This window comes from Mercenaria mercenaria, chromosome 4 (assembly GCF_021730395.1).
Source record: "Mercenaria mercenaria strain notata chromosome 4, MADL_Memer_1, whole genome shotgun sequence".
Taxonomy (NCBI): domain Eukaryota; kingdom Metazoa; phylum Mollusca; class Bivalvia; order Venerida; family Veneridae; genus Mercenaria; species Mercenaria mercenaria.
The window spans coordinates 2,548,622-2,692,800 of record NC_069364.1 but is presented as its reverse complement, the minus strand read 5'-3'; the positions used below and the strand labels follow the sequence as shown (position 1 = coordinate 2,692,800).

The 144,179-nt window shown below is 35.1% G+C and overlaps 3 protein-coding genes across 3 annotated transcripts in view; 1 reads left to right on the top strand and 2 right to left on the bottom strand.

Annotated features, from left to right (window-relative positions):
• Nucleotides 1–49,087, bottom strand: part of LOC123550819 (3-[(3aS,4S,7aS)-7a-methyl-1,5-dioxo-octahydro-1H-inden-4-yl]propanoyl:CoA ligase-like) — a 52,670-nt gene extending 3,583 nt beyond the window's left edge. The window contains exons 1-5 of the mRNA XM_045339211.2: nucleotides 48,931–49,087; nucleotides 2,853–3,707; nucleotides 2,535–2,673; nucleotides 1,094–1,242; nucleotides 1–237 (exon numbers count right to left, since the gene is read on the bottom strand). The exon at nucleotides 1–237 is cut by the window's left edge and continues 3,583 nt beyond it. Of these exons, the coding sequence (XP_045195146.2) occupies nucleotides 1–237; nucleotides 1,094–1,242; nucleotides 2,535–2,673; nucleotides 2,853–3,684 (1,357 nt within the window). The 5' untranslated portion in view covers nucleotides 3,685–3,707; nucleotides 48,931–49,087. The remainder of the gene's footprint in view (nucleotides 238–1,093; nucleotides 1,243–2,534; nucleotides 2,674–2,852; nucleotides 3,708–48,930) is intronic.
• A 26,697-nt stretch (nucleotides 49,088–75,784) lies between these two features.
• LOC123550818 (glutamate receptor ionotropic, kainate 2-like) lies at nucleotides 75,785–101,200 on the bottom strand. The gene is made up of 17 exons (XM_053540155.1): nucleotides 100,899–101,200; nucleotides 99,697–99,852; nucleotides 98,338–98,595; nucleotides 97,579–97,772; nucleotides 97,101–97,154; nucleotides 92,116–92,283; nucleotides 91,426–91,578; nucleotides 90,004–90,105; nucleotides 89,380–89,496; nucleotides 88,136–88,345; nucleotides 86,894–87,117; nucleotides 83,759–83,877; nucleotides 83,183–83,400; nucleotides 80,474–80,702; nucleotides 79,904–79,985; nucleotides 79,110–79,293; nucleotides 75,785–78,577 (listed from the first exon to the last, which is right to left on the bottom strand). The coding sequence occupies exons 1-17, from the start codon at nucleotides 100,999–101,001 to the stop codon at nucleotides 78,401–78,403; spliced, it is 2,748 nt and encodes a 915-aa protein (XP_053396130.1). The 5' UTR covers nucleotides 101,002–101,200; the 3' UTR covers nucleotides 75,785–78,400.
• A 34,721-nt stretch (nucleotides 101,201–135,921) lies between these two features.
• LOC123550817 (C-type lectin lectoxin-Thr1-like) lies at nucleotides 135,922–137,686 on the top strand. Its single transcript, XM_053542371.1, has one exon. The coding sequence runs from the start codon at nucleotides 136,194–136,196 to the stop codon at nucleotides 136,920–136,922; it is 729 nt and encodes a 242-aa protein (XP_053398346.1). The 5' UTR covers nucleotides 135,922–136,193; the 3' UTR covers nucleotides 136,923–137,686.
• Nucleotides 137,687–144,179: the final 6,493 nt, after the last annotated feature.

The following is a 144,179-nucleotide window of genomic DNA, read 5'->3' as shown; positions in this document are numbered from 1 at the left end:
TCACAGTACCAACAGACATTCGTTCGCTTGTCCGTCCATGTAAAATAAAGTTGCCATCTGCTCGTATATGCGCCATATCCCCAGTGTGAAGCCAATTTCCTTTGTCAACTGTATCTAAAAACTTTTCCCGCATATCTTTGTACTCTATGAATCTATAAACGCTCCTGACATGCAACTCTCCTACCTGTCCCCGCGGCACAACATTTCCATGTTCGTCAACAACTTTCATCTCCATTCCTGAAACAAGGTTATATAATTAAAGCATTACAAAACTCTGTGCCACTGAGTTTTTTGTATCTGTTCGTTTCATCGTTATTGCGTACTTGTTTTACTTTTGTGCATATGTAAATCATGTATTCATCCACACATGCAGTTGCAGTTTGAGTGTGGCTGCGTTCTTTAAACATCTCCAGCTTGATATTTTCCGTTGCCTCCAATGCAAGTCAATTGTGTACAAAACGTCAATAGGAGGAAACGTTTAACAGAAGTACGGAATGTTGATATACTGAAAAGGGGCAAATGAACAAGGATATGAACAGTTACTACAAACTTTCAGAATGATCTTATGAATTCTAAACTGCTGAAAGAAATGATAGAAACTACTTTGATGAGTGAGAATTAACAGACTTTCAAATTAATAAATGATCTCCAAAACTTAGAGTGTTCAATTTATTTTTCGTTTTCTGTTTAACGCCGTTTTTTAACATTATTTCAGTTATGTAACCGAGCAGTTAACCTGACCAGTGTTCCTGGATTCTGTTCTCCGCAAGCAACTGCCAACATCCCTACATGAATTATCAGAGGTGGAGGAAGAATGATTTCAGACACAATGTCTTTTACGTAGAACATACGCCCCGCCCGGGATTCGACCTCGCTACTCCGCGATCCGCAGACCAACTGTCTCTCTACTGAGCTAAGCGGGCAAGCTTCAAATATTTATTGCAAAATAATTATGATTTCAATGTAAACACAACAGAATAAATTGCAAATTGAAAATGCATCTCAACATTTACAAAACAATAAATTGAATATATAAGTTTCAGTAGGAACAAACTATAACAAATTAAAATGCTATTTCTTTGTAAACTCCTACCAGGTAAAGGTTTCCCAATAATGCCATCCTCATACTCTACATGATTATGGGAGGAAAAAGTTGATATATCGGCTGACTCTGCTAACCCATAATAAATGACCAATTTCTTACAAAAGCGACCCAGCAATTCTGTAAATCGCTTTGAGCATCTAAAATAAAAATATAACATGTTATTGACACTTTGATACAATGGTAAATAGAATTATCTCAAAAGCAAATCATTTATTAATAATGAAACAAAAAGCAAAAGAAATGTAATCAAATATGTGAGAAAATCCTTCGGAAGTATAGAACATAACCAAGAAAAACAATAGCAGACTCAGTTTGAACGAGTTCCTAACAGATAATTGAATGTGAAAAAAAAAACATCACACCCTCTAGCACCAGCTAAAGCTGAACTCTATTTTAACAGTTAAATTGAATGTTCACCATGATTCTAAAAGACAAGAAACTAGAACAACCTTGAGTCCAAGTTTTGTTTAAAAAAAACAACAAAGTTTGTGATAATTACCTTTGATTTCACAGTTTATAAATGTTAGGGTGAAATATAACTTCTTTAAAGCAACAATTGTCATGTCCAATGTCCTTTTTAAAAAAATTTTCACTCTTCATGAAGGGATTAAGAGATGTTTGGTCGGACAACGACATTCCATATTTCAGAGAACAATCGAGGGGTTTGGTAAAACAAATAAGGCAGAGCAATGGAGTATATATGGTGTCAGTTTATGTGTCTTAATGTCTTGTCAATATCGCGGAATACTGTTGTAGAAGATTACTATAAAAGACCGAAGGTAACATTTGGGATTTTATGCCTTTTATTAACTGGTCGTCTTGAAGGGTGTTCATGAAACTTTGGTCAATGTGTATGCTCATTGACACAATATAATGAGCCTACATGTCAGTCCCGCTGGCTGTTTCCAGGTTATTGTCACATCTCAAGGCCAAACGTTTGAACCTGAGAGTTGATACCAATCTTATCAGTTCTTATGTGATATTTGCACAACTTGGGTCAAATTTTCATGTCGCCTAGTAAAAACAATGTCTCGATGTTAATTTTTTTTTTAGCTATCATGAGTACTGGAATGCTCTTTAACAAACATTAAACAATGTTCAAATCATTAACCTATAACGCAATTATAATATATTACCCCAAGGTCAATATTACAACTCAAATACAATCATCAACAATCACAATCCGTATTTCTAAACTATCCGATATTTCTTTAGCCATGCGAAGAGATTTTTCAAACATACATACCACAATCGACTTAAACACAATTCTCAAACACTTTAACTGAATAAAAATATAAACATTTTAACCTAACAGCGCTGCACTGAAAAGGCATATTAGTTGACGGACTCAATTCTATCGAATAACATTCTATATAACACTTTAGTCAATTTCCTTTGTGTTAAACTCAAGAAAAGGCGTCAGATATACCTTTCTGAGCCAAAATTAATAACTTTGACAGTAGAAAATTTGGTCTCATTTCCACAACTTCTTAGAAGGTCCGAGACGAGATAACCAGGTAGATACACGTGTGTGCACTTCTCTTGATATATGATGTCAGACAGAAAATCTGAAGAAAATCAACGTCTTATGAAATGACCTGTTGATATAAACCAGTGTTAATGCAAAAATGATTTACTGTCGTTAATTTTGACTATTGAAATTCACCTTTAATAAATTTCCACAAAAATAAGTTACGTGAGAACTGTCTATAATAAGCCTCTCGAGTGTACTGAAATAATTTGTTACCTATGTTGTTTTTCTGATTTGACAATGAACTGTCAACGATTACTCGAGTTGCTCCAAAAGCGATGAAAATATTTGGAGCCCCTCCACTCCATCCAAGCGGCCTGTCGCAGAAATATCTGGACTGGCTGTCTATTTCAAAACAGTCTTTGAGCAGAAACGTACTTCCAGGAAAACCCATATGAGTATGCCCTACCAGTTTGGGTTCACCGGTGCTGCCGGATGTTTTGTAGTATACAACTAAATCTTCAGGATAGATATCCGGAAGAGTTACTTCCGGTGTATTTGTTAAACTGACAACACGGCTCTCTTTTTCTTTAAAATTGAAATGGATAAAGTCAAGGGAATTGTTATTGTAAATGACGTCAAGAAGGCAAGCGACATTTTGAGATGACTGAATTTTCTCTAAGAGATGCCAGCTTTGTTCTCCTTCTTTAGCGTCCATTATAAGCAGTTTGGAATTTTGGTGGCGAATTGTATCTATAACGTCAGTTCCGTCCGCTCTACTTTGCAAAGTTGAAAAAGGTATTCCTCCAGCAAACTGTACACCAAACATTGCAATAAGCATGTTCAAAGAGTTTTCCATACAGAACGCAACCACGTCACCTTTCTGGATTCCAATACTTGCCACATACCACCCAAAAGATTTACTCTTCTCTAACAACTCTTTGCAGGTTATAGAATGTCTCTCTGCATTTGCGTCATATTCTACAAACGCATCTCTGTTTGGATACAACTGCGCCCAATGAGCGATCATTTGCATGTAAGTTTTATACTTGTACCCTTTCGAACTCGGAGCATTCTCGTAACTAAGGGGGTTGTCCATTTTGAACATATTATCAGGCGTAATTTTCTAGCCTGCAAATAAAACAGGAAAATCATGTGACCGGTTATAAGTGTTATATCTGCCGAAATTTGACTGTGTAGTGTTCTTGTATGAAACCTTTCTTTGGTATTTGGAATTATTGCTAAAATTATCTGAGTAATACATAAAACTGAATTTTAGTCAAACTGAAGTTTGAACAGACCTTTGTTAGTAGGGAGCTTAAGAATCGATCTTTACGGTAACGCACTACTTTACTAGTGGATTTTGAAACTTCCGCCCCATGTGGTTTTGGGACGGTCTGTGTATGAAAAGAATTGGAACCACTGCCTTACCCTTGCATGATCGTAAAAGGCGACTAATAGGGTCTTAACACTTGGTTTTTCTGTAACTCTGTGATTCCAGCAGGTATGCAAATTTTGATTCCATACCTCATGTTTTTATTTCGATGTAAATAAGATGTGAAACCAAACTTTGTAGTCCTGTTTGGCGCCATATAACCTATATATATATATGTTGGTGCGCCGTAAAACCCAAATAAATAAATAAATTTGAAACTTCCGCCGAAAGCTAGCAAGACGCACCTTGCGGCGAGGAAGTAGTTTTCTCTGTAGCAAATAAAGAGTGTCATTCAGTTGCTTAAACGAATTTGTCACCAAATATCATGCAAGGGAGGATCCAATTTAGTTGGAAAAAAATATAATCTTCTCTTAAAAGAATTTAGAAAATATGGTGATCAATATTCCTAGGCAAATAGAAAATGACGTCAACGTGACACCGACCTTTATTTTGCAAAGTTTGATATTCGTTGTAATAGGTATGATGACACTTTTTAGTGAATACATGTAGTTTTTTTTTTTCGAATTGTTACTTTCTTTTGAGTAGTGAATAGTTTTTCTGTAATTTTCTTTTTAAAAGTTAAACCTGGTTGCTTTGAGCTCGTTTTGCAGATATTGTCTTATTTCTTATTAATGTATTGATGAATATTAAATAATCTTGACAACTTAGGCTAAAAAATAATGTTTGGTTTCTCAGGCCCCGCCGCATACGGTGTTTACCCATCATATCTACATTCTTTATCAAAGAAAAATTGACGAAATTCGCGAAAAAGAGAAAATTCAACAAAAAATGAGGTCGAAATAATGAAATAAGTGAGTACGAATAAATCGACAAAAGGCATTTGGTGTTCTGTTTATTCTATAAGCTTACATTATACATTGAAGAATCGTACCAAATTCAAGTTGATATCTTTTAACTGCATTGAGAACAATTATAAAAAAGAAGTGCTTGTTTTATATTGGCCAGTGTCAGTGTTCGGTTTTACACCCGTTTTCAACATCATTTCAGTTATATCAGGCAGTCAGTTCACCTAACCATCGCTCATGGGAAAGACCAGTACTAGATCCTAAAGTCCGTAAGCAACTACCTACTTGCTCACATAATGAATCCTAGTCGGTAGCAGTGCTGGAACCCACGACCATGTTTCAGTCAGAGGTTTCAAAGATTACAAGTCCAGGACTGTATCTCCTACACTAGCACACTTAAGGAAATTAAAAACGCAACATCCATGTTTTGCTTCTTCCATGCAAATATCTTGATTTTCATATATCATCATTCATAGAATTTGATGTTATATGGTGGTTTCTTTCATGATACTTTAAGCGTGACATGTGAACGTTGTCACATGTGCAGGGTGAGCTCGTGTTGTAATTTCTGTCATACATAATCCACAGCGTGAATTTACAGAACTCAAATTTTATGACATTTTAAAACAAACTCACAAGTCACCATCTCTTCAAACTCACGAATTTTGTTCTTATGAAATGTATGCATATGTTAGAAATCTTTTGTTGAGCATCAAGTGTGACATTGTCACGTCAACGTTTAAAATACGTTACCTTCACACCTTCCCTTACAAAATCATTTCAAGACGTAAACATTAACTTTTTCTTTTTTTAGTTAGAACTCATAGTCATTTTTTTTATCTTTTAGTGGTGTCAGAACTTTAACGGACATTCGATATTTCTTACCGACTTTTATGGAAATCCGATATCCCTTACTGTCTGTTATGGATATCCGATATCCCTTACAGACTGTTATGGATATCCGATATTCCTTACTGACTGTTATGGATATCCGATATTCCTTACAGACTTTTATCGATATCCGATATCCCTTACTGACTTTTATGGACATCCGATATCCCTTACAGACTTTTATGGATATCCGATATCCCTTACAGACTTTTATGGATATCCGATATTCCTTACTGACTTTTATGGATATCCGATATCCCTTACAGACTTTTATGGATATCCGATATCCGTTACAGACTTTTATGGATATCCGATATCCCTTACAGACCTTTATGGATATGCGATATCCCTTACAGACTTTTATGGATATCCGATATCCCTTACAGACTTTTATGGATATCCGATATCCCTTACTGACTTTTATGGACATCCGATATCCCTTACAGACTTTTATGGATATCCGATATTCCTTACCAGCGATCGAATCTTGGTACATATTATTATACGTATACATGTTTCACTATATGCTATTTCCTTCATGTTCTATATAACCTTGGCACTGTTCAAAGAGCCAAACATTTCAGGGTACCAGACTTTAATTCGAACTGAAACAAAAAGACAAACAACCGAGAGATCTTTTTTTCTAACACAGATTTTTCCTGTCACAATTGGTCACTACAGGATTACATATACATATTTTTCAAGTCAAGTCAAAGTTTATTCGGCTAAAAACATACATGTTCATCGCCAATTACACTAATATGAGATAATATAGTACTACTACTCGGACTGAAACTGTGTTTTACTTTTACAAATACAACATTGTCTTTCAGTTGTTCTACAAACATGTCATTGATACACTCACAATACTGGCTCTAACGTGTATACAACTGCGCCCATAGTGTTCTGTAACCTGTCCACCATTACGCAAAAAGACCAGCTGATGGTCCCCTTTCTTGTTCCTTTACTGTCCTTAGGCCTAATCATGCTTCAAGCCGCTTAATTAAAATGTTTCATCGATTCTCTTACTTGTCGCGCATGTATGTTAAATTTACAAATTAGAAAAATATTTCTGTCATTAGATGAGTCGTTTTTAAATTTCTTAAGTGTATATCTGCGTTATTTGAAATAATGAGATAATTTTATATTTCTTGATTTACGCACATTTATTGTGCGAGGAAAATGATAAACACATGACTGGCTAATCAGGTCTGTAAGTTATTTGGCATTTAAGTTACTTCAATTTACGTATTTACAATGGGCTCGGTTTTCTTATGATTACATGAGAATACACTGATAATAATTGAGCCGTGCCATGAGAAAACCAACATAGTGCGTTTGCGACCAGCATGGATCCAGACCAGCCTGTCATCCGCGCAGTCTGGTTAGGATCCATGCTGTTCGCTTTCAAAGTCTATTGCAATTAGAGAAACTGTTAGCGAACAGCATGGATACTGACCAGACTGCGCGGATGCGCAGGCTGGTCTGGATCCATGCTGGTCGCAAACCCACTATGTTGGTTTTCTCATGGCACGGCTCATATGTTTACGCATTATCTTCAACGATATTTTGCATTACGTCTAAAAATTATGATAAAAATTATGTGCAACAGTGCAGTGTGGATTAAATTTTAAGATGTAACAAAGATGTGACTTCAACATGTGCAAATAGTATGCTAATAAAAACACGAAATAGCAGAAGCAGACAAAACGAGCCGCGTATGACCTGCTCGTCCCAGTGTTGTTCTAAAACTGTAGTGCTTAAACTTCCATGATATTTTACTGGAAATCTGAAAATTCATGATCTAACTTTATCATAAGTTAGCTAATCTTTCTAGCTATAACTATTAATCGATTTATTTCCCTTTAAACGGAAACTGATCATTTCAAATATTGGGATATCGTTCCTTTAGATTTCTGAAAATTAATCACATAATAAAAATATTGTAAGCAATAACACATTTTATGAGTGCGAATTACTATGGATTTCATTTTTTTATGATATTGTTGCCTAATAGTAATATTGTATAATTTTTTTGTGGGCCATATAAGTCTTGTTGCTTGTGGAAAACACTTAATTACTAGTACAAAGCAGAGAAGGAATGAGTATGGTCAGGACTTGTTCACGTGTTTTCGAAATAGAAGCCGTTTCAATTATCGTTAGCATTTTTCTTGTCAAAGTCCTTTTTTGCTATAAATGTTGTGGATATGCGAAACCATGTGAAGTATCCCTTTAAAAAAACAACAACAAAAAACCAAAAAAAAAACAAAAAAAAAACAACAATGTTTTGAAAGAGAAAGACTGCCAAATTATATTGATAAAGAATGATTTTTATCTCATATTTAATGGAATATGCAAGTCTGGCAATGCATATTTAAATCTTTTGAAAGCACAGATGTTATATTTAACTGACATTTACCGAATTCTCACACTATATTTTTTATCATTTTATGGTGTTGCACAATATCAGTTTCATAAAATGTGTATGCCATGCCGTTACTACACTGTTTTGATAGGCATATTGCCTTTGTATTACAAGTTTGTCTGTCTGTTTGTCTGTCTGTCTGCCTGTCTGTCTGTGTCACATAATATTTAAGATTTTGTAAATTGACTAGCTGTTTATTATGGTGTTCTGTTTGGGCCATCTTCGCCTTGTAGATTGGTAAGCGACAAAGCGACAATAAGATGCGAACTTGCAAAGATACAATGCGATGGCGCGATAATATCGCTTTATCACATCGTGTTTTCTCGTTTTCGAATAGTATTATAGCAATATCGCCCATCACATTTCCTAAATTCGCCCTTAACTTGCAAGATGATGCTTCACATCATGTGGTCTCTGCAATGTTTTATTTGTTTATGCATTTGTTTGTTTTTTTTACTTTCATATACCCGTATACTAATAAGCAATCATAGATAGTTCAGATGAAAACACGTTATTGTTTCGGACGCATTAGCACCTTGTACATTTTCAGACATAATCCCGTCACCCCTACAAATCAAGCGTTCAAGTCTAAATCACATCATGGATTTAATGTAGAAAAGCTATAGTATGTAGTTAATGTAAGGTCTATGGTTCTACTCAGGGCCATTATTTGAGTGTAAATAACACTGATGCCAACGATCCATATAATCTTTCTCTAACATGCATTTCAGCTACGTAAAATATAATAGGGTTATTATAATAGTGGCTTGATCTGTGATGCTGTATTCGGCTCGATTGAATTTGCCAGGTCGAATCACACGAGGCGCGCAAGCAAGTTCTATCACTTTTATTAACCGCTCTCGACGCCCCATTCCTGTTTGAATCCATTGCCACCTGCATATGATTTTGATATCATATTAAAATAGAAGTTATCCCTGGCATGAATGTGTAACTGTTTTCTTGGTTACTAATGAAACTTTTTAGCTATGACGTCGCAAACATTACCATGCACGTCTGTTTTGGCGCCACGTTAAAAAGCGATAAAAAAATCGGTTTATTTTCTCTCATTTATTCATTTTTCTATTTACAGCAATGAAACCTACATCTTCATGTGTGTTATACAAAGGTCTACGGCGCTAGACAGTATTTGTCACTTTTATTTTCAAAATTATGAAAACAATGAAGAAAAACGACATTCTCAATTTTTTTTAGATTGTTAGAAAAAATGGCACATTTGCCTATTTAACGGAAAAACGGCTCGAAATATTTTTGCCATGTTTTTTATATTTTCAAGATAATCTTATGTTTGATAGAATATTAAAAATTAAGTACTTTTACTACCCAGTTATTTTTTAATTAATGGTTTATTAAACATATTCGTCAGTAAAATGTGACGTCAAAATATAACACATAAACTCTGTCTATATAATCTTGCGTCAATAGAATAATATGGATGAACAGATACAATACGTTTTCACTCACGCTTTGTTTATATGTGCATATGACAGAAATAGCAAAGGATCAAGCTTTAAGGTTTCGATGGAGGCCTTGAGAAACAAAAATCAAACAACACCAAATCATAGAAAGAAAGAGTTGTTTGACATGAAAATTGAACAGCATGTAAAACATGTAAATTACTTTAAGAAACAAGTGTCAGTATACTGATATAAACATTGGATTCCGGAAAAGGGCTGCCTAAAGGGGCTCCACTTCCGGACAGTTAAACGCCTTTAAAAACACCATTTTCAAAGAACAGTTACACATGTTTGTTTTGATGCATTTACAATAGCGTGCGAGTGGTGAAATTTCACGTAACAAGGTGGAACATAGTTTTCAGCAATTGTTTATCTTTTTTTCTTTACAAATGGCATTCATTTTCAAAGGGAGACAACTTTTTCTCAAAGATTACTTAAAATAATCGGAAAAAGTTGTTTCCCTTTGAAAATAAATATCATTTGTACTTAAAATAATCGGGAACAGTTGTCTCCCTTTGAAAATGAATGCCATTTGTAAAGAAATAAAGATAAACACTTGCTGAAAACTGTGTTCCACCTTGTTATGCGAAATTTCACCACTCGCACGCTATTGCAAATGCATCAAAACGAACATGTGTAACTGTTCTTTGAAAATGGTGAGTTTTTAAAGGCGTTTAACTGTCCGGAAGTGGAGCCCCTTTAGGCAGCCCTTTTCCGGAATTCAATGTTTATATCAGTATACTGACAATTGTTTCGTAAAGTAATATACATGTTTTACATGCTGTTCAATTTTCATGTCAAACAACTCTTTCTTTCTATGATTTGGTGTTGTTTGATTTTTGTTTCTCAAGGCCTCCATCGAAACCTTAAGTATTTTTGCATTATGTATTTTTTTTTTCTTTAAAAAAGTACTTTATGTTAAAAATGTTTATCTGCATGTATAACATATTACGTACTCTTCCAGTGTGGAGGTAATAAAAGTATTCTATTCTATTTTCTATTCAGAACATTTTTTACTAAAAAAAATCTAATAAGAGGAATAAACCACTGAACATAAGTGAAAAATGTCTTGCACATCACAACAATTTCTTTTAGAATAATTAAATGAAAAGAACACAAGCAGTATCTGCATTAACTCATTTTCATAACAGTTGGGAAAATGTATTATTGCATTTAGTTTACACATATTTTATTCCCAGTAATACATATACAAATTAAATACATACATCATAGTCTGTACAAGATAAGTAGGAAAGGATACAATCTGACTTAAGTACTTGATCTTCTAAACGAAGATCTGAGAACGACCCATTCACATACGTCTTCTGTATATTTTGGATTTCCAGTATTGCTATTTTTGTTTTCACAAATGTATTTTTATTTGAACCAATCAGACAACTGTCAAAGAGTAAGAAAAAGTATGCAGTCAATCCAGGGCTCGAACCCGGGATCTCTCGCTTACAAAGCAAGTGCCCTATCGACTGAGCTAACAGGCTATCTAACATCTTCCGACACAAAAATTGTAGATATCAAAAAAAAAAAAACCAAGGCTTTTTAAAGCATGCAGAATGTTGTAAGTTAGCTCTTGATTGGCTAACGGAAGGGTCGTCAAAACGAGGCTATCAATAGCTCGTTGTCAGATCCTATGCGTAGCGTAATAGGAGATGTACTTTAGTCAGATTGGAAAGGATAAGAATCACGGTGGGGAAACCACGTGACTAAATCGGATAACGTGCACGCAAAAGTGCTAAAAATAGGCCCGCTTCAGGTATGTTTTTTAACTATAACTTTTTTGATCCGCAATTGTTTTAAACGAGATAACGTGCATAAACCCCGCAATAAAAAGCTCTTTCAGCGGATATATGTAACTTGATGAAATCCCCGCCCGCATAATCCTTGCCCAACCGATTCGAAAGATGCAAAATATTTTTGTAACGAACACGTCTGTTCACAAGTTACGCACCTAGCACATATTCTGCAGAGAATTTTCGCTGGAATGTAGGTTTAAAATAAAGCTTGTCATTATCCAAAGTCCTGTACCAAATATTTAACCTGACTATTCAGGAATATTAAAGATATCGTAAGACAAAGGGTGCGGTAACGTACACGTTGCGGTTTTTCAGGAGGTGACGTACACGTCATTTTTCCCCAGAGGGTAACGTATACGTCAAAGACTATTTACCATGCATGTAGAACATCTTTGTCTTTAAATGACTGAACTGTAAACATTTTGATATTGTTAAAAAAGATGCAGATGCTGGGAATAGGCTGTTTTTCTTTCGGTAGGTTAGTATATACAGAAATGCTACAGTGAAAATGAATAGCAGTTGGAATTTTATGGTCTAAACGTGTATGTTATTTTGACAAGTAGACATTGTTAGCAGTTGCCATTTTAAATGTCAACTTTTTCCTCCAAATATCAAAAGTTAATTAGGTTTCTGGGAATAAACCATGTAGTTCTGTCTCTCAGCAGGGTTTAATCAAATCCATATGTTCAAATCTTCTTGATGACCCGTTGAACTGTAAACATTTTTATATTGTTAAAAAGATGCTGGAATTAGTATAAATTCTAAACGATCACTCGAACGATAGCATGTTTGATAACCATGATTTTTCTTCATTAAAACGTTACAATACAGAAAATCTTTTTGTTTAATAGTTTCAGTTTATTGGCAAATCGGCAAATACATTTGCCTTTGGCCATCTAACAAATATCAAAGTGAATATGGCCAAGACATATATAAAATATATAACACAATCATAAATCATAAATGCGACAACTCAAAATATATACAAATGCATATTAAGAAACAGTCAAATCTCTTAGGGTATCAGAACGCTTAACAAAAGCTTCTTTCAGATATTTAGAAACTCTCAACAAAAGACCTTTCTTATGTGTAGACATTAAATTAACAAACTTTTGCATATTTGGCCAGGGCACTGGCCCAAGATACATACGACGCAAGTCGGAATACAATATACAGCACATGAGAAAATGATACTCTGATTCGATATTATTTTGATTGCAACATTTACATAATCGATTTTCTCTACTGATATTATTATATCTACCAGATTCAATTTCAAGTGTATGAGAACTTAACCTAAAGCATGTAAATTGTTTACGTAATGTATCATTTTTTAAAACATCTAGATAAGTTTCATAACAAAATTCAGTTTTGTATTTCACATAATAGTCAAGTTTTGGCTTACTACTTACAGATACATGCCAGTTTTGTATGTACTGATCTCGTAGACGTCTTTTTAGACTATTAAAGTAATCAATATTTTCATCAAAATCAGTTAAAAGGTATGAATATCCTAAATTTTCTAACAAAGAGTTCATACAATATCCCCAACTTTTTCTATCCGTGTTGTTACATTGTTCAGTGTACATAGTGTTAATAGCTGTACCAGCATTCTTTTTTACTTTTAACCAGAATTTAATTGCTCTTTCCTTAGCTAAAACCGACAGTGGAAATCTACCAAGTTCACCGTAAACTGCTTCGTTTGGTGTTTGTTTTCGTACTCCTAATATTTGCTTACAGAATCTAATATGTAATTTATCTACTTCCTTATAATTGTATGCCCCCAAACTTCTGCTCCGTATAATATAATTGGTACAACCATACAGTCAAATAGGTACAATTTTGTTTTAATATCTAAAGGAACTCTATCGAACAACGCCAAAAGATTATGATACGCTTTTAAAGCTTGGTCTGACAATGCTGTTACGGTACTAGCCATGTTACCAGTATATGTAAATTTTACTCCCAAATATGTAAAGCTATCAACTTGTTCAATTTTTTCACCGTTTATACATATATCAATATTGTTTACCTGCTTTCGTTTCTCGAATACACAAAGTTTAGTCTTACTGATATTTATTTTAAGTCCCCATTTAACAGAATATTGATACAAATTATCTAACTGTTCTTGTAAACTAGAAGGATCAGTAGTAAATAGAACAATATCGTCAGCATAAAGGATTACATACATAGAAAGTAGCCGGAGGTCATTCTCATTTAATGTGTCAAAATTAATGTGTTTTACAATATCATTGATGAAAAGGATAAATAACAAGGGAGATAACGGTTCTCCCTGTTTTACACCAAGAGTTACGTCAAAAAATTGTGACATAGACATATCTGCACCTATTTTTACACAAGATTTAACATTACTATAAACCGCTTTAATCATAGTTATCATTTTACAGCTAATTCCCGATCTTACTAATTTCACCCATAATGCGTCTCTAATCACAGTATCAAAAGCTTTTTCGTAGTCAATAAATATACACCATAATTTAGACTTATTAGCTAATACTTTTTGAATAGTAGAATGTAGTAAGAAGATGGCATCAGATGTAGAACAACCATCCCGGAAACCAAACTGAGCGTCGCTAAATACATTTTCTGATTCACACCATTTGTTTACCCTATTTCTTAACAGTAATGAAAATATTTTCGACATAACATTAACTAGAGTAATTCCTCTATAATTAGCAGGATTATGCGTATCTCCTTTTTTGTAAATGGGAACAATGGCACCTTTAGTCCATGCCTCCGGATATATACCTGTATCGTATATTTTATTAAAAATTGTACATAAGTAAGGACTTATAAATTGCTTTGCATCAATAAAAAAATCTGCCACATTGTTATCTAAATCACAGCTTTTGTGTTTCTTTAAAGAAGAAATAGTTTAATATGACAGCATGCACTTTATTTGTATCATTGACAAACTTTTTGAGTTCTATCATGCATGGAACCGTAACAATCAACCAATAATATAACACGTTGTCGTTTAAATTATCGTGCGGGAGTAATATGTTATTCTTTCTGTAGGTTAGTGACAGTTTGTTGGTCAGCTTGTTATTCATTTAGACCTCCTTACTGAAACAACATATCAGTATTGACCTACATTTTGCATATCTGAGGACTATAGCCATTCCATGGTTGATTAAATTATAAATGCTGACATATTCTGATAATATAGATCTATATAAATGCGTCAATTACATCCAAAGCTTTAAAATAACAGCCTCGGTTAAGTTTAGGTTGTTCATTCACAAAATGAAATACCTTATATATTTTGATACTTATTTCATATTATATAATTTAGTGTACAGGTATAAGCATTGACGAGATTATAATTAACTATTAAACTAAACTAAGCTATATTGGATTGCGATTTACATTTGCCATTTTAAAATTAGAAAATGTTCCAATAAATGTCAGTTTTTTTTTTAAACAAGTACAGTTGATTTAGACAGTTTTTGTGTCGCCTACTACAAATTAGCTGCGACATATAAGGATCTCTTTTCCGTCGTCTGTCTGTCTGTCCGTCTGGCGGCCGGCTGGCGTTCGTCACGCTTCTTGTCCGGAGCATAACTCAAGAAGTAATAAAGGTGCTAATTTGTTACTTCCCACAATGATCGAACTCAGTGAGAGGATGTGCAGTATCAAAGAACCATAACTCTAGGTGGTCCCATTTTTCAATTATCTCCCCTTATCTTTATAAAAAAAGTCTTGTCCAGAGCCTAAGTCAAAAACTATTTGAAGAATTGACTTGATACTTTACACATTGACAGAAGAAATGCAGTGCAGTGTGATGGTCATATTTTTAAATAATCTCCCCTTATCGTTATATAGAAAGCTTGTCTGAAGCCCAAGCCAAAGTTATATAAAGGACTGACTTGACACTTCGCACATAAACAGAGGTCCAATGAAAGGAAGTATATTGTCAAAGAACCATAACTCTAACTGAACTTATTTTTGAATAACCTCCCTTTATGTATGAAAAAAACTTGTCTGGAGCCAATGTCAAAACCAAATAAAGGAGTGTCTTGATACTTGATACATTGATAGAGGTCAGTGAAGCAAAGTGCAGTGTCAAAGAACCATTACTTCAGCTGACCCCATTTTTGAATCACCTTCCTTTATGCATGGAAAGGAAAAGCAAGAAGCTTGACTGAAGCCCAAGCCAAAAACTATATGAAGGATTGATTTGATACTTTGCACATTAATACAGGTCAAAGAAAGGAAGTGCAGTGATAAGGAATCATAACTCTTACTGACTCCATTTTAATTACCTCCCTTTATTTATAAGAAACTTGTCTGGAATCCAAGTAAAAATAATGTAAGGATTGACTGGATACTTTGCACATTAATAGAGGTCATTCTTCTTCTCTTATGTGTACTACTCTAACATTCGTCCACAGCAGGCGACATGTGCCATCTTGTTATTCATATTGAAGCGCAATAATTTTTGGACAATACATTTACACTGCTACTATAAGATCTATTATAATGACTTTTATTTGACTTGATATACAAAATATAAACAATTCAAAAAGAAAAGTAACAAGTTTTTTTTCTGTTGTTATTTTTAGACAATGGATTGTCCAAAAAAGTTTTTCCCACAACAGTGGTAGGTTCACGCTCCACTATCTCTTCTCGTGCGCCTTTAAATTACTTTTTCTCCGAAAAGACATTCCACACTCCTGGCACATATATTCATTCTCCGTGCTATAAATAGATAATAGCTTTACTGCTGTTACTCTCGGTGCAACAATGATACCTATGTGCCTATTTAATACTTCTTTTTGTTTGTCTTTGATTTACGTCCTCTTTCAAAAGTCAGAATCATATGGTGCGGACAACTAAACTAACTTCCGTTACTGGAAAGAACAAGTACTAGGCTTCCATCCCCCGTAAGCAACTGTCAACTTTTTCACTCAAAGATACATGGTCGGTTGCGCATATGATGGATTTAGAGCAAAATAATTTCAAAATTTTATCATTTTACCTATTTATGTACAGATATACAAGAGCAGTAAACGTGTAATTATTTCCAAGCTAGGATGAGGACCGAGTCGACGCTATTCATTTTCACTGTAGCATTTCTGTATATACTAACCTACCGAAAGAAAAACAGCCTATTCCCAGCATCTGCATCTTTTTTAACAATATCAAAATGTTTACAGTTCAGTCATTTAAAGACAAAGATGTTCTACATGCATGACAAATAGTCTTTGACGTGTACGTTACCCTCTGGGGAAAGTTGACGTGTACGTCACCTCCTGAAAAACTGCACCGTGTACGTTACCGCACCCTTTGTCTTACGATATCTTTAATATTCCTGAATAGTCATGTTAAATATTTGGTACAGGACTTTGGACAATGACAAGCTTTATTTTAAACCTATTCCAGCGAAAATTCTCTGCAGAATCTGTGCTAGGTGCGTAACTTGTGAACAGACGTGTTCGTTACCAAAATATTTTGCATCTTTCGAATCGGTTGGGCAAGGATTACGTAAACACGGGATGGAGTTTCATCAAGTTACATATATCCGCTGAAAGAGCTTTTTATTGTGGGGTTTATGCACGTCATCTCGTTTAAAACAATTGCGGATCAAAAAAGTTATAGTGAAAAAACATACCTGAAGCGGGCCTATTTTTATCACTTTTGCGTGCACGTTATCCGAGTTAGTCACGTGGTTTCCCCACCGTGAGAATGAAAGACACATAGTCTTATAGAATTATTGCATTTGATTAAACATTCGATATAGGTTGTTCCGCGCAATATCGATGCGCTCCCAAACTGTTACACGTACGTGCAGTAAACTTCTATGGATGTTAAAAAACTTGCATAATTTTTACAAATAAATTCCATCTTTTTGCCTGCTAAACATACAGATTTGTGTTTTACAAGTGCATTTTAAGCGTGTACAATGAAATTGCACAAGCTGTCCTATTCTGAATTGCAACAACTCGGGAGTTTAAAAAAATACGAAATTTGGAAATGAAATGCTACTCGTATATGCGCACTTACAACAGCGCTGAAACGTATACTAAAATTGCATTTGCTACAGTACATTTTCATTTCCTATCAAAATATGATGACAATGAGTTCATTATTTTTGACCTGTTAGTTACACTAGCACTTTTTCCGACTTTCTCAATTGATATTGCGCGTATGCCCTGCTCACGGTCATGACAATGTGCAAATTTAAGCATTTCATCCTGTTGGAAAAAAAGTTGCAAATATTGTTGCAAATAATTTGAATGTTGACATACTTTTAATGTCTTTATTTTTTATAGGAAAATCCCTACAAACAAGATCGAACTTTACAGTGTTAACATTTTTAGGATACCAGCACTGTATTATGCGATGTTATGTTTAGAATAAAAGACATTTATTTTAGATTAAATCATCTTATCTCAAGCCCACGACATCCTATATCGAGCGCATGGCATCTTGTCTTGTGTGTTCGGCATTTTATCTCGTGCGCGCATAACAATTTATCTCTTCCCTTGAATACTGCACAAACGGGAACATAGGGTCTCCGCCATCATCAAAAGCTGGAAAGACTAAAATTGTGTCAGTGTGACGTCATTCTCAACATCCGTCTGTTAAATTTTTGTTGCTTTACATTGGGAAAATGCTACATGCAGTGTGATGATTTTTGTGAGCACAGCCTTTGTCTGACCCCCTCAGTCAAGTGTGACATTTACCTTACAGATAGAGGTCCTATGTTTGCTGGCGAGAATCGATCTCACTGAGTAAAGCATAAAGTATTTTCAAAATATACGACGAAGTTAATATCTGGACAAAAAGTAGCCGGACAGATAGATGGACGGACGGACGGACGGACGCTTGCATGCACTCACGCATGAATGTTTCTCTGTATCTATATGACATGAAAAATATTGTGATTTAAAAGTCACATCGTGTCACTGTTGGACTCACCGATGGACTGTTCAGGATGTGGGGTGGATGGGGGTCGGGTAAGTGGGGATAGCCGTGCCATGAGAAAACCAACATAGTGGGTTTGCGACCAGCATGGATCCAGACCAGCCTGTGCATCCGCGCAGTCTGGTCAGGATCCATGCTGTTCGCTAACAGTTTCTCCAATTCCAATAGGCTTTAAAAGCGAACAGCATGGAGCCTGACCAGACTGCGCGGATGCGCAGGCTGGTCTGGATCCATGCTGGTCGCACACCCACTATGTTGGTTTTTTCATGGCACGGCTCAATTATCATTATAATAACTCTTCATTACTTTCAACAATTTTTATCGCAATGATCAATACAGTCGTATTTCGTTATTCCGGAAGGCCAAACTTGTTACGACGTTTCTTTTTATTTTATTATCTTTTTTTTTTGTTGGGTCGAAGGGGGGATTGGGGGTCGAAGGGGGCGGGGTTAGGAGTGGTGGTGATGTTCAGATAGGCGGGATAACTGAATGACACAGCGGCTAATTTTTTTATATATATTATAATTTATTATTTAGTAATTCCATTTTTATCATTTTGGAAGTGGGTTTCGTTTATAGTAGTATAGTAATGAGACTGCGGAAGGCCGGTGCGCCATGCTAATTTTAAAATGCCAAAATGTCGTGCGCTCCAGATAATATTTCTTGCACACGAGGTAAGGTGTGGAGAGCACAAGATAAGATGTCGTGCGCGCGAAATAATTTAATCTTTTAAAAAAAATTAGATGCATGTTCTAAACATACCACCATAGTATTAACTTTCGCTTGTAAAAGTTTTTAATCACAAATGTACGCATAGGCCTGAATTTTATTTTTCAATGTAATAATAAGCGACATAAAGTACGAACTCTTACTTCTAACAACTATCACTGCAAAGTATTATAATTTTATAGGAAAACAAGGTACTGTCAAACACTACTACATTTTAGAAAAAAAAAGATATGTTACCTGCGGAAAAGTCATCCTGTGAGACATTGTCTTTATCACCACACTTGATTGAATCTTTCATGTCACATGTTCGTGTGTGTGACCTCACTGTAGTCATGAGATTCTTCTTTTCAGTATTTCAGTTATGTAACGGCGGGCAGTTGACCAAACCAGTCTTACTGGATTCTGTACCAGTACAAACATGTTCTCTGTTAAGTAACTGCCAACTTCCCCACATGAACCAGAGGAGGAGGACGAATGATTTCAGACACTGTCTTTTGTCATATCGTTACGGAGAACGTACGCCTCGCTCAGGGCTCAAACTCGCGAACCTGCGATCCGCAGATCTGCGCTCTCACTACTGAGCGAAGCGGGCGGGCTCGAGATCCTTCTTTAGCGTTCTTCAGCTTTTACATTCTTCAGCTATTAAAATTTTCAAACAATTTTCTTTTCGTAAAAACTGAAAAATTGGTATATTTTCAAATGACTTTGGTTGCCTACATGATGGCACATATTTGCCAGATTAAACAAGATCTTGAAACAAAATTGTTACAAAATTCATTCATGAGATATTTTAATTATAAAACAATTAAGAATTGAGAAAAATGAAGTACATTTATAGGGGAATATTCAGTGCATACATGTCTTTTTAAGTACATGTATATAGAATATTCTTACGAAACAATACCCGCGTTGTACATGTATGTAAGAACGCACTTTGACGTCACTATTTTTTGTCGGATAGGGGACAAAATCAGTGATTAAAAAGAATACTAGATGGTAAAAGTTCTCAATTTTTTGAAATTTTATTAAGCATAATTTTATCTTGAATATAAAAAATTTTGGCAAAAAAATTTCGAGCCGTTTTCCCGTTAATTAAATGAGTGTGCGATGTTTTCAATAAAACTAAAATTTTGAGAATGTTGTTTTTCTTCGTTTTTTCCATCTTTTTGAAAACAAAGTGACAAATACCATCCAGCGCCGTAGACCTTTGTATAACACAAATAAAGATGTAAATTTCATTGCCGTAAATTGAAAAATAAACAAATGAAAGAAAATAAACCGATTTTTTTATCGCTTTTTAAAGTGGCGCCAAAACAGACGTGCATGGTAATGTTTGCGACGTCATAGCCAAAACGTTTCACTAATAACCAAGAAAACAGTTACACATTCATGCCGGGGATAACTTCTATTTTAATATGATATCATGATGACACACAAGTCACGTGGTTGTGTATAGACGCACATGGTATGTGCTCCGGTGGTATTTTGTGAATATTATGGAATTAAGGCATTGTTTTGACAGAATTTTGACTGGAATATGTGATATGTGGAATAATGAGTACATTAAAAAAGAAAAATAAAAAGAAACGCAAAAAGGGAAGTAGCAGTGGCGAGGAATATGCTACATTGAGCAAAGTGTATAAAACTGGAGGCCCGTTAGAGGCGTCGGACTCGGACATTGAATACGGTGTTAGTTTATCAGTAAGTCAAATTATTGGTGAATCTAATTCTGTTTTGTATGATGAATCAGTCTTTAACGATTTAGAAAACAACAAAACTACTGAAACAAATATGTCGAGTGACAGTGGAAGTGGTGACACGGTGTCACCCCCATCAAATAGTGATATTATGAATTTCCTGAAAAACCTTGAAACGAAAATAGTGAATGTTGAAAAACGTTTAAACAAACTTGATGCAGTAGATGCAAAAGTTTCTATGTTTGAAAAGGATATTAAAACTTTATATGTTCAAGTTCACGATCACAAGAAGGCAACGTCTGAGAGTATACGTGTTCTGGATGAGCGTGTGGACAGAATAGAGTTTATATCGGCTGAATATCAATCTAGAATCGATGAGCTCGAGAAAGCAAACGAACTGCTTAAAAACGAAGTTACCTACCTCAAATCTCAGTCCATGAGAAATAACATTGTATTTGGAGGCATAAAAGAAGACAAGGACGAAGATCTCGTCGAAAAGGTACAGACTTTTTTAATAAACAAACTGAAAATTGCCAAAAACCTGGTTAAATCGATGAAGTTTGAACACATCCACAGAATTGGCCAGATCAGTAATGCCTCTGCTGAAAATCGGAAAATCGTCTGCAGATTCGCATTTTTCACGGACAGAGAATTAGTCCGTCGTCAAAAGAAACACTTGAAAGGTACTGACTTTTTCCTCCATGAGCAGTTCCCTCCAGAAATTGTCGCCAAACGCAAGAAAATGATGCCAAAACTAAAATCCGCAATTGATGCCAAGAAAAAAGCTTGGTTCGTCTACGACACTTTATACATTGACGGCGTGCCACAGAAACCCGAGTAGGATTGGCAGGAGGATGGGCTAAGTGTACTTGTTTGGAATGTCAATGGTTTAACTGAAACTAAAATTTCCGACTCTGAATTTCTTTCTTTTGTGTTAAATAACGATATAGTTGTGCTAAGTGAATCCTGGACGGATGAACATTCAAACATTTCTGTATATGGTTTTACCTGCCATAACTTTTTTCGTAAATTTAAACATAAAAATGCTAGGAGGAATAGCGGAGGTTTGACAATTTTTATACGTGAATGTTTCAGTCAAGGAATTTCTGTTGTTAGAAATAGTTTTGACACTATTGTATGGCTTAAACTGGACTGTAATTTTTTCAACTTTGATAAAGATGTGTATTTAGGTTGTATATATTTGTGGTCCGACGAATCTCACGCTGCAAGATTAATTGATGCAAATCTTTTTGAAGTCCTTGCACAAGATATTTTTGATTTTGAACAAACAGGTCGTGTCTATGTTGCAGGTGATTGGAATTGTAGAATAGGACAGAGGCCTGATTTTGTTACATGTGACAATTATGTCCAAAATTATGACTTCGATTTTTATTTGCCAGATCAAACCCTTGCCAGGGCCTCATGTGACGATGTTTGCAATGCTCGCGGGCAAAAAATGCTCGACTAATTTTAGGGTGGCCAATGGGAGATTAGGACATACAAATAATTCCTCTGGTTTCACTTATTTTTGTCGCGGGACACAAACTGTTATTGATTATTTGGTTTTAAAGGAACATGATTTTGATAGCATTTCTGATTTCGAGATTTGTCCATTTAACATCTATAGCGACCACGCTGCATTAAAGTTTACTATACGCGGATTAAAACACTTGACTAATGAATTTGACGGTACGGACGGATTGGCGCGTTCAAGGGTATATTATAAATGGAACACGGATCACAAACAATTGTCGTGGCCTTATTGCAAAACTACCCGACCTTAACAATCTCATTGTACAGGATAATAATAGCAATCCAGTTAGTGTTGACAGTATTGTGACTGAATTCTCAAATATAATCGTGAATGTTGCATCGCCGTTATGTAAACGTGTATTTAAAAGTAACCAAACCGGCATAGCGCAACATAATGCGAACGAATGGTTTGACAGTGAATGCTCTGCTATGAAAAATTTATATAAATTGGCTTTGCGAAATTACAACAATACGAGAACCGATTATAATAGGGAACAAGTATGTAATGCACGTAAATCATATAAATATAAAGTACGTAAGAAAAAACGCGCTTTCAAATTAAAACAAAGTCGTAATCTTGCCGAACTTCGAAAGAGGAAACCTCGAGATTTCTGGAAGCATTTTAAACGTAAAACACAATCTTCTGGATGCGATATAAGCGTTGAAGATTTCAAAACGTATTTTTCCGATCTATTCGGCAATATTACTTCGACGATTATCGACGAAGTAGAAAGTTTTAATGAGAATAGTGATCTAAATATCGATAACCCGACGTTTGAGGAATTGAACCGATCAATAACTGTAGGGGAAGTAACTGCAGCGATAAAGAAACTCAATCGTAATAAATCTCCATGTCCGAGTGACAATTTGTTGAATGAATACTTCATTGAATCTTCAGATATACTTGGCGGGCATATTACTGACATATTTAATAAGGTATTAGATACAGGACATTTCCCTGAGGTTTGGGCCCATGGCGTTATTGTACCCATTCACAAGAAGGGTAACAAAAATGATCCCAACCAGTACAGAGGTATCACACTTTTGAGTAATTTTGGGAAACTGTTTACTGGGGTACTGACTGCACGTGTTGAATCATGGTTTGAAAGAAATAATATCATGTCCGACGCCCAATTTGGATTTAGGAAAAACTGCAGTACCGTTGACGCCATATTTGCATTACACAATCTGATAGAACATGTCGTGTCTCAGGGGGGTCGTCTACCTTGCGCCTTCATAGATCTACAAAAGGCATTCGACTCTGTGTACCGTAACGCCCTCTGGTTTAAGTTGCACCACTTAAGAATGGACGGAAAAATTCTTAGGATGTTTAAATCCATGTACGCAACTGTGAAATCATGTGTCAAACACCTGGATTCATACTCCGATTTTTTCTATATATCAATAGGTTTGAGACAGGGACTAAATAATTCACCTGTTTTATTTGCATTATTTCTCGAAGATCTCGAGTTATTCTTACAAGGGACAAATACATCCGGGTTATCGCTGTACGATATGTGCGTTATTATCCTCTTATTTGCAGACGATATGGTTATCGTCGGAAACTCGGTTACCGACTTACAAGAAAGTCTTAACAAGTTGTATGAATATTGTAATTTATGGGGGCTGCAAGTCAACACAAGCAAAACCAAAGTTGTGGTCTTTCGTTGAAATGGTGGGGTTAAGCGCACCGAGAAATGGACCTTTAATAATGAGCCCCTAGAAATAGTTAACGACTTTACCTGGGGGTTGTATTCAATTACACTGGGTCGTTCGTACTTAATAACCAGTATATTGTGGGAAAGGCATTAAAAGCCTTAAATGTACTGACGTGTAATATAAATAAGTATGACATTAAACCTTCTGTATCGCTACAGTTATTCGATGCATTCGTGGGCTCAGTATTAAATTATGCATGCCCGATATGGGGTTTCACAAAGTCGAAACAAATAGAGAGTATACAGCTTAAATTCTGCAAGTCCATTTTAGGGGTCAAACTTAACACTAGTAACGTAGCAGTTTACGGGGAATTAGGTCGTTATCCGCTTTACATAACGAGGTATCTACATATAATTAAGTATTGGTTTAAGTTAATCAATACAGAAAACATTATTTTGAAAAATATTTACCTTAATGCTTGTGAAAAATGCGAAAATGGCATAAATAATTGGGCAGGTAAAGTTAAAAACTTGCTTACTGTATTGGGTTTTGCTGAAATATGGCACTTTCCAGATAGCTTAAGTCTGAAGCAATTCTTGCCAGTTTTTAAGCAAAGACTTATTGACTGCTATTTACAAGACTGGCACATGCATTTGCGAAATTCAAGTGTTTTGTCACAACTGTATATTCATGTAAAAGATAAGTTTGAATATGAGACCTATTTGGACAAACTACCGTGTAAATCTCTTAGAAGCGCATTGTCACGGCTTCGTATGTCCGCGCACAGGCTTCGCATCGAGTCCGGAAGGTACGGGAGAGATCGCTTAGAGCGCCACGAAAGAGTCTGTTTGCTCTGTGATTCAAACGAGATAGAAGACGAGTATCACTTTGTGATTGTGTGCAAAGCGTTAGAATATTTGCGAGTACAATTCATCAAGCGTTACTATTATATCCGCCCGAGTATGTTTAAATTTACGCAACTACTTCAATCCAAGAATAAAAAAACTTTAAAGAATCTTTGTCAATTCTTAGTTAAGGCAGATATTGCAAGAAACGAACTTACTTATTTAATGCGGTAATCAGTTTCTCGTATTGATCAACCAACTATTCATATGACGTGCGTTGCGTTTACAGGACGCTTTAAAAGTTTAAAGGTCTTCCCTTTGAAACCATGTTGAAAAGGTTAAATACTTTTTCATTACTTTAATAAAGGAAATAGTATAAGATTCATGCATGGGTTGCCTCCCCTAGTAACGACTACCTTAATGTAGTAATCCATACTTTTATTATTAATGATTTAAATGTTTCATTCCTTACTTAAAGTTAATATTTAATCCATAGTATTTATGTATTTTCAATTAAAAACTGGTTCATTCTCCACTTAAAGTTAATAATGTTTTCTATCGAGTGGATAAAATTCATAGAAATGTATACACACACATTTCATTCAATTTATCTGTCTTAACTTGGCGATTCCATAATATTTACAAAATAATAATACCATATCTGTATATATTTTCTTATGTGTTTAGTTCACTGACTTATACGAATTTTATTTACAATTTTGTTTGTATATAACGATGTACCAATATGTGTACAAGTTATCATAATAAAATTTTGTCTTGTCTTGTCTTGATATCAAAATCATATGCAGGTTGTAAAAAAATTACAAAGTGCTATTCCACCTTAAACGCTGAGCGACAAGCAAGGTAGTTACTGGTACTATTTCTACCGTCTTTGGTATGACGCGGCCGGGGATCGAACCCGCGTCCTCATGCAATTATGCATAATTATAAATCACTTTGTTTCATAATCTTGTATGTTTCCTCTATAAAAATTTAGAACAGTAGTAGTTTTGCATTATTACTTGTTATTTTAAAATTAAAGGCCTGATTGGTTTCACACCTTATTTCATTTGCAATTACTAGGGGAGTTCAAAACAAATAGTTTCTCATTTATTCGTTTTATATAAAACACGTGCATATGCGATCAACTGTATAGAATTTCGGTTGGGTTGGTTAATCGGATAATCAATGGAATTTTCACGCATACCGTGTATTCGATTATGCCAATCGCTCATTTGTTAGTTTGTAACAATAAAATACTGTCGTGAGATAAATATTGGAATTTGATTTGATATTTTATCAATTTGATGTTTTTATGTCAGTAAATGTAATAGTTCGATTAACGCTTCGGTATCGTTTCTTTTTATTTAAACGGCAGACAAGTTAAATTTTATATCGCAAAATGACTCGCTTCTACAAAATTGGAAAATAAATAGTTGTGCTTCAATATAAGTTTTAATGTAAGAAAAAAGTGATACGCATAAAAATGATGAAAAGAAGGAATTTTTCATCATCGGTTTATTTTTTCATAATCATCGCAGTATGGAATAATTATATATCATATGCAGATACGGAGCATGTACGCGTTGGTAAATATTTACGCTATTTGTTTAGACATATTTTATTGCTAATATATACATATATAAACAGATAGCTACAACGTTTGTACATATATTAGGCACAAATGTTAACCAACATGTTCTCACAACATTAGCAACGTACGGGCCTTCCCTATGAAAATGAACGCTATTTATGATTTTGATGGGAGTGGTTGGATAAAAAGTCTCAGTAACCATGGTGACGCGGGCTCGATTCCTGGATCCATATTCATCAATATTTGAAGTCTGAAACTTTCACTAAAAAGGCTAAAATTTTACCATATATCTGTAAATCTTGCACGGATTTTAATAAAACCTGCTGTGACTTTTTATAAGACCGTCGATGAATACAAATCCTGACTGTTGTTAAACTAAACCCAAGGCTAGGATATGTCTAAACAGGCTTTGGCTTGTTTACTTGTTTTCTTGTTTGATTTAATGAATATTTTTGTCAATTTCTGCCTTGAAATGAAACCAAAGCATTCCTAGAAAATCGTCATTTCTTTCAATAGTATATTTGTTTGCGTTATAAAACTTTGGCAATTCTGCGTAACTTCTACCTAGTCGTACGTTAATCGTTTACGAAAACATGTGCAATTATATTCAAGTAACATCTTCAATAATGGATAAAGGGAATATAAAATCAGCTTTTAATTTCTCTATGGCACAACTCTTGGAATTTATATTAAGCCGCGGTACCGCTTCATGCTTTTACAAAACTTTTACTCAACGGTGAAAATTTAATAAGTTTCTGCGTCTGGTATTTTTGGTAAAAAAAATATCAAAAGTAGCAAATAAACACGAGATACTTGTATCTCAATGCAAAACCTTTAATTAAGATCTTTAATTTAGATCTTTAATTAAGTAAACGCTAGAGGTAATATTTTCACAAACGGCGTAAAAATGTAATTCATTGTGTTCAGGAGTGATAGATATTTGATTTTTATAACAAACAAATTGTTCCTTTTTCATGTTTTAGTGGCTTTGGTATGATTTATTATAGCGAAAGGTACATATTTTATGCTTTTCAGTGAAATACTAAAATATATCGGTAGAAAAAATTTGAAATAGTTCAGAAAGTTTTCAGATTTCTTTTACTCTTTATTCATGTATGACGGCGGAGCCTATATCTTTATGTTCATGTAAGTACTTATATATAGCAGTCCTTTATACTTCGTAGGAAGCACGAGAGTTATCTTACACCCCGGTGAAATCACCAGAAAACCCAGTCTGGTATGCAAGAAATCTATATCTTCATTTAAGTACATTTTGCAAAGTATTTCCTATTATTTTTAATTCATATTCTTTCGCATTCAAATGTTGCCCCGTACCAGTGAAAAATAAAAATGATATTTTCACAGTGAAAATATCGATTTTATTTTACTGATACAATTTAGTATTTCACTAAATAACATAAAATAAAACAAAGTTATGACATTAATTCGTATTTAGTGTCGTTTATCAAGAAATTGTTTTTGAAAAAATAACTTTTCCATGTTACTGTTACCAATAATTAATTAAATGTTTAGGTGCTTTATTCGAGCCGCAGTACGAAGGAATGAGTCTCGCGTTCCAGAACGCCGTTACCAAGGTGAACTTGCACTCGGGATCTAGGAGCGGTCTTACCATAAACTATGACATAAAGACGCTTGCACCCGACAGAAGCTTCGAGGCTCAGACAGAATGTAAGTTGATGTTTAACTTCTAAACTCACATACTTTAGAGTATACTATAATGCGAATAATGTGTCAAACATTCTCATGTTAAGACTGATCTTGCTGAACTGTTCTCTTAGTTTTCCACTGGATTAAACCCTGTATCAAACATTTATTTATAAGCTGGTAATGACATTCACATTGTTTATAATGTGGTTGCCACACGTTAAGTTACGAATATATTAAAATACATTATTGTTTTGGTAAATCTTACTTTTATTTGTTTTCTCATAAATTTGTGAAAGGTTTGGATTTTTTGTTCAATAAAAGGGATTTATTATTGAATCTGTTGTTAGATTACCTCCCTTTATGGCACTGATAATGTGCAGCTTTTACAAGTATGCTATTATGCACATTCTATACATGGACAGCTGCTTTATCCATTTGTTGTGGTTAAAATAAAATGAAAATGAAAGGGACTTAAATTAATTTGATTGGATATTTATTAGTTTGTAAACACTACCATCAACAAAAGATTAAGTAAAAAGTGACTGGGATATAAAAGATAACACATTGGAAGTATAATTCTTTGCGTGAAAAAGTAGGCAGTTGCTTACAGACTTTGGGGTGCCAAGGAAGGATGGTTAGGTGAAGTGCTCGATATAACTATAACTATATAACTGAACTCTTGTTGAAAATGGGTGTTAAACCAAACAAATACCTCCTTGTATGCCCTGTTGTTTTTTTTTACTTCTGCTTTCCTCTGCTTGTTTTTAAATTTCATCTTCTTTTACAGGATAACTGTAAATGTGTTCACAGAAATTAAAACTAATGTTTGGAAAATATCATTAATAAAACGTTTTGATATGATGTCTCAATCTTAAATCTTAACAGTAGCTAATTCATACATGATTGGACCTTTGATCCTCAAAAGTGACTTTGACCTTCAATGTAGATGTCCAAGCCATTCAATCTGCTCTAAACAGGGTTAAAACTTTTGGTAAAATTGGCTCTGACAATGGTCAGTCAGATGCATAAAATATAGATTTCATGTCATGCTGTTAAGTGCTGTGTGGCGGCAGTAAAAAGTCGCCCCGACTTCATCTCAGTGGTGTTATATTTTCTGGTCCTTCGGGATCATTGATTTCAACTCATTTAGATTCGAAGATTGAATACTGCTTAAGCCGGTGCTAGTGGGCATGGGCAGTGTTGCTTTTTCCATTACTGCCCATGAACAGACTCAATCAAACCGTGTCTGCAATTTTCACTATTTGCCTTGTTCTCGGTGCTTCCGAGGGATCTACTTTCCAGATTTTATTAACTCACCGTCCAATTAACATATTACAAATACATAATCATACATTGTATTTATATAATTACCACAGGTCTACTTGTTTCCTTTTCCAACATCTTTCTTAGTATAGGATCCAGTTTGTCTATAATGTTTCTGTGTTGTCTTCGATGCTGTTTTGGCAGTTGCGTAAGCCATATAATGTCCTCTTTTGTTCTCATTAGCGTCACTGTATTCAATTTCTCCAAAAAGGCTTTCCACCAAAGATGATTTTTTCTGCTTTGAAACATGTAATTGATTGCACTGATTTGTTTTTTAATTGCCTCAATATTTTCTACGATGTTTTTATAGTTTGGTTTTAACTGTTTTACTTTTGAAGTTGGTAGATTTCTTAGAAAAGTACCTCTGATATCTAACACGGTCCATAGCTTATGCTGTTGTCCTTTATACACAACCTTTTTTTTCATGATGTTTTCATAATTTTATATTGTAATGGTTCACTGATCAATGCCTTTTACTTTTGTTAGTGAAGATTCCAGCCATGATTTAACGTCCCATAGTTTCAGAGTACTTAAATCTTCAATGTTTTTGACTAGATTCAGTAACTGTGGAATTGTTTCTGCATCTGTCGTTCTAAGTTTCTCTGAGATGTTACTGAATGAGGCATCAATATCTTTGTGTTTATGTCCTACACATAGAAACAACATGTGGACCTCATTTTATGGATCAAAGCTGCTGGATTAATACTCTGAAATAGAAGCAAAAGTTATGAACTAAATAAATATACAGTACCTTTAGTTACTCAATTTAATTTTATATATACACATTTCACTTTTTAGAAATTTACAAAAGAAGCATAATTCTGAATCCTAGTTTCATATTTTGAACACTGCGATAGCGCAGTGAAACTCCTGTATTAAGGACAGCTATTTTTCTGAATCAAATTGGCCTAACACAGAGATCACAGTCCTTAACTGTGGATAAGGCTTACAATGTAGATTGTGTTCTTTTAAAAAGTGTCCTTAATTATGGAGTTTCCTTAGTATTGGAGTGCCCATAAGGCGGAGTTTCAATGTAGCACTATTTCATACTGAAAATAGAACTTTGATAAGTAAAACTGATTCATACACACCCTTCCCCCACCCCCAACACACACAAATACAAAGGCCTAAATAAGGGGCAATAACTCTCCAATGACAAAGTGACCAAAAGAATAGTCAAGGGCAATAACTTTAAATCAATCCCCTTAGAAATGTAGACGTAGTTTGCTTCACAATTTTTGTCATCAAACGGATCTAACTGATCATGCTGATACTATTAATTCCATTCCAAACAGCCAGTGATGGCTTATTAATAATGATTTCATTTTAGACAGGAGTCAGATAACCAATTATCATATTGCATCAGTTTTAAAAGGACTACAGTCCCATTTGGCCAGCAACTGATCCATATATTTCGAGAACAAGAAATGTCACAGTAGATGACAAATGCCGCCGAGTAAGTTATTAAGCGGAAAAGGCGTTTTTGTCCCTAAAAGGGGCCATAAGTCCGTCAAACATTATTGGACCAAAGCCAAAATTGAACTTGACCTGCACTTTATTACAACATACCTTTGTACCAAAACTGAATTCAATCCATGAATCCTTTTAAGTTATTGAGGGAACAATGTATTTTTGTCAAATTTTCAGTCAAAAAGGCGCAATAACTGTCAATTTTGTTTGGACCAAAGCAGAATTTGAACTTGACCTGCACTTTATGGATATAAACGTGTGTAAAAAAAATATCAAAACTAATTCAGTAAATAAGAGTTTGTAAATGTACATTATCTACATCACCGCAAACTAACTGATTGGTTTATGCATGTAACAATGGTTGTTATTTAAAATAAATTATGTCCCAACAAGAGCTGTCACTAATGGTGACAAATGCCCCCGAAGCGTGTCAAAGAATGCGATTTTAATATGCTGAAGATAAAAACAAACAGAAAACATCATCATTTTGTGACATTGACCTGAGAGACAAAAAAGAAAAAGAAAAAAAAATGTTTTCTTTACACAACAAAATACTTTTTATGTGAAAGTTGAGTAAAAAACACCTATCAACATTTCTATTTAGATCTCACTAGGTCACAATTAGATTTTGCTTAACATATATGATAGTCTACCAGTCTAGGCATTCTGTAACTGAACACAAGTTTTGCAGCTTTTTTTTCGATCCCAAGTCTGTTTCTGTATATCAGATATACAGATATACAGATACAGGTGAGCTGAAAAATGGCCATATTCTATTGCACATATATATTTGTTTATTATGACATTGACCATATTTTTCGTCACACAATTTGATGACATTAAAATGACCTTTTTGTCACCAAAAGATACGAAAAAAAGTCGTTAAAAATACCGTATTGTTTCGTTGGTATCGGTATCGGACCACTTTATCCTTAACGATATCCAACCCTAATAATATGTTTAATATTTATACTCAAATGTCAGAATAAACATAAGGAATTTTGAAAATGAAATAGGTGCTTAAACTTTTGCAGAGCTGAATCGGATTATCTAAAAGGAAATATAAAAATGACAATTTTATCTTCATAAACTTTGATAATTATGATATAATAGGAAAACTATTACAGATTTGTAATCATATACAACTTATACCTATATAACTTATTAAACCCGACAGTATTGATTATTGATAAGCAATACACTCTATAGCATTATCTGTACACTGTTACAAATGGACAATTTTATTGATCGAAGGTAAAGAAAGACTAGAAAGGATTATATTAAGGGATTTTCAAAATAAACAAACCCATCTAATCAGTCATTAAAATCTACACTTGAACCAAACTTACAGATCTTCGTAGATCATAAAATTAATTAATTACATAATGTTTTGATAAGAAGCATTGATCAAAGACACTTTCTTTAAAACTTTGTAGGTCCACATCATCAAAAATGATGCAAACAACACCCTAAATTGGCCTAATTGCTTTGTTTTGACAGCTGTGCCAATGAACACTTCCTAGGGGTCCAGGTCAATTAGCACAAATTCCATAATGTTGACAAGTGATCTATAGATTTCAAAGGTTGTTATGGTAACCACACCTTTCACTAAACTCCAATCTATAAGTAACGCACAGTATTATGACGTTTTTATTTTTAGCAACATGTAAATAAACAACCAGTACTTAGCATTCTGTTTTAAAATAAAATATTGTGGATTTAAGTTTAATCGTTGGCTTGATGGCGCAGTAGGTAGAGTGGCCAGACAAGTAATCATTTTGTAACGATAGTTTCGATGGTTTGAACCTTTCATCTGTCAACGCAGGTTGGCACGAAATACTCTTTCAGTGTTTGAGCAAATGACTTAGAAATGTATATATAAACTTATCAAACGGCAGGTTTCTTAATAATCGGATTTTAAGGTGTTTCTGAAGCATTTTGATGGCATAGAACGATGAAAGTTTCTGCCTTTTTTAACAAAACCTATAGTTTACGAATGTACGGTACGGGATACGGTACGGGATTAGAAACAGCTGTGACTCAATGCAGAGTTGGAGCGTTGGTATATAAATAACAGACTCCAGTATATATCGGACTGAAGCAATTTGAACTAAAAGTACTTTAAATGTATATATTTTGTAACCATAGTGATACTTACCCTAACCTTTAGTCAGTATATTGTACATTTTGTACATTAAATGCATGCGAACATACAATAATTTGCGAATTTTTGCCGTATGCGACATTAGATAATCACATTTCACATTGAGTGTAAAGAATAATCATAAATGTGTTTTATGGCAGCAATAAAAGTTATATTTTACCTTATTTGTTATCAATTATCCGATTAGTTAATCCAGTATCCAGTCCGTTGAAAATTTTGAATAGTGGCACGGTAATAACCGAGGGCGTTCCGGATGTAAACATGATTTGCATATTAGAATCATTTCTTGAACGAAAGTTACATTTTCTCTATCCCATACAGAGAAATTATAAATGTCAATAATCTTTCTATTTTCAGAAGAGACATTTAAAATTTATAAGGATAAAAATAGAAAATATACATTTATGATGAAAATAAATAAAAATTACAATGAAAATATTTGGCGGGAAATACTTTTTCGTCTACCGCCGATCAAATTTAATTGGTACTTTCAATTTCGAAACAAGATGGTGTCACGTCAAATATAAACATTCGAAGTTAAAAAGATGAAGCGTCATTTCGTGGATAATAATGGATTGTAAATCATTTTAACCTTGCAGAATTGAAGCAAAGCTATTTTTGTTCCATCTAGGTACAAAGTTTACCGACTTTATGTTTTAGAAATTGAATTTTTGCTACACGTCTTTCATACTTAGCGTTTAGACGTCGAAAAAGGCTTTGATAGTAAAAATGAAAAATGTCAAAATATTGAATGTTGAACGTTTGAACGTCAAATGACAACTTTTTCACGTCTAATTATTTGGACTATATAATGTTGTAAGTGAGAGCACAGTAAAATGTATACATTTTATGTACTAGCGCAGTAATTTAGATTATCATAAAGCCATTGAACACTTTTTTTTGTTTTAAACTTAGCATTAGAACACTTTTTTAAATGGACCAAGTTCGAAGGAAATATCTTCATTATTTTTCAAGAAATATTAGTTTCTATGTCGAAAGCCTGATCGGGCAATGTTACCGGCCTGTTAACTATTTTATCCCTGACTAGCACCTCCCAGTCATAAACTTCGTTGACTGTTGGGGAGTAACCCGTAGAAGTAGAAATAAACATTGGAATATCTTACATGATGTTTAATTGTTGTTGTTTTTGTTTGTTTGTTTTTTTGTTTGTTTTTGTTTGGTTGTTTTTTTTTTTTTGTATGTGTGTGTGTGTTTTTACTTTGAGCGGCCAAATTGGACAAGTCCAAACAAAACAAGCGGCTACCGTTGTAGTTATTATACAGTGTGTCTAGCTTTTTTATAGTTTTTTTGTCCGACATAAAAGCTTTCCATCCGTGGGGGTAAATGGTATATATGGCCCGAATGGCACTGCTCAAATGTTGTTCTTAAAATTGCAAATTGTTTGCGTAGATACAATAGATACAATAGAAATAATAAGTATTTTCCAATAATTTGATCAGTTAATTAAATATGGACAGCAGTTCTAATGTAAAAATATATATATCACATGTACTAAAAGCTGAACATTCGTGGTTTTATCACGCATCTGAACTCTTGTCGATGCTTGATTATGTGATAAAATATTGGAATACATTTATCATTTCATTAATTAAAAAATAAGTTGACGTTTACTGTATTAAATAATTCTTTCTGGTAACCACAAGTGTACAGCAAGTGAAGTCATAAATTGCACACAAAGCCGTTCGGCTTTAGGTAAAATTGAGGGGTCGGAGCGAAACTAGTCTAAGGGTATATAGAAATAGAAGCAGATAGACTAGTTTTCTGAGGCCTCGAAATGTGCGCATTAAATTGGAGCAACATTTTATAACAATTCTCAGTTCTATTATATTTTGTCACAGAATTTTTTAAAGAGGAAAACGACTGCATACTTAGAGTACGATCGCTGTTTAATATGTTTACTGCCAGAACATCAAACTGACATGCTTCATTCCAGCACGCATACCAACAATAAACTAATACAGGCATCAGTGATTAAGGCTAGCGGAGTTTCATGACAACGACTGTAAATTCTGTAATAGACTAAACTGTAAAGATCACGCATGAGGTTACGTTTTAAGTGTTCTCCTGACACTTCAAACAATAGGAGAGCGGTTTTAACCCGAATCATTGTCAATATTTTGGTGATTTCAGCTCCAGTCATCATAGATTAAATTGTTGATGACATTACTTATATTCTGTTTATAAACACTTGGAGTCAGATTGAATAATAAGTCTAAAGTAAACAGTTCACTGCAGTGATCCGGGTTTCCGTCCGGTAACTGAAAAAAAGCCACGGCGTACATTTGTAAACCTTCACAGGATGATTGGCTTGGATCTGTAGATTTGCCTTATTCCTCTGGGGAACGACAAGCCGAAAGGAAAGAACACATTGACCTTTAGACTTAAAACTGTTTCGGAAACCGCTAAATAACTAAATAACGCCTTGTTCTGCAGTCGTCAAACTTCATACATTTATTGCCTGTGGTCAGTAACTGAATCCAAATGCTTTGGTGTTAGGAGGTCAATATTCAAGGCTAAATGACTTTTAGACTAAAAACGGTTTCAGCTCAATTAGTAAGGAACTCATTAACCTATTGTCATCAAACTTCACAACTTATTTGCCTAAGGTTAGCAAATGACCACTATTATTTGGGGGTCAGCAGGTTAAAGAACAGACCACAGCAACACTTCATAGCTGCATTATCTATTTAGTTTTTACTAATTTCTCTTAACTGGATTTTGATGAAAGCTTATTGGAACTACTCTCGAGCCGACTTCCTGATAAAACCAGTAATGATGTCATATGAGACGTCATGTTCTTGACCACATTGGGGCTCAAACCTACGATCACTGGATTGAGTGGCCGACACCTTATCCACTAAACCACGCTAGACCATTACCTGTGCTCAGTATATAATCTTTTAATTGACCTTCTTCTTCTTCTCGTTCGCGACTACACTGTCAGACCAGTAGCCTCGATGAACCTTGTGGTTTGCCGCAGATCCTGAATGCCTCCATACAGTTTCTGGTGGATTGAGATATCTATCGGCCAACTCGCAGCTCGCTCCTGGGCATGCCTTTTACATCTATGAAGAATTTGCTCCGCAGTCTGATCTTCTTTACCACATGGACAAGTAGGCGATGATGCCAGTCTGTATTTCTTGTACATGTGAGCATTGAGCTTGTTGTGCCATGAGCGGAGCCTGACTATCATCACTTGTTCAGACCAATCAAGGAGATGAAAAGCATCTTTCTCCATCCTTGGTCTCGTTAGTGCCTTGATGATGGTGACTTTCTCCTTGTAACGCACATGTTCTGTTCCCAGCTTAGCCAGTTTGTCTGCCTTTTCATTGCCTGCAAGTCCACGATGGGATGGAATCCACTGAAGTGCTACTTTGCAGGTTATACTCAGACTCGGCATTCTTCTGACTAGCTGCGGAGCTTTATTGTTGATCAGAGCTTCTATGACAGACAGTGCATCTGTGGTGAGAAAGACGACTGAGGAGCTTTCTTCTGTCGAGTCTTCAACCATTGAGAAGGCCTTCATGAGTGCTTCAGTCTCTGCCATGTAATTGCTGCAAGTAGTGTTTCTCTCTTGCCAGATGGGTATTGAATGAAAAATCCTGCTCCTCCATCTTTGACGGCGGATGTGGTCGATCCGTTTGCATAGACATGAGTCTATGATTCCGGAGGATAGTTTTCATTGATTATAGCAGGTGTGAGGCTATTCCGAATGCCTTCATCCTCTTTCTTCCGCGGTCAAGACGAGGAACAGCAATTCTCACAGTCACTGAGGACAGATCATTCGCTAGTGGGTTTATAATGTCTTCACTACCTAGGGGAGTCGTTGGTATGCTCAGCTCAGTTTTGAACTCTCGGTTGAGTTTCTTTGCCTTATTAACGGAGCTGCTACGTTTGAGCCGATTTTTGGTGTAGCCATCTAGCTTGGCTTTCATGGGATGGTCTTGAAAAAGACCTGAACTTCTCTGCTTGAAGCCAGGACCTTTGCTGTCTCCGTCTTGTACGACTGTGTGTCTGTTAGCTTCTGTTGGGAGATTGTGTAGACTTTGTAGCACCTGTATGACAACTGCTTGGTACTGAACCTTGTCAAAGCCTGTTGGTTATTTGGCAGTAGGGGAATGAGCATTGAGCTATACCTAAAATGGGGTCCACTGTTCCTGATAATGTCTTGAGTATTTGCTCATTTGCTCCCCACGTTGTTCCGCAAGTTTGCGCATCATGGCAAGCTTTCTACGGCCTTTCCCTTCTGCTTCACTAATGTGGGCTTCCGGGTTGCCTTTGTCAAGGTCACTCCAAGGTATTAATGCCTCGTCTGCTTCAATCACGAATATTTCCATTTGATTTTACCAGCCCTGCTTTGACGACGGGAAATGTGTGGTGGACGTTTCGCTGTATTGACGATACACACCAATTTCAGCCCAGCGGGAAAGCCTTTTTTGATGGCTTCTTGCACCCTGATGTGGTGTAGGGGTAAGTTCTTTCCCTGACACCAAAACCCAATCGTCAGCGTGAGAGCAGCTTAACCCCTTTTCAGTAGTTCAGACCAGATCATTGATGAAAGAAGAGAGTGTAGGGGATAAGACCCGCCTTGTGGGACCATCATGACGCAACAGGAATTTCCTACGGGCTGATGTTTCTAAACTGACTCTTGCTCTCCTGTTCTGGAGGTACGACTTAAAACCCAGCCTGTGACCTCCTACTCCGATCCTCATCGGGTTTTGACAGAGTCCATCAGTCGAGATTTTGCCCAAACGCTCTCGGCAGATAAATTTTCCTTGCTGTAGCACGCCCTTCTGCTCTTGGAAGCGTTCCTCTATCTCTGCAAAGGTTAAGTGTCTGGGCCTCAGTAAGCGAATTGTCTGAAGCATTTGTTCGTTGCGAATAGGTTTGTTAATCTCCATTCCACTTCAGGCGTGATTCACAATCCTCTCCATGTATTTCCAACACAGCGGGGAAGGCTATTTGGTGTAGCTTGCACCCTTCTTTGGATCCTTCCTTTCTTGTGGATGGGATATGATTTGGCCTCTTTCCATATATCTGTGGAAAAGCAACCCTTTGTGTCCAGCTGTAGTTGTAAATTCCCAGGAGTTTGCAAATTGCTGCAGTCCCTTTGTGGTTAGCAATTTCACTTTATCAGGTCCAGAGTATTCTTTGGCTTTCAATGCTAAGACATGTCTGTAGCTGATGCAGTTTAAGACCTGCTTCAATGCATTCCTGGGGTAAACTTTGCTGCTGTGCCTTCCCTTTTTTCACTTCGGGCTTCCTTTGCCGTTCCCTTGATGGGATGTTGAAATATTTTTGGTAGTTAGAGGAAAAAGGGTTTTGCGCTTGTTTACCCTCAACGTTAAACATTCTCTTTCAAAGTTACTGGGCCTCTTCTGTTTCTTCAATCGTTCCTGTCTGGGTCAATCTCCCAGGTTTTTGGCAATTTGCTCTAGGTTGAGCGAGGCTGTTTTTTTTCTCCAGTCTTCCTGAAATTCCCGTTTGTCTGAAATTTGCTTGCTGTTTGTAAGAGAGGAACGGTCTTGTGGGGGAGTTTTCTGCCCTCCCTGGTTTGAAAACGTGCTGAGATTTCCACTAACCCGCCTTAGGCTGATATCCTTTCTTGCTCCCTGGAAGGCGCTGTAAGCAGCCTTAAGTTAAAACTGACTTTAAGTCTTTGACAACCCGGTGAGGTCTCTACCTTCCACTCTGATGTTTTTACAGAGCTAAACTCCGCTTTGGTAAAAGTCCACCTGGCCTTGCATCCATCTGGGATGTTATTTGAATGAGGCTATACGGTCCCATAGATTAGACGACGAAAGTCGGCAACCTCTAGTTGTTTATCGACTTACTGCTTACAGCCATGTTTTTCATCAGAAATAAAAAGATCAGGGGCGATGTGTTTCGCCCTTCTGGATAAAAAATTGGGTCATCTGCTTGTTGATGATTTTTCTGTTATCATCGCTAGGCTTCCCGTCCTCTCACGTTTAACCAGGTGGTCATATCCCCAGCTTTGTGATGACTGTTAAAGTCTCCTTACAATGAGAACCGGTTTCATCATTGTAACTTTGCAAGGGACAGACTTTGTTACTTGGAGATTTAAAAATTTCACAAGTTTCAAGTGAACCTTTTTTAGACTCAAAAACTTGGAACTCGGGATAATCCGTATGTGTGTTGATCTAAAACAGCGCTATGTTGTCCTGACCTATGTCATGATGCTCTTTTCGTGGGCCAGCCATGCACAACGAAAACAACTGGATCCTCTGACTTGAAGATTTCCGGTTGTAGGTGAGTTTCCTGAAATGCAACAGACATTGATGTCTTTCCATGGATATGCCAATTCGACTTTCTTTTTGAAGAACACCCTGAAGGTTGATGCGGATTGGTTCTTCCCCTTTGGGTATGTTCCTCCTTCTCTTTCATTTTTGTGAGTTTAAGGAGGACCCCAATAGTTTGTGGTTGGACTTTTTCCGGGGTCAGAGCCCGGAAAACCGAAACCCCCTGGAGGGACCGTTGAATACCGGATGGTGTGTAGTCAAGTAAAGAGCCTCGTCTTCAACTAGGTTTCCTTCGGGGTTACTCACCCGTTTCTGAGTAAAACCATCTGGGAAACAGGAGCTATTGTCCCATTTAGGTCTGTCTAGGCATCAGGCGTGTCGACACATCGTGGCTTGGCTGCAAATTCTTGGGCAGACCCTCCTCGAGCCCTGCATTTGGCCTGTTCCGTGTCCAAAGTTGATAAATGTGCTAAGAATTGCAGCGGTTAATATAAAAATTGTATACAATACAATGGGTATGCACGACAAATGTCAAAACGCAACTTGAATATTGAAATAAACGTTGTTACATTTCTCATGGAAGCGCATTTTCCTGCTGAAAATATGCGCACATTTATTAGTTTAAACCTAACTTTCTAGGGATCGGGGAAATTTTAAAAGGACGAGTGATTCACACTTAAAGTTACAAGAATCCTAAGTTTGAGGGGGACAAACGTGATTTTAGGGGTGTCTCTCTTTACTAGTTAATGTAAAAATTTCAGCTAGGGACATCGCAATATTCGATGCTCGAAGCGCCAAAATACGCTACTATGATTTTAAAAATTGAACAACGAAGTTAGATTTGAAATGTTTGAAACTACGATATCGAAGTGTCAAAACAACGAAACTGCGATGGTGCAAAGTCGAAATTATTTTGTACTGCCATCGTCTTAGTGTCGAATTTTCACTATCATCGTTTCGATTTTTCGTAGTATCGACTTTTATTCACCGTATTTCCGATTTCTTATTATCGTAATCTTCCTGTCGTGCATGCGCAGCTATGAACCGTTTGTCTTATTACATGCGTATGGTTATTTGAAATTTGCTCTCGTATTGAAAGCTGTATACCAAAATAAAAATGTCTATTATTTTTATGAGTTAAAAATATAAAATAAAACATTACTTCTGGTCGTTGACATAAATGTAGGATATTTCTATGAGCCCTTGATTTAATTGTATTTGTGTTGTAGAATTTTTTGAAAAAAAGGCAAACGTTAAACTTTCTTGAAGTGATCTACTTTTTTGACTGTACCATTCGAATAGCGTTTTTGGGGATAAGGATGATCATCGGGATAACGAACTCTCCCTTAAAGTAAATGGCATGAAGAACTATCCTTTGCTATACCTAGTTATTGGCGGGAATTGGACACGATTTCTCTGTGCAATATTCAATTTACAGCAACTAAAAATGTAGTCGGTCATGTAAACCCAAGTGACGATAAAAACAAATCGTTTGAACATTCTAAAGTATATTTTAACGCGTAATTGTCACCCTTTTTTAAAAACCGATGGGGCGGGGGTGGGGCGGGGGGGGGTAAAGGGTTTGACAGGAACTAGAAACATATATTTTCTCTACTTTAAAACCAATTGTATGTGGACTCCGCATACATTTTGAAGCAGCCCTTGATTTTGAAAAGAAACAAAACCCATTTTGTCAGTAAGAGCTATTTCGAAATATCTAATGCGCCCTAATATTCTTTCTATTGACAATTTTTAAACGTTAGGAAAGACGCCTTAGTTACGAAAAACGCATGGAAGGGAAACAAATGGAAATGTGCGAAAACTTCTTTTTTCTGGGATTCATGCGAAACAAACGACTGAATAGGATCGGCATATTAACTGGGTTTTGTCAATCCTTCCTGTATTCATTTCACAGAACTCCGTAAACAATAGTTCATTTCTTGGTTCTATAGTTGTTCGAGTTACAAAGTGTAAGTGGATAATGTCCGAAAGAATTGGAAGAAGTCATGCTTTATTTCCTTTCCAAGCTAATGTAAATTTTGCGCAGAGATTTACGAACTGAAAAGGGAAAAACCCATCCATTTTCTTCAGAAATTTTGAATGGAAAACTAGTAGAAAAGTCAAACCATGACTGTATTCAAGTTTTCTAGAGAGTCATTTTCATGTTTGGCACAGTTTCCAATAACATCGAGGCTACACTTGAGAAGTGGTCTAAGATACAACATGTATTGTTGGGGTTGATCGGTTCACTTTATAACACTGTCAAAAGCCGGACCTTTGTAAATGTTGTGTATTTTTATTTTGAGTTTTCAGCGGGTCACAGTTTTCTTATATAAAATTAACACCCGTTTTTCCCTTTTGATTTTATTGTTGCACTAACATTCAGCTTTTGAAAGACTGTAGAAAATAGATTTGCAGTGCTGGGTTTAAAGTGTGGTTTATATAGAAATTATATAGGGCTGCATTAGTGGTGGTCAGCCATAACAAATGGTACATGTACAATTTCAATATAACATTTATTAACACATCAGCTTTTAGTAATAACTAAAATAGGTAGGTGAAATTAGCCCAACTACAAATACAGGTTTAAAACAGGTAAGTTACCTTTTAGATGTAAAGAGAGATAAAGCGATCCGAAATACTAGACTATTAAATATTTATTCCCTTTTCTTTTCACACACACATCACACCAACGGCATCACACACCACCACACACAACACACACACACACCACCACACACAAGAAACATCCACATTTTAGACCTATTTGAATATTTGTGCAACATTGACTCTTGAGATATGGGCGCATTAACGCGGTTGTCACGAAATTAAGTCAGATATTTTATTGTCCCTTTTTTAAATGCAAGTATATGACACTAAATAGATTATATATTTTACCAGATAAATGGTTAACAATCACAAAATCGGTAGTTTGTCGTCCTTCCTCTCGTCTTATCCCGAGAAAACAAGTAATCTAGACACAAAAACTTGAAATTTTTACGTCTGTTTTTGTGTTATCGGTCACAAATGCTATCCTTTCGATAAAATGGAACCGTTCGCAAGGTTTGTTTTCTTAGCATTACTTACAACCTAATTGATTTAATAACATTTCGCTAAGTTTGAAGTTATGGGCTGTTAATTTTTTTTATAAAAAGTGACATAAACAATAATAATTCTCAAGCCGACATCGACGCCGATAACGACGATCAATTAACGGCAGTACGTCGAAGGCTTTCTCCAAACCTCTAACGAACTAAAACATCCTTAAATATGTCGAAAACTACATCATTTTTCCTCAAAATTAAAATATTTCATTTATGTCTGCTAGCCCATTTTACATAAAGAGCTTACCATGTAAGGTGTAATTTCCCTACCTATATGTATCGGAAGAAGAAGACATGAAAGGACGCCAGACTGACAAGAATGATAGTTATCTGCAGGTGATCTGATAATCTGGTAAGTATGTTCTTGTTGTGCATTTTCAACAAAATTTTAGTTGCGATGCAGCTATCATTGCAATTGTTTTTCCTGTCAATTTTAAACCATTTGCATTTCCCGGAAATTCCTCAAACGCAATATAGTACTTCGGCTTGATATAAGCGAAGTCAGCCCATAGAGGGTCAAAATATGTGTGCATATCCTTTACGACAACACGCTTTATCTTCGATAGCACGATGAAAAGCACATATGGCATGGTGTAATCTTTCATCAGGAACCGGTACGACAACGACGGCCTCTACCTCCGAGCAATTGATTAAGATTTTCTCGACTTCTTGGGGAAAGATCTTCACAGTACCAACAGACATTCGTTCGCTTGTCCGTCCATGTAAAATAAAGTTCCATCTGCTCGTATACGCGCCATATCCCCAGTGTGAAGCCAATTTTTCCTTTGTCAACTGTATCTAAAAACTTTTCCCGCATATCTTGTACTCTATGAATCTATAAACGCCCCTGACTGCAACTCTCCAAACCTGTCCCCGCGGCAAAACATTTCCATGTTCGTCAACAACTTCATCTCCTTTCCTGAAAAAGGTTATATAATTAAGCATTACAAAATCTGTGCCACTGGTTTTTTTTATCTGTTCGTTTCATCGTTATTGCGTACTTGTTTTACTTTTGTGCATATGTAAATCATGTATTCACCCACACTTTGCAGTTGCGTTTGAGTGTGGGGTGCGTTTTTTAAACATCTCCAGCTTGATATTTTCCGTTGCCTCCTTTATGCAAGTCAATTGGTACAAAACGTCAATAGGAGAAACGGGTTTTAAAAGAAGTACGAATGTTATAAAATAAAAGGGCAAATGAACAAGGATAAAGAACAGTTTCTACAAACTTTCAGAATGTCTTATGAATTCTAAACTGCTGAAAGAAAAGATGAAACTACTTTGATGAGTGAGAATTAACAGACTTTCAAATTAAAAAATGATCTCCAAAACTTAGAGTGTTCAATTATTTTTCGTTTTTTGTTTAACGCCGTTTTTTAACATTATTTCATTATGTAACCGAGCATTAACCTGACCAGTGTTCCTGATTCTGTTCTCCGCAAACAACTGCCAACATCCCTACATAATTATCAGAGGTGGAGGAAGAAGATTTCAGACACAATGTCTTTTACGTAGAACATACCCCCGCCCGGATTCGACCTCGCTACTCCGCGATCCGCAGACCCAAATGTCTCTCACTGAGCTAAGCGGGCAAGCTTCAAATATTTATTGCAAAATAATTATGATTTCAATGTAAACACAACAGAATAAATTGCAATTGAAATGCATCTCAACATTTACAAAACAATAAATTGAATATATTTGTTTCAGTAGAACCCAAAATATAACAAATTAAAATGCTATTTTCTTTGTAACTCCTACCAGGTAAAGGTTTCCCAATAATGCCATCCTCATACTCTACATGATTATGGGGGGAAAAAGTTGATATATCGGCTGACTTTTGCTACCCATAATAAATGACCAATTTCTACAAAACGACCCAGCAATTCGTAAATCGTTGAGCATCTAAAATAAAAATATAACATGTTATTGACACTTTGATACAATGGTAATGAATTATCTCAAAAGCAAATCATTTATTATAATGAAACAAAAAGCAAAAGAAATGTAATCAAATATGTGAGAAATCCTTCGGGAAATATAGAACATAACCAAGAAAAACAATACAACTCAGTTTTTAACGAGTTCCTAACAGATAATTGAATGTGAAAAAAAAAACATCACACCCTCTAGCACCACTAAAGCTGAATCTAATTTTTAAAAGTTAAATTGAATGTTCACCATGATTCTAAAAGACAAGAAACTAGAACAACCTTGAGTCCAAGTTTTGTTTAAAAAAAACAACAAGTTTGTGATAATTACCTTTGATTTCACAGTTTTTAAATGTTAGGGTAAATATAATTCTTTAAAGCAACAATTGTCATGTCCAATGTCCTTTTTAAAAAATTTCACTCTTCATGAAGGGATTAAGAGATGTTTGGGCGGACAACACATTCCATATTCAGAGAACAATCGAGGGGGTTTGGTAAAACAAATAAGGCAGAGCAATGGAGTATATATGGTGTCAGTTTATGTGTCCTTAATGTCTTGTCAATATCGCGGAATACTGTTTGTAGAAGATTACCATAAAGACCGAAAGGGAAAATTTGGGATTTTATGCCTTTTTTAAACTGGTCGTCTTTAAGGGTTTCATGAACTTTGGTCAATGTGTATCCATTGACACAATATAAGAGCCTACATGTCAGTCCCGCTGGCTGTTTCCAGGTTATTGTCACATCTCAAGGCCAAACGTTTTTAACCTGAGAGTTTTATACCAATTTTTATCAGTTCTATTTTGGGTATTTGCACAACTTGGGTCAAATTTTCATGTCGCCTAGTAAAAACAATGTCTCGATGTTTAATTTTTTTTTTTGCTATCATGAGTACTGAATGCTCTTTAACAAACATTAAACAATGTTCAAATCATTAACCTATAACGCAATTATAATATATTTCCCCAAGGTCAATATTACAACTCAAATACATCTCAACAATCACAATCCGTATTTCTAAACTATCCGATATTTCTTTAGCCATGCGAAGAGATTTTCAAACCTACATACCACAATCGACTTAAACACAATTCTCAAACACTTTAACTGAATAAAAATATAAACATTTAACTAACAGCGCTGCACTGAAAGGCATATTAGTGACGGACTCAAATTTTACGAATAACATTCTATATAACACTTTAGTCAATTTCCTTTTTTGTTAAACTCAAGAAAAGGCGTCAGATATACCTTTCTGAGCCAAAATTAATAACTTGACAGTGAAAATTGGTCTCATTTCCCCAACTCTAGAAGTCCGAGACGAGATAACCAGGAGATACACGTGTGTGCACTTCTCTTTATATATGATGTCAGACAGAAAATCTGAAGAAAATCAACGTCTTATGAAATGACCTGTTGATATAAACCAGTGTTAATGCAAAAATGATTTACTGTCTTATTTTGACTATTGAAATTTCACCTTTAATAAATTTCCACAAAAAATAAGTTACGTGAGAACTGGGCTATAATAACCTTCGAGGTACTGAAATAATTTTTACCTATGTTGTTTTTTCTGATTTGACAATGACTCAACGATTACTCGAGTTGCTCCAAAAGCGATGAAAATATTTGGAGCCCCTCCACTCCATCCAAGCGGCCTGTCGCAAAATTCTGGACTGGCTGCTATTTCAAAACAGTCCCTTTTAGCAAGAAAGTACTTCCAGGAAAACCCATACGAGTAAACCCTACCAGTTTGGGTTCAAAAGTGCTGCCGGATGGTTTTGTAGTAACAACTAAATCTTTAGGATAGATTCCGGAAAGTTACTTCCGGTATTTTTTAAACTGACAACACGGCTCTCTTTTTTCTTTAAATTGAAATGGATAAAGTCAAGGGAATTGTTATTGTTAATGACGTCAAGAAGCAAGCGACATTTTGAGATGACTGAATTTTCTCTAAGAGATGCCAGCTTTGTTCTCCTTCTTTAGCGTCCATTATAAGCAGTTTTGGAATTTGGTGGCGAATTGTATCTATAACTCAGTTCCGTCCGCTCTAAATTTGCAAAGTTGAAAAAGGTATTCCCCCAGCAAACTGTACACCAAACATGCAATAAGCATGTCAAAGAGTTTCCATACAGGACGCAACCAAAGTCACCTTCTGGTTCCAATACTTGCCACACCCCCCAAAGATTTACTCTTCTCTAACAACTCTTTGCAGGTTATAGAATGTCTCTCTGCATTGCGTCATATTTTAAAAAACCATCTCTGTTTGGATACAACTGCGCCCAATGAGCGATCATTTGCATGTAAGTTTTTACTTGTCCCTTTCGAACTCGGAGCATTCTCGTAACTAAGGGTTGTCCATTTGAACATATTATCAGGCGAATTTTCTAAACCTGCAAATAAACAGGAAAATCATGTGACCGTTTTTAAGTGTTATATCTGCCGAATTTGACTGTGTAGTGTTCTTGTATGAAACCTTTCTTTGGTATTTGGAATTATTGCTAAAATTAAACTGAGTAATACATAAAACTGAATTTTAGTCAAACGAAGTTTGAACAGACCTTTGTTAGTAGGAGCTTAAGAATCGATCTTTACGGTAACGCACTACTTTACTAGTGGATTTTGAAACTCCGCCCCATGTGGTTTGGGACGGTCTGTGTATGAAAAATTGGAACCACTGCCTTACCCTTGCATGATCGTAAAAGGCGACTATAGGGTCTTAACACTTGGTTTTCTGTAACTCTGTGTTCCCGCAGGTATGCAAATTTTATTCCAACCTCATGTTTTTATTTCGATGTAAATAAGATGTGAAAACCCAAACTTGTAGTCCTGTTTGGCGCCATAAAACCTAAATATATATGTTGGTGCGCCGTAAAACCCAAAAAATAAATAAATTTGAAACTTCCGCCGAAAGCTAGCAAGACCACCTTGCGGCGAGGAATAGTTTTCTCTGTAGCAAAAAAAGAGTGTCATTCATTGCTTAAACGAATTTGTCACCAAATATCATGCAAGGGAGGATCCAATTTAGTTGGAAAAAAATATAATCTTCTCTTAAAGAATTTTGAAAATATGGTGAACAATATTCCTAGGCAAATAGAAAATGACGTCCAACGTGACACCGACCTTTATTTGGCAAAGTTTGATATTCGTTGTAATAGGTATGATGACACTTTTTTAGTGAATACATGTAGTTTTTTTTTTTCGAATTGTTACTTTCTTTTTGAGTAGTGAATTTGTTTTTCTGTAAATTTTCTTTTTTAAAAATTAAACCTGGTTGCTTTGAGCCGTTTTGCAGATATTGTCTTATTTCTTATTAATGTATTGATGAATATTAAATAATCTTGACAACTTAGGCTAAAAAAAATATGTTTGGTTTCTCAGGGCCCCCCCGCATACGGTGTTTACCCATCATATCTACATTCTTTATCAAAAAAAAATTGACGAAATTCGCGAAAAGAGAAAATTCAACAAAAAATGAGGTCGAAATAATGAAATAAGTGAGTACGAATAAATCGACAAAGGCATTTGGTGTTCTGTTTATTCTAAAGCTTTCATATACCCTTGAAGAAAACGTACCAAATTCAAGTTGATATCTTTTAACTGCATTGAGAACAATTATAAAAAAGAAGTGCTTGTTTTATATTGGGCCCGTTCAGTGTTCGGTTTTTACACCCGTTTTCAAAATCATTTTTAGTTATATCAGGCAGTCAGTTCACCTAACCACGCTCATGGGAAAGACCCGTAAATAGTTTCCTAAAGTCCGTAAGCAACTACCTACTTGCTCACATAATGAATCCTAGTCGTAGCCCGTGCTGGAACCACGACCATGGGTTTCAGTCAGAGGTTTCAAAGATTACAAGTCCAGGACTGTATCTCCTACACCAAAACCGCGAGCCTCAGTCGGGGCGTTGAATTCTTCATGTTAGGAAGCCATCTAGCTAGCTTACGGAAGGTCGGTAATTCTTCCGAGGTGCCTGCTCGTGATGAAATAATGCACGGAGGGACACCTGGGGTCTTCCTTCGCCATCAAAGCTGGAAAGTCGCAATATGACCCATAATTGTGTCGGTGCGACGTTAAACCCAACAAAATATATAAAATAAATAAACGATATGGGCTGCCGGACATGGATTGAATCAGTCAACATTCTACTCAGTTGTCACGTAGTGACAATGTGACCTTTTGTGATCATGTTTTGTCTGTCGTCAATTTCGTCTGGTGTCCATGCTTCAACAATTTCTTTTTTGATATATATAGCAATTTTCTCAGAATATATTGAGTGCCAAGTGCATCCTTCAGAACAAGAAGTGTCCTTATAAATTATTATCAGCATAAGGTGCAATGTCTTTAAGTGTGTTTAAAATGGATGTAGATCACTGGATTCCAAATAAAACGGGCAATGTCGTTAATAAAATTAAAAATAAAAGAAAATCCGCACTGCGTCATTAAAGTTTGCAAAATGTGGCCTGAGAAACTAACCATTATCTGTTTTTTGGGCCTTAAAATAAAGGTTATTAATTGACATATTACATACCAAAATAGTTTTGACTGAATAAATAGGACTTACCTCAGAAAAGTAAAACACCGAAAACCATGGAAATATATCCCTTGTGATGTGTGTTTCTCATTTAAACAGACGACAAACGATCTTTCAATTTGAATACGAAATGCATGACATTTCATAAAATTATACGGATATTGATTTTGTTACTATACAATTAGATCTACGTTAGTTTATTTTAGATTGAAAATGAATACAAAATGAGCAAAAATCTTGTAAATATACTTGTTAACGGCTCATTTGCATCTGTTTCATACTTTGCTTGATATACGATGTGATTATAGATGTTAGATAAAGTAATGAAATCCTCAGTTTATACGTTTTCGTTTACAATAAAACTTGAATGGATTTCTAGCTTTAGTTTGATTATCCTTTCTCGTAACACAGTTACCAACATCTTACTTACGCCATTCTGAAGAATTCCAGGCTAAATAGAAAGCACAATTTAAGTATTTCAAGAACTTATCAAAACACTAATCTAAAAATGTTATTTCATATTTCACATTTCAGCCTGCAAATAAGACAGAAAACTTTCGAGAAAATGCTTCTTTTTTGTTTTGCAAAGAAAATGCCAAAACGCAGAGTTACTGTTCTAAGGTTTTGCCCACAAATTTAAATGACCCATAGGGACATGCATAATGATGCATAAATATTATCTGGATCTTGAATCATAAAAGGGAAGTTCTAAAACTCCCCGCTACAGACTAGATAGACCAAGTATTACATGTATTATCTTGTCATTTTAGTATAGGCTTTTTCATTGAAAATTCTTATTGTAGATGAGCTTATGAGTCCTCTTATGCGCCAAGCGTTACAAAAATGCAACTTATAAACATTTTTCTGTTTTGATAAATGCAAAAACTGAACACAAGATTTTCTGCATTTTTTGCCATATAATTAAACTGACTTATATGAACCTGAAAAAAAGATGTATAACTTAAATCTTTATCTGAAATCATACAGAAGAAGTTCAAGAATGTTCTTGTTACATTTCTGATGGATCAGGAAGTATTCTTTCTATAACCGCTGTACCACTTTGTCCGCTCTAATGCATATTTCACGATCTATGTATAATTTACCGATGAAGGAGAAATAACCATTTTCAGGCCAAATAAACAAAGTATATAGAGACCTAACAAACTCTCTTTGGCGTCAGCGTCTGACTCGGTGTCCTCGTCGACAGGCTGGTTTAACATGACATTGATACGAAGTGTATGTCAGCGCCGGAAAAAGCAATGTGATGACTCTAGTTTTCAAGTCAAATTGCGTTAGAACTTTCTTTAACTATCACTTCCTCATTTTCTATTATTTTCTAGTGATATTTGAGCACTAGTCGGTACAACATGATCTGGCCTGGAAACGGCTTTTAACATATACATATGTATCAAATAATCACTAATATTTCGTGGTGAATGATGAAGTCCTTAATCTTATCATATTACTGTGTTTGATAATTAAAGTACTTTTATTGTGTGTGATTCAAGTAAGTTTTTTGATTGCATTCTGTCATATTGCATGTAAAAACTGAAACTGAATTCTTTGATTAAATGCCTATTTCTATACAATGACATATTCAATGGCGTTATACATAATAATAACAATAACCGTAATAATAACGACAATACTAATATTATAGTAACTATAATATGGGCCTTATCTAAACAAAAAGCCATGACCGCACCCTTCCCCCTGAGGTTATTTTACCCCTATTGCGGATACTTGTGCTTAAAGCCTTACATGGTAAGCCCGGACGGATTGCATATAGAGGTTCAGACACCCTTGTTAATGGTGCCATCACATATTATTTGGAAAAAAAAAGAATTACTATACACTACCCTACCCATAGAGCATGTACCAACAATTACGTTTAATTTAACAAACCTTGAAAATACAAATGTTAAAATGAAAAGCTTTTACAAAAAGTTGAAGTTCTATCACCTGCTGCTATCGCATATAAAACAGTCATCAAAAATTAAAATATTGGCACGAAGTCTCTGAAATACAGATTGGTTTAATGTGTCAAGTGATTACTTTTGTGCAGTTCTAACTGCAGTTAGATTCACAGTTTTGGACCAATAATACAGAAACTTATACCATTGAATGTTTTGCACTTGTTGTATGGAACAACACAGAAATTCAGAAATTACAAGGAATATACTGAGTAAGCAATTCTGTTAAATACATTGGTGCTCTGTCAATATGACAACTATACATGAAAGAAAGTATCTTGAACTCAATCCTTGCTTTCACCGGCAACCAATATAGGCATAAATAGGTCATACAATGCTTGTTTAGAACTGTCAACATCGGCAAATTTTTCGGTCAATGAATTATTGGATTTGGTGCCAGATTGTTCAGATACTACTTTAGTAATCAATACAGTCTTGGAATCACCTTTAACGTTCTCTATCTTTTCACTGAGTGTGTTTTTCTTTTGACGTTTGAGTTCAACATTGTATTCGTTTCTTACTGCTTTATACGACTCAAACTGATCTGTTTTACCGTAACGCCTCCATGTACGCTCGTACTTTCTAACTTGTCGTTTTAGATGTTGCAAAGTTTTATTGAACCATGGTTTGGGTGCTCTCTGAATTATCGTTTACTCTTTTATTGTAGCGTGCTTATTCAGGACATCCTCAATTTTCGATTTAAACTCAATTACAAACTTGATCGATATTCTATGAATCAACGTTTATTGCACTTAGATCGCTGGAAAAAACTGATTCATTCAAATTTTAGAAGTGTCTTAATGATACGCTCTTACTAACGATAGTCTTTTGTTTAAGATCTAAAAGCACTTTAACAACACGGTGATCAGATAAAAATGGTCCAGGCTCAAATTGTTCTACCTGAACACCCTTAAGTGACTCCGTTATGACTAGATCCAAGCTATGTCCTCCTGTATGAGTGATGAAATCAACATGTTTTTCGATGCCCATTGCTACTAGGGTGTCCTTGACTTTTGAAATAGAACGAACTGTTGTTAACGTTAACATGCAAATTGAAAAAGCCCATTATAAGTAAATTGTTATAATGTGGTAAAATGTTTTCGATGTAATCAAAGAATTCAACAACGAACTATTTACCAGACGATAGAGCCGGGGGTCTATCACACCCACTACGTGTATGGTCAAATTTTTGAAAACGAGTTTCCAAATACCATATTCAAAGCATCGTACAGAACCTTGAGTTACCCTTCGCATATTGATCGTGTTTCTACAAGTGATTGCAACACCACCGCCTTTTTGACACTTAATTTATATCTATGTATGTGATATTACATGTATTAAAAATCTCGAAGTTTATGATTTCTTGCAGTTAACTAGACTAGACTTCATTTACTCACCAAGGTATACAATATTCTTCGAGATATTTAAAATGAAGGATAGTTGCTATATATGTGAATCTGAAGCCGAGCTAAAAATAGCTAAGATAGTAAGATTTAACTTAAAAATAAACCAATGGAGTATTTAGACAGAATCGAACAAAGACTATAGCAAACAAGTTTATCATTTACATTAATGTACCCCTAAAATAATGCAATCCAAGCTCCATTCTCAATGCTCCTATTTCTTTAAAGAGAGACAAATAAGTGAGATAGGAGCGTAGAGGAATGACGAACGGACGTATAAAATGTTTGGCAGAAGACACTAAAGACGGAACAAGACGCGAGGACAAAGAAAAACAGAATAAGTGAATGAGGGACAACGTGAAAAAAATAGCACAAAATATTCCAATCAAAACAATACTAAGGGTGAAATAAGAGTTAATAAACATTACCTCAAAAAGTAAAGATAATGTACTGAATATTAATTTTCATTTGACAACTTGCATACTTTGCAAGCTAAATTTGAATAAACGAATGATAGAAAATAAGCAAATAAATAAGCATTTGTAGTTGTAGCTCACAAGTTCATCGGAATCTCGTTCAGGTATTACAACATCATTATTTATTGTTGCTTTCAATGGAAATAAAAATATTAACTTGAAATAATAATCTTCATTCAAATTGTAACTTAGTGACCTGCACCTGAAGCTTTCTTGAAAACACAACACCATTATGACAGTTCTAACATTTTTATTTCCTACGAAGAACAATGCACAGTTGCTTATAATGTTCAGTCGAATTTCAAAGTTATTTATAATCAATGTTCAATTAGCCTTTTAAAACAGTTCTATTTACGACTGTGTTAATACAATTTCTTATCTATAAATATATTTCAACCTAGCTTTTAACAATGCTTATTAAGTTTCAGCTCATGAGTGCGGGACCAAGTCCCTAGCCCGTCACCTGGGCTGCTCCCCCCAGATCACAGTGTATATAGAGGATATTTGTTTGTTTTGAGTGAATATGGAATATATCTCACTGAGAAGTGAGAAAATTTCAAATATTTTCACGAGCTCGGAGCGCGAGTGAAAATGTGAAAATTTTCTCACTTCGAGGTGAGATATATTCCATATTCACTCAAAACAAACAAATTTTCTTTTTTTTTTTTTTTTTTTGCTCAATTACGTTGAGAAATGCATTTTGCAACTGTTTTAATCTCAGCGCGGGAAACAGACGCGCGTAAACAGACATGACGTCAGACGTGCTGTGACAATATAAAGTTCCATTTTGTTTTATATTTTGCTGCATAACGGTATGAAATTCTCTTTAAGTAAAATAATTTGAATCGAGAAATAAAAAGAACAAAGTGCGACTATAATTTTCATCCTGTTTTTAGCAAATAATTTAAAATTCATACACAATGTATGAGGGGGCGGAGCTCATATCTCTCACAGTGTGAAAATATAGATATCATATTTTCACAGTGTGAGCGATGAGATATGAAAATATTTAACTGATAGAATACAGTATTTCAATAGCAAGCATAAAATAAATTGAGATTATATACGAGAACACAGGAAAACTTTGCAGACACATCATTCAATTTCTTGTCAACTTAGTAATTATACTTAGATAATTCACGGACGTTTTTATAGCAGACGATACTTCAAAAGCATATACCACTACCAAATAAAAATAATAGCAGACTCAGTTTGACCGAGCCTGTTAATGAGAAGTAATGAAAGGTTGCAACATTCATCATGCGTTCTGGCACCGGCCAAAGTGGAAATTAGGTTCGGCTGTAAAAAGTCTCCCCGTACTTGGATTCAGTGTTGTTATATTTTCTGGTCCTTTGGGATCATGGAGTTCATTCAACATATGTGTAATAGAGTTCCGCTTAAGCCGGTGTTATGGGGCGTGAGAGGTGTTGCACATTTCATTACCTCTCATGAACAGACTCAAACCGAGCCTGCTATTATTCTTCTTGGTTGCATTCTTTGCTTCCAAAGGATCTTTTTACAGATTTTATTGAATGTTCTTCATGATTCCAAAAGACTAGAAATTATCACAACATTTAGTAAAGTTTTCTATCAAAAGGTGTTCATGAAACGTTAGTCTATTTGTGTTACTGCATATTTTCAAGATGAGAAGAATTGTGAAAATTTCCTGTTAGAACTTATAAAATGGGTACGAAACCTAAGGTTCAAACGTTTGGCCTCGAGATATGACACTCATCTTGATCCACCGGGACTAACATATGCATGTAGGTTTTATACTTGTACTCTCTTGAAGTTGGAGTGTTTTCGTAACTAAGAAGGATGTCCATTCTGAACAGGTTTCAGCTGTAATTAGCTAGTCTGCACAAAACAAGTACTGTAAGTGTATTAATATTAGCGGAGTACTAATTTTCGCGCTATTAGCGGGATTGGGCATGCGCTAATTCATGTCTAGCATTAATATTAGACTGAAATGAAAGGCTTTTCTTAAAAAAGTGATATTTATAGTATTGAAAATACCGTAATTACAATGCAACAGAACACAAAGAAATATATATTTATTGTGTAAATATGACAATAACTGCATTCCTAACTATAATTCTGCATAAAGTTTTGAATAGAATAATTTAACCTGTTTGAATATAAGTACAAAAGTCATCTTTTTTGTAAATTAAGTTGCATTTTTTTTTATCTTCGCCATTGTCCAAAAACATGGTATATAACATGTTCAGAGTAGATCGCCAGTTTGTCCGGTCGCGCTAATTACGAGTGTCACCATAACATTTTTTAGTGCTTTGAAAACCAAGTGTAAATTTGAAAACAAACAATTATAACCATTCTGCACTGTATACATGTACAAATTTACAGTATACAGATTAACACTGATCTAAACGGATGTAGATTTTATGTCATACTGTAGACCTATGCATGTTTCTGTTTAGTTGCCTGGTCGATTTCATTACGAATACCATTCAGTCACCAATTGGCTACTTTAGAGCTGGTGATACTGCGCTAATACAAGTACGCGCTAATAATTCGAAACTACTCAATTTAAGGCGTTTGCGCTAATATTTAGCTGCGCTAATATAAGTACACTTATAGTAATGAAATTCTGAAGTTTAGCTGTATAGATCCCCAGACTACAGAAATATTTGGTGAACGAAATAAGTCCTTACCAACAATCTAGCTATCAAATACTGAACTGTTTAGTAAGAATGGATACTTAAAATACTCTCAAAATGATGCCCCCCCCCTCCCCCACCTCCCTCTTAGTCCCTCTTTAAAGATGAATGCCAAGAAATAGAAAGAATATACAGAAATCTAAATAAACAATTGCTTTAAACTACGACAAACCTAGTAAAATTCAGCACTGGGACATTATTGCAAATGCATTACATCAAAGATTTATCAAGAAGAAAAGGTAAGGGAAGATTTTTTGGAAGCACAGGGCACCACAAACACAGCCTCAGAGCCGCGCATTTGCAAAGTAGGCCCTAAACAAAAAGAAGCTGTAACGGAGAAATTTACAAACAGGTTGTTTCAAAAATCCAAGTACATTTTAATTATTATGCAAAATATAGGAAGCGGGGGAGGAAGGGGTAAGTGGTGGAAAGGGGTTGGGGGTTGAAGGGGAATGTGGAACAAGGATGAATATTCAAAGAATGCTACATATTCCTTAATCAAAGTTACCTTACAACGTAAACCACAGCAGCACATACACTCATGTACAAAAGACAATCTCTCACACACACTAACACACACACACACGCACACACACGCACGCACGCACACATACACACACACACACACACACACACACACACACACACACACACACATACACACAACTTACATAGATAAACAGACAAGTAAGATATAACAACACTGTAGGGCACCGCCCAAGATACACAGACGCACAGGCACACAAACGCACACATGAACGCACCGCCTTAGGATTCCGGCAGCCAAAATTAAGGTGGACACGATAACTTACTCATAGTTAAAGGGGAGGGGGTGCCAAAGCAAGGGAGCGCAATTGCAACGAGGAGGGTGGGGGGGGGGGGAGGATACACCAATGTACTCAACAACTTGTCTGAAGTCAGAGCACCAAGAGCCTAACTTTTAAGGACACGACTAAGAAAGCTGCAAGACAAAATTCCACTCCCTCCGTCCGTTGTATGTAGGATTTAGGAAAAAATCATCATGGAGTCTTACACTTTATTAGTCATCGCACCATCAAATAGGAAAGCGTAGCGATTAACTGTAAAGCGGTCAACTGTGCTTCACGATTTTCGCATCGTATCCTCTTTTGATAAACCTTTTAACACATTTTACAAATATCTGATTAAAATAAGGACTATGTTTAATTTTCCGAATTTTATAAACTACATCTCCATAGTATTCCGGGTGTGTAAGTCTGAGTTTTAAAAGTGTTTTTAGGTTAGTATTATATTTCTGTAACAGTTCGGACGATCTGGAAAGCTTTCCGTAGCTTATGATAACGGTAACCCTGTTGTAATAATTTGTTTGGTGATATGAAGATTTCATTCATTAAAATCCTCTAACTTTGAGCAAGCTCTTGCAAAACGAATAAGTTGTGAAATATATATATACCGAATGGTGTAACTCGAGGGACATCTCCATCAAGGTGAGGGAAATTGACAATTTCAAAATTAAAATCGTCTGTTTTGTCATCTATTTTCGTTTCTAGATTATTATTTACAATAGTTTTTTAAAGCCTTGAACTATCTGAAAGTTAGACCCCGTTATGCAGTCCTTTTTATACGCCCGAAGGGACGTATTACAGTGGCGTAGCTTCTATAAGGCACTGCTGGTCCGGGCCTGCAGATTTTCCGAGAAAGCGAAAAAATAAAAATGCCAAATATGCAATAAAAAAATCGAAGGGTAAGGGGGGTTAGGCTGTTGGAGGTAATGAATCAGTCACTAACGGGAGCGTACCTGGATGGTTTTGAACTGTACGCTAGATATGAGCAGCATAGTTACGAACGAAGCAGCGATGCTGTGAGTATGATGTAGGTGAAGGAGGGGGTCTCCATCTCCCAGAAAATTGTGATTTAGTGAATGTTTTAAGCAAGAGATGCGTTCTCTTGCTATATTTCAGCGTTAATCTATTTTGTTTGTCACATATGTACTACATATTACGGAGGTAATCATTTAAAATCAACGTTTAGCACACCGCTCATGCTTAATGGCAGGGATCGTGACATTGTCTAAAAGCAAAAACTGCAACTCAAGCAGCCCAGGATATTTTGAGGAATACAACCATTTTTCGTATACTTTATTTACAATTAAGAGTCCTAATTAACTTGACCATGAAATTGTGTATAGCTCTAGCACGGCTTAGACTTAGAACGTTGAAGAATCAGAGTTCTGTGAATTGCACTATACAATCTACTCCCTGTTTTCGTACATTAGACATCAATAGTAACAGTAGATATATGGTTATGTTTCAAATTATTTGTGTCACTGAAACACTATGTCATTCTATGATATATTTTACTGTACAACTGCCATGACCCGCTCACGCCAAAGGGGCCTAATACTATGGCAGTTTGGGTAACTGCATCTAACTGCTACACACGTGAAAATCGAATATTCGAACCGTGTGCAAAGCTGTCACTATGATTATTTATTTATTTATTTATTTATTTATTTAATATCCTCCACAACGTCAAGATTACATAGGCAATGAATGGAACGTTACCTAGCACATTAAAGGTATACTAGTTTTGTTTTGTTTTTATCGTATTTGAAATCTTCGTCAGGGCATTAATTTAATGCATTGCGTCTGCATCAAAATTTTGGTAAGTTTTTGATACCTCGCACTTTAAAGGTATACTAGGTTTTTTTTTGTTGTTATCGTATTTGAAATCTTCGTCAGTGTTTAATTTAATGCATTGCGTCTGCATCAACATTTTGGCAAGTTTTGGCAAGTTTTTGATTAATGTATCTATGCACACATTGCAAACGTTTCAAGTTTTCTCACGGGAAACTTAACATTTTTTAGTCAGATTAAACATCTAATTTTGGCAAATGCAAATTAAAACTGCGCGAATTGCTAAAAGTATTTCTGTATTCAGATCTGGATATAGATTGATAGATTTATTGCAACCATTAATAAAGTCTTCGATATCACGTAAGCAGTCCCGGTTAACGGATGACTATCATTTTTATTCTCCCACTGCTCTGTTTTATTGCATCTTACTGAAACTTGAATAGTAGTCAGGCGGGTGATCCTTTGTGCAAACAGATTCCGACATGCCCAAATTGAGTATACCGAGGTTCAATGGGCAAAGTGATATGTAGGTATGTTTGTAGAAAACGAGCGCTCGGTAGTTGCCGTATAAACTTGCATGCACAACAGAATCTCGCTTTTGACTGAGTATCGCAACTAGGGGTTTGTGGCAAAATGTTTCGCCGTAAATGGTGGTCTAAATCTAAAACATCCAAACATCCAGTTTATATACATGTACCGGTATGCTGAGATTTAGTGTCAATAAATATAAATCATTGGCTAAACTTTTTGTAATAGCAGCAAATATTTATACTGTGTTTAGCTATACATGCTTGTTTGTTTGTTTGGGGTTTAACGCCGTTTTTCAACAGTATTTCAGTCATGTAACGGCGGGCAGTTAACCTAACCAGTGTTCCTGGATTCTGTCCCAGTACAAACCTGTTCTCCGCAAGTAACTGCCAACTTCCCCACATGAATCAGAGGTGGAGAACTAATGATTTCAGACACAATGTCGTTTATCAAATAGTCACGGAGAACATACGCCCCGCCCGAGGATCGAACTCGCGACCCCGAGATCCGTAGACCAACGCTCTTACCTACTGAGCTAAACATACATTACGTCTTATTTTAAACCTAGGGCATATGTACAAATTTGAATTGATGATTTTATACTTAACCTCTGAAACTGTTTAGGGTTTACCTACATAATTGTTTTCCATGGCATTAAAACACTTGCTTTACCTCCATTTTTCGCTTGTTTCTTCTAAGTTTGTCACTTAGGCAGATAGAATTTTTGGTTTTTGTGAGACATATCTATGCAAAATGTCTTCTACATGTATAGAAAACTTCAACTAAACGGATGCACAATATACTGACACATATGTAATTAAAATCATACGAATTCATTTAAAACATACGAAGCTTTAAACGATTCACAATATATGTTCGACATCAAATGATATGTCCGTACTCCCTATACAAGGTTTGTTCACTTTTACGCTATAGATCGCCACTGCAAACTGCAAAGAAGATAAGTATGATATACAGAAATGAAGCACTATCAGTATGCCCAGCTTTGTAAGCAATATGTAATTTAGAAAGAAGAAAAATACACATAGATGTATCGTTCGAAGGTGTTGCCACCGGCCGTTCCTGTGCGGTTCCCACAGTATTCCTTTATATGTTCGTTTTGTTCTCGCTGACAGTTTGTGTCGAATTTGAATTGTATGCACAGGCGTATAGGCGTATGCCCAGATACGCGCCTGACCAATATTGAACATGTAATTAGAGCGTATTTATTAGATATTTCCATGATTAAAAAAATAAAACAGATACCAATAGTTTCAATTATTTTCTCGCTCGTATACCACCGCCCCGCCAATTATCGCCCCGCAACTTTATTAATGTTGGCAAATAGACAGTACTTGCGCTGAAAAAAGGGTTGCGAATGTCATGATCAAATTACGCGGACGGGATTCGATCCCGCGACCTCCGGGTTAGGAGTCCGACGGTACTTACAGGGGATTTTTTTACCAAGAGGTGAAGGGGCCGGCCAGGCCTGTTATTTGGGGGTGGGGGAGAGAGAGGAAATAGCTAGGTATTTGTGCAAAGGGGAATAAAAACCTGATGTAAAGTCAATTTTTGTGGAAAACTGCATGATTTAAAAGAAATTTACTGAGGGGAAGGGGCCTATCAGCGGCCCCTATTATGAAGGGGAAGAAACCCTGATTTAATTCTACCCCTACACCTCGGTGCCTTTCAATAATTCGTGAATCTAATGCATATTGAAAACAAAAACTGTTTCAAGTTTATTAAAATTTGAAAGTATTGTTTTTGATTAACGACGTCTAGTCTGTGCTGTAAAATCTGTTTCATAGTACAAAATGCATATCCTTAAGTGCGTATACAGCTTATTTTCCAGTTGAATAATTATTGAAGTGTGCATCTGTTTAATAATTAATGATTTACTACATTTTATCGGTGCATAAATATAATTCGAAGGCGGCGTCGAGTATATGGGATACACTTTTATTTCGGACCCTGTAAAGATGGTAATGAATAGTAACTGTTTCGGAGTGATAAACTGAACACAGTGAATAGTTTGTAAAAGAATCAACGATATTGCACAATAGATTTTAGTGAATAAACAAAAAATGGCAAAAAGAAAACATAAAAAATGTATGTAATGCAACTTATTATGTGATTTAAAACAATGCTATCTGTCTTTCCGCTCCTTATTTGTAGAGCAGAAAATATTTTTTTATTTACAATTTCGTCAAAATGTTGATCCGATTTATTGATAAGGGAGGTTACTCTGTAAGTCAAGTTTTCTATTTCTGATCTTAGCATGACCTACTTACCTATCTCATTTTCTATAAATAGAACACACCGCAGATATACCATACTGCAACGCGTGAATCGCCCGGACAAGGGAGCGTTCATGTATTTTACAAATAACCTTTCAGTAAACTTCGAAGAGAATATTAAAAATTAAAAATACGGAAAATTACAATTTGCCTGCATAAAATTCCATGAAAAAAAACCGTATTAAAAAACTAAATAAAGGAATCAATAAGCATATATATGTTCAAATGAACGAAGGAAGTGCCGCTGTTAACTTATTTTTAACCGTTTGTCTTATTTTCTTTGTTGATAGGTACAGTGATGTAATTTCAGAATGCGCACATTTTTGCAAATTCCTATTTCTATTTGTTTTTTGTTTGTTTGTTTTTTTTTTTTTTTTTTTTTTTTTTTTTTTTTTTTTGCTTATGTGTCATATACTCATTGTTTACAGATATACACTTTCAACTAAAGTGTGCAATAGGCTAAAGAGCATTTGGCTGAATTTGTCAGTGACAAGTTAATACCTCTTTAAATGTGGTTAGATAGAAATATCAAAAGCCATGGGACCATAACTTATCAAAACATCAGTGACTTTAAAATAGAATTCCTTGTTGAATTTATATTTTCATTGACTTTATATGACTAGTCAGTTGCTCTGGTTGTATTATATCTTGTTACTTGATTCTTTTTTCTTTTTACTTTAATAGATGTATCTGTCCATTCCTGACTTAAAAAAACAACATTTTCATTGACATATTTTCTACACTTTGGCAGTGGGTTATTATGCTTGCTAAATTTCTTGTAACTAATATTAGATTTGAATCTAGACACTGACATATTCCTAGTAACCTTACGGTTCAACGAGGACTTCAAGTTTATCGTTCGTCCGAAAAAGATGAATTCTATGATATTCCAAAAATATATAAGAAAGATTCATGCTTTGTGAATTGGGGCAATATAGAGATTATTCATGTTATATCATTCTTTTCTTGGACAAAATGTTTGGTTGTTTTAGCAACGGAAACAGTAAAATGCTGTGTATAATCTGCATTCTGAAATCTATAATGTAGGTGACTAAGGTCCATGAAACTTCATCAGTAAATAGAAAACACTCATTACATTACATGATAATAAAAATAATAGTTCCTGTGAACCACAACTTTGAAATAATTATCTTTCAACGTTTCCTCATTTCCCAACAAACTGCATTTCTGTGAAACTTTATACACACGCTCCTGCATATAAGAACTTTTTACAGGTGCTGACCTTAGTAACTTTAATTTTGTATGTGACCACCTACTCGCAATGTCAATGTCATTGCAAGTAGAGGATTTATATTGCATGGTAATATTTTCCTATCATGTTTATTGTTCATGTTTTAAACAGTTTATAACATATATTGTTTTATGTGCTAATGTTGATAATTTGTAGCCAGTCAGACTAATAAAGTAATGATTAGGTGATTTCTCATATTGCAATAAATGTACTTCAGACACAACACTTGGCGGCGTCTTTGATGCTTGCATCAATGAATTTCCTTGTCAGAACTTTGGATGCTTAGTAACTAAATCAAGAGTACGTAGCACGTGTGATTTAATTATTCGCATCATTTTATCCATCAACAAAATACAGGAACATATTTTTATCTGTAATACTGTGAGTGATATAGGTTTGCTATTTCTTTTATTAGCAAAAAATAAACAGAATTTGTTTGTTGTGAATGGATATGGAATATCACATCGAGAACTGATACAACAATTCGCGCTACCCGCTCATAAAAATATTTAATTGCATCAACTGTCAATGTGATATATTCCATATCCACTCAAAACAAACACATTCTGTTCATTTTGTTTTGCTGAATGCTAATAAAAGAAATAGAAAACCAATATCACTCACAGTGTGACTGATTTGGAACTGATGATACTGATGTTGGGTCAGTTATACTTAGTTATGATAACTTAGTCATAAACGGAACTTTGATCGTTTATGTGTGTTTTTATTGAATTAAACTCCTCCGCTTAGCATTGGTTTTATTCCGCCAGAATGGCTCAGAATGCACCACAGACACTCTAGTTTTTCAAAATTTTCGTGGGGAGGATACCTCAATACCCAACTACCAAAGTCGCTTCTTCGGCGCATCGGGCCTGCAATTTATAAAATGCCAACTACGCCCCTGTATTATGTTATGACGCTGGTGTCCGTCTGTCCGTTAGCAATTTCGTGTCCGTTCTGTAACTCTTGAACCCCTTGAAGGATTTCAAGGAAACTTGACACAAATGTTAACCACACCGAGACGACGTGCAGAGCGCATGTTTTGGATGTCTCGCTTCAAGGTCAAGGTCACACTTAGAAGTCAAAGGTCATATCAGTTTGTTTCGTGTCCGCTCTGTAACTCTTGAACCCCTTGAAGGATTTCAAAGAAACTTGACACAAATGTTCACCACACCAAGTCAACGTGCAGAGCGCATGTTCTGGACGACTCGCTTCAAGGTCAAGGTCACACTTACGGGTCAAAATTCATATCAGTTTGTTTCGTGTCCGCTCTGTAACTCTTGAACTGGTGGAAAGATTTCAAAGAAACAGAAATGTTCACCACACTGAGACGATGTGCAGAGCGCATGTTCCGGATGACTTGCTTCAAGGTCAAGGTCACACTTAAGGGTCAAAGGTCATATATGACTTTGCTTTGTGTATATTGCTCTGCATTGCAGTGCTCTTGTTTTTATTTGGCAGATCTCTTTTTTGTTCACTTACAATATTATTTTTTTAATTACTTCCCTTTTATGTTACTATAAATAGCTTATTTTGAAACTGTTTTATTATTGGTCCTTGGGAAAAACCGAGACCACTTTTCTGTGGTACAACATGGATGGTACCTCTAATTTTTAAGTGTATTTGTACATACCTGTACCTGATAAGGATTTTTTTTGTGGACTTTGAATATTTTTTTTTGTGGACTTAGATTTGTTTTTTGAAGTTTTCCTTTTGTTGTTCCACTCCTTTGGGCTACAACAGTCAAGTTCTTTACATTTTGCTCCCATCCTATGATGTAATCCTTCGGGCGTATATTGCCCGCTTGGCGGAGCTCTTGTTTGACAATCGTTTAGTATTTATGTATATTGTATACATGTTTTACATGCTGTTCAATTTTCATGGAAAACTATTATTTCTTTCTATGATTTCATATTGTTTGATTTTAGTGTCAAAATACGGACCTAAACATTGGCGTAATGTCTGCTGAAATCGGCAACATTTGACTGAAACTGTATTGGATTCCATTGAATGTATAGTTCGGTAAGACGACTTTTAGCTCACCTGAGCACGAAGTGCTCAAGATGAGCTTTTGTGATCACCCTGTGTCCGTCGTCCGTCGTCGTCCGTCGTCAGTCGTCCGTCCGTCGTCAACAATTGGACTTTTAACACTCTAGAGGTCACAATTTTGACCTAATCTTAATGAAACTTGGTCAGAATGTTACCCTTACTAGAATCTTGGATGAGTTTGATATTGGGTCATCTGGGGTCAAAATCTAGGTCACCAGGTCAAATCAAACGAAAAGCTTGTTAACACTCTAGAGGTCACAATTTTAGCCAAATCTTAATGAAACTTAGCCAGAATGTTGCCCTCAATAAAATCTTGGATGAGTTTGATATTGGGTTATCTGGGATTAAAAACTAGGTCACCGGGTCAGATCAAAGGAAAAGCTTGTTAACACTCTAGAGGTCACAATTTTGATCCAATCTTAATGAAACTTGGTCAGATTGTTGCCCGCAATAAAATCTTAGAGGAGTTAGATATTGGGTTATCTGGGTTCAAAAACTAGGTCAGCAGGTCAAATCAAAGGAAAAGCTTGTTAATACTGTAGAGGCCATATTTATGACTCTATCTTTGTGAAACTTGGTCAGAATGTTAATCATGATGATCTTAAAGTCCAGTTTGAATCTGGGTTATGTAGGTTCAAAACTAGGTCACCAGGTCAAATCAAAGGAAAAGCTAGTTAACACTCTAGAGGCCACATTTATAACCATATCTTAATGAAACATGGTCAGAATGTTAATCTTGATGATCTATAGGTCAAGTTCAAATCTGGGTCAGGTGGAGTCAAAAACTAGGTCACCAGGTCAAATCAAAGGGAAAGCTTGTTAACACTCTAGAGGCCACATTTATGACTGTATCTTCATGAAACTTATTCAGAATGTTAATCTTGATGATCTTTAGGTCAAGTTCGCATCTTGGTTTTGTGGGTTCAAAAACTAGGTCACCGGGTCAATTCAAAGAAAAAGTTAAACACTTTAAAGGCCACATTTATGACCATATCTTAATGAAACTATCTTGATAATCTTTAGGTCAATAGGTCAGGTGAGCGATACAGGGCCTTCATGGCCCTCTTGTTTATAAAAAACATCCTCTTTGTATGTTATTGTGACTAAAGTTTGAATTTTCTGTCTCTTGCTTTTAACTCATTACACGACTGCAAAAATATATATACAATGTATTGAGAACACAGATTTGAGTATATATGCTAATGTTGAACCAGTACGAATGTGTAGTACAATTCGGGTGTGTATATAAAGCAACATTGAAACTAATCTTACTGGGTTGCGGACTTGCTGTGAAATGTGCGCGCTTGTTTGTACTGCTAGGCGCTTTGCGGTAATTGGTCTGGTATATTGTGGTGATGATTCAATTCGTATAAATTCTCTCTACTTATATAATAATTTATAATGTGAACTTGTATCTTAGCGGATCTCATGTATGGGACAGAGAACTGTTCTGAATTTAATTATATCCCTTAATGCAAACTTTCTCTATATATTCAGTGTATCCTCGAGATCCAGTTAACGTTCGAAAGAGAAAATATAGTTTCTCTGGTCCCTATCAAAAGACTAAAATGTTACTGCTGATTTGTGAGACATGAAAACAGAGATTTTAGTATGTATTCAAATGTTGAACCAGTACGAATTCAGGTGAGTATATAAAGCAGCATTGAAACTAATGGTTAGTGAGCTTGCTGTGGAAAATGACGCGCTTGTTTGTATTGCTATGCGCTTTCCCATAATTACGTAATTAGTCTGGCAAAAAGTTATTTTCCCTATATGACTACATTGTAAATTTCAAAAATCTTCTTCTCTGAAACCTGAAGACCTAGAGCTTAGATATTTGGTAATTGGCATTTTCCAGAGTGTTCAAGTTCTGATCCCAGGGTCAATATTGGTCCCGCCCCGTGGTCCCTTGAATTTACACAGAGTTATATAGAGAAAATGTCTAGTGATCCTTTACTAAGATTGTTCAAATCATGATGCAGGATCTATTTAAAACCCCGCCCGGGTTTAATTTAGTTTTTATATGAGATATGTAGGAAAAAATACTTCAAAACATTATCTGACCATATTTCCTAGACTGTTTAAATATAATTACCTGATGACCCCAAATAATTAGGGGGTCACTTGACTGGGATCTTGACCTACTGGCTTACTTTCTTGTTATTTTTTAAGACACAGCCTTGAAATTTGGATGACATATACAGTTTGGCACACCGATCTTAAAACTGACTCAGTGACCATGAATATGACCTACTGACCTACTTTCTTTATATTTTAGCATCACTTTTAAATTTGAAACATGTAGCTCATATAACTCAGGTGAGCGATCGGGGCTCATCATGACCCTCTTGTTTTCTCTTTTATGCCATATATGCATACGAGTATTACACTTGTTCTTTGTAAAATTCTACAGATCTATCAAATAATAAAACAAAACTGAAATAATTTTTTTAAGATACATAAAACATGTGCAATTACTTTGCCTGTAAAGTTGTTCTGTATGTCAAAAAATGTATCCACTTTGCATGATATTACGCGACGCTAAAAGTAAGAAAAATATGTAAAGTTAACACCATATAAAAACAGAAAAAGAAAGAATATAGTATATATTAATTTATACAAGATTTATCTACCCATAGTATACCCATGTGTGCTCATAATTTCTTTTAAGTAGTTTGTTTTCAGTATTTTTTACATTTGTCTCTTAGCTGTACGTGGTAAGGATACATACTACAGATTCAAGAAAGACCATTTCTAAAAATGATAATAAATTTAATTTTGCATATTTATTGCTTTTTATTTTTCTAAACAAATTCTAGGATAAAAACTGGTCAAATACGGGAACCCTATGCATTTGTTTTATTTGAAAAATACAATATTTCAACAAGTTAATCATGAAAATTATGATATCACTTTTGAAAAACTTAACAGGTATAATATTGATGAAAACGTTGCATTAAAAGTAATGTTTCCGTATTAAATTGACGGTTACTCTAGTGATCCGACTGCAACGGAAAAAACAACAGATGCTAAAATCATGAGCGGTACTACTGAAAATAATTATATGAGCCGTGCCATGGGAAAATCAACATAGTGGCTTTGCGACCAGCATGGATCCAGACCAGCCTGCGCATCCGCGCAGTCTGGTCAGGATCCATGCTGTTCGCTAACAGTTTCTCCAATTCCATTAGGCTTTAAAAGCGAACAGCATGGATCCTGACCAGACTGCGCGGATGCGCAGGCTGGTCTGGATCCATGCTGGTCGCAAAGCCACTATGTTGATTTTCTCATGGCACGGCTCATATACTAGTAAGCCACAAAGCAAGTAAGACAATAAAGGAATTTAATTTCTTTCTTGTTCGTTTCAGTGATAATAAAAAAGAGAAAAGCTCTTGATGTTTATAAATGTGGAAATAGAATACAAAATATACACTTATCAAAACTTTAGACAGAATTAATCTTCAAATAAGTCGGAAAAAGAGAAAAATGTCCAACCATGGCATATAATTTCGCAGTAGTACTAATTGTTGCACCTGAATACATGAGTATCGACTAGGTGTCAACGCTAAGTGCATGACATAACACAACTTGCAAAAGAGTTATGGTTCCGATGGCCTTTTTAAAGCTATGAAGTCATCAAAATGGCAGACAATACAAAACTTTTCTTGTTTTTGGAATATGTAATATGTTTTTTTGGTGTTTATGTAAAGGATTATTTTTTTTTTTTTTTTTTTGTATTTATAACTACTTACATCGGAAATACTAAAAATAATCATTGACCATTTGTAGTTATTTTGTAAAAAAAGTTTCATTCTGTTTCAACAAAAAAGTTTCAATCTGCGAAAATAGATCTTTTGCACTACCGTCTACTCTTACACGAATAAGTGTAAGCTGTTAGGTTTGATCCACATAACGATTTATTATGTTTAGTATATGTCGCTTAAACTATTTGTACATTTTATGTATTTGTAGACAAGGCAGTAATCGAATGGGATATAAAAGTATTTTATTACTTTCTGTTCAACTGTGAACTTCAAGTTTATCAGGTTGAATGGTGCACAGACCGAATTGCATTGTTTGTGTTCTAGGCTCCGGACCTTACACAAAAAATATAAAAAATTAGTACACACATGAAATTATCCTCTATTTCTAGAAAGAAAAGTACAACAGAGACACCTTTGATTGGTCGATTCTAAGTTAAAGGAGTTCATCACAATATTTTGTGCGCAGCTCAATCGCGCAGCAAGCGATATCCACTGTAAAGTTCAGAATTAGCCGCCGAAAGTGCATAATTGTCGGATATGAGGGCACTCGCGCAAAATATATCGTATGTACTGACAATATAGGTCGTGCATCCATATTTTACCTTTAAAAGTGATGGTGTTTTATTGGAGGAGTAGTTGTAGGAAGTGCTCGAATCGAATACATTGTGGACAGCCAATTTGAAAGTAAACTATTTCGTCCAGTAATGATGCAGCCGACTCCAAGTCAAATAAAATTCCAGAAAATGTTAAAGTAGATATATCTCCTTCAAGTTCAAATGTGACTTCCTAAAAATGTTGTTATACTTTTTGTGCCCCATCCCGAATTTCACGTAGTAAAACCAGAGTTATGGCCCCTGATAGTCAAATTGTACATAAAGGGTCTAAACATTTGTGTCGCATGTACCTCAAAATTATATGCGCCAAGAGTCATGAAACCACACAAAAATTAAATTCAGAATGCGAAATTGTGCACCAGTGCTTTTATTTGAGATTTCGCTCAATAAAAACAGATTTATGTCCCTTGACGTGGTCAAATATATACGTAAATGGGATGTGAAAGCTTGTGTAGCACGTATCTCAAAAAGTGTTTGATCTAGAGGCTTGCAACCTTAAGGTAGTTCTGCACGTTTGATAAACCGGAAGTGATGGCGTAACGTCATTTATCCGGAAAACGTAGAATAAAGCCTGGATTCGGTGTACGGAAATGAAAATAATTTTATGATTTAATCGAAACCTGTGAGTAAATTTATTACAGTAGCACTGTTGCTATATTTCTAAAGTCAAAATATGATATTAAAACATATGACACGTTAAAAAATTCAAAAAATGTCCTAAAATTAGCGTGAAATGTCCGGTTCAATTTAGTCTTGGTCAAATATCTCAAAAAAAAGGCACACGGACATATACATTTTATTTCACCAAATTATAGGCCATATGTTTACTTACAACTGTGAGAAGTTTCATCAAAATCTACATTGTGGAAAAATTTCTATTCGCGAAAATGTTATGAAAGTTACGATTTTCCCATAGACTCCCATTATGGAATATTGTTTGAGGTCCAAATTTTTCAAATCAGTCTAGCAAAAAATCAAGCACACGACCCTATCTTTTTTATTTGCTGAATTTTCTTGGTATATTCTGAAGTTTTGAAAAATCAGTGCTTAATCAAATTCTACATTGTAGAAAAAATTTCGATCCAAACGTGCAGAACTACCTTAAAGGAGCATTATTCCGCATGTGAGTAAGAATATTGGTTAAGGAACTGGTAATAACATTGTGCAATTTGTTTTGTAAGAAAAAAAATGTTCATAATTTTTAGGTGGGTGGGGTAATGAAAAAATACTTTTGTGGGTGGAGTGAAGATTTTTTAATTTTTCTTGAAAACAAGCACGGGTTGATATTATTTTTTTGGTTTAGATTTTTTTGTCTTAGTTCTAGCTTACATAATATAAAATTTGGAAAAAATCTGTCCGCTAGATTTTTCATATCATTAAGAAATACTTCGTGTTTTTCTCAGTTTCAGATACTTTCGACATCTGTCAAGAGTAATTTGTCTGAGTTAATATATCTATATGTTGACATTTTATGCATAGTTATAGTGGTGTTATTAATTCGGATGCACAAAAAGTAACATCAGAGTGAAACTTCGAATAAATAATTGTCTGCAGTAGTTTTATTATAACATGTATATACTGTTTCTTCAGACAAAAATACCGATTTGGTGTTCTTAATAAACTTTGAATATTGAAAAAAGAAGCACGGGTACCTATTAGTTTTATTTTTTATTTTAACTTGTCATACATCAATCTATAAATATGCAAAGTTACAAAAAATTCTGTCCGCTAGAAATAATTGTGAAAAACACCTTTAAGGCAATGCCTCATTTCATACTGGTAAAACATTTATTCTACGCTGCATTCCTTTTTATAACGCTATTGAGCTTCAAGGCCGCTAAGCTGCCAAGATGCTAGGTTACGACACTGATGGGCCGAAAGTCTGCTTCGCTTCTGGGCAACTAATTTCACGCTGCTAGGTTATTAGACTGATGATAAGCTGCAAACATCACATACATTACTAAAATGGTCATTTGAACAACGTTTGTTTCTTTTACACGAAAGTACAGCTCAAATATAATAAGTCTTTCAAATGATTCATTTCATATAGATATCCCTCTTGAAAAATGGTCAAAAATACAAAATATACAAATTACAAATAAAAAAGTGAATTTCAATTATTTTAACATTTCACTATTTCAGCCTTCATACGTATGTCCGTTTACGTAAATTTAAGCATATATCTGAGTAATTTTAAATAGATCATTATTGCACATGTGCTACTATTCGCGAGAATATTTTAGTGTGCTTAGCTGAAAGTAAAACTTTACAGACATATGGAATTATTTTACAAGGAAGAGCTAAAGCGCTTTACAAAAAGACCATAGCCATTGGTAAACGGGTTAATTAACGTATCAAAGGCGAACATTTTCGTCTTTTTATTTTGCAAACCAGAAATCTAGTGTAAATATAATCGTTTCATTTTATAACAAAAAGATTTAAACGTTTAATAAGATAATTAACCCGCTCTTTTGCAGCTACGTAAATCGCAAACCGGACGTCGTATATTTTTTGATCGGTGTATGATGACTTTAAAAGTTCTTTCCATTACAAAAAAAATCCTCCGTGAACACATAATCTTTTTCACTAATTTAAAGACCATACATTAAATAATGAGATATTAAATATTAAAGAATGAAAATTTTTCACTCACCGTTGCAAAAACGTGATACGTGATGACATGTGCAAACTAACATGTAATTTTGAGCTCTCATTTCGCGACTCCATACGGGCAAATTTTTAACATATTTGTTTAAATATAGTTGTGAATATTTCGCGACTTCCAAAATGAATTTTCTTTACGCATGCGTGGAAAATATCAAATTCCGACCATTTTCACCTGAAATTATAGCGCAATAACTAACTTTTCCGTGAGAAATGCACGTACCGCTAGCGGGGTGGGGGGGGGAGTCGTAACTGAAATATTTGTGTTTTCCGACAATAAAGTCTTCAATCTTAAATAAAATTTCATTTGCGTGCGTAAATTTTTGATATTTTTCTCGAAGGTCCGCATGCTCTTTACACACAGACCAAAAGTGTAATGAGGCCTGTCCCCTGGTACAGTTTTTAAGAGAGAAAAAAAAAACTTGAAAAATATCCTCCTGATTGTTAAATATATTTCGCAGTTGCTATTACTTTGTACAACCGGACTTTTTTTCGAAAAGAATCTAGCGATTAAAATATATAATGAGTAATTAGGCAAGGGAATGACGATTGGTACGCTGTGAAAATCGAAAACAAAAAGTTCCTATGCCAACTGTTGTTGGATTTTTTGAAGCAACCCGTCTTTCCATTACAGTTTCTTTTTGTGGCGGGACAATTTGCGATGTATGTCTCTGACTGTGTTTGCTCGGCTCTGTCTCCGGGAAATCTACCCTTACCTTTTAATTTTTACATTGAAAATTATCAATTGATTAATAAAATTCATGACTTTTTTTCAATGAATCTTAGTATGAAAGCTTCAACTATGCAAACAATCATTGATCAAAATTAAAACGACTCACCTCCAAATAGTAAAACAACGACGAGATATGGAAATAGTTCCTTTGTGATTTGTTTCTCATCTAAACAGCACGGCAAACGGTCTTTCAATTTGAATAGATATCATATAGGATATTTTATGAAAATTCACGGGTATTTTTCTTGCAGCTATGCAATTTCGAAGAAATTTTAATTAAGATATTGTTAAATTTAGACTGGAATGAGGTTCGGTGGAAAACGAAAACATGAATCATCGTAGCGTCTAATAGTATATCTGTGTAAATAGCCTGCAGTACAAATTTATCTGCACATGTACATGTCTACAAAAAAGATGACGTCACACCTCCTCATACTTTAGTCAACATTTTTCTCTTGAATACTTGAATGCCTCACCGCCTATTTTTTTTTTCAACTGTTCAAACTAAACAATACACTCCGTTCTTGCATCATGTTCGGTACAAAATGTGTCTATCTGAACTCGGTTATCCTTCTCCTTTGAATTTATATCATTAGTGGTGTGATTTTAAATTCATTGATGAAACAGACTCTGAAAGTTTTGCAAGTTCTTATAATGATATCTCGACGGGACAGGAAGCACAGCCACATTCATCTAGCGGACCGGAAACCTTTACTGGCTCGACCACATGCATGACTTTAATCAGGGCTGTTATATTTCGATCTTCTCAGATCGTTCAGCACGACATTTATGTCGTGTTAATGATACTGTTTAGTTTCTCAGCATGACCATTTCTGCCAGGGTGGTTCCAATACTCCAGCTTTCATAGACTTGGGTATTGTATGATCACCCCTTGGATATTGTGCCTGCTTTTTAATTTTGTCTTTTGACAGTTCCAGTTCCTGTGATATGCAGGCTCCATAACCTCAAATCCCCTTTCTAAATTCCAGTTTGTTTAGTTCTGCCCATTGTTTTCTCGTTTGGGGCAAACCCATTACTTTATCTGGGGACCAACGCCGCTTTTCATGGAATTACACGCCACAACCCGTGTATCATTGAATGTTCCATGTTCACCGCCGTTTGAATACATCTGCGGATGTCTCTAAATTGCTTTTTGTACTTTAAGCATGTGTAAATGTTGAGTTCTGCTCAACCCGGGGCTAGAGGGCGTGGACGGTAGCATGCATTTCCACTACCGTCCATGAACAGGCTCAATCAAACCGAGCCTGCAACATTTTCGTTTTTGTCGTGTTGAGCGACCTGTGAAGTTTCCACTTTTTCTATTTTATATGAACATTATATATTTAAGTATAACTGATGACTTGGGCTCAAGGTTTCGTGTGGGCTTTTTTCACTAGCTGATTTACGTCAGAGTCTAGCAAAGGTGGCGTAGAAATGTCATGTGTGAAAGAATGCACGTCAATAAAGTAAGATTTTCATAGAGTTCCTGCATCAGAGCTGGTTTCGTGGAATATGCTTTAAAGTACGAGTAAATTACAAAACAATCAGTGGACATGTTACCGGTATGTTCATAAAGATCAGGATGGTTGACGTCAGCACCTGAAACAGTTCTGCTATTAACGCTCGCAGTACAAACGTCTAATCTATGACCGTGCGTGTAGATGTGGATAAATGCACCATTATAGGGGAATACTACTCACATCGGCCTAGCAAGAACAAAATACTGACATCGCAAAGTTATTCATGAAAAATCACTCATTTATTCTAATAATCAATAAATGTTGGCGGATTAAATGGTATCGCGGTCCATAAGTAATTTCTATCTTTTGTAGCAAATCTATGACGGGATGACAAATGATCATTTTTAGCCCCTTAGTTAAAAACCGGTTCACAAGAAATAAACATAAAAACTTTTTGTAGGCAATGAACAAATTACTTCAATCACAGGCAGTGTAAAGTTGTTGTTAAAGAGATGACACTATGTTTTTAAAAGTTCATGCGAAATGAATGAGAGAATGTGATGACAAAATGATCAACTACGCGAATCTTCCAGTCATAGTCGTTCAGTTCTCATGAACTCCCTATATTTAAGTTATGGGGGCAAGGGACAGTATATTTGAAAATTCCACATATTTGCGTTGATACCAGTCAGCCATTCTCCCAAAATCGACTCATATGCAACATGCGAATAGTCGAAATTTGAAGTTCATGTTAACGTAATGGTTTATATGTGTTTTTAAACTTCGAACCATCTGAGGTTTATCGGAAAAGAATTACTCACAAAAAGTCTCTTGTCTGCGAGATACGACAATTTAAAAATGTGCCCTTAAAATCTACGTTACGGTGCTTAGGTTAGGACATAGCTTTATTTTATTTCGGTTACATGATTTATATTAGCGGTCAAACATGCTTTTGCAGTAAATTTGTTCAAAGGAAGAGATGCATACCGCGATGAGATGAAAACATTATACTTTAGACAGATTATTTTTCTTGTGACATGCACAAGAAACAAATCAGTATTTTGGGCAACAGTTTCATACGACGATGTGATATATCATTAGTGTTTACACAAAGGCTACACTCACAAGGAACCGAAATATTACTGATTTTAGGACTCAATAAGTTAGTTTTTTCTTTTCATTGATCTAGCAGAAGTACCGATACCACGATGCCCTCCAGAAGATAGTGCCTTATTTTGTTACGGAAAATAGGTTCTTTGAGTTGTATTATAAAAAAAATGCCAAAATTTGCTACTTACTTCAAATTATTTAGATAAACAACCATTCTACATACAAATATATTTAAGAATAAAAACCGACGTTGAAATTTACACATCTTTGTAAACTTTTATTTAACTGATAGAAAATGCGAAAATCAGCAAAATCATGAAATTGTGTCAAAATGTCAGCAACCATGACAGATTCTTCAAAAGAAAAAAAAAAAGCAACTTGTTTAAATTAAACGCATGAGACCAAAGTCTGAACTTAAACAGTAGGTTTTAAGATCATCAAGTATCTCATACAGCTAAACAAACTGTCATAGAATTTTTTAAAGCCATACAAAAAAGTCAGAAATATTAAATATTCTTAGAACTATAACAGGGCTATGCAATAGGCAGACTTTGTGTAATAACAGAAGGCACTTAGTTCACATAGTTTTTTATGCCCCCCTTCAAAAAAGAGGGGTATATTGTTTTGCAGATGTCGGTCGGTCGGTCTGTCGGTCGGTCGGTCTGTTTGTAGACCAATCCGTTTCCGGATGATAACTCAAGAACGCTTAGGCCTAGGATCATGAAAGTTGATAGGAAGGTTGGTCATCACCTGCAGATGACCCCTATTGATTTTGAGATCTGTATGTCAAAGGACAAGGTCGCAGTGACCCTGAACAGTTAAACGGTTTCCGGATGATAACTCAAGATTGCTTGGGCTTAGGATCGTGAAAGTTGATAGGGAGGTTAGTCATGTTCAGCAGATGACCTCTATTGATTTTGAGGTCAGTAGGTCAAAGGTCAATGTCACAGTGACCAGGAACAGTAAAACGGTTTCCCGGCGATAACTCAAGAACGCTTGGGCCTAGGATCAGGAAAATTGATAGGGAGGTTGATCATGACCAGCAGATGACCCCTGTTGATTTTGAGGTCAATAGGTCAAAGGTCAATGTCACATTGAACCAGAGCAGTAGAATTTTTGTTTACAGTGAGCAAATAATTTCTGTTCCTTGTGCAATTACTGAATGCATCAAGGGGGACATTTCGTGTTCGACGAACTCTTGTCACCTTAGAATTTGTTATCTCAGTTTGTATCACAATTATCCGCAAATATACTTTTCTACCATCATACTCTTCCAAAATGTCAGTTTTTAATAATAAAAAAAAAGCAATTTCATACAACATCTCGAATAAAACACCATTTATATATAACATTTTTCTGACTGTAATTCGCATAAACACGGATTTTTAGTTTGTTATTGAACATAACGTTACGGAAAATAGGTGTTACGGAAGCAGACAAAATCTTTATTTTCTTATATAATAAAGAAAGATGAATTTACCGTTGTGACAGATTATGTTTCGAAGCATTCTCTGTACAGTGTTTATCGTTCCCACTCCATTCTCACATTAGGGCGCTCAGTTTTTATAATAGTTGCGTTACGGAAGCATAGTACTTGAAATGCAACATTTTCAATTCTGGCTTTGAAGGGCTTCTAAGAGTTTATTTCTTTTGGCAAGCCTATTCTTTGAATTTTACTGATGACTATAACCTTTTACACATTCAAAGCACTTTCAAAACAATTATTTAATTGTAATCATCTTACGCTAGACTATGTTTAAAATTCCTTACGGTACCATAGGTGTGTATTGGCGACATCGATTCAAAAAGAAATTTCTATCAAAATACCAATTACTGATGGAAAACACGCTTCATTAAATCATGATAAATACAGGTACTGTTAAAAAGTTGAAAAACCAATACAAAACCAAAACGTAAAATGACGAATTGGTCCTTTTTAGTTCGCAAATTAGCTTGGCGACATGAGGTTTTTGCAATATTTGGCAATTTTAACGTCTACTCGTGGATGCTAAATCTGCAACAAGATACCACAACATGTTTTAAGTAATTGTCCATATATTGCTGATATAAGCTTAAGCCAAAGTGCCAAGTTTTTTGCTCGAATATTTTGAAAAATATTAATGAAAGCTCGGCGACATGGTTTTTTCCAATATGAGTCGATTTTGGGAGAATGGCTGCAGTGCGAAAATAAATCATTAAAAGGTCTAATTTTGAGAAATTCCTGGGAAGTGTAGAGCGGGTGTATTTTGTATGTACTTAGCACTTAATCATGTGACATTTTCAGCCTGCCAATTCCGTCGTTTTTATGATAAAAACCAATAAACTTTCGGTTTCAGCTTACTAAATTTTTAGGCAAAATGGCCCAAAATGCACACCTGTACCGTATTATCTGCAAATGACTGACCTAAAACATAGGTGTATATTTTTACAGCATGTGACCAGACGAAAATAATGGTGGTACGAAAAGTGTCTCATAACCATTTACTTCTTTCGCAAACTTGGGTTGAATCTATATGCATGGATGACCATTTCCTTTTCGTTAAACTTCTGTTACCTCAGGTAAGATTTTAGATTCGACCGTCTACACGAAGCTAGGAAAATCGAATCAAGCATTCACAAATACTCGTCCACAGGAATCCTAAGTTCCATAAACAACATAAATAATCATCTACCTATCTTATTAAGATAACAAAAACGCACATGGCAACAATACGACACTGGCCCCTGCCACTTAAATGTACACAACAAGAGGGATAAATACGCGATACTATATATTGTGGAACAGATTCTCTCCCCTTAAAGCTGCATTGCTTATAGTCCATCTTTTTATTCATTATGTCCCTTTATTAAACACCGATTAATGGTGTACACTTATTGAATGACTTTCTGGTCAATAACGCAAACTATGGGCTATTGATTTGTATTATTAAGAGTCATGTAATAAACATTCATATTCAGTATCAGTGTGTCAAAAAGCAATGTGTCATAAAAGTGTTTTGTGTAAGGTCATAACCAAAGGTAGCTGAGAAACAGGACGAAAGAATTCACAATACATTAACATTTTAGGCCATGTTTTTTTAATAATCAGAAAACTTTGAACAACATTTGTAGAGGGTCAGCCAAACAGATTTGTGTGAAAATATTTTTTAAAACTGGGCTTGCAGATTCAGACAAGATTTTTTTGAGAACTCCAAAAACATTGATCAATCATGGTAGAAAGTTACTCGATAACCATCTGAGTGAAATTATGCAGGTCTAGCATGCTGTTTGAAGATTATTCTATTTTCATCTTCGGCCATCACTATAATTTAACTATAACACTTTTTATGGCGATTGCCATATCTGGCGGAAAGCATTATCTGATGTTTTGGATGAAAAACTGTACAAAGTGAAAGAACAAAAGGATGAAATAGAAATCAGACACAATAAATTCAGCGATTTGCTGACTTAATTTGGCAAAGCCAGTTTGTTGCAGACAGTTAAACTGAACAATCGGTCTCTGTTTCTATTTTTTTGCGAACAAATATTTAAAAAGTCCGTTTATTGACAGAAGGGATATATACTTTGTGCAATATATTTTATGCACTTAATATGTTAACAATGCAATGTGGAAGGAACTTTTTTTTTTAACTTTGCCAATACATTGTTGTATTACATATGTGCATTTTCCCGTTCTATGGTTCAATGATATCTAAGGCTAAACATTCAAAATAACGCTGTTTATAAAACACCATGTTAACTTATATCAAACGTGTACGCCTTCTACATACAAATGTACAAGAAAGCTAACATAAATACTCCTGCTTTTGCAACGTTTGTCAAATTATGTAAGTTTCCTCATAAAAGTATGGACGATAGACAGCAAATGAATATCCTTTTCATAATCAATCAAACGCTTTCTTTATGATTTTGTCATTTTGATATTTAGGCACTGCTTGTTTAGTATCCACAGCCATATCATTCTTTTCCATTGAATTGTCTTCTTCACCCATGTTTCTAGTCGACTTGCACTTCACAAAGATAAAATATAGATCCGTCTTCATTTCCGCCCAGAAGGATGTCTGGAAGTATACAAAATTGTTTTAGCAGGGGAAATAATCCATGAAAGACATATAGACATTACATTAACAGAAAAAACTGGGACGCATTTCACAAAAGTTTGTTCGTCCTAAGTTCTCTCCTACATATGGACTTTTAAGGTACAATCATATCGTGTGATATTACTTGCATCCTTTTAAAAAGGTGTTATTACTTCTATTCTAGAACAGATCTGTCTTGTTTTTTGTTCCTCTCAGATTACAAGAATAACCGAAAAAATACAATAAACCTACATAAAATAATGTTCGTGAAACACTTTTCTCCTGAGTTCTGACTTTATCCTAAGAAGGAAATGGGCACCAAACTGTCATTAGATATTTAAAGATAAGAGTTTTGGAAACAGTTGATCTCAGTTACATTATTAGAAATGGTCTCGATCTGTACCATTTGTTGAATAGTAATTATCATCATACTGTCTTTAGATATGACATAGGAAACACATCCTTACACTACTTATTCAGGATTAAAAGTAAACAACAACGAAAAAACAATTACATTATCTTGTCGGGCATTCTTTCCAACTTTCCAGAACAACTCCAAAATGGCCACAAAAAACGCAAATATAGAACCACCAGCTAGCACTACAAAGACGCCACCCAAGTTTCCAACACCTAGAGCACTTGTTTGCTTCTCGTCTTCAGTGTCCTTTTCACATACAGTATTACTTTTCTCAACCCACCTGTTCATATGAAATAACAAAAGATAAGGATACATATATACTAAGAAAAGTAATATTCCACGAAAGCAGTCTCCTCAGTCGCAACCTATTCTTAGTGCATATATGGATGCGTATACGATTAACATCAACACAAAAACACAAAGACAAAGGAAACCATATTGACAAAGCGGACAAAATGAAACTGATAACAAAGCGATGCACACCGCCTTGGAAGAGCAGTTAAAGGCATAATACTGGCTTATGGTGTTCATCCTTGAAGAAGTCTCTAGTAGACCCTGCGTTCAGTATTTAGACAAAACTATTATAAGTGATATTAAAAATATACGGCTAAGTACCGCAGAGAGCCATTAATATTGATATTTAGTATTTTTGACATTTTAATCATATTGTATCATATTGTCGGTCGTTGATAAAGAGTATAATATTCATCGTAAACGGGAGAAAAAAATAGCTTCCTCCCCTCCCATACTACATGACCATGTTTAAGTAACACATCTTGCTATGCTCTAAGTGAAATATTGTCAATAAGCCTTAATGAAACGTAAAAGTAATAATTTCTTTGATTGTTAGTTATAACTACAAACAAGTGTAATATTGACACAGTTCTTACCACTTTGTATACATTTTCGCAAGCACCTGTTTTTGCTGTAGATTAACAATTTCTTTCGATATAAAACCAATCCAAGGTGAATCTGGAATAAATAGTTATCTATGAGTTATTTCATTGTTTCTGTGACAAAGGTAAAAAGGACAACAAAATATGAAAACTAACGAGCCTATCTAAATTTGAAATTAATATGACCGATACAGACTATACGAATGGTCTTGTGAGTTAGAATGTCTAGAATCACGTTTATTTTATTTCAGCAATTACAAAACAATATAAGGAAATTTAAAAATTGGAAAAGCATGACTTCATTCTGGCGACAGGCCCCTCTGAAACCACAACATTATTTATAAACAAGATTATACTTTTATGAGTGGTACAAAGTTCTCCTTCAACAGCCAATAGATTCTACTGTTTATGTTCTGATTTTGTGAATACAAATGTATAACGATAATTTAACGCTACTTTATATCTAGTTACAAAATAACGTCTCAGAAAAAAGACCTAAAATGTTCAGGTTAGTTTTACTTGTCATCAGAATTTCCATTTAAATAATTTCAAAATATCATATACCTGTAGGCGCGGCCAACCCATAACCCTTTGAGTCTAGAAGGTCACCCACTTGCATGAGATCGCAATTCCTCTGTACCTGGTAATCTATCGATGTTGACTCTGATAGAAACGCATATTTTTGTGAAGTTTTGACTCGTTTAAAACCTTCTGCATTGCTTGCTACTAAAACCTTATCTGTATTAGCTGACATAAATGCATTCATACGCTTGTAGGTCGGCATATTTGAGTTCTGTAAACAGAAAAACAACATTCATAAGTTTGTTGGTTTGCATATTTTAGTTCTGTAAACAGTAAGAAAAGCATTACTGTGCTTAAGGTTTGCATATTTGAAGTCTGGGAACAGAAAAAACATTCACGAGATTGTAGGTTTGAATATTTGATGTCAGTAAACAGTAAGGAAGGCATTCATGTGTTTTGTAGGTTTGCATATTTGAAGTCTGTAAACAGAAAAACATTCATGAGGTTGTAGGTTTGAATATTTGATGTATGTAAACAGTAAGGAAAGCATTCATGTGTTTTGTAGATTTGCATATTTGAAGTCTGGGGACAGCAAGAAAAGCATTCGTGTGCTTGTAGGTTTGCATATTTGAAGTCTAGGAACAGTAAGAAAAGCATTCGTGCTCTTGTATGTTTGCATGTTTGAAGTCTAGGAACAGTAAGAAAAGCACGTGTGCTTGTAGGTTTGCATGTTTGAAGTCTAGGAACAGTAAGAAAAGCATTAGTGTTCTTGTAGGTTTGCATGTTTGAAGTTTAAGAACAGTAAGAAAAGCATTAGTGTTCTTGTAGGTTTGCATGTTTGAAGTCTAGGAACAGTAAGAAAAGCATTCGTGTTCTTGTAGGTTTGCATGTTTGAAGTCTAGGAACAGTAAGAAAAGCATTCGTGTTCTTGTAGGTTTGCATATTTGAAGTCTAGGAACAGTAAGAAAAGCATTCGTGCTCTTGTATGTTTGCATATTTGAAGTCTAGGAACAGTAAGAAAAGCACGTGTGCTTGTAGGTTTGCATATTTGAAGTCTAAGAACAGTAAGAAAAGCATTCGTGTGCTTGTAGGTTTGCATATTTGAAGTCTAAGAACAGTAAGAAAAGCATTAGTGTTCTTGTAGGTTTGCATGTTTGAAGTCTAGGAACAGTAAGAAAAGCATTAGTGTTCTTGTAGGTTTGCATGTTTGAAGCCTAGGAACAGTAAGAAAAGCATTCGTGTTCTTGTAGGTTTGCATATTTGAAGTCTAAGAACAGTAAGAAAAGCATTTGTGCTCTTGTATGTTTGCATGTTTGAAGTCTAGGAACAGTAAGAAAAGCACGTGTTCTTGTAGGTTTGCATGTTTGAAGTTTAAGAACAGTAAGAAAAGCATTAGTGTTCTTGTAGGTTTGCATGTTTGAAGTTTAAGAACAGTAAGAAAAGCATTAGTGTTCTTGTAGGTTTGCATGTTTGAAGTCTAGGAACAGTAAGAAAAGCATTCGTGTTCTTGTAGGTTTGCATATTTGAAGTCTAGGAACAGTAAGAAAAGCATTCGTGTGCTTGTAGGTTTTTCATATTTGAAGTCTAGGAACAGTAAGAAAAGCATTCGTGCTCTTGTATGTTTGCATGTTTGAAGTCTAGGAACAGTAAGAAAAGCACGTGTGCTTGTAGGTTTGCATGTTTGAAGTTTAAGAACAGTAAGAAAAGCATTAGTGTTCTTGTAGGTTTGCATGTTTGAAGTTTAAGAACAGTAAGAAAAGCATTCGTGTTCTTGTAGGTTTGCATGTTTGAAGTTTAGGAACAGTAAGAAAAGCATTAGTGTTCTTGTAGGTTTGCATGTTTGAAGTTTAGGAACAGTAAGAAAAGCATTCGTGTTCTTGTAGGTTTGCATGTTTGAAGTCTAGGAACAGTAAGAAAAGCATTAGTGTTCTTGTAGGTTTGCATGTTTGAAGTTTAGGAACAGTAAGAAAAGCACGTGTTCTTGTAGGTTTGCATGTTTGAAGTCTAGGAACAGTAAGAAAAGCATTCGTGTGCTTGTAGGTTTGCATATTTGAAGTCTAAGAACAGTAAGAAAAGCATTCGTGCTCTTGTATGTTTGCATGTTTGAAGTCTAGGAACAGTAAGAAAAGCACGTGTGTTTGTAGGTTTGCATATTTGAAGTCTAAGAACAGTAAGAAAAGTATTCGTGTGCATGTAGGTGTGCATGTTTGAGTTCTGCAATCAGTTAGAAAAGCATTTGTGTGCTTGTTGGTTTGCATATTTGAATTCTGTAAACAGAAAGAAAATTCATGTGCTTGAAAGTTTGCATATTTGGACCTGTAAGTAACAAGAAAAGAATTCATGTCCATAGTACGAGTGATATAATGCATGCATGCCTATAACACTAACTCTTGAATACGAGACCATGTATCGGCCCCAATTATGCTTTTATTCTTTTTAAGTGTTCATCGCATACACAGCTTAAATAAAATAATGTAAATAAGCCATTAGACAGTCAAAACGAGATAAGTGATATTTTAACACCGTCAGTATTTGGCAAATGACGTTTTTGTTTGCTTGGTTAGTGTAATGTATACTCTGTTGGCTTCAGTATTGTAATGTAGCTTCTGGCTCTTTGAGATTATGGAGTTCATTTAATTTTACTGTAACAGAATTCCACTTAAGCCGAAGCTGTGTGAAGTAAGGTTTGTTGCACATTTCATTATTTTTCATGAACAGATCCAGTCAATTGAATCTCACATGATGTCTTACCTTAAAGAAGTCTCTAGTAGACCCCGCTTTCAGTGTCCCATATTGTATTTCTGTTTGCAATGACAGATCTTCTGCATTTTTGATTGGTGCATCCATGCGGCTCTTTGTGAGAAAAGCTGCCAGATTGGCAGTGTATGATGACACAATTATCAGAGTGAATAGATACCAGATGCTTGCCACACACCTCGTGGAGGATGCCTTGGGTGCTATATCGCTGCCTAAATAGAAAAACAGAACTCTTACAAATTCAGTATTAAAATATATGGTAAACAGGTTGAGGGATTATTTTTACATTACAGTCAAACTTGTGTCAAAGACTGTCTTTGAACAGAGACCATCTGTATTTAAAGCATATATGTTTATTTTCCCATTTAAACATGTGTATGTTAATCCACTGAATAAAGACCAGCAACAAATTAAGAACGCATATTGGCTTTCTGAATGGACAGGTTGTCTGAAACAATGGTGGCCGAATCAACGTCTATGATCCAAAGCTTGCATCTTACAACATGATCTATGACATTCAAACTAAACAGAAAAAAAAAACAAATCTACAAGGCAAAACAAGACACCTACCTTGCTGCATAAGTGATCCGATGGAAAACCATAGACAGTTTAGTACTGTAAACTGATTTTCCACTTCCTCGGATTCATTATTACATGGATGAGGATTTTCCCATTCATATGGTGAGAATCTGAAAAAAACAACAACAAAGAATCAAATCTATGTCCTTCAACGCCTAAATAACGGAGCCTTCTAGAAGTCTAAGGCACCCCGGAGTTAAGACGACAAAGAAAGGTTATCCATGAGATAGTAGGAAGGTTACAAATACTTACTTTCATGATTGTAGTAAGATTTATATATCTATGTTTAAGAAATAATAAATATGTGCCTATATTTTATCAGTTAATAAAATATGGGCAGGAGTTCGGATGCGTAATAATTAAATCACGAGTGCGTAGCACGAGTGATTTAATATTCGCATCCGAACGACTGCCCATATTTTATTAACTGATAAAATTATTGGAACATATTTATTATTTCGATTCTAACCACGCAAATTCTTCGCATTTTACAGCACTACATTTTAGCGCGATGTCATTCGGCTGGCCATATGCTATTATAAAAACCTCCCCACGAATGGAAAGCGTTGCATCAAACTGAACTTTTCGATATTCAATAAATTTTAATTAAATTATTTATTAAGTAGTTATTGCATTGAAAATGTTATTTTTAATAACATCTAAGGTCGGATATAGAAATCAGAGGTAAATACTTAATTCAGAGTTTATATATGCAGTTTCTAAAAATAGTACACGTCACCTACATGATGGCACTGAAACATACACGCTAGGACATTGCATATAAACACGTAAACACTTGAGTCTGGACCTTGGAACATGAATTATGATTTATTTACTGTCAAAGTAGAATCTAGTTGACATTTGTGGTGCCTACAACGCAGAAATTGTAAACTACACACACGATCAGACATAGATGCACTAGTGTTGAAGTTGAAACTTACCGGGCTGAAACATTTTCTTACGGTAAAAATATAAACAAATAAATTCATCAGTTAGAAATAGTTTGTTTCAGAAAATTTGATGTACTTTTTATTACTACTAGCACTGAAAAAGTCGAATATTTAGTCGGTATTATACTGTATATAATGGAAGCAGAGTAGAATCTCACAGTCGTGTTACAATCGTAGGGCGGAATGGAAGAGCTATATTTTATCGTAGATTCATGTATAGGCGATTTCGCTATATGTTTATATAGCAGCTGCTGCGGATCGTGTTAGAATCATGATTATAATACGGTTCATATATTTATCATAAGGATAACAATAAGGTTCATACATAGAAGATTTTATCTACAGAATAATAAGAATTAAAAGGCACTATGCTTGTACCTATATAATGTTTTAACGAAGTTCCGGAAACGTTTATCCGACGAGCGAGGTTTAAACTTACATCTAGACGTCTGATGAAACAAAACACCTTCAAGCATAATTTTACTAATCTTAAATAAATATTCAAATATTGATTTCTCTGGTCCTATTACAAGTACTGTTCGATTACTAGGTCATCCGTGTTTAAATGTTTTCAAACCAAAATTCCTCTACTTACAAAATGACCTTTCTACTTTTTGATTATGTTTTGTTTTACCTTGAGCTCACGTTTTTCTTATACAAGACACGTTAAAATATGGAACCATGAGTTTAGGTTACAAAAACGCAATCTTTAATGTTACAAACATGATGTTTACGAAAACGAACTTAATATAAAAGTTGAAAATACAGTACGTATTACTGTAAATCCGGTATTATTCGCGGTGTTTTAATTTTCGCTATTTTTCGCGAAATGGGTGCATCGCGAATTCATATTCCATATACAGACATATCCGAAAGAAAATGTCCGAAATATGGTCAATTTCAGCAATGAATACTAGCCGCCTGTACACGATGTTTATTAAAAGAACTTCAATTTATTTCAATATGTTATGAAAAAATATAATAAAAATCATCGAAATTACATTTCATGTAGAATATACTGCTTAAAGGCAGAATTAACGCTAAGGTCAAGAGGATGGATTTACATGAAGCTGGCAGGGATATATATATATAACATAATATCCTGGTCAAGGCACTGGAAATTTCTGAGATGCTCTCCAAAAGGCCTGTACTGGTTCTTTCCAGGAAAGACGGCTTCGCGTGTATCGGTGCTATACACCGGGCACGTTAAAGAACCAGACTGTCTATTCGCAAAGAGCTAGGCTAAGTTAGCCGAACGGCTTGTATCTTAAAGGATTTCTCTCTATATCTGTTCTGGGGGGCTTTATCTCACTCTGTCCCTCTGGTCAGATCGCTTTGTGTCTTTACTAGTAGAGGATGAATTTCGCGCCCTGTGTGGCTGCGTTTTCTGTATGTAAAGCGCCTTTGAACGTGTTTATCATGAAAAGGGCGCTATATAAATCTGGTATAATAATAATAATAATAACTTTGTTTTAATAGGTTACGGAGAGCATCTCCTTGATGCACTTTGTATGTGTCAAACAAATAGAGCGCGTGATTTTTTACACATACTGTTTAGATAACAATAGGGATTGTTTAGATAACAATTGGGATTAGCAACAATGCGTCACGCCATTGTATTATATACCTTGTACCGTACAATTATTTATGAACTTTGAACATTTTATCAGCTATTAAATGTAATAAGAATAATTGCCCGTAAATTGGATAAAGGATTAAAAGGCTCTCTCTCAATTTCAGTCGAACAGAAGCAATTTACGAAATAGCCGTTACGGACCATGCATTTAACGAGTCTTTGGCGTGCATAAAATCGTACGGAATAATGGACATTAATGTAATCACGACTTTTGGAATTGGAATTTCACTAATATAAGATAAGAACCTTCGCGAATTTAAATTTCTGACCCTTCCCTCGCGAATTCATAAATCCGCGAAATAATTCAGGGTGCGGGAATTCGCGAAATAAAGATCACGCGAATATAAAGTGATTTACAGTATTAACCCTTACTATGCTGGACACGATTGAATTCGTGCAATCTGATCATGATCTACACGTTTCACCAATCAGTCAGAATATTTTGGTAAGCACCCCTATTAACAGATAATGGTACTGTCCGAATTGAAACATGTATAAGTTCATTGTAGAAATTTAGCAGGGTTAGGGTTAAAACCGTACCTGGCTATCAGAAACAGCATGAAACTGACGCAAAGATACGCTGCAATCATATAAATCCATACATCTGGAGAGAGGGGCAGCAGGAAAGAGAAAAGGTCTGGAGGAGTGTTCACTGGCTTCCGGTATATTATTGTGATCCCAAGGTTTAAGAAAGGCATACTGAAGTCAACCACTTTAGCTCTAGCATAAGTTATGGATAATCCGGCAGCTGCAATATCTGCTTTCTGCAATGAAAACAACTTTAATGGTAGAGTACCAGTTTCAAAAGATCTAGACAGACTGGACAAAAGCTCCAAATACTGTGCAGTAGAAGCTCGGGACAATAAGACGTTTGCTTACAAAAGCTACATCTATATCTATCGGATGCAAGTGGTCGGAATATTAGTAGAATATATTTATTATTAAGTTCCTATAAAATGCTATTAATGCCGATTTACCCATAATTCTCAGTGCTAAAAATGTTTAATTGCATTAAGAAACAGTTAATCACTGTTTTAACTGAGGACAGATATAAAAGAAATGTTGGCTATGGCCGTCATAAAAAATGCTTTACATGCCTAAAGTACGTGTTAATATAACATGTTTCGTGTCTATTATTGTAATTTCAATCTAAGTTGTATACCTATTTTTGCGTACTGACAGACGAATGACATATCACGCAGGAACGGTCACTTATATGCACATCAATACTACGTATGCGAATGACAATAAACATTGACTAAAAAATTAATCTCACATTCAGATAGACAGTTGTGTGTAGAATGGTGACCATTTGTGATGTTCTAAAAATGGAAATCCAGAGAGATGTGACCTTAGCCTTTACAGCCGATTGACTTATATTGGTCCAAACTACCTTTGGGCAAAATTCTTATTTGTCAAATGTTATGAAAGACTGCAAGCTTTTACCATTGCCTGTGGTCACGAGTTTTTACTATTGCCTGTGTTCACGAGTTTACTATTAACTGTGTCCATGACATAGTACAACAGGTGCCTAGTTCTTTTACGACAAATTTTATTTCGCGGTGTGACGAAATGTCTATTTAAAACAAAAGTCATATTGTATTGAACTGTAAATAGAATATGAATGATCAAGGTAAAATATAATAACAGAGCAAATGTTTCTCGCATTGATAGAAAGATAACTTTTCGGCACACTGAGGTAAACATGTACTGTACTGACTGTTTAAAATTTGGATGCTTGTTTTTTAGCTATACGTGAATAACTACGTTAAATAACCATACTTTTTTACTGTCACGTTCAATCAAATCACCAATCATGCCATTCCATTTACCCGGAGTGACCTCACTACCATATGCTCTATCTGCGGCCTCGTAGATAGTGTAGTTAAAACCTAGAATCGCCGACAGTTCATCAAGGAGGTCAATTATAAAACCTTCATGCATGCGACCGTGTTCGTTCGGTTCTGTGAGGTTGATAACATATGGCGGGTCCTGAAATATTAAACTATGAATAAGATGACTTTGATATTTTACTTAGATGAGCCACTCCATGAGAAAATCAACATAGTGGGTTTGCGACCAGCATGGATCAAGACCAGCCTGCGCCTCCGCGCAGTCTGGTCAGGATCCATGCTGTTCGCTAACAGTTTCTCTAACTGCAATAGGCTTTGAAGGCGAACAGCATGGATCCTGACCGCGCAGGCTGGTCTGGATCCATGCTGGTCGCAAAGCCATTATGTTGGTTTTCTCATGGCGCGGCTCAGATAGTGCATGCTCAAGTTTTTAAAACAAGCATCTCTTTTATCTGTCTGGTTAAGTCATATCAACACCATTTAGGTCACATGCCTTTTGACGGGTTGAAAAAGACCCAAGGACTAGATGCCATTTGGAGCATTGTTTTAAGACTAGGCGCACACCTTGATAGAACCCTCGAAACCTTCCGTTAAGTCAGCTTGCTTTCTTCCTCGCATGTTGAATGATACACTGAATACGGGGTCCCGAAATCTACAACGAATAGGAACAAGTGATTAGCAGTCAGCTACCCTAACCACTCGGGCACAACCCTCTGTTTGAAATTTCATTCGACTTACCATCCACTCACAGTAGTTGATATGTGGTCGTAGTTTGTGAACATTATCTGAGTCATAAAACGTACGTGTAAACGAATCTACTTGTTTTGAATGTCACAGTTTGATCCGACAATCTTTATTTCCAAACGCGTAACTAAGACATGTTTATTCAAGACATTATTATAGGTACCCATAGACTTTCATTATTCTAAAGATTGTGAGACAAGATACAAACGTTTTAAACATTTTCCCGTTGGTACTTTTTTGTCAAGTATGATTTGAATTTTCCAGATATTCTGTCAGTTCACTAACTGAAGTGTTGTCCTATAAATAATTCTGTTATTATCTTCATCAGATTTCGAAATTTTTATGAAAATCCCCTAAGCCAGTCTGTTAAGACTTTTCAGATTTTCTTTTTCTTTGTGACATCACGTGACCATTGTCTTGGATACTTACAAATACTGTGACTACCCTTAGTGTCATATTTTTTAGACGTTCTCTGTCATATTGAAACTTCTGTGTGACTGAAGAAACTGTGATATTGATTCCAGTCTGTGTATTCCAACTCCCTATCTGAATAACAAAAACGAAAACATGCTACTTTTACCGACAAATGTAAGACATGAACGAGTTTTGGGTGGTGTTTTTGCCACTGATCATTCCGAGGCGGTGCCCTATTGTACTATATCCCGGTATATCTTTGTTTCGCATTTAATTTAGTTTTCTGTATGTTTTACTTTTTCCTTGTACTTCTGTGTGCATGTTTGTTTTTTTAAAATATAGATTTACTTTACACATATACTGTAGTGTGCTAATCTTAGGAGGCTGTTGTATTTTCATGGACTTTCCCCACTGAATTTTATCGTTTTTAACACAGTGGTGAGCTGAGAAAAAATTAATTGCACTGCCTTGGAAAATAAACCGATGTTCCGAACTCAAGTATACTAGTGTTTAACCAACGATTATTTTTAAGAATGAAATATTCATTTTAACAATTGTGTAAGTAGACCTTTTGTATTTTTTCTGTATGTAACAGGAAACTCTCATTTTATTTTCTGTATATACTCATTCTAAACATACCTCCGTTAGTCCATGTATTGTCAGGCTTATGATGCCGAGTCGAAAATTCTTTCTCCTTCCGTCTTCAAGTTTAATCTTTCCAGACAGTCCATAATAGACTGACTGATAATAGAAAAATAAAGGAAATATGTTAACAGATTGTTTATGTAAATAAACTACATGTATTGTACTCAGATAAATGCAGTCAATAATCAAACAAGAAATAAGAGAGTTACCTACGTCCCCCGCCAAGAGACATTTTTTCACAAAACATACTGCATGCCAATACAACACCTCCTAGGTAATAGGGCAACATACTAATAATTTATATAAATCACAACTATATAAATTTAGCAGATAATTCATGAAGACATTCTGAAGTTTGAAAATGTATAGAAATCTATAACTGGTGAATGCTTTCAAATACTAATATCTGTTTTTTACAGATTTAGCGTGATTTTATTTTGAAATTGGTAAGGAAAAATAGACAGAAATATGATAAAATATTTTATCATATTAAAGGAAGGTAATTAATAAACAAATTAAATGCATGACATATGGTGCTAAAATCTTGTGTTCAAATTACATACAAGAAAAAGTTAACTCTACTGTTGCTGCAACCTAGTGTGTTACAACCATAGTTATGCTTCATTTAGCTAAATAAACCATTACGTTATAACACGTGTCCAGGTTTGCATTCTACCAGTCTACAATTGTTATTAGCTTTTTATATCTGTCAATACCAATAATCGTATTAAAACATAATTTCATTTTTAAATTAGTGGGAAAACTGATATAATAACAGTGAGCGAGTGAGTTGGGTTTTACGGCGAATCGACATAAGATATGATAACAGATGTATTGTACATTATCATATAAAGGGGAGGTAATTTCATGTACAAAAAAGAAAGTTAACTTGGGTGTCTGTGACCTTAACTTTTGTACATAACACATTGTCTTGAAATGGTGACTTCCTGTGCCACGATTTTTAAACCAATGCATAAAGAAAATTACAGACCAGACAAAACAAATCCAAATATCTCCACAGGTGACCTTGACGTTGGATCTAGGGATCTGGGTCTTGTACAAGATACATCAACTCATTATGGGGAACATTTTGCCAAGTAATTTTAAAATCCCTTGATGAATGGCAGAGTTATGGACCGGGCAAGAAACAGACCATGTTAACCATTGACTTCTAAGTGTGACCTTGACCTTGGAGCTAGTGCTCTGGGTCTTGCGCAAGAGACGTCGTCTCATTATGGGGAACATTTATGCCAAGTTATTTCAATATCCATTCACTGCTGGCAGAGTTATGGACCGAAAACGAAGTGCGACGGCCTATTTTTATGTCCCCCTTTTTTTCTTCGAAAAGGCGGGAGACAATTAAATTTACATTATTACCAATTAACCTTTTTAAAAGTTTGACAGTCATGTACTTACTGTTTTCATATAACCCAGTAAACTTTTTCCATCTTTCCATGTTTCCCGTTTATTGCAATTCAAGGACTCTGTTGAAATTTGGCGGGCTCTCGTCAGATTCTTTAGCGCATGCGCATATAAATGCACGGCGTCATACATCAAGGCGGTCTCCGTCTTTGTAAGGAAAAATATAATGTACTTTCACAGTATTTGAAACAGCAACCTCATTTATGTTTCAGCGGTACAATACTCCAATAAATGATCCTGGATATGTATGCAAATAACTAACAACTTTCCAACATTAATCAAGGTGGAGAAAGAATGGTTTCAGAAGTATTGCTTCCAGCAAAATCGCTGCGGAGATCAACATTGAATCAAACTTGCACCTCTGATTTGAACAAAAGTCACCTTGCAGAAGACATTTCGTGTAATGAACGAACACTTACAAAATAAAAAAAATATCAAAGTACATGTAAAAGACGTTACCCCTTGTACCTCGTAAACCCAAGTTATCTTTTTCTTTTTATATTCCACATTTGGTTTTATTTAAGAGGATGCATTTCAATCAGAAAAAAAAAACAGATTCAAATATTTACGTGAATGCAAATCATGTTCGAAGTTTTACGTGTAGGAAATTTTCAAACGATTTCGAGAAATAATTATGACAACAGTATATGATTGTCCCTTTTACAGTATACAATGAATACATACCCCTACAAATCTTGATCCAAGTAGTGGGGAGCGGCCAAAACTTACTTCTTTTCGAACCCAGTCATCGGTTAGAGATCGGACTTTAGGATTGGACGGGTCAATTAGACGCATAGAAGTAATGTTCGCGCCTTTATACATGAAAGACTCGAGGTGAAGTTGGGATAAATCCTGAAAAAAAAAAGAATACCTGAATCTGACAAAGTTCTAAGATTTGATGTCGTATCGATGATGTATTTTTATACAAAAGATCTGAGAATACTCTGAAGGAATACACAAATTCACATATCTCAAACTCTTATCATGTTTGTGTGCATAAGTAAGTAAATTTTATTATAGTGACATTGTGTATAATATATAAACAAAAGCAATAGAAACAATTTACAGCACCTGGCTACGTCGGGCCTATAAAGTTACTCGCAAGATAACTGTTATCATCGTGAATCTATTTTGAACATATTTTGCTAGAAAAACATCATAGATGTTTTGTACATATACTCATGTAACACAGCAGGGTAAAAATCCACAACGAAAGTGATCTAAAACTGACCTTTAAATCTTCGAGAAGTTACTAAGAAGATACTTTTCTGTTGCGATCTCAAATTTAAGCTGCACGCGACTTCTCAATTATGAAACAGTTCCAATCGTTTCAGACCATCCAGACATAACTTTCTAACAGTCTTCTTATTCTTCAAGATGAACTACAGTTTGTTTACTTTACTATGTAAAAGATTTGCCACTTCTAAAATATGTTTGATACCTGAATACCATGTATTACCTGTAGACTAAAATCATATTTAAAAACCCTTTGTTTGGACAGAAATGTGAGTGTAAGCCTTATAAGTTCAGTGTGCCTTTGGTTATAATGTGGCCGCACATTTTTGTTATGAGCATGAAATATACTAATAACTTGTTAAATGTGATTTTCGGTAAACGTTTTTGTTATATGTTTGTCAAAGGTTTCGATTGATTAATACTTAAGTAAGTATTACTGAATCCATTGTTTTTTATTACCTCCCAGTATGACTATAACTGTGCAATTTCATATGCAATATTGAAAACAGTACTTTTCTAACCATGTGATTATGCATATTTTCTGTTTGGATAGCTGCTCTATTAAGTCTTCACATATAGTTAAAAGCACTATGGAACTTAAAGATACTATATATATACACGCCTAATACATATGTAGCTATGTGCAGTATAAATGTGTATTATCTGTAGCTATGTGTAGTATAAATGTGTATTGTCTGTAGCTATGTGCAGTATAAATGTGTATTATCAAAAATAATTGTTTTACATGACATTCAATCTACAATACATAATTTGTTTATATATTTAGTCAATATAAATTCATTTAAAAAGGATTTTTACATTAAGAATTATTATGCATAAGTTAAAAATTTAAGTGAAAGATGTGCATAGGGTAACTTTAATTCACGTTTAATCTTAATGTCGTGCCTTTTGCTATCGCTGCTATTTCTATTTACTTTTAAGTTCCTTCTTCCTCTCGTATTGTTTTTTTTTCTTTTTCTTTTTTTTGTGTTTGGTTATCCTAGACTGGGGGGGGGGTGGGGGGGGGGGGGGGGTATTTTAGACATGTTAAACACGACGACCGTAAATAATTAAAAATAATATGAGAGAAATACTATCAAATATCGTTTTTGGCAGGCTTGTATAACGTATAAAAGCTACAATTCACAAAGATTTAATATTCTTTATACTTATTTATTCCGCTTGTACCGTTTCCAATCTTATAAAAGGATTTTGTACGTCGTATGAATAGGAAAAAGTCGGATTGTGGCAACGTTAAATGTCGCAACGCCGCTAAATGTCGCAACCTCCGTTAAATGTCGCAAGGTTGACGTTAAATGTCGCAACCACCGCTAAATGTCGCAAAATCGTCTGCCGCTAAATGTCGCACCTTTAACGTTAAATGTCGCAAAAATTTGCCCACCGTTATATGTCGCAACACCAACGGTAAATGTCGCACAGTAAAATAAGGTAAGTTAAACAGTCTTTACAACTTAAAGATAAGACTGGGTAATGCATGCTTGATTTGGGAAGGGCTGAATTGACTTTTCACTCTAATCTGCACGTTTGCTTTCCAGTGGTTCCGCACCATACATACGTTATATATTTCACATCTAAAGATTTGAGCACTAACGTGGTACTCGCTACAGTACTAGATTTATTTCATGTCTCAACTATGTAATTCTATGGAGTCCTGTTTAGCTCATGAGACATTAAGCTCGCGCTCCGTATTGTCGCGCGTTGTATCGCATGTCTTTAGTCGACCTGAATTTCGTTACACAACAGGCCGGGGGCCAGAAATTGTTGATAGAGGATGGGAGTGGGGGGGGGGGGGGGGGGGGGGGGGGGGGGGGCGCCAGTTTATAAAACAAAAGCGTCAGCGGCAACGTGCGGTAGGTACAGGGTTCCTCTGTCCGTATTTATGGGAAAGTATATACAGGTATGAAATGTTGACCTGTGGTGCATTTTTGTCTATTTTTTAGGTACGCACTAGAGGGGCACTCCCCTTATTTTAAGTGGTTAGGGTCTTTTCCCATTGACAATTTTGAAATACAAGTATGGAATGCTGGACTTTTATTGCATTTTTGTTCAAAATTTCGGTGTATGGGAGGGGCTATCCCTGTCATTTTCGAGGGCTCAGGGTCTCTCCCCGGGAAAGTTTGAAAAACAGGTATAAAATGGTTACTTCTGGTGCATTTTATTTCTTAATTTTAAGGTACTGGAGGGGTACTCCCCCGCTCCCCACCCCCCTTTTAAGGGATCAAGAGTTCTTCCCCCTGGGGAATTTTGAAATATAAGTATAAAATGTCCGCCTCTTGGGCGTTTTGGGTCTACATTTTGAGAAAATATTATTTCCAAAATAGTTGGGTGCAACTTTGACGAGTATAAGTCACTAGAAAGCCAACAAGGGTGGGGTTTGGGGTGGGGGGATCGGCTCGGGCAACAATCCAGGCCTGTTACACAACAGGACGTTCAACTACGCGAGGTTTACATTTAAAGTCATAAGGCAACTATCAAGCTTCAATGGCGGCGAAAGATCCTATGTGGCCCTCTGTACATTCTTTCAGGTAAAGCGGGAATTTTGATATTATTTTACTTTTAGTCTCTTAAAATTGTTTGGTTTAGTCTCATTCCTCTCATTATCCTACTTTTCCGCCTACCCACACATAACTCCCCCTCCCCCCCCCCCCCCTCCTACCCTCCTCCCCCACCCTCCTTCAAAAATGTAAATATTTATATTTTCTATTAATTGTCTTGGTGCTGTGTGTTTGTGTCTTAGAGTTCTGTGTCGTTATTCACCCCGTTCCCCACCCATACCCAACCCCCACAAACATACAACACTATTACCAAATCGTATTTAGTTAGAAGTAACCTCAGAATATTTCTGTCCTAAAACATTGGCCCTATTACAAAACAATTTCACAAATATTTTTCTTGCGTGACTGTTCAAGCAAGGAGTGGAACTCAGGTGAGCGATCTAACGCCAAGGCCCTTTTGTTGCTATATGTAACAGCACTTATCATTAAGATAATTATTTGTATTACATAAACCTGTTAATTTTTCTTCCCTCAAGAAGTAAATATATACAAGGAACTGATAGTCATAGTGTCAAATAGGAAGTGCGACATTTAGCGTTGGTGTTGCGACATATAACGGTGGGCAAATTTTTGCGACATTTAACGTTAAAGGTGCGACATTTAGCGGCAGACGATTTTGCGACATTTAGCGGTGGTTGCGACATTTAACGTCAACCTTGCGACATTTAACGGTGGTTGCGACATTTAACGACATTGCGACATTTAACGTTGCCACACGGATGACACATTGTGTAATACTATAGTGTCTTTGTTTTGTTCATTTCGTATTTACATCTCCGAGTCTTAATTAAAAATTAATCACTTGGAGCCGATGTCAAAACCTGTACAGTCTTTCTTTTGTTCAGTTTCATATTCACTGTGTTATATTTCATCTTGTCTCGTGTTGATATTGTATTAACATTAAGGTTTTCAATAGAAGAAAAGATTTAATACTGCGTGTCTGTGGTAATCAATATGTTTTGATTAGCCTGTTTACAAAACATTTTATTCAGCCGCTTAAGTTTTTTATTAATCTTTGTCATCTAATATTTTTCATTAAATTTCTCGAAACATGTTTAAGAGGTGAGGTACCATTGTATGATTCTATATTACAAATAAAATTTGATCCATAAATTGATTTTGATGAGCTCTTACGGTGAACAGGTGTTTATCTAAAAATGTTGAGATACATGGCGGAGAAAGAATAGATAATCGGGCTCACTTAACGCTGATCAGTTATTTCTTTTCCTTTTGTTTCTTCTGGGAGAGTTACTGGTAGATATTTGAGTGTATATATTGTTTCACAATTAATTTGGTTAACCTGTTTCATAAACATTTTTGTTGATTTCTATTCAAAAACAGCTAATGCCCTTCCATCTAAGGCTTTTCTAAAGAACCCTAAGTTAGTAACTGGATTAATTTTGAATACTGAAAATACATGTTAGCTTACAGGTCAAAAATATTCTTGCTTTCTTATAGAATTTTAAAAATATGTTAGGTAACATTGAGGCATTTGCAAAGCTAAAATGTGACTAAAATTATATGCTTTGTTGTTAAATCGAGCAAAATAGGTCCGTCTGATTGGAAATTAAGTTTAAATTCCAAACCATTTAAGAAATTTCAAAGTTGGAAGCTATCAAACATGATTTTAAACCGTTTGAAATAGAGTAATTGTTTTTGGAGTCTGTAGCACGCCATATAAAAACAAAAATGGTACAGACATTTATGGCAATGCCATGCAATTTTGTTTCCTACTTATAATTTGCTTACTTCGGACAAAAAAAATGCGTTTCACAATATAGATGTGAATTTGTTCTAAATCATTTCGATATTTAAATTTGAACGCATTATCAGACTACAAATGTGAAACATATTTACCAGAGTCGTGAAATGGAAGTGGTAATATTCCGACAGCATATTCATCGAGTCCGCCTGTAATAAACGACATTGATTATAAAATAATAAACTGACGTGCCATCTGAAATAAAGAACATGGTTAATTTCGGACAAAAAAAAATATCCTACTGATTAGAGAAACACATGACTTTTCGACTTTCTCTAAAAGGTCTATCAAGTTAAAACATCATATTAAATTCAGCGTAGAGGAATATATCAATCACCTTTTCTTATTTTAATTAATTCATTTACAATGTTTAGATTGTCACAATGTGTTTAAAAGAAAGTTTTCTGTTCGATTTAAACTTATTTCTTTTGAATTCTTTACAAATACAGAGTAGATCTAAAAGATCTGGCGTAAATATATTAAGCTTATCAAACGTATCCGTATTACTGCATAAAAAAAGAACCAGACAACGTATAAATGAGTATAATCATTGCTTAAATAACCTATTTCTACCTCTTCAAGAAATCGTAGAATGTTTGACACGTGGCAATCTATAACGAGCCTGTATTCTCTTTTCTCTTTCATTTCTTTAAGCATTTCTTTAAGCGCACTGCCGCTATTCACGGGAGAGGTCTCCAATTGTCGTACAGTCATCTTGTACTCCACTCCCCAAGGTATTTCTAAAATCTTCTGTAACCTTACCAGACCTGAACAAAAATTATTCATTTTTATTAGGCACACATTATAATATTATATGCTTCTGTATAATGCATGTGGAAGAAGAAATGCACGTGCGCGCTACTTTGCTAAATTCACGACTAAGATGAAAATTTTGTTGAACATTTTGTAAAGACAAGTGACTGAATCAGTATCAGAAAAAAAGCTCAGTTTGACAGAGAACGAGTTTTTGCAGCAACTAGGTAAATTGTTGTAAATGACCTGTTGATAGTCATTCCACTTACATTTTCGTTAACTATATGACTCACTTTTTTAATAAGCACTTATTTTAATCAAGATAATGAAAAATGCATTCGTAATAAGGTAACTATAAGTTAACATAACATAATCATATCAATTCATTTTATAGATAATATTTCATGCAGTTTCATAAACAACATATATTTCATTTATTTTTTACATAATTTCATGTTTCGGTGTGCTGCTTTGAAAAAAGTCTTTTTAATCTTTTTTGTACGAGATTTTATCGAAATGAGTCATAATTATTATATAGTAGTACAAGCAAAATTAATTCTTGACTGATAATACGCTTACTATATCTATCCTCGTATATAACTGTAAACCTTTTCCAGCTCCAGTGTTTGATAAGGTCTGCGAAGGCTCTACTCAGCTCTTCATTAACCGGAAACACACTGACTGAGAAGGCTTCACGGGATGCTCGTGCGCTCCATGATGCCTCGATGTAAGGAATTTCCGTTGTGTTACATAGCAACTGCATGTGAGCCTGTGAGGTTGGACTGGCTTGTCCAAACACTGCCGCAACACCATTGCGTCTTCTCATTTCTGAACATACTGGGAAAGTATTTGTGATCTATTTATTCAATGTATAAAACTTTGTGTTTCATTACATTTATATACCTCTACAATCTACAAATTAACAATTGCACAAAAATGTAATATATGTACTACCACATTGACCTATATATAATTTTGAATGAAAAGACTTAAAATCATGGACTCCATTAAAAGTTCCTATAAAGTAGAAGTCTGCTTATAATCAGCAATTCAGGGTTGTCGCAAATTTCATTATCTCTCATGTACAGACTAAATAAAACCGTTTAGATCTACACTTCCAATGGGTCGACTTAAAATATTTTATCAAGAATCATTTTCAGTTCCCAGTCACTTTTTACTTAATGTTTTGTTGATAGTTTTTTTTACAGACTTCTAAATACCCAGCCAAATTATTTAAAGTCCCTTCATGCTTTTCCTTATATTAAAAAATAGATAAAGCAGCTGTCCATACAGAATATACATTATAAAACAATGGAAAAAGCGCTGTTTTTAAAACTGCATATAATCAGCGTAATAAAGGGAGGTAATCTAACAACAGATTCAATAATAAATCCCATTTATTGAATCGAAAATTCAAACCTTTCACAAATTAATGCGAAAACAGTTATTGAAAGTAAGATTTACCAAAACAAATAATGTATTTCATATTCGTAATAAAACATGTGGCAACCACATAATAAACAATTTGAATAAATGTTTGATACAGGGTTTCATCCAGTGAAAACTAAGAGAAAAACAGTTCAGCAAGATCAGTCTTAACATGAATGTTCTTCGTGTTCTTCATGAGAATGTGTGACATATTATCCTCATTATAGTATATTCTAAAGTATGTGAGCCGCGCCATGCGAAAACCAACATAGTGCGTTTGCGACCAGCATGGATCCAGACCAGCCTGTGCATCCGCGCAGTCTGGTCAGGATCCATTCTGTTTGCTAAAAGTTTCTCTAATTGCAACAGGCTTTGAAAGCGAACAGCATGGATCCTGACCAGACTGCGCGGATGTGTAGGCTAGTCTGGATCCATACTGGTCGCAAACCCACTATGTTGGTTTTCTCATGGCGCGGCTCATGTGAGTTTAAAAGTTAAACATTAACTTACTTTCTGTCTGAGCCTCGAAGCTTCTGTCGGGTGCAAGCGTCTTTATGTCATAGTTTATGGTCAGACCGTTCCTAGATCCCGAGTGCAAGTTCACCTTGGTAACGGCGTTCTGGAACGCGAGACTCATTCCTTCGTACTGCGGCTCGAATAAAGCACCTAAACATTCAATTAATATTGGTAACAGTAACATGGAAAAGTTATTTTTTCAAAAACAATTTCTTCATAAACGGCATTAAATACGAATTAATGTCATAACTTTGAAACTGTGAAAATATCATTTTTATTTTTCAAACATTTTTACGCCATTTGTGAAAATATTACCTCTAGCGTTCACTTAAAGATCTTAATTAAAGATCTTAATTAAAGGTTTGCATTGAGATACAAGTATCTCGAATTTATTTGCTACTTTTGGTATTTTTTTTACCAAAAATACCAGACGCAGAATATTATTAAATTTTCACCATTGAGTAAAAGTTTTGTTAAAGCATGAAGCGGTACCGCGGCTTAATATAAATTCCAAGAGTTGCGCCACACAGAAATTAAAAGCTGATTTTATATTCCCTTTATCCATTATTGAAGGTGTCACTTGAATGTAATTGCACATGTTTTCGTGAACGATTAACGTACGACTAGGTAGAAGTTACGCAGAATTGCCAAAGTTTTAAAACGCAAACAAATATACTATTGAAAGAAATGACGATTTTCTAGGAATGCTTTGGTTTCATTTCACAGCAGAAATAGATAAAAATATTCATTAAATCAAACAAGAAAATAAGTAAACAAGCCAAAGCCTGTTTAGACATATCTTAGCCTTGGTTTTAGTTTAACAACAGTCGGGAATTGCATTCATCGACGGTCTTATAAAAAGTCACATCAGGTTTTATTAAAATCCGTGCAAGATTTACAGATATATGGTAAAATTTTAGCCTTTTTAGTGAAAGTTTCAGACTTCAAATATTGATGAATATGGACCCAGGAATCGAACCCGTGTCACCATGGTTACTGAGACTTTTTATCTAACCACTCCCCTCAAAAGCATAAATAGTGTTCATTTTCATAGGGAGGGCCCGTACGTTGCTAATGTTGTGAGAACATGTTGGTCAACCTTTGTGCCTAATATATTAACAAATGTTGTAGCTATCTGTTTATATATGTATATACTAGCAATAAAATATGTCTAAACAAATAGCGTAAATATTTACCAACGCGTACATGCTCCGTATCTGCATATGATATATAATTATTCCATACTGCGATGATTATGAAAAAATAAACCGATGATGAAAAATTGCTTCTCCTCATCATTTTTATACGTATCACTTTTTTTTCTTACATTAAAACTTATATTGAAGCACAACTATTTATTTTCCAATTTTGTAGAAGCGAGTCATTTGCGATATAAAATTTAACTTGTCTGCCGTTTAAATAAAAAGAAACGATACCGAAGCGTTAATCGAACTATTATATTTATTGACATATAAACATCAAATTGATAAAATATCAAATCAAATTCCAATATTTATCTCACGACAGTATTTTATTGTTACAAACTAACAAATGAGCGATTGGCATAATCGAATACACAGTATGCGTGAAAATTCCATTGATTATCCGATTAACCAACCCAACCGAAATTCTGTACAGTTGATCGCATATGCACGTGTTTTATATAAAACGAATAAATGAGAAACTATTTGTTTTGAACTCCCCTAGTAATTGCAAATTCAATAAGGTGTGAAACCAATCAGGCCTTTAATTTTAAAATAACAAGTAATAATGCAAAACAACTACTGTTCTAAATTTTTATAGAGAAAACATACAAGATTAAGAAACAAAGTGATTTATAATTATGCATAACTGCATGAGGACCCCGGTCGCGTCATAACAAAGACGGTAGAAATAGTACCAGTAACTACCTTGCTTGTCTCTCAGCGTTTAAGGTGGACTAGCACTTTGTAATTTTTTTACAGCCTGCATATGATTTTGATATCATATTAAAGTAGAAGTTATCCCCGGCATGAATGTGTAACTGTTTTCTTGGTTATAAGTGAAACTTTTTAGCTGTGACGTCGCAAACATTACCATGCACGTCTGTTTTGGCGCCACGTTAAAAAGCGATAAAAAAATCGGTTTATTTTCTCTCATTTGTTTATTTTTCAATTTACGGCAATGAAATTTACATCTTTATGTGTGTTATACAAAGGTCTACGGCGCTGGATGGTATTTGTCACTTTTGTTTTCAAAAAGATGGAAAAAATGAAGAAAAACAACATTCTCAAAATTTTAGTTTTATTGAAAACATCGCACACTCATTTAATTAACGGGAAAACGGATCGACATTTTTTTGCCAAAATTTTTTATATTCAAGATAAAATTATGCTCAATTTCAAAAATTTGAGAACTTTTACCATCTAGTATTCTTTTTAATCACTGATTTTGTCCCCTATCCGACAAAAAAAGTGACGTCAAAGTGCGTTCTTACATACAACGCGGGTATTGTTCCGTAAGAATATTCTATATACATGTACTTAAAAAGACATGTATGCACTGAATTTTCCCCTATAAATGTACTTCATTTTTCTCAATTCTTAATTGTTTTATAATAAGAATATCTCATGAATGAATTTTATAACAATTTTGTTTCCAGATCTTGTTTAATCTGGCAAATATGTACCATCATGTAGGCAACCAAAGTCATTTGAAAATATACCAATTTTTCATTTTTTACGAAAAAAAAATTGTTTGAAAATTTAATAGCTGAAGAATGTAAAAGCTGAAGAACGTTAAAGAAGGATCTCGAGCCCGCCCGCTTCGCTCAGTAGTGAGAGCGCAGATCTGCGGATCGCAGGTTCGCGAGTTTGAGCCCTGAGCGAGGCGTACGTTCTCCGTAACGATATGACAAAAGACAGTGTCTGAAATCATTCGTCCTCCTCCTCTGGTTCATGTGGCAAAGTTGGCAGTTACTTAACGGAGAACATGTTTGTACTGGTACAGAATCCAGTAAGACTGGTTTGGTCAACTGCCCGCCGTTACATAACTGAAATACTGAAAAGAAAAATCTCATGACTACAGTGAGGTCACACACACGAACATGTGACATAAAAGATTCAATCAAGTGTGGTAATAAAGACAATGTCTTACAGGATGACTTTTCCGCGGGTAACATATCTTTTTTTTCTAAAATGTAGTAGTGTTTGACAATATCTTGTTTTCCTTTAAAATTATAATACTTTGCAGTGATAGTTGTTAGAAGTAAGAGTTCGTACTTTATTTTGTTGAGCATCAGAGATGTCGCAGTTTTGATCATTTCAGTTTCAGTTCACGCTTAAAATTCAGACGTTAGCGTACATTTTTGATTAAAAACTTTTTCAAGCAGATGTTATTTTTTTTTAAAGATTAAATTATTTCGCGCGCACGACATCTTATCTTGTGCTCTCCACACCTTACCTCGTGTGCAAGAAATATTATCTGGAGCGCACGACATTTTGGCATTTTAAAATTAGCATGGCGCACCGGCCTCCCGCAGTCTCATTACTATACTACCATAAACGAAACCCACTTCCAAAATGATAAAAATGGAATTACTAAATAATAAATTATAATATATATAAAAAAATTAGCCGTTGTGCCATTCAGTTATCCCGCCTATCTGAACATCACCACTACTCCTAACCCCGCCCCCACCGCCCCAACACCCCCACCCCCCTCTCACCAACAAAAAAAATATTAAAAGAAAAAGAAACGTCGTATCAAGTTTGGCCTTCCGGAATAATGAAATACGATTATATTGATCATCGCGATAAAAAGTGGTGAAAGTAATGATTATATATAGTTATTATAATGATATATTTGTCTGTCCCCAACGAAATATTACTATTCTGTCCCCACTTACCTGACCCCCATCCACCCCACATCCTGAACAGTCCACCGGTGAGTCCAACAGTGACACGATGTGACTTTTAAATCACAATATTTTTCATGTCATATAGATACAGAGAAATACTCATGCGTGAGTGCATGCAAGCGTGCGTACGTCCGTCCGTCCGTCCATCTATCTGTCCGGCTACTTTTTGTCCAGATATTAACTTCGTCGTATATTTTGAAAATACTTTATGCTTTACTCAGTGAGATCGATTCCCGCCAGCAAACATAGGACCTCTATCTGTAAGGTAAATGTCACACTTGACTGAGGGGGTTAGACAAAGGTTGTTCTCACAAAAATCATCACACTGCATGTAGCATTTTTTAACAGACGGATGTTGAGAATGACGTCACACTGACACCAGCTTTTGATGATGAATGAGACCCTATGTTCCCGTTTGTGCATTACTCAAGGGAAGAGATAAATTGAAATGCCGAACACACAAGACAAGATGTCATGCGCTCGATATAGAATGTCGTGGACTCGAGATAAGATGATTTAATCTAAAATAAATGTCTTTTTCCTAAACATAACATCGCATAATACAGTGCTGGTATTTAAAAAATATTAACACTGTAAAGTTCGATCTTGTTTGTAGGGATTTTCCTATAAAAAATAAAGACATTAAAAGTCTGTCAACATTCAAATTATTTGCAACAATATTTGCAACTTTTTTTTCCAACAGGATGAATTGCTTAAATTTGCACATTGTCATGACCGTGAGCAGGGCATACGCGCAATATCAATTGAGAAAGTCGGAAAAAGTGCTAGTGTAACTAACACGTCAAAAATAATGACCTCATTGTCATCATATTTTGATAGGAAATGAAAATGTACTGTAGCAAATGCAATTTTAGTATACGTTTCAGCGCTGTTGTAAAAAAATGGCAAAAATATTTCTAGCCGTTTTTCCGTTAAATAGACAAATGTGCCATTTTTTTCTAAAAATCTAAAAAATTGAGAATGTCGTTTGTCTTCATTGTTTTCATAATTTTGAAAATAAAAGTGACAAATACTGTCTAGCGCCGTAGACCTTTGTATAACACACATAAAGATGTAGGTTTCATTGCTGTAAATAGAAAAATAAACAAATGAGAGAAAATAAACCGATTTTTGTCGCTTTTTAACGTGGCGCCAAAACAGACGTGCATGGTAATGTTTGCGACGTCATGGCCAAAAAGTTTCATTAGTAACCAAGAAAACAGTTACACATTCATGCCGGGGATAACTTCTACTTTAATATGATATCAAAATCATATGCAGGTTGTAAAAAAATTACAAAGTGCTATTCAACCTTAAAAGCTTGGCCTCTCATTCCCTCGTGGCAATGGATTCAAACAGGAATGGGGCGTCGAGAGCGGTTAATAAAAGTGATAGAACTTGCTTGCGCGCCTCGTGTGATTCGACCTGGCAAATCCAGCCGAGCCGAATACAGCATCACAGATCAAGCCACTATTATAATAACCCTGTTATATTTTACGTAGCTGAAATGCATGTTAGAGAAAGATTATATGGATCGTTGGCATCAGTGTTATTTACACTCAAATAATGACCCTGAGCAGAACCATGGACCTTACATTAACTACATACTATAGCTTTTCTACATTAAATCCATGATGTGATTTAGACTTGGACGCTTGGTTTGTAGGGGTGACGGGATTATGACTGAAAATGTACAAGGTGCTAATGCGTCCGAAACAATAACGTGCTTTCATCTGAACTATCTATGATTGCTTATTAGTATACGGGTATATGAAAGTAAAAAAAAAAAAAACAAATGCATAAACAAATAAAATATTGCAGAGACCACATGATGTGAATCATCATCTTGCAAGTTAAGGGCGAAATTAGGAAATGTGATGGGCGATATTGCTATAATACTATTCGAAAACGAGTAAACACGATGTGATAAAGCGATATTATCGCGCCATCGCATTGTATCTTTGCAAGTTCGCATCTTATTGTCGCTTTGTCGCTTACCAATCTACAAGGCGAAGATGGCCCAAACAGAACACCATAATAAACAGCTAGTCAATTTACAAAATCTTAAATATTATGTGACACAGACAGACAGGCAGACAGACAGACAAACAGACAGACAAACTTGTAATACAAAGGCAATATGCCTATCAAAACAGTGTAGTAACGGCATGGCATACACATTTTATGAAACTGATATTGTGCAACACCATAAAATGATAAAAAATATAGTGTGAGAATTCGGTAAATGTCAGTTAAATATAACATCTGTGCTTTCAAAAGATTTAAATATGCATTGCCAGACTTGCATATTCCATTAAATATGAGATAAAAATCATTCTTTATCAAAATAATTTGGCAGTCTTTCTCTTTCAAAACATTGTTTTTTTTTTTTTTTTTTTTTTTGGTTTTTTGTTGTTGTTTTTTTAAAGGGATACTTCACATGGTTTCGTATATCCACAACATTTATAGCAAAAAAGGACTTTGACAAGAAAAATGTTAACGATATTTGAAACGACTTCTATTTCGAAAACACGTGAACAAGTCCTGACCATACTCATTCCTTCTGGACTTTGTACTAGTACTTAAGTGTTTTCCACAAGCAACAAGACTTATATATGGCCCACAAATAAATTATGCAATATTACTATTAGGCAACAATATCATAAAAAAATGAAATCCATAGTAATTCGTACTCATAAAATGTGTTATTGCTAACAATATTTTTATTACGTGATTAATTTTCAGAAATCTAAAGGAACGATATCCCAATATTTGAAATGATCAGTTTCCGTTTAAAGGGAAATAAATCGATTAATAGTTAGCTAGAAAGATTAGCTAACTTATTATAAAGTTAGATCATTAATTTTCAGATTTCCAGTAAAACATCATGGAAGTTTAAGCACTACAGTTTTAGAACAACACTGGGACGAGCAGGTCATACGCGGCTCGTTTTGTCTGTTTCTGCTATTTCGTGTTTTTGTTAGCATACTATTTGCACATGTTGAAGTCACATCTTTGTTACATCTTAAAATCTAATCCACACTGCACTGTTGCACATAATTTTTATCATAATTTTTAGACGTAATGCAAAATATCGTTAAAGATAATGCGTAAACATATGAGCCGTGCCACGAGAAAACCAACATAGTGGGTTTGCGACCAGCATGGATCTAGACCAGCCTGCGCATCCGCGCAGTCTGGTCAGTATCCATGCTGTTCGCTAACAGTTTCTCTAATTGCAATAGACTTTGAAAGCGAACAGCATGGATCCTAACCAGACTGCGCGGATGACAGGCTGGTCTGAATCCATGCTGGTCGCAAACGTACTATGTTGGTTTTCTCATGGCACGGCTCAATTATTATCAGTGTATTCTCATGTAATCATAAGAAAACCGAGCCCAACCTACGTAAATTGAAGTAATTTAAATGCCAAATAACTTACAGACCTGATTAGCCAGTCATGTGTTTATCATTTTCCTCGCACAATAAATGTGCGTAAATCAAGAAATATAAAATTATCTCATTATTTCAAATAACGCAGATATACACTTAAGAAATTTAAAAACGACTCATCTAATGACAGAAATATTTTTCTAATTTGTAAATTTAACATACATGCGCGACAAGTAAGAGATTCGATGAAACATTTTAATTAAGCTGCTTGAAGCATGATTAGGCCTAAGGACAGTAAAGGAACAAGAAAGGGGACCATCAGCTGGTCTATTTGCGTAATGGCGGACAGGTTACAGAACACTATGGGCGCAGTTGTATACACGTTAGAGTCAGTATTGTGAGTGTATCAATGAAATATTTGTAGAACAAATGAAAGACAATGTTGTATTTGTAAAAGTAAAACGCTATTTCAGTCCGAGTAGTAGTACTATATTATCTCATATTAGTGTAATTGGCGATGAACATGTATGTTTTTAGCCGAATAAACTTTGACTTGACTTGAAAAATATGTATATGTAATCCTGTAGTGACCAATTGTGACAGGAAAAAATCTGTGTTAGAAAAAAAGATCCCTCGGTTGTTTGTCTTTTTGTTTCAGTTCGAATTAAGGTCTGGTACCTTGAAATGTTTTTTGTTTTTTTGTGTGACAGCTCTTTGAACAGTGCCAAGGTTATATAGAACATGTAGGAAATAGCATATAGTGAAACATGTATACGTATAATAATATGTACCAAGATTCGATCGCTGGTAAGGAATATCGGATATCCATAAAAGTCTGTAAGGGATATCAGATGTCCATAAAAGTCAGTAAGGGATATCGGATATCGATAAAAGTCTGTAAGGAATATCGGATATCCATAACAGTCAGTAAGGAATATCGGATATCCATAAAAGTCTATAAGGGATATCGGATATCCATAACAGACAGCATGGTCAGCTTTTAACGTGATTTTGCAAGAATTCTCTCCCTTAATTATTGACAATTCCCTTCAAATTGGATTGCCTCCCTTACATTAGCTAAAGTCGTGTCATTCATGACCTAAGTCAATAATTCTTTGTCATGGATTTTGCATTGATCTAATATGATGCTTTAAGTAATACACGGAAATTAAGCTTGCAAATTACGCCATAATGTAGCCAGTTTTTGATAAATCATGTTGTTTTATAGATTCATATAGAAGTATTATTCATATAAAGATATAAAAAAAAACAACAACATTATGTTAGCTTATGATATTGTGAAATTCGTGTTGTCCTGTAACAGAAAATGAAAACATTTAAACAGATTACTTTTCTTTTGAAACTTTGAATCCCGCCAAACATTGAAATCCGAAAATTATTTCATAAACGAGCTTTCCCACAAAAACATGTATACATAATAGTTTTCCTCGAGAAAAACGAAACTTTTGTGAAGATACATGTATTCCCATTTTGACTGATTGTTCTTGTCCAGATAACGGTACTTTTGTTTAACTTTCATGCCTAGAAGTTTACTCTTTAAAACATGATAAAATAAAGTAATAAACTGAGCAATACTGTATTTGACAGGCAATGGCAAAGAAAAACCCGAGCAATTTAACAAACTTAAAAAACATACATGTTACTAAAACATGCACACACATGTTTTATTAACTGGTCTTGATCCAAGGTTTTCCATAGGAATCAAAGAAAGAAATAATCTATTGAATTACGAATCAAGTTTCTGATTTTTTCTGTTCAGCATTGGTGTAGTGTATCATAGAGATCCTAACTCATTTTTAAACAACCAGCTCTGATTTATCCTGTCTACTTATTTATAGTGTCTAATTTACTTGGTTATACATAAATCAAATATTCCATTCAGATATGTGTTTGTACATACTATACAATTCAATCATGAAATCAAATTTATCGTGTAAACTAAAGTCTTTAGCTGTAAAGGTGGCTGTTTTTCATGCTTTCCACGAACAAAACCGTGACAAAAAATGTAGGTCGTACTAAAGAGATAATCCTCGGATTTCATTTCAAAAATAGACATGATATTGCGCATCTGTTAATAATTTACCCTTTCTTTGCACATCGTGGAAACCATGCTGTGTATTTTGTTTATATAAATGTACACATTATCTCTTTCCCCCCCCCCCCCACACACACCCCGCACACACACACACGCACACACACCAGCTTTCAATGAGCGCCTAACTTGCAAATTACACTATCTCAATAGAAAAATTATTATTTGAAGTAGTTTTTCTCCTGTCGTCAAATGTTTCAACATTCCAAAGACATTTAGCTTTCAGTCGGAAATTATGTAATTTATGTTGATTCGTATTGTTCTCATAAACAGTTTGGTGAAAAATCAAAGCTCTGTTCTATTCTGTTTTTTTTTTACTTATTAGACAATTATGTACGTTATTATTTTATTATTTCAAAAGAATATATTGAATCGTACGTCAGTTGTTGGTATATGCAGTTCCGTAAATTAACACGGTTTCAGTTACATCAGAACTTTAAGAAATCCACAAGTCTTTTTATTTCTTGATACACTTTGAAGTTAAGTTAAATGGAAGCAAGAAGCCTTTACCCTATTACACTTAAAGTTATATTATTGTATTGTTTATAAAGTCAAGAATACCTACATATGTGATAATAAATTGTCATGCTTTGGAAAATATGACTTATTTGCCTCTAAAGTAAAAGAAATTGAATACTTTACTGTTTTTCCCTATATGTTCAATATAAGCGACGGTGATACTTTTAAAACAAAATTGGAAGCAAGAAGATGTTCAGTTAGAATAAATATTTTCACATTAAATTGAAGAGAAGAAATTGAAGTTTACTGTCATATCTGGTAAAATATTCACAAACCAAAAGACATATTTGAAATTAATCATTAAAAATAAATTTCCTATATAATCTATTGCTCAAAGTAATATCATTAGGGAAACCAATATTGATTATCGGATAATTTTCAAGGGGGGCAACCTACTATAATAAGCCAGTCAAATATAATAAAAGCTGGGGATGGTAAGGGATATCGGATATCCATAAAAGTCGGTAAGAAATATCGAATGTCCGTTTAAGTTCTGACACCGCTAAAAGATAAAAAAAAAATGACCATGAGTTCTAACTAAAAAAAGAAAAAGTTAATGTTTACGTCTTGAAATGATTTTGTAAGGGAAGCTGTGAAGGTAACGTATTTTAAACGTTGACGTGACAATGTCACACTTGATGCTCAACAAAAGATTTCTAACATATGCATACATTTCACAAGAACAAAAGTTTGAAGAGATGGTGACTTGTGAGTTTGTTTTAAAATGTCATAAACTTTGAGTTCTGTAAATGCACGCTGTGGATTATGTATGACAGAAATTACAACACGAGCTCACCCTGCACATGTGACAACGTTCACATGTCACGCTTAAAGTATCATGAAAGAAACCACCATATAACATCAAATTCTATGAATGATGATATATGAAAATCAAGATATTTGCATGGAAGAAGCAAAACATGGATGTTGCGTTTTTAATTTCCTTAAGTGTGCTAGTAAGTTTATAAACAACGTTGTTGCCACAAAACTTTAGATCTGCAATTTGCAGTCATACATTTTATTCCTAGTTTTTTTTTTATTTGAACAGTTATTTCGTAAACAAGCGATAAAAATGGGAATGTTACGTTATTTGTGTATATTGTTTATTGAGGCCGTGTTTTTCTTACAGTTTGTACCTGCCTCTAATCTCAACAACACAGCCGCTGAAAAGATTGACGGACAGTATTTGTTTAACATGGGTAGACTGTTGAATAAGCCCGCATTGGCTTTAATAGGAATGGCAATAAAAAACCTACATCCCTGTGACGAATGGAACTCCTGGTCCGCATGTACTTCAACAACCAGGGGTTTCTTCGGGATAAGAAGACGGACAAGGTCATGCTCCCTGATTAACAAGTCAAGTGAAGCAAAAATGGAAAAAGAATTAGGTATTTGTGGAGGCTTTTGTCCAGCGGACTATAATTTAACTACAAATGGATTCTGCCTTAAAGTATACACTATAACGACAAACCAGGAAGATGCAGACAAACAGTGCCAGGCTGACGGCGGATATCTCATAAACATTGATACAGATGTGAAATATGGGGATGTGAAAAATCTGATCGGACTTCCTACTACGTACATATACATTGGGGGACGTCGAAAAGACACAAATTCTCCGTGGGTCTTTCCAAACGGTTCTCAAAGTGGATTCTTTAAGTGGGCATCTGGCGAGCCGCACAACACGTCAGGTCAATATTGTCTTGTCCTGAACGGAAGCGGTAAACTAAGACTCATGCACGATGGAAGTTGTTCAATTCTGAGGCCATTTATTTGTGAAGTTGACAGATCAGAGCTATTTTAAAACGTTTTATACGGAAGGAAGATCGTTGAAGAATTAAATATTTACTCTCTCTCTCTCTCTCTCTCTCTCTCTCTCTCTCTCTTGAAAGAAAATTGCGTAAAAGTAAACAACTGGTAGAAAATACCGGATTATTGCCAACGATATTTATTGCCACGTGACTAAATAATGTTTGACAATTCAGTTTTTGTTAAATATGTTTCATCTGTTTATTTAGCAATGATCAATTAATTTGCTAAACAAAGTTGTATTAGTCTAAATAGTTTGAATACTTATATTCGAAGAATGAGTAGGGCTGTTGTACTCGCCGTCACTGTTGCCGTCATCGGTGCATTTATGTTTAAGTTTTATTGCAAATTTGAATAATGCTAATTAATGAGAGAAGAGATTTGTTTGTTTCTTTTTCTGTAGATTTGATTAATTGCAACTATAATTAATGAACATATTTGGTGTACAGTTAGGGCCATCGCCGCATATTCTGAGCTCCAAACAACGAAAGAACGATACTACAATGTTGAAAAGTCGAAAAAAGGAAACTACGATGGTGAAAAGCCGAAGAAAGGAAACTACGAAGGTGAAAAGCCGAAAAAAGGAAACTACGATGGTGAAAAGCCGAACTAACGATGATGAAAACACGAAACTAAGCTGTTGAAAAGTCAAAATGAGTTCGTACTACCGTCATCGTACATTGGACTTTCCACCATCGTGGTTTCGTTGTTTTGACATTTTACCACCATAGTTTGATATTTCACCATCGTAGTTTCGTGCTGTCACCATAGAACTTTCGACCTTTCACCATCGTAGTTTCGAATTTTCGCCATCGTACTTTCGACTTTTCTCCATCAAAGTATCACGTTCCTGAAATACACGCACAAAGCATTCAAATCAATGGACGAATACATTAAAATACTTTCACGAGAGAAATTCTGATGTCGCTGTCTGAGAATCATGGGGTTAGCCAAAGGTAACTAGTGTTTTATTTATATTTACCTCATGTAATGATAAACAGACCTGTGCACAAGGCCGACAAGATGGCGATAGTATGATGGTGAAAAATTGAAAGTACGATGGTGAAAAGTCGAAACCACGATGTTAAAAAGTAGGAACAATGAAACCACGATGGAAAAAAGTCGAAAGTACGATAATGAAAGTACGAAAGAATTTCAACCTTTCGCCATCGCAGTTTCGTTGTTTTTACTTTTCAACATCGTAGTTCCAAGTTTTAATCGTTGTAGTTTCGACTTTTCACCATCGTAATTTTGTTAATTTGACGGCGCCAACATGAAATTATTACGCCCGACGTATAACCTCCCGTCATGTATAAATCGTGTTAACATACTGTTTTGCTATAAATTATTTCTTAAATCTATGTTTATTGTCGAGGAAAAAATAGCGTTGAAGTATGATAAATATTCCGCGGGACGCATAAACTATTTGTCGTGTTTTAATATTATTAAAACTTCCATGTTGACGTTGAGTCGACCTACTGTTTTGCAATATACATGCGCCAAGAAATAGTTTTTTATAAATAATATTTCCACTTTTTTCATGAAAGACATACTAGAATCTAAATGATATATAGCAAATCCAAGTTTTAATATATTTTGACACTCCAAATTGTTTATACCCCGCGAAATATAATTCACTTGGGTGGCGCTCTCATAAAATTATTCCGCAGACGTCTCTTCGTCGTTTTTAGATGCATTTAAACATGGTTCAGATATATAATATTTCTAATCCTAATATGAAAAAGCCCGTTTATTTGCCTTTAAACACAACAATATTGACGATTTGGGCGACGTGAAGACCCTTAGAAAGAGTGCTACCACATCTGATCTATGATTTTATATAAAAGAATCGAAATGACCTCACAGAACGGTGCTACACTTAATTCAGACAACCGGAATCGATTATTAGACGCGCAGAATAACATAATAACTAACTAATTTTATATGTACATAAAAAGTAAAATCTTCAGACTTCATGAGTGCTAATTATTCTATTTCGCTTTACACAAACGAAGATAAATAATTCATTCAGCGAAAATAGCAACAACAATGAAATAGGACTGCCAATTGTATTGCTAATACATTCCTATTCATTTTTCTAAAAAGACCAAGTTCCTTCCATCAAATGACCTCGTCGTCGCCTTATTTTACGTCTAATAGCTCAGTTACGAGTTATACAAGTACATCTTCCTGTAAAATACATAATTACAAATTCAGATTACTCGATACACATGAATATATTATCTTTTTGCGACACTGTAACGTATTTTAAATAATGACGCCCTTAAACAAATTACTTCAACTTTCTGGTATCTTGCATACGTAGACTATAAAGTGGATCTGCGGATAATCGATAGTACACACAAGTCTAGTATCATCTATAGCAATGATATTCCTCAATTGATGAAATACGTAACAACTTTTAAATATATACTAATAAATGTACGAAAATTTCAGGCAGGCTACCCGTATCATAACTTAACTATGGAAAGACTGAATAACCAAAATATGCGATAGATATATAAACTTTAATGACTTGCAATTTCAAATTAAACTAACAAACTAAGCATATAATGAAGTGGTTAGTATCTAGGCATTTATGCTCAAAAACTGACACGCTTCAATTTTTAGACATTGGTGTATTCTCCTCTTCAATGGATAATCTCAAATACATTTTATATAGACTACGATACCATTAGAGATTCCAACAAAACATAATTAGATAGGCGAAATTCCACCTTCGTCTCTGAACTTACTAGTATTTTCTTTGAAAATAAAGCTAAGGTAGCAAGGTACACTTAGATGTGAAAATTTTGGGCACGGACGGTCTTACATGTAGCGAGTCGCAATATTGCACTTCCCCTATGAGCAAAATTTGGGTGGCTATTTTTTAAATTGCGTGCATGTTTTGTGCTTTTAATTAATTGCAAGATCAGGATTCTCATACAAGAATAAAGAAAGTTATCAAAGCGAAAGGTTTACATCATCCATGCAAAATAGCGTGCCAAAATCATCAATTTTGCACCTTTTGAACAGTCTACAATGATCCCGCTGCAAGAACAATGTCCAATTTTATTGCATTTCTTAATTTAATAGTCCTTACTGAACGTCAGGACATAAACGGAATGGGGGCCCATCCAGCTCGTTTTTTCGGAAAATAACGAAAATGTTCCTGAGTATCAATCAACAAGCACCGAACCCTTCCGTGAATTGAATTTTTCCGCGAAATGGTGTCTCATTGATCATACAAAGCTACCAGCAGTTAGTTTTCCAACTGACATCAGAATTTTACATGTATCGGCTGTATAAATTTCCTAAAGAATTAATAATCATTATCTTTCACCTTAATTTACAGACATCCATAATCACGATGTTCTCTTTATAACAAATATTGACGGGGGCCAAAATTCGAAAGTGTACCCTGCTACCTAACGCAAGGTATTTTCCATTATGACTGTCAAGACGTTTCTATTAATGAATACACGCATAAAATCCGTCACTAATAAACCTCTGTCTAATTGCTAGTCATTTGAGGCCAATCCAATTTAACTAACCCAATGCACCCATGGGACATTGAGTAGTCTGATATAGAAAGAAGACCTGCTATTTCTTCTAGGCTAGTTAAGACACATTAATAAATTGTCACTCATTTTGTCTCTTGATTTTTCAACCTTGCCACCATATTCATCTCGACATTTATGAAATGATCAAGAAGAATTTTCAGTCTTCAAGTAACAATACAGATACACTCAACAAAAGATATGATTGTACATATAAAACATGCGACTGTATGAGTTTAGTCAAATAAATATTTAACGCACAAATGTGTATTACACTGCATTGAAATCATTGTTCATTTCTATCTGAAGGTAACTTTCATAATGGAATATATCATGAAATTTATTTGTTTTGTTTGTTTGTTTTGGATTTAATGCTGTTTTTCAACAGTATTTCAGTAAGTTAACCTAACTAACGTTCCTGGAATCTGTACCAGTACAAACCTCGTCTCCGCAAGTAACAGCCAACTTCCCCACATGAATCAGAGATGGACGACGGATGATTTAAGACACAGTGTCTTTTCTTAAATCGTCACGGAGAACACACGGCCAACCCAAGTATCGAACTCACGACCCCGCGATCTGTAGATCGGCGCTCTCCCTATTGAGCTAAGTGGGCGGGTTCTTCTAAAAAGATAGACCGGAAACTGTTAAACTGTATCCGTTTCAGTCTAAAGAAAAGCATGCACATATTTGTTTCATTGAGGAAATAATACAAGCAATATGCTATTAACTGATATATCCTAACAAAATGGTTAGATAAAACAAAATATCACCAACTTATAATGCAAATGGACACATTATCTAAAATTCCAAGCAATAAACATTTTTGGCATATCATTCTTTCGGGATATCTTTCAGATATAGATAATACTATAATAAATGTGTTCAGATATTTTAACGTATCTATTTTGCCATTCTTATCACGTTATAGCATATTTCACGTTAAAAACCTGTAAGATATTGATCATATCATGTTTAGAAATTACGTACATAAATCATTTTGCATATTTCAAGTATAAATGTTCAATGATGTTGCAAAAGCCTCATAACTATTTATTCGTGCTTTCAACATACTAACCTTCATTATTCAGTGTATTTTCTAACGGAACAAATTAAACAAACAAACAATGGAAAAGGAAATGTTATGCAAATTTTGGATATTGTTTATTGTGCCCTTATTATACCATCAGTGTGATACAGCTACGGACGTCAACAACACCGCTGCAGAAGAGATTGACGGAGAGTATTTACTCAAGATGGGTAAAAAATTTAATAAACCAACATTGACATTAATAGGTATGGCAATAAGAAATCTAAACCCTTGTGGAGAATGGACGACATGGACAGCGTGCACGGCAAGTAGACTTAATCACTTCGGGATCAGAAGACGCATAAGGGAATGTGGTGTTAATATGAAGATAAATGGGGAAAGTAAAAGTAAGACTGAGAAGGATTTCAGTATTTGTGAAGGTTTTTGCCGTGCAGATTATGTTCTGAGTACAAATGGATTCTGCATTAAAATATACACTGTGACTAAAAACCAAGTAGACGCCGACAAGCAGTGCCAGGCAGATGGTGGAAATCTGGTACATATTGATACAGATATGAAATATGGGGATGTGAAAAATCTAACGGGACTACCTTCTACATATATCTACATTGGTGGACGTCGCAAAGACACAAATTCTCCGTGGGTGTTTGCGAAGGGTACGCAAAGTGGATTCTATAAATGGGCATCTGGACAGCCGGACAATGGATCAGATCAATTATGTTTAGTGTTGAAAGAAAGTGATAGACTCATGTTCGATGCAACCTGTTCAGCGTCAAGGCCTTTCCTTTGTGAATTGAGTCTGTGAAGTTGTTTGCAAGAAAAACTCTATTAGAAAAAAGTAGCTTAACACTCGATGAACCTTGATTTCTTATATAATATAGTTCTTTTTTGCAATATATGGCGTAAATAGTTGTAACTAATATTTTCGTGTTGAAGAAAGTTTTTCTTTGAAGTTGAGGAAAAAAGAAATTTAATGAAGTTTGCTATAAAAATATTAACACATGCATATTGTTGTTGCATCACATGCTTTTTTATGACAATGATTTGCATGACGTGTGATTAACACGTCGCAGATACGCTGCTGTGCTAAATTAAGTGACAAAATATTTTCAGTTAAAAATGAAACAAGATATACTCGACCATTCATTCTTAACATTTTATTACATGTGTTTGCACTTGAATAACATAGAGCAGCCTTAAATACTTAAATTGAATGATATAGCTGAAATATATCAAGATTTCAAATAAATTAGCTGCCTCTGGTTAAAATAAATGTAAACTCGTGGAACCAATGGGTTTTTGTTTTAACTTTAGGGATAGTTCATTTCTAAAGTCTGTAAAATTAACGTACCATACAATACAGGAGAACTTATCAATATTCGTTAATGAATTCCTTTGATATTTTGAAAATCTTTTGATATATGCAATATATATGTGATATATCCATGCATGAGTTTGTCTGTTTCTCCAAAGTGGTGTTCAAGGCGGTTGAGTTGTACTACCTGTATGCACAATGCAGTTCATAAAGAAGATTATTTTCATATAGATGTCGCCGTACATAGACGGGTATCCACTTCCTTTTCCAATGGCTATGTAATAAATAGGAGATTGGACACGTGCCTGTAGTTCTTGAGTGTATTAGATTTTTGAGCAAGTGTCTAAAGAGAGGCATTTGGTAAATACGCTTACTCCATAAATTAATGATCTTAAACAAAGCCCGTCCACTTAGCTCAGTAGAGAGAGCGCACATCTGCAGATCGTGTATTCGTGAATGCGATCCCGGGCGAGGCATTTGTTCTCCGTGACGATTGAAAAACAAACATTGTGTCTGAAATCATTCGTCCTGCACCTCTGATCCATGTTGGGAAGTTGACAGGAACTTGTGGAGAACGCGTACTGGTACAGAATCCAAGAACACTAGTTACGTTAACTCTCCGCCGTTACATAACCAAATTAAAATCAAAGTAAAATAAAACATTTTAAGACATTATGAATTCATTTTTATCCATATAATATGTGAATACGTCTCTTTAATCTCATTTGAAACAACATATATTTGGTCCTGTTAGAACTCGGTAGAATTTATTTTCGGATTTTTGAAAGAAATATCACGACGTCAACAAAGGTAAAGGAATGATAAAACAGATGAAAAGAGGTAATGCTTATAAGAATTACAGCATTCCAAAAAGTGTATTCAAAGAGTATTCTAAAGGTTATTTCTTTTCCACTGCCTTTTTACGTCGTTAACAAATATATACTTAACATTAGTTTTACACAGAACGTATTGTTTTAAAATCACTTGAGATGGTGTTAAATGTTTCAGACATCTGTCTCTACTTCAAGTGAATTGTTTTAAGTGCACTAGGCAGATGGTAGGATGAAAATACTTTCCGAAAATAAACATTTTTACATTTGCCTTTCCGATACATATTAAAAATGTATCCACCGCCGAAGGCGGAGGGATATTGTTTTGGCGCTGTCCGTCCGATTGTTTTTATGTCCGTGCCTTTTGCGTCTGAAATTGACATTACTTACAATTCAAAAAGTGTTTACGTTAAAATCACAGACCCTCACATAATGTTAATTTATACATGACATTTTGTTCTCAGTTTAACCACCTGGACCCGGCAAAAGCTGAGCTTTTCCTTTGATTTGTGTATAAAAAAACATTGAACATGCTTATGATTCAAATAGTATTTAGCTAGAATTAAATAACCTCACATAATTGTTAATTAGCCATAACACTGGTTTACATATTACAAAATATTCCCATTGATTTAGTAAAGGCAGAGTTGTTCTCCTTGGGTTGATAAAAATATTGAAACTGCTTATATTTCAAAAAGTGTTTTAATTAAAATTCACAAAACCTCACATAATGATTAATTAGTACATGATCTTTGCTCAAATTAAGTATTATCTCCCATTTACCTGAGCGTTTTCCCCTTAATCTGATAAAAATAGGGACTTTTGTCTGATTAAAAGCCACCTTTTGATGGATCGTAATGAAACAAGTGTGGATCATTAAAAGGTGGCGGTACACGCGCATCTTCATCAGGATCACTTATTAACTAGTGTTATTGCCCTTTAAAAATTTTACGATCCATATCCCTTGATTTAATAAAGAACGGTGATTATTTACTTAATATATTTTACCTGTTGATGGATTTTCCTGAAACTTGATAATTATAGAGCGGTGGTGCATGTGCAATTTCGTCAGGATCACTTTATTTACCAGCTTCGTTGCCCTTTAGATATTTAGGAAATCCATAAATTCCAACCATTGATGGAATTTAACACAAATATAGATCACGATAGGGCGGTGGTGAATGCGTATGTTTCATCAAGGTATCTTCATTAACTGCAATGTTATTGCGTTTTATTTGCTTTAAAACCCATAAACTCCAACAAAACAAACTAACCATTGATGGATCTTCAAGAAATTTAATTCAAGTATACTTCACTAAAGGGCGAGTTTTTTTTTTACCTTGCTTTTGTAAAACCAACAAACCGTTGCACGGTCCATTCGTGCATAACTTGTGTATCTTTTTTATATTAAATATCTTTCAAAATATAGTGGCCCTCATTTTTAAAAATTCGCTTACTGTTTTTCATATGCCCGTCAAGATCATCAAAAATAATTCAGATTAAGGATAACAAATGAAATAATGGTATCATCACTGAAGGAAAACTATGTTTAACAGCATGATCTTTTAACGGGAATTGAACTGTTATCACATGAGTTATAGAAGAAGTATTTCTAACATATAATAATGGTTATTACGAACTAGAGACAATTTGCATTACGTTTTTGAAATTCATATATCGTACTAAATGTGCATCAGTTGGAATAATAATGCTTAACGCTAACATATTGCATATCAGCAAAAAGAAGCAAATTGTTCAAACGTCTGTATGTTTTCAAAACACAAATGGAAACTACAATTATAATGAGCGAGGTTTATCGAAAACACCTATTTTAAGGCAAAATGCCGGGCAAGAAGTTCAAGTGGTTTCACCAGTGTTGGCATTAATCGTCTCAAACGCCATTACATTGGGTAGGTCTCACGTTTTAATTAAATGGCTTCATAAACTGATGTATCTTCATGTGCTTCTATATAATTGTTTGTAATGAAATCTTATTTCTTCTATCATTTTTAATGAGGTATGCAATAACCCTCGTTGCCCTATGGACAGTTTTTCTCAAGATCGTTATAACGGAATACTTAAATAAAATATGCTTTGCCTTTACTTTGTGAATTACCAAAACAGCAAACAAAAGTGTATTTGTTTTATTAAGTTAAGAACATTGCTGTTGTGAGGCATACTTCTGATATAATATCTAAAAAAAAACAAAAGAAAAAAACCTGGAAAACTTTTCATTTGAAACATTTAATTATTAAACGATGGTAAAACGTCTTGTGCGGAACACATGTTTCTTTCTTGGCGTTGTCTGTGTGCTCCTGCAGCTTGCACAGGCTATTAACATCAACGGCACCGCCGGCAAAGACATAAATGGACACTATTTGTTGGATATGGGAAGAAGAATAAACAATCCTATGTTACAAGCGATAGGAATGGCAATTAAAAACCTTCATCCTCATTCGTGTGGTGCATGGACCTCCTGGTCACCCTGTACGGCTAGAACTCTCGGTTACTTTGGTATAAAAGAACGGACCAGGAAATGTGGTAATGAACCAGGTACAGTTAATATGGAAACAGATTCCAGTATTTGTGGAATATTGTGTCCATCTGATTATGATAAAACTACGAATGGGTTATGTGTGAAAATATACAACGTGCTGAAATCGCATTTGAAAGCCATTGACCAGTGCAAGACTGATGGCGGAAACCTGATAAATATCGACTCACAGGTGAAATACAATGATATTGTAAACCTCACTTCAGCCTTCAAATCTAGCTATATACGCATCGATGGACGTCGCAAAGACACAAGTTCTCCATGGATGTTTGAGCACAGAACCCAAAATGCATTTTTCAAGTGGGCGCCGGGACAACCGAACAATTCATCAACTGACTTATGTTTAATAATTGTCTCGAGCCTCATGCACGATGCCAATTGTCGTGATGGAAATTTTTTCATGTGCGAAATAATTGTGTAAGTGTGTACGCTGTATCACATGAATACAATACTACATGTACATGTAGTACATTATCCGGTTCGTTCTTGGAGTATTGATCTTAATTAATTTTGAAATGACATGTTTTTCTGACTTACGTAACAACATGATAATTATTGTTTAATTCAATTGCATATATGTTATAATTAAAATCCAGTGTACTAGCATAAAAAGAAAAATATTTAGAGGACAATTGTTATTTAAATTGATATTCTAGGAAGTAATTCTCAAGCACAGTATTTCATAAAACTGTAATATCGTTATTTCTTACATATACTTCTAGTGATATTCGTAAAGGGATAGTCTTTCATCTACTTAAACATAATTATGCAGGATAGTATGGAAAGAGAAGTTTCAAGGAGTTCAAAAAATTAATTTGTTCTTGAAATCTAGATGAAAGTCAATATTGATTCCTGTCAGGATACTGGTTATATGACCCAGGGAAGTGCCTACGCCTTTAGCATCTTGAACAATGGTTTGGGTCCATTCGCTAAGGTGACTATGTCTTAGACTAGCTGACAAACGATGTAGATTGTCCTTTGTTAAAACGTAGAGCTGGTGAGACCAAATATCTCATATATAGAATTTTCCTCTGGCTACCTTGCCTAAATGATTCGTGTACCAATGATTCGTAAATGATTTCTTATTATGAGCTAGACAATTTCAGGGATCAGGCAAATCACTAAATGTTTTAAACTAACAATCTTTAATTAAAAATTATTAGCTCAAACTCCTATAGGCTGGAGACTCTATACTTGACTAGTCTTTTTGTTGAAGTTCCCGTCAATGTCTTTGAATCAACAACATACGAGTCCTATCGCATAGATGCTCGGCCTCTGTCCTCTCAAACTCTATATAATTGCCCTGACTCCTGGATGCTCAGCGCCTATATGCTATCATATGTAGCATTCAACTACCATATAGTATTATCCCCGATGCCTTGGCTGTACTTCGCCAATAATGCTGAACCGTCTATAAGCTAGAACTCTCCTACTATCTCAGTAGATTACCAAACTCTAGGTCTCTGTCTCAGCTTCTCGATGCTCAGCCTATATATATGCTATCGTCTAAAGCATTCAATTACCTTTAAGGTAAAACTCCTATGCGCTGGCCCTATAGCTCGAAACCTTATCGAAATTCTGCTACTCTTCTTTAGTCTACGAACTTCCAAAGTCTTCTTTTTAATAATTTATCCGCCCTGACAGGGTAACTGCAATAGTCTCATTCTCAAGGTACTGGGATAAATTATTAGTTGAATCCTCTATGTGTCTTCTTCAACCGCTGGATACCGAATGAGCTCTCTGTCATCCATCTACTTATTTATACCCCAGCAGACGTGCTATTTTTAGAACTTGTTTCTGATTGGTCCAAATTTAAACATAACGTTTTACAACGAGTACTTGCTCTGTCAAATATCTGGTTCCCTTTAACTTTTGTATATGACATATTGTGTGATGCTGGGATCCAGCTATCTATATAATGAACCCAAATCAGCGACAAACGACCCAAGTTCTATTAATTACAGCAATTCAACAATAATTATAGCAATGACAACATGAAAAGGGAGTCAAGCACTATCTGTGCTTATGTGTTACGTTATCAATATATTAAACATACAAATTATTCTGACAATTCCTCACAATTATACAACGTTCTGACAGTAAGGGGCGCTTTTAATTTCTATCCGATATAAATCAATATGATGTGATTAATGAAAACATAAGTGTGTATTGTTGCATAGATATACAACTAATTTAGTTAAATGTATTATGTTTTTTCACTAATGTTTCATAATAGCTTAAAAAAATCGTTTTTAAATATATAGCATTTAGATTTTGACAAAAAAAGAATAATACTATTGACATTAATAGTTCATTCTGTTGTGTTGTTTGAGTACAAGATATTTTGTCTTAACACCAATTTAACATTCTCTGCATCGTACATTGTTGATGGCTAACAATAAAACTTTTCAAAAAAAGACAATTTGTTTTCACATGTTGTAATTGATTAAATAACCTAACACTGAAATGATTAATTAGTATTCTTCAACAAAATATTCTTTGAATTATTTCGGGCAGTAACTCTCTACTTGGAGTGGTAAAATCTACGTAGATTTGTTTAGATGATGGAACATGAAACTAATACATTGTAGAGCTATTAAAGAAGTACGCGGCCGTGTCATTGGCCAAAACACATGGCAAGAAGAAGATTTACATATATAACTAAATGACATTGTTAAAATGACAAAAGTCTGCCATTCAAGTGCATGCATTTTTACAATTATTGCCATAAGAATGTTATTCAATCAATGTATTTTGTCTTTTAGTGCACAGCCGAGCGCTAGCTATATATGGAAAGTTTTGCAATACTTCGCATTCATATAGTGCTCATGTGTACATAAAACAATTTAGCAACTGTACAGATCATAGCATACAATTATCACAAAGTCGGGAACAGGTCCATTGGTATCAATATGTAACAACTCCTTCGATGGACACAATTTTGTAAAAAGATAACAATAGCATACGTAATTGCAGAATATACTTGGGTCCAACACAATTGTTTATGCTATTTTTAAACTGCTGCTGTCTCATCATGATAAATATGTTTATATGTAAGCAATAGAATATTTTTAAACAATAGACAGCCCGTTATTTTTGATCTGTTTCCCATGGTCCTTTTAGAACAACACTAATTTTCTGGCAAAGATTATGCTCGTGTTAATTTTTAGACGACTTCATCACGTCTAAAAGATTTTAATACCGAGTCAATGGCGTAGTGGTTAGCAGATGGATTCGTAACACTGCTCTGTCCCTGGTTTGGTCGACTTATTCATGTATAAATTACTTATTATACGGAGTCAATGGCGCAGTGGTTAGCAGATGGATTCGTAACACTGCTCTCTCCCGGGTTCAGTTGACTTATTCATGTATAAATTACTTATTATACGGAGTCAATAGCGCAGTGGTTAGCAGACGGATTCGTAACACTGCTCTCTCCCGGGTTCAGTTGACTTATTTATGTATAAATTACTTATTATACAGAGTCAATGGCGCAGTGGTTAGCAGACGGATTCGTAACACTGTTCTCTCCCGGGTTCAGTTGACTTATTTATGTATAAATTACTTATTATACGGAGTCAATGGCGCAGTGATTAGCAGACGGATTCGTAACACTGCTCTCTCCCGGGTTCAGTTGACTTATTCATGTATAAATTACTTATTATACGGAGTCAATGGCGCAGTGGTTAGCAGACGGATTCGTAACACTGCTCTCTCCCGGGTTCAGTTGACTTATTCATGTAAAAATTACTTATTATACGGAGTCAATGGCGCAGTGGTTAGCAGACGGATTCGTAACAGTACTCTCTCCCGGGTTCAGTTGACTTATTCATGTAAAAATTACTTATTATACGGAGTCAGTGGCGCAGTGGTTAGCAGACGGATTCGTAACACTGCTCTCTCCCGGGTTCAGTTGACTTATTCATGTAAAAATTACTTATTATACGGAGTCAATGGCGCAGTGATTAGCAGACGGATTCGTAACACTGCTCTCTCCCGGGTTCAGTTGACTTATTCATGTATAAATTACTTATTATACAGAGTCAATGGCGCAGTGTTTAGCAGACGGATTCGTAACACTGCTCTCTCCCGGGTTCAGTTGACATATACATGTATAAATTACTTATTATACAGAGTCAATGGCGCAGTGGTTAGCAAACGGATTCGTAAGACTGCTCTCTCCCGGGTTCGGTTGACTTATTCATGTATAAATTACTTATTATACAGAGTCAATGGCGCAGTGGTTAGCAGACGGATTCGTAACACTGCTCTCTCCATGGTTCGGTTGACTTATTCATGTAAACAATACTTATCACACGGGTCAATTACGCAGCGGTCAGCAGATTTATCCGTACACTGCTATGTCCAGGGTTTGATTGACTTATTCAAGTCTAAGATTACTTATTATACAGAGTCAATGGCGCAGTGGTTAGCAGATAGATTCGTAGCAACACTCCATTCGGGCGCTTTGATTCACGACTGCGGCTAGAGGTCAATACTGAGTGAATTAATACAGTTTTTAGTCTAAATGTTTGGGCGATACGGGTAACAGTTGTAGTCGGCTTCACTGGGAACAAGTTATTTCATGCGGGATTCAAACATCTAAAAGTAAAGTTCAAATTTTCACACATCATGTGTCTTTAAATGCCGCGTGACGGCTGTTCAGGCTACCGGTGCTTGGTTTTGTTGTTGTTATATTTCTTTGAGGTAATGCAGTCCATTTCAATTCTTATATACTATATATCCGATTCAGCCGGTGATAGGTGTTTGAATGATGTTGCCCGTTTCATTGCCTCTCATGAACAAACTCAGAGTCAATCAGAGTCTACAAGTGTTATTTTAGGTTTGTTACGATGTATGCTTCCAACTGATTTGATATAGATTTTTTTTGCAAGTAACCGAAGTGTAATTCTTTGAATCCGTTTCACATACACACCCTGTCATTTCGGAATCAGTAGTGCTTTTACGCCATATGCGCCGAATGTTGATTCCATTTTCTGGGCATACGGGCGAATTTTAATGCCGAATGGCTTTTGTAGCAATCAAAGTGCATGTGTTGACCAACTTGGGCTGCACGTGTCCAAAGGCACGGTAAGATAGATGTTTGCTTATTAGCTCACCTGGGCAATGCTCTCTATTGTATAGACAAGGCTGTATTTTTCGAATGATTTTAATGAAATTTTGTCAAAACGATTATCTTGATGAAATCTAGGTCAAGCTCGAAAATGGGCCATCTTGGGTCAAAAACTAGGTCACTAGGTCAAATAAAAAAACAACTTTTGTATGCTATAGAGGCTGTATTTTTCTTTTGATCTTCATGAATTTTGGTCAGAATAATTACCTTGATAAAATCCTGGCCGAGTTCAAAAATGGATTATCTGGGGTTAAAAAACTAGGTCACTAGGTTAAATCAAAGAAAAACCTAGTGCAATCGATTGAGGCTGTATATCTCAATTGATCTTCATGAATTTGGTCAGAATGATTGCCTTGATAAAATCTAGGTCAAATCCTAATATGGGTCATCCAGGTTTAAAAACTAGGTCGCTTTGTCAAATAAAAGAAAAACCTTGTGTATGCAATAGGGCTTTCATTTTACACCGGATCTTCATAAAATTATATAAGAATGTTTGTCTATATGAAATCTAGGTGGAGTTCATATAGGGTCATCTAGGGTCAAAAACTAGGTCACCCGGTCAAATTAAAGAAAAACCTTGTGTACGCAATAGGGGCTGCAGTTTACACTCCATATTCATAAAATTTAGTCAGAATGATTGCCTTCAAGTTACAATATGGGTTATCCGTGGTCAAAAACTAGGTCACTAGGTCAAATAAAAAAAGCCTTGTGTATGCAATAGAGACTGTATTTTTCAATTGATCTTCATCAAATTTGGTCAAAATGATAGCCTTGATGAAATTGAGGTCAAGTTTGAATATGGGTCATCTGGAATCAAAAACTAGGTCGCTGGGACAAATGAAAGAAAACGTTTCGTATGCGATAAAGGCTGTATATTTTTCAATTGAGATTGATGAAATTTAGCCAGAATGATTGCCTTGATCAAATCTAGGTCAAATTTAAATGAAGGTCATCTTGGCTCAAAAACTAGGTCACTAGGTCCAATTGAAGAACATGCTTGTTTAACTTAAGAGACCACATGTTTGGTCCAGTCTTAATGAAAATTGGTCAGAAAATTCGTTTCCATGAAATCACTAGGTCAAACATGTTTACACTGTTTTGATGTGTTTCTCAGGTGAGCGATCTAGGGCCATCTTGGCCCTCTTGTTTAAGTACATATGATAGATTTCTAGATCTCTTTAGGGGTCTTATCAATTTTTGGTACATACTGTTTCTAAATGGACAAACTAGCTTTAAGTTATGAGAGATTAACTTATTTGAACTAGTTATATAAAAGATATCATGATGTATACAAATAAGACTTTTGCAAAATATATGGAGTTTTGATAAAACCAGACCTACTGAATTTCTTGTTGTATTTACCTAAAAAAATATTAACGTTGAAATTTCTAAATTAAAAAGGGGAATAATTTAGTTAAAATTTATGTCAGAGTTAGGGAACTTTCTGGTACAGGGCCTTATGACCACAAAGTTACGTTTGAAGTTTCAACCCAGTTAACATAGTAGTTCCTTAGAAAAAGACTTAACATAAAAATTTACGTTGACGCCACCACTGCCATCGTTATTGCCGTCGCCGCCGAAAAAGCTACGCCTTAGTCCGCCGTCAATTCCTAATGTCGCAGGCGATACAAAAACTGTTTCAAAACACTCTAAATATGATTTTTGACTATAATATTAAGATTAATTTACCTAGGAACATCAGTGTTAATGGCAAATTAGTACTTTTTATATGAAATGGCGGCCATCTTGAAAAAAAAGACCCCATATTGGATTTTGAAACCAGTCTTTTGTGTATCAGATATAGGTTTTGCACACTCAAAACGTCTTAAAAGATATCTATACCTCCAAATTGACAAAAACGAAGTTGTTATAGGTCTGTTCAAGTAAAAATTATCAGCTTCCTGTGGCTGCCATCTTGAAAAATGGCCGCCATTTTGAATTTTCAAGTAGCTAACGGCTTTTAAAAAAGTAGGCTCAGACGAGTACACATTCCAAATTTCATGCTTGCATCACCAAATGCAGTATTTTCCCGAATAAATGACTTAATCTACATTTTACATGAAATGGCAGCCATCTTGAAATAAAGACGCCATACTGGATTTTGTGACACATTAAAAACAATAATCCATATGGCTTAATCATTTCATTTATGCCCATTCACTAAACGTTAAGTGTTAAGTCAATATTTCAGAGAAAAAAATGTTGAAACTTCAACAAATCAAAGACAGAAAGAAATGTTTACATGAAAATTAAACACCATATAAAATATTAATATTATTCCACTAAACCATTGTCAATTTCCTCCTATATGTTTTGAATTTCGGAAATCGGCTGCATTAAGGGGCCACACTTCTGGACGGTTCAATGCCTTTAAAAACTCACAATTTTTCAAATACTGTTACATGTCTTCGTTTTAACGAATTTGAAACAATGTCCCAACTCTTAAACTTTACATAACTAAGTTAAACATCGTGTTTGACAATTGTTTACTTTTATTGCATCCTTTTTTAAAGGGGGGCAACTCTTTTAGGACATTTTAAGTATGAAATTCTACGAGACGGAACGGTAAAGATGTATTGGACAGATAGGTTGTCTGTAAAGATGTTGTTCGTTTACTAAACATTTATGTGGTTTTGTGATTTACTGCTAAAACCTCCATTGTATAGCTTGATATTCATGTATAATACTCGGTCAGTGTATGGCTTTTCCTTTTTATGTCAAGTCAGTGCTAAATATCTCCTCTGTGCAGAGGCCACCATTTCCTCTTCCTGTTTAGCCAAACATAGTGTAAGGTGTCCAGTGATGAGAGACCTACTGTCAACAAAGACTATTTTTCATGTCCTAAGGATGGTCCTTAATACAGATGGGTTTGGCTGTTTATGTTCTGTTGTGACCAAAATTCAAAATTCCCGAGCATCAACTACGCCGGTAGATGGGTGGTCTGTTATTACAAGCAAATGGTGTTTAAAGCCCACTGTTCCAGTTTCAAATATTGAATCAGCTTCCTTGTCATTCTGTTTACTAGACAACGACGACGTCATCTAAGGAATATTCTCCCTGACCACAAGTGGACGTCGTCAAAACATCGGCATATTATCATTTGCAAGATAAAGATTGCCTTTATTTTGCAAATACTATCATGGATCTTCAAGGATCATGACGTTAACGTCATAATGGTGTCACTCAAGATTTAAGTGCAAAATTATCTTTTTATTTTACGTTTTTTTGTGTGTTTCGTATGTTTTCTTGTTTGTTATAAGCGTTTTTCCTCCGCCCCATTCCCCCTTTAGCCCTCTCCTTTCCCTTGCATTTACGCTACTTTTTGCATCCCCTCCCCTTTACTTTTAGTAAGTTTTTGTGGCTCCTCTTTGTTTTGGCAGCCGAATCCCAAGACGGTACTTGATTGTTTTTTCCTACTGGTGGGGGTGCGTTTGTAAGCTTGTGAATCTATAACAGTGACCTACATTTTCTTATGTGTCGCTTGTTCGTTTTTCTTATGTTATTCAGTTGATCGTCGTTGTGTATTTATCTTTGGTACACGAGTGTCTGCGCTATTGTGGTTTACGTTGTATTGCGACTGTTTTTTAAAGAACATGGCATTACCTTGTATATTCGTCCTTGTTCAACTTTCCTCTTCGGAATCCTCCCCCATCCCCGACCCCATTTCGCCCTTTACCAATTCCTTCCCCTTTATCAAATTAAGCTTATATTAATAGGTACTTATTGGGTGTTTGAAGCAACCCGTCTGAAATATTTTTCCATTACAGCTTCTTTTTGTTGTGGGCCTACTATGTAAATGCGAGGCTCTGGGGCTGTGTTTTTGGTGCTCTATGCTTCCGAGAGATCTACCCTTACCTATTATCTTTTGTAGATGTATGGCAGAAATGTGAGAAATATCATGGCATTCAGGTGCATTTCGTGCAATGATGACAGACGATATCTGTCTTGAAGCTGTAAAGTCAAATACCACAAACGTAACGTCAACGTCACAACCTGCTGTATGTCATACATTTTCCGATAGTTTTATGTATTTTTTTCTTTTATTTATTTATTTTTTTTTTTTTTTTTTTTGGTTGAGACGAACACCTTTATTTGGTTTCGCAACACTAGTCACCTTTATGCCACTGCACTTCGCGTAAAGGTAAACGTAAGCGATATCCGCATATAATCAACAAACGTCATGAGCTACAACTTTTTGAGAAGTAACAGATACTTACCTTGGCTTTTTCACCTCTTTTTAAACACGTTTGATATTGAGTGCCAATTATGAAAATGACTTTGGTATGACGCGGACTGTGGTACAACAGCTGATCTCCTGCCCTCAAGGCCGACACACTACAATTGTACTATTGAGCTATTTGAAACGGCTTGTAAAACATTGCTTGTTTACAAAGGATTGATGAAATCTCTCACGTATAGCTGTATCTTCTAATTAGATTTATTTCTTTATTTGTTAGCTCACGAATCACGAAATGTTTATTTGTTATTTGCTTAACTAGTTTTAATCATGTTGCATCTCGTCTTGACAGATACTTGATCACCGTTCAGTACTTTTTTTTAACCTTTCCAAAACTTTAAAATATAGAATGCATAGAATGCGTAGACTTCTTATTTTTAAATATTTATTAGCATATTTATACATTGAAGTACATTAACCTCTGCTATCTTAAAGAATAAACAATATGCAAACTGATTGGGTATTACGTTTTAACAACCTTTTGGTAATACGTTCTAACAGTGATTTAAGAACCACATCGCTTTCATAATCAGTAAAAGCGCATTTGTGATGTAAATCATTTGAATTGTAAGGTGGTTTTCATCGGTATGACGATATGTTATATATACTTTAGTTATTAAGCTAGTTTGTAACAATAAAATATTTAAATACAGTACGTGTAAACAGTTAATAAAAATACAACGTATATGTAGTATTTTCATATTATTTCATAAGGATAACAACAATATGCCTTTCTCCCACGAGGAAGTTGAGGATATTGAAACTTTTGATATATGAATGAGTAGCTTTAAGCCAAACAAGAAAACAAGAATAAGTTTCATCAGATAAAGAATTACTTTAGTCAATATCCTTGTTTTACCATTTCTAAAGCTTTTGTTTGAAAAGGAGACATAAATAGGCGTAGACAGATGCAACCCTTTTCTTTCCTGATAAGTCTATCCTTTCTACAATCGTGTCATCTTTCCTAGTGTTGAATACAATAAGGAAATAAAAACACCCGAAACTCTTCCTTTATTAGGTGTTGGAGAGATTTTGTTTGCTTTTGAGATATATTAGTAGCAGAAACCCTTAAATATAGGACACGGATAATCATACAACGTAAACCTAGTGACACGTTGCTTCTGCTTTGTATTTGCAGTTGTTTATCTCACCATGTTCCTATTTTTAACAGCAGTTTATTTTTTGTTGTTTTTTATTTATTTTTTTTTTTATTATTTTTTGTAAGTAGCACAATTAATGGAAAATAAAATCAAAGAAAAATCAAACTTGTTTATTAGGAATGAAATGAGATTGAATAGTTATAATCATTTTATAAAAGATATTTGGAGGTTATGAGTATGCGTGAAGGCCTCAAGCCTCCATACAAATTGAATCTTTTCAAAACGTGATTGTGAATACAAAACAAGTGAGGCGGTGACAATTATATTGTTTTAAGGTAGAGGAACCGTAATAAGGTTTTGCAATTTATTTATTCTCCGTATACGATAAAAAATAAATAAAACCATGCACAACGGGTGTACAGAATAACACAGACAATGCCGAGTATCATAGTGGGTCTACAACCTATTCTAAAACATAAATGTAATCATCTTTATCAAGTGAGTCAAGGATTGAAATTGTGATGCCAAATAGAGAGGGGTGGGGGGAGGTATATGTCCTTTAAAAACTAAATATTCAGACTTCATGAGTGCTAATATCTCTTTATTTTATTTTCTATTTTACTTTACAAAAAGGAAAATAAATCATTAATCCATTCAGCGAAAAAAGCAACAACAATGATAAGGAATATGCAGTTGTGTTGCTAATTTCCTGACATCAACTGACAATGTTGTCACCTTGTGTTCCGTCTAAAAGCTCAGTTATAAGTTATACAAGTACTCATCCTGTGAAAAAGATACAAAGAATTCATATTACTCGATACATAAAATATGTTATCTTTCTTTCACATTGTAACGTCTTCTTAAAACGTCTTATGATTAAGGATGACCATTTACAAAAAAACTTGAGCTTCTTTATGACTTGCATACTTAACTCTCTACTTAGTGGATGGGCGGACAATCGAAAGTACACACAAGTCACAAATTTCAGGCAAGCTGTGGAACGCCTGAATAACCTAAATATTTGATAGACATACAAACTTTTCAAATGAAACTAACAAAGCATATACTGAAATGGTTAGTATCTAGGCATTTTTGCTAAAAATTGATACGCATTAATTTTAAAACATGGGTATATTCTCCTTTACACTTGATAATCTCAAATACATTTTATATAGACTATGATGTCATTAGAGACTCCAACAAAACATAATTACGATAGGCAAAATTCCACCTTCGGCTCTGAACTTACCAGTAATTTTTTTTTAAAATAAATCTTACGCAAGGCATTTTCCATTATGACTGTCAATACATTTCTACTAATAATTACATGCATAAAAACCGCCACGATTTTGTCACCAATAAACCTCTGTCTAATTGCAATTCATTTTAGGCCAATCCAAGTTAACCAACCCAATGCACTCATGAGTCATTTAGTAATCAATCTGATGTTATTTTCTCAAGCCCTGTTAAAACGTGTTAATATACATGTATTTTCACTCATTTCGTCTCTAAATGTTTCAACACCAAAATCATCCCATTTATGAAATGATAAAGAAGAATTTTCATTCTTCTAGTAACCATACAGGTTCACTCAACAAAAGATATGATTGTACATCTAAAACATGCGACTGTATTAGTTTTGTCAAATATATATGTAACGCACAAGTATGTATTACACTGCATTGAAAGTATTGTTCATTTCTATCTGAAGGTAACTTTCATAATGGAATATATATCATAAAACTTATTTGTTTTGTTTGTTTGTTTTGGATTTAATGCTGTTTTCAAAAGTATTTCAGTTATGTAACCGCGGGCAGTTAACCTAACTAACGTTCCTGGAATCTGTACTAGTAAAAAGCTCTTCTCAGCAAGTTACAGCCAACTTCCCCCACATGAATCAGAGATGGACGACGAATGATTTAAGACACAATGTCTTTTACTTAAGGTATTAGACAAGTAGTTGGTATTCCCATGGGAACAAATTGTGCACCCCTTGTCGCAGATTGTTTTTTTTTTTTTATGAAAGAGCTTTTTGAGCCTTTTCCAGATACCAGGCAGATATTAAACTGCTTTTTATAATACATCACGCATCTTGATGATTTTCTAAAAGGTAATCCGTTTTTTGGTAAATTTGGTGGGTACTATTTATCCTAGGGAGCTTTGTTAATTAAAAAACAATTGGGTACTGATGCTTCGTTTTTAGATTTAACTTCTATTTGACAATATTATACATCAAAATTTTATGCAAGGGGGATATTTTAACTTTGTTTTTGAAAAATTTTTCCCATTTGGGGGGGAGTACCTCGGGCTCCCTTTTTTTGGGTATATATTTCTAAATTAATTGGGTTTGCGGCGTGTATCGAAAGCATTTCAATGAACGTTCTATATATTCAAGTAAACTTCTTCAGCAAGGTACGTTATTAAAAATTGCGTAAATATTTTGCAAATTTTACTATCGTAATTCTGTTTAGTTTTTTAAAAACAATAGTAATTTAGAGACATTTGCGAGAAGGGTTTTTTAAACCCCTTTTTAAAGATTTCGTAAGATTTTGTAAAATTTGGGGGCATGGTAATTTTCCAAAGTATTTTTTAAATTTTAAAAGTTTTTTTAAAAGAGGTTTCGACCCCCAAATTTTTTTGAGAATACCGCAGTTTGTGTTCAAACCGTTTACGTTGGACACTACGCTTCCCCCTTTTTATTTTTTCGACGAAGAGGGGGAAGGGCTCTATGATAAGCTTTTAAATCCCACCAGGTGAAAATGTTTTGTACTGTTTCTTGTTTCGCGGGCCAAGGGTGTTTTTTTTGGTTTTTCTGTCTTCTGAAAAGGCATTGAGTACTTTCGTTTTTGGGTTTTAAAGGTTTGTTTTTTTATATTTTTTTACACGAGCATTTTGGTTTTACATGCCCGCCCTTTTTTTTCCATTACGTTGTTAGAGATTCCCGGAGGGGATTACTTTTATTTACACTTCCGTGTCTTTGGAAAATGGGGGGGGGGAAGAGGGGGGTTTGGGTGGCCCCATAAAAAGGTTTTTCTCCCCAGTGGTGTTTTTTTCCACGCCCTTCCAAGGCGGGGGCCCCCCTGGTTCCTTTTTTTTTCGTTATTGTCCTTTGTGTAGGGTTTGTGTGTGTCCGTGTGTGTGTTTGTGGTGTGCACGCTGCGGCTGTAGGTTTCGTTTTTTGGGGGGCTCGATTTTGGTAGCATTCCTGTTTTTATTTTTCTTTGTTTTTGGATCACCTGGAGGGGATTACTTTTATTTACCTGTCCCCTTTTTGGAAAAATGGGGGGGAAGAGTGAGGTTGGGGTGCGCCCATAAAAACCCTTTTTTGCCCCCGGGTGTTTTTGCCACTGCCGTTCCCCAAAGGGGGTGCCCATTTTTCCTTTGTTTGTTCGTTTTGTCCCCTGTGTAGGTTTTGTTGTGCGCGCGGGGGGGTTCCCTTTTTTTGTTCGTTACCCTTTTGGGTTTACTTTTTGTGTGTGTGCGCGTGTAGTGTATGTGTGTTTTTGCGTGGTGTGCGCGTCTGCGTGCTGTAGGTTTCGTTTTGGGGGGGGCTGCGATTGGAAAATGGGTTTCCCCTTTTTGATATTTTTTTTGTTTTTTTAACCCCCTTTTTTGAAAGTATTCAATTCCTACCCTAAAAATTTTTACTGAATTCTTAGGGGGGCGTAGGTTCAAGCCCCAATGGGGCCCCCCCCCCTTTTTTTCATTTTCTTTTTTTTGTAAGTTTTTTCTTCTTTTAAGACTTATTATTGATTTCTTGTACAAAAAAAGGAAAACAATGAATCCTATAAGCGATTTCTTGGTGTTCAAAGTAAAGTTACTACAGAAACAGAAGGGATAGAGTTTCACATCTTTAAAAATATTGAGTTACACGCGGTGAAAGTTCTCTATTTTGCTTTCACTCTTAGATTATATATTGTGGAAGAAATTTAGGTAGGTTTTACGTCTGCCCTAAGGTTATTTTTAAATGGAGCAAGCAAAATTCAAAACAGAAACACAGCATTCGATCTTATTTTTTTCACTGTTGAAGTATGCATTCTGACTCATTAAATCCGTTTATTGAGGCACCATAAGAAAAATGATATTGACATTTTTATTTGTGTGTTTTATAAATTGTTTACCAATAGTTGTTATTTCTTTTATTAAATTAATGGTAAATGAGTTCTCTGAAAACGTTTTGGATAGTGGCTATCACTTTGAATTTGTCTCTACTTGAGCTTTAGGAGATACTGTAAGTTATACAAAATTTATAAAAAAAACGGCACGTAAAAGTTGTTTAAAAATTGCAAAAAAAAGTGCAAAACACGGTTACCTTTCAGAATATACCAAGCAAAGGCCATTTTGTAAACATTACTTTTAGTGATCTAATACCTTAATTGTCACGAAGAACACACGGCCAACCAAAGGATCGAACTCATGACCCCGCGATCTGCAGATCGGAGATCGGTACTCTCCCTATTGAGCTGAGTGGCCGGGTTCTTCTAAAAAGATATCCTGGAAACTGTTATCCGTTTCGGTCTAAAGAAAAGCATGCACATATTTGCTTTATAGAGGAAATAATACGAACACTATGCTATCAATTGATATATCCTAACAAAATGGTCAAATAAAACAAAAATCACCAACCTATAATGCAAATGGACAAATTATTCTAAAACTCCAAGCAAGAATTGTTTTTGGCATATCATTCTTTCGAGATATCTTTCAGATATAGATAATATTATAATAAATGTGTTCAGATATTTTTGACGCATCTGTTTAGCCATTCTTATCATGTTATAGCATATTTCACGTTAAAAACCTGTAAGATATTGAACATATCATGTTTAGAAATTACGTACATAAATCAGTTTGCATATTTCAAGTATAAATGTTCAATGATGTTGCAAAAGCCTCATAACTATTTATTCGTGCTTTCAACAGACTAACCTTCATTTTTCAGTGTATTTTCTAACGAAACAAATTAAACAAACAAACAATGGAAAAGGAAATGTTATGCAGATTTTGGATATTGTTTATTACGCCCTTATTATACCACCAGTGTGATACAGCTACGGACGTCAAATACACCGCTGCAGAAGAAATTGACGGAGAGTATTTGCTCAAGATGGGTAAAAAATTTAATAAACCAACATTGACTTTAATAGGTATGGCAATAAGAAATCTACAACCTTGCGGAGAATGGACGACATGGACAGCGTGCACGGCAAGTAGACTTAATCATTTCGGGATCAGAAGACGCACAAGGGAGTGTGGTGTTAATATGAAGATAAATGGAGAAAGTAAAAGTAAGACGGAGAAGGATTTCAGTATTTGTGAAGGTTTTTGCCGTGCAGATTATGTTCTGAGTACAAATGGATTCTGCATTAAAATATACACTTTGACTAAAAATCAAGTAGACGCCGACAAGCAGTGCCAGGCAGATGGTGGAAATCTGGTACATATTGATACAGATATGAAATATGGGGATGTGAAAAATCTAACGGGACTACCTTCTACATATATCTACATTGGTGGACGTCGAAAAGACACAAATTCTCCGTGGGTGTTTGCGAAGGGTTCGCAAAATGGATTCTATAGATGGGCATCTGGACAGCCGGACAATGGATCAGATCAACTATGTTTGATTTTGAAAGGAAGTGATAAACTCATGCACGATGCATCCGGTTCGCCGTCGAGGCATTTCCTTTGTGAATTAAATATGTGAAGGTGTTTGCATAAAAATACTATTAGAATAAAAGTAGTTTAACACTCGATGAACCTTGAATTCGTATATAATATAGTTCTTTGCAATGTATGGCGTAAATAGTTAGGACAAATATTCTAGTGTTGAAGAAAGTTTCTCTTTCAAGTTTATAAACAAGGAAATGAGGAAAATGCAATTTTAAAGAAGTGTTTGCTATAAAAAATATTAACACAGGCATATTGTTGTTGCGTCATGTGCTATTTTATGACAATGATTTACAACCCATGACGTGTGATTAACACGTCACAGATCAGCTGCTATGCTAAATTAAGTGACAAAATATTTTCAGTATAAACTAACATTATCAACATTTTATGTACATGTGTTTGCACTAAAATAACTTAGAGCAGCCTTATATACTTAAATTGAAAGATATAGCTGAAATTTTTGTTTTAGGGGATGGTTCGATCACATCTTAAGTCTGTAAATTTAACAAAACACGCAAAACACTTTTCAAGAGAAGTTATCAACATTAGTTCCATGAGTTTCCTTTGATATTTTAACAATTTTTCGAAACATACATCCGCATGTTGCATTAGAATGCCGAACGTGTATAATCAAATGTGCTTAATGATAATACAATCTTTATTTTTAAGCTTTAGGGATGGTTCAGTTCTAATGTCTGTAAACTTCACGTATCATACAAAACACTATTCAGGAGAATGTTAATGAATTCCCTTGATATTTTGAAAATCTTTTGATATATGCAATATATATATGATATATCCATGCATGAGTTTGTCTGTTTCTCCGAAGTGAAGTTCAAGGCGGTTGAGTTATACTACCTGTATGCACAATGCAGTTCGTAAAGAAGATTATTTTCATATAGATGTCGCTGTAGACGGGTATCCACTTCCTTCTTTAATGCCTTTGTAATAAATAGGAGATTGGACACGTGCCTGTAGTTCTTTAGTGTATCAGATTTTTGAGCAAGTGTCTATAGAGAGGTAATACCCGCTCATTTGGTAAATACCCTTACTCCATAAATTAATGACCTTAAACAAAGTAAAGCCCGCCCACTTAGCTCAGAAGACAGGGCACAGATCTTCAGATCGTAGAGTCGTGAATGCGATCCCCGGGCGAGGCTTTTGTTCTCTGTGACGATTTAATAACAAACATTATGTCTAAAATTATTCGTCCTCCAACTCTGATTCATGTGGGGAAGTTGGTAGGAACTTGTGGAGAACGTGTACTGATACAGAATCCAAGAACACTAGTTACGTTAACTGCTCGCCGTTACATAACCGATGCACTGTTGTAAAAAGGCGTTAATTCGGATTTTAAAAGAAATATCACGATGTCAACAAAGATAATAAAATCTGAAAAGTAGATCCCTCGGAAGCACCGAGAACAAGGCAAACAGTGAAAATTGCAGACTCGGTTTGATTGAGTCTGTTCATGAGCAGTAATGGAAAATGCAACACTGCCTACGCCCCCTAGCACCGGCTTAAGCAGTATTCAATCTTCAAATCTAAATGAGTTGAAATCAATGCTCCCGAATAATAACAGATGAAAAGATATTCTGCTTATAAGAATTATAGCAGTCCAAAACAATGTGTATTCAAAGAGTATTCTAAAGGTTAATAAGCACATTCTTTTCCACAGCCTTTTTGCGTATTGTTTTAAAAACACATGAGACGAAGTTAATTGCCTCAGACATCTGTCTCCACTTCAAGTGAATTGTTTTGAGTGTACTAGGCAGATTGAAGGATAATACTTTGCGAAAATAAACATTTTTACATTTGCCTTTCCGGTATATATTTTCCACCGCCGAAGGCGGAGGGATATTGTTTTGGCGTTGTCCGTCCAGCTGTTCGTTCGTCCGTGCGTGCGTGCGTCGGTGAGTGCGTTCTTGCGTCCGTCCGTCCTAAATCGAAAATATTACATTTCAAAAAATGTATTAACTAAAATCACAAAACCTCACATAATTATTAATTGACATATGACCTTTTGCTCTTTTAAAGTTTTATCACTTTGACCCAGTAAAGGCGCATTTTTTTCCCTTGATTTGTTTTAAAAACATTGAAAATGCTTATAATTCAAAAATTGTTTCAGGTAGAATCACATAACCTAACATAATTATTAACTAGCACCTGACCTTTGCTAACGTTTTACAAATTATCCCTCTTAACCTAGTAAAAGCAGAGTTTTTTGCTACTTGATTTGATAAAAAATATTGAAACTGCTTATAATTCAGGTATTTTAAACCTCACATAATGATTAATTAGTACATGATCTTTGCTCAAATAATGCATTACCTCCCATTTCCCAGAGTCTTTTTCCCTTGATATGATAAAAAATAGGGATTTTTGACCGTTTATAAGTTACCTATTGATGGATCTTCATGAAACTTTACACCTTTAAATATTTTACAATCCATAAATTACCATCATTGGTGGATTTTCGTGAAATTTAAGCGTATGTTTCATCAGGATCTCTTCAGTAACTGCAGATTTATTGTGCTTTATTTGTTTTAAAATCTATAAACTCCCACAAAACGAAGTAACATATTGATTGATCTTAAAGAAACTTGATACAAAAGTGGTTCACTATAGGGCAGAGTTTTTTCCCTTGATTTTGTAAAAAGGAACAAACCGCTGCATGGTCCTTTCGTGCGTAATGTGGTATATCTGGAAATTAGATATATTTAAAATATAGTGCCCTCATTCACAAATCAACTTATTTGGCGGGGAATATACATTCACTGAATTTGCTTGTTGTTCTTCATATGCCTGTCACGATCAGAAAAATAATGCAAAAATAAAAATTAAATATTTGTTTCATCACTGAAGGGAAATATCTTTTACAGCACGATCTTTAAACTTTTGATTATTGTAGTTAACGGAAACTGAACTGATACATGTATCTCATGAGTTATAGAAAATATGTTTTCTAACATATAGTGTTGGTTATTACGAACCAGAGACACTACATAACTATTTTGAAATTCATCTATCACACTAAATGTGCATCAATATGAAAATAAATGATAAACGCTGAAATATTGAATTTCAACAAAAAGAAGCAAATTTTTCAAACGTCTGTATATTTTCAAAATATTATTGGAAACTACAATTATAATAAACTGTGTTAACCGAAAACACCTTTCATTAAGCAAAATCGTTTGCATCCCGGGCAAGACATTCCGGTGTTTTCACCAGTATTGGCATTAATTGTCTGACACGCCCTTACATAAGATAGGTCTCACGCCTTAATTAAATGACATAATAATAAACTAAGATATATTAATGTGCTTCTAAATGTCATTGAAATTATTGCAATGAAAAACAGCCCATTCCTTTTGTTTTCTCCTATTATTTTTACAGTAAGGTATGCAAGAAGCCTCATTGCTGCATGAATAGTTACTCACAAGGTTGTAACAATTGAACTGAATATGCTTTGCCTTTACGTTGTGAGTTATAATAAAACGTTTAACTTTAATTATTTCATTAAGTAAAGAACATTGCTGTTTAGAGGCATACTTCTAAGATAATATTGAAAAATAGAAAATAGATTGAAAAACTTTTCATTTGAAACAAACATTTGATAAATAAACGATGAAACAACGATTGGTTTGGAAGGCAAGTTTTCTTCTTAGCGTCGTCGGTGTGCTTCTGCAGCACGCTCACGCTGCTAACATCAACAATACCCCCGGCGAAAGCATAAACGGACAATATTTATTGGATGTTGGTAAAAGAATTAACGATCCTATGTTACAAGCGATAGGCAATAAAAAGCCTTCATCCTCATTCGTGCGGCGTATGGACCTCCTGGTCACCCTGTACGGCTATAACCCCAGGTTACTTTGGTATAAAAGAACGGACGAGGAAGTGTGGCAATGAACCAGATAGAGTTAATACGGAAACAGATTCCAGTATTTGTAGAATTGGGTGTCCAATAGATTATGATGAAACGACGAATGGATTCTGTGTGAAAATAATACACAACTTTTATAAATCGTATGTTGATGCCGTTGACCATTGCAAAGCTGACGGCGGATACCTGATTCATATCGACTCACAGGCGAAATATGATGATATAACGAATCTCAATGCGTCATTTAAGTCTAGCATGATACGCATAGATGGATATCGCAAAGACATTAGTTCTTCATGGGTGTTTGAGTACGGAACTCAAGCTGAATTTTTCAACTTGGAACCTGGGCAACCGAGCAATAAGCCAGCCGAGTTACGTATAACAATGACTTGGAGCGATAAGCGCATGCAAGATTTCAATTGCCGGCATCCATTACGGTTTATATGTGAAATATTGGTGTAAGTGTGCACGTGGAATCGCAGGAAAGCAATACTACATGTAGCAAAGATCCGGTTCGAGAACAGATCTTAAAGCCCTGCCCTGCGGCTATTAAAATTCTATTGTGTGTATGCAACCCATGATTTCAATAAGTAACAGTTAACGGCCACGCGCCACACTTTATTTCATTAGTTCATAGTCAGGATTTTCATGCTTTGTCAGTGACAATTTAAGGTTAAAAGGTAGGACTGGAGCAGGTCTTTAACTAAATTGTGTGGACAAACTTTAAAATAAAATGTTTGTTTGATTTACATAACAACATAAGTGGTTAATTCAAGGGAATATATGTTACCATGAAAATCATAAGTGCTATCATAAAAAGAGAAATACTTAAATGGCAAAACGTATTTAAACTGATATTCTACGATGCGATTTTCAAGCACAATACTTTATAAAACTGTAAAATGTAATTTCTTACATCTATACACATCTTAATGCATTTGTTATGGGGTATCATTTTACCTGAATACTTGAACATATTTACGCAGGAGACACGGAAAGAGAAGTTTCACGGAGTGCCTAAATTTTTTTGTTCTGAAAATCTAAATGTAAGTCAATTTTGATTCCTTATATAAACCCTGCTGGCAATAAGGGGCACTTTTAATGTCTAGTAGATTAATGCAGTAGCGTATCAGGAAACGGAAGTTTATATATTACTTATTTAGCTAAATGTTTTACTAACAGTCACTATAGCTTCTAATAAAGTTTGTTTGTGAAGATATGTTTGTACTTTAGAAAATAATGTTACTATTCACATTCATAGTTTTTTCATTCAATCGAATTGTCTGAGTACAAGTCCTTTTTCCCTAACATCTATTGAAAATACTCTGTATCGTAAGTTGTTGATGGTTAACAATACAACCTTTCAAAAACAAAGATAATTAGTTTTCATATGTCTAAATTGATTAATTAACCAACCGCTGAAATAAATGAAAAGTATTCTTTAAAAAAGAGTTCTGTGAATTATACTGAGCAGTTATTGAACAACTACTGTTAGGTGTGGTAAATAGTACGTAGTTGTCAAAAGGGACATTGTTTAGATGTTGCAATGTGAAAGTATTACATTGTAACGCTATGGTAGAGTTTTGTTAAAGATGTACGTGTTACCTTGGCCAAAACAGTTAAAGCAAAAGCTGTAATGAAGACTTTTAAGAAACAATTGCACTATTAGATTTAAACGCCAGAAAATTGTGATAAGTTAAATACTTACTAGGATAGCCTTTTTAAAACCATTATGCAAGGAAACGTTACATACTGTAAAATCATTTAATTTCGTGGACATGAAATTTCGTGGTTTTGGTCAAAACGGCAATTTCGTGGGGATATGATTCGTGGATTTCAACTTTTGAACATAAAATGAATTGGAATTTTATTTGTTCGTTGGGATTAAATTTCGTGGATTGACTCAACAACGAAATCCACGAAAATTAGTCCCCCACGAAAATTAATGATTTCACAGTATTTGATTAAATGTCGTTCAAGATCTTGTATTTATATTATCAAATCAATATATTTTGTGATAGCTACCACTTTGACACGACGTATATTAAGCACGAGGTTTTATACAAACCGAACGCTAGCTATCTTTAAAAGAATGTTTTGTAATATTTCGGATTCATATAGTGTTTATGGGTACATAAAAAGTCTTGAATAACTGTACAGATCTTTGCATACAATTATCACAAGGTCGAGATTGGTATCAGTATTTAGCACCCCTTTCAATGGACATAATTTTGTAAACAAAGTCAATTCATAGATACAAAATATGCATACCTAACTGCAGAACATACATTAAACAATCTGGAACAAACCCATTTGTTGGTGCTTTTTTTAAACTGCTGTTTTGTGTGTATGATAAATACGTGTATATGTAAACAAAACAATACAATATTATTAAACAGTGCACAACCCGTTAGCTTTAATGTTTTTCCCCATGGTCTTTTGAGATACAATATATTTATATATATATAGTACGATTTAAAACTACGTTTTTGGCAAAGATTATATTCCTGTTAATAAGGCAACTGAATCACGTCTAAAATTACTTATATGATACGGAGTCCATGGCGCAGTGGTTTGCGGAGGCTCCGTCCTGGGCTTGGTTAACTTAATCATGTCTAACATTAATCAATGGCATAGTGGGTAGAAAGCAGATTGGAAACAACGCTCTGTGCCGGGTATGATTGACGATCGCGGCTGATATGTCGACTAGAGTTCAGTGATGGATGAATTAGTTCAGTTGGTGCATCGGCCTAGTCTGAATGCCAGGCCGATAAGGGTGACGTGTGGAAACAAGTTGTTTGGTTTTGGGATCAGTAATATAAAAGTAAAGTAAACAATTAATGATTCCCAATAATGACTACATGAACCCATTTTGTGTTTTGAATTGTACTTAAAATGTCAGGGTAACCATTGTGCTCGTGTACTCGTCCAACCCTGTACTGATACAAGATGGGTTATCAGACTTCACACAATATACTATGAGGTATGGCTCCTTACACCCACATTCATGTACAGAGCCAGGAGTGTACATGACACGGCGTGCCATTTCTGCCTTTAGCTTGTTCTGATATAGTTGTAACAGTCTCACACCATGAAAATGAGACAGATTATTACAACAACCAAACGTTTTCATAAGCAGGTGTTTGTCGCGTCTCTGTCATACCCTGAATATGATTCAAGTACACTGAAACAATTATTGTTTTCTATGCTCAAGAAGCATTTAGTACTTTGGTACATGGAGCAACAATTCCAGTAAATTTCAGTTTGGATAAGCTATACACCACAAAAAAGAAATGTATTTTAAACTACCTTTGGAAGATAATTTTGAAGTACACCAAATAACAAGCCAGTTGGTTTCGTTACTTAAATACTTCAGTCATTTGATAACTTTTACACCACTGC

Bases quoted from the DNA above. Each gene is read 5' to 3' on its own strand.
- LOC123550818 (XM_053540155.1), bottom strand. From the start codon at position 101,001: ATGATGAGGAGAAGCAATTTTTCATCATCGGTTTATTTTTTCATAATC. The intron at 99,853-100,898 runs GTAAATATTTAC...TTGAATGTTTAG, and splicing joins TACGGAGCATGTACGCGTTG to GTGCTTTATTCGAGCCGCAG. The intron at 79,986-80,473 runs GTATATGATATT...TATTTATTCCAG, and splicing joins TGGGTTGGCCGCGCCTACAG to ATTCACCTTGGATTGGTTTT.
- LOC123550817 (XM_053542371.1), top strand. From the start codon at position 136,194: ATGGAAAAGGAAATGTTATGCAGATTTTGGATATTGTTTATTACGCCC.